General features: G+C 51.8%; 1 protein-coding gene across 1 annotated transcript; it reads left to right on the top strand.

The window, feature by feature from the left end:
• Positions 1-10,776: 10,776 nt before the first annotated feature.
• LOC140406533 (semaphorin-5B-like) lies at positions 10,777-119,729 on the top strand (the record flags this gene model as incomplete). The annotated part of the gene is made up of 11 exons (XM_072494537.1): positions 10,777-10,904; positions 12,792-12,854; positions 21,494-21,592; positions 33,863-34,076; positions 35,374-35,659; positions 64,346-64,481; positions 66,822-67,029; positions 70,173-70,380; positions 95,980-96,097; positions 100,796-100,977; positions 119,582-119,729. Coding segments are annotated over 11 exons (1,790 nt in total), but the record flags the coding sequence as incomplete, so codon positions are not given.
• Between the last annotated feature and the right edge of the window lie 9,689 nt (positions 119,730-129,418).

Consider the following 129,418-nt stretch of genomic DNA (forward strand, 5'->3'; position numbering starts at 1 on the left):
TTTGCTTAAGAACGCCAGTCATCGTAAGTTAGAATATTAACAATGTAAATGAAGCAGTGAGGCTTTCACAACAGCTTTTGTAGCGATATTCTCCTGTGATTAATAGTGACATTTGAACTCGTGGGGGCACGATTCTCTGACCCCCCACCGGGTCGGAGAAACGCCAGGGGCTGGCGTGAATCCCACCCCCGCTGTGTCCTGAATTCTCCGCCACCAGAGATTCGGCGGGGGCGGGGAATCGCGCCGGTCGGCGGAAATTGCGCCCATCGGCGGGCCCACCCCCGGCGATTCTCCGGCCCGCGATGGGCCGAAGTCCCGCCGCTGTCAACCCTCGCCCGCCGGCGTGGATTAAACCACCTACCTTACCGGCGGGACAAGGCGGCGCGGGCAGGCTCTGGGGTCCTGGGGGGGGGGGGGGGGGCGTGGGGCGATCTGGCCCCAGGGGATGCCCCCGCGGTGGCCTGGCCCGCGATCGGGGCCCATCGATCCGCGGGCGGGCCTGTGCCGTGTGGGGCACTCTTTTTCTTCCGCCTTCGCCATGGTCTTCGCTATGGCGGAGGCGGAAGAGACCCCCCTCCCCTCCGCATGCGTGGGGGATGCCGTGAGCGGCCGCTTGGCGCTCCCGCGCGTGCGGTCACCTGGCGAAGACCTTTCGGGGCCAGCTGGCCATTGGAAATCAAAATGACTCGTTGCCCAAGTGGGTGATGTTTGACCGTCAGACAAGAAGCCCCCCCCCCCCCCCCCCCCCCCCCCCCCCCACCCCCCTGATTTTCAATATTTTAATACGGCAAAAAAGTAATGTCCAAAGAAAGTTAACAAAAAAAAATCCCAATCGTTTTAATGTCCTGATTTAACAGGGTGGCAAACAGAAGCAAACTGCTGGTGACTCTGCGCCAGTCCCAGAGGACTGACAGCCCTCTCGGCCGGGGGTGATGGCCGTGGTGCATTAGATGCAACTCCTCATGCAGAAGCTTTGTCCTAATCTGAGGTCTGGCACCACCGGACATGGGAGAGGTTTCGGGCAAGCCGGCTGAGCATTGACCCGAATTGGGAACGGATGAGGCCTAGCTAGGCCTTCCAAGTGTTTTTTGATGAGACGCGCCACATCCCTAAAGATGTGCAGGCTCGGAGGATTGGCCATGATGAGGCCTCATCGCGTTGCAGGAGCACTGCCCCCAATGCCGGATTGGCTGGCATCAGTCAAAATTTTGGTCTCTTTTGCTGGATCAAAGAAAGCTAAGATCGGGGCCGTGGTGAGTTTGATTTTGAGTTCTCTCCATTCACGCTCGTGGGCAGGGAGCCATTGGAAGTCTGTCGTCTTCCTGACCAGGCTCCTGAGAGCCGTGGTATGAGAGGTGAGGTTAGGGATGAACTTCCCTAAAAAGTTGACCATGCCCAGAAATTGGAGGACCGCCTTCTTGTCCTCTGGCGTTTTCATGGCTGTGATAGCAGCCACCTGTCCGCATCCGGCCGCACACCCAACTGGGAGATGTGGTCCCCGAGGAACTTGAGTTCCGACTGACCAAAAGAGCATTTGGCCCTGTTGAGGCGGAGGCCCTGCTCACGTATACGTTTGAATACACGCTGGAGGCGACTGACATGCTCCTGCGGGGTGGTGGACCAAATGATTATGTTGTCGACATAGACACAAACACCTTCAATGCCTTCCATCATTTGTTCCATAATCCTGTGGAACATTTCTAAAGCAGATATGATCCGAAACGGCATCCTGTTGTAACAATATCTGCCAAAAGGGGTATTAAATGTAAACAGTTTCCTGCTGGATTTGTCGAGCTGGATTTGCCAGAATCCTTTTGAGGCTTGAGTTTGGTGAAGAGCTTGGCGCGAGCCATCTCGTATGTGATCTCTTCGCGCTTGGGAATTGGATAATGCTCCCTCATGATATTGCGATTTAGATCCTTGGGATCAATGTAAATTCTCAATTCGCGGGAAGGCTTTTTTACACATACCATGGAACTGACCCAGTCGGTTGGTTCCATGACTCTGGAAAGCACTCCTTGTTCTGGAGGTCCTGCAGCTGCTGCTTGAGGCGGTCCTTAAGGGGTGCTGGGACCCTGCGAGGTGCGTGCACCACAGGTGTGGCATTCTGTTTCAATAAGATTTTATAGGTGTACGGGAGCGTGCCCATGCCTTCGAAGACGTCGTGGTGCTGGTCGATGATGGCGTCGAGTTGCGTCCTGAAGTCGGCGTCCTGAAAGGCAGACGTGTCATCAGGAGAGTGAGAGAGAACTCTCTGAACTAGGTTCAACAGCTTGCATGCCTGCGCGCCAAGCAGGGAGGCTTTCGAGGAGCCCACGATTTCAAAAGGAAGGATGGCTTTGCGTGACCTGTGCGTCACTTCAAGTTGGCATGAGCCGGTGGCATCAATGGCATTGCCATTGTAATCCAATAGCTGGCAGGCTGCTGGAAGGATGGCTGGTTTGACACAAAGGCTTTGGAAGTCAGACCGCGCAATGAGATTGGCGGAGGCACCAGTGTCCAGGCGGAATCGTATTTGGGACCGGTTGACCGTCAGGGTGGCACACCACTCATCGTCTGGATCGATGCTGTATACCGACAGCGGCTGGTGTCTTTGCTTTGGGGACACCCTGTTTTTTGTCACGATACCGACTCGAAAAGGCGCCTTCGGGTCCTCGGTGTCACTGCTGTGTGGGAGGTCCGCATCGGACTCGGTGACCATGGGTTGAATTGCCCGAACATTCCTGCGAGGCTGGCTGAAGCGATATGAATTGGCAGGCTGAGCTGCTCGGCATAAGGCAGCATAGTGGCCAAGTCTGCCACATCGTAGGCATTGTCGAGATTTGGAAGGGCATTGCCGCTTTAAATGGGTGGAGCCACAGTTGCCGCACGTCGTAGCGTCAGCAAGTTCGCTGCGCCACCACGCATGCGCGACGCGTGGTGCGCACCTGCGCATTACGGTTTCGCCCCAACCCCCGTCACCAACCCCACCACCAACCCCCACCACCAACCCCCTCCACCAACCCGCTCCACCAACCCCCTCCACCAACCCCCTCCACCAACCCCACCACCAACCCCCTCCACCAACCCCCGCCCCCAACCCCCGCCACCAACCCCCTACACCAACCCCCTCCACCAACCCCCTCCACCAACCCCCTCCACCAACCCCACCACCAACCCCCTCCACCAACCCCCGCCCCCAAACCCCGCCACCAACCCCCTCCACCAACCCCCTCCACCAACCCCCTCCACCAACCCCCTCCACCAACCCCCGCCCCCAACCCCCTCCACCAACCCCCTCCACCAACCCCCTCCACCAACCCCCGCCCCCAACCCACTCCACCAACCCCCTCCACCAACCCCCTCCACCAACCCCCTCCACCAACCCCCTCCACCAACCCCCGCCACCAACCCCCTCCACCAACCCGCTCCACCAACCCCCGCCACCAACCCCCTCCACCAACCCCCTCCACCAAGCCCCGCCCCCAACCCCCGCCCCCAACCCCCTCCACCAACCCCCTCCACCAAGCCCCGCCCCCAACCCCCGCCCCCAACCCCCGCCACTAACCCCCTCCACCAACCACCTCCACCAACCCCCTCCACCAACCCCCTCCACCAACCCCCTCCACCAACCCCCGCCACCAAGCCCCGCCCCCAACCCCCGCCCCCAACCCCCGCCACCAACCCCCGCCACTAACCCCCTCCACCAACCCCCTCCACCAACCCCCTCCACCAACCCCCTCCACCAACCCCCGCCACCAAGCCCCGCCCCCAACCCCCGCCCCCAACCCCCGCCACCAACCCCCTCCACCAACCCCCTCCACCAACCCCCTCCACCAACCCCCGCCACCAAACCCCGCCCCCAATCCCCTCCACCAACCCCCGCCCCCAACCCCCGCCACTAACCCCCTCCACCAACCCCCTCCACCAACCCCCTCCACCAACCCCCTCCACCAACCCCCGCCACCAACACCCGCCACCAACACCCGCCACCAACCCCCTCCACCAACCCCCTCCACCAACCCCCTCCACCAACCCCCTCCACCAACCCCCTCCACCAACCCCCTCCACCAACCCCCTCCACCAACCCCCTCCACCAACCCCCGCCCCCAACCCACTCCACCAACCCCCTCCACCAACCCCCTCCACCAACCCCCTCCACCAACCCCCGCCACCAACCCCCTCCACTAACCCCCTCCACTAACCCCCTCCACCAACCCCCTCCACCAACCCCCTCCACCAACCCCCGCCACCAAACCCCGCCACCAACCCCCGCCCCCAATCCCCTCCACCAACCCCCGCCCCCAACCCCCGCCACTAACCCCCTCCACCAACCCCCGCCCCAACCCCCGCCCCCAACCCCCGCCACTAACCCCCTCCACCAACCCTCTCCACCAACCCCCTCCACCAACCCCCTCCACCAACCCCCTCCACCAACCCCCTCCACCAACCCCCTCCACCAACCCCCTCCACCAACCCCCTCCACCAACCCCCTCCACCAACCCCCGCCCCCAACCCCCTCCACCAACCCTCGCCACCAACCCCCTCCACCAACCCCCGCCACCAACCCTCGCCACCAACCCCCTCCACCAACCCCCTCCACCAACCCCCGTCCCCAACCCTCGCCACCAACCCCCTCCACCAACCCCCGCCCCCAACCCCCTCCACCAACCCCCTCCACCAACCCCCTCCACCAACCCCCTCCACCAACCCCCGCCCCCAACCCCCTCCACCAACCCCCTCCACCAACCCCCTCCACCAACCCCCGCCACCAACCCCCTCCACCAACCCCCTCCACCAACCCCCTCCACCAACCCCCGTCCCCAACCCTCGCCACCAACCCCCTCCACCAACCCCCGCCCCCAACCCCCTCCACCAACCCCCGCCATCAACCCCCTCCACCAACCCTCGCCACCAACCCCCTCCACCAACCCCCGCCCCTAACCCCCGCCCCCAACCCCCGCCCCCAACCCCCGCCCCCAACCCCCTCCACCAACCCCCTGCACCGGCCCTTGGAAAGAGCACCCTACTTAAGTACCAAGCCTCCACCCTATCCCCTTTATCCCCGTAACCCAGCCCAATAGCATAGGCTTCAATAACCATTCTGGCTGGGATGGATTCAGGAACTCTTTCCTTGCCCTAACCAAGGTGGAGATTGAGGTGCTGTGTGTCAGACCTGTTTTAGACAGAGAACTGGAGAATAAATGCCTTTAACATGGTACAAGCCTTGCTTTACACAAGTATTTTTTTCTATCCCTCACACAATCTCACATATGACATATGTACCAACTTTCATATATAAACACATTCTCACATACACATGCTCGCTCTCTGTCACTCTCTCCCTCATCGGGTGGAAGTTCCCGCTCTTGGAGCTGCCGGCCAGCCAGAGGGCTGTCAGTTCTCTTGTCCCAGCAGTGCCACTGGGAGCCGTGGCCGCGGCTGGGACTGCAGGCAGTCTCACCGAGGAGACACTGATGGGGCCCAGACTTGACCAAGGCTCTCACCGGGTCCAACCTGGCAGGTCTCAGTGAGGGCGGTCGAGGTCCGGGATTATCGGGATGCCCGGGGGTGGGGGGGGTGCTGGGGGGGGCTAAGTTGTGACGTGCTCTGGGTCTGGTATAATGAGATTAGTACTGTTTCTGTCGAGGTACAGACCTTGTAGGTGATTTATGTCGATGTGAAAGAGCAGAAGGCTGGTCAAGTTCAGCAAACCTACCTTTAGGTGACAAGAAAGTCTGCAATTGCTATTTAAGAGTTAAATCCCCTGACAACCTGTACGTTCTCTTTACTCTGTGCCTGGATGTGTCCTCTCTTATTTATTATACAGGGATTATTTATTGTTGCTCTAAACCAGAGCAAAGAAGGACCAATATCTTTTAACAACACTGCTGTGGTTTAGATGAGATGTCACTTTAAGTGCATTCAGGTTAAGAGGACATTAACCACACGCTCTGCTGGGTCTTGTGTTCCTGAAATTAATTAGCTGACCACCCAGGGATTATTCTACATAGCTGTAGGCTTCTCAATTTGATCGTGAACACAGGGAACTGCCCCCCCCCCCCCCCAGTCCTTCCCCTTCAATACCCCCCACCATCCGCCACATGAAAATGAACATCGCTTATTGTCACAAGTAGGCTTCAAATGAAGTTACTGTGAAAAGCCCCTAGTCGCCACATTCTGGCGCCTGTTTGGGGAGGCTGGTACGGGAATTGAACCCGCACTGCTGGCCTGCCTTGGTCTGCTTTAAAAGCCAGCGATTTAGCCCTGTGTTAAACATGCCCCTCCCTGGCTGATTCCACAAGCCTCACCTCACCCCATCCCTTCCTCTTCCTCAATCCTTAGCACACTCAATCTCAACACGTCCCCTCTCCAAAACTGTTCCCCACGTACCATTTGCCCCTTCCTCACCCTCCCTCCCTCACCCTCTGTGCCTACCTGACCCTCACATTCCCTTGCCATCATACCCACCAACTTCCCCTCTTCTGTACCCTCCTCCCTTCTCCCCGTCTGAACACCCCTGCAGCTCTGCCCTCTCCAATTCCCCTCTCCCCAACCTCCTTTCCCTCTTCCCTTACCCACCTCCCTTTCCCCTCCTTCCCTCTGCTCTTACCCTCCTCCATCCCTCTCCACTCTTCCTCCTCCCTTAACCTTTCCCCTCCTCCTCCATCCTTCTCCCCTTCCCATTCTCCTCCCAGTAAGGGACTGGTTTAGCACGGTGGGCTAAACAGCTGGCTTGTAATGCAGAACAAGCCCAGCAGCCCGGGGGTTCAATTCCCATACCGGCCTGCCTGAACAGGTGCCGGAATGTGGCGACTAGGGGCTTTTCACAGTAACTTCATTGAAGCCTACTTGTGACAATAAGCGATTATTATTATTATTATTATTATTGCCAAACAAACCCCCTTCCCGTCCTCCTGCCCCTGTCCCCTCTAGCATCCTTGTCCCCTCCCCATCTCCCTCCCATCCTCATCCTGCTGCCCCCCACATCCCCCTCCCCCTCACTCCCTCCCCCTCCCCTTCCCATCCACCTCCTCTCCCCGTCCTCCTCCCCCTCTCCCATCCAACCTCCGCTCCCCTTTTCCTCCTCCCATCCCTCCCCCCCTCTCCCACCTTCCTCCCCTCTCCCATCCTCCTCCCCTCCCCCCTCCACCTTCCCCCTCCCCCTCCCCATCCTTCTCCCTCCTCCACATTTCTCTCCCCCTCTCTCCTCCACCATCCTCCTCTCCTCCCCCCATCCTCTCCTCTGCCTCACCCTCCTTCCCATCCCCCTCCTCCCCCTCTCCCCTCCCCCTTTCCCCATCTCTTCTTTCGCAGTGCAGGGCTTGGTGTCCAGTGGAGACAGGCTGCAATGTCGACAGTGTAGAAGGTGATTGTGCTCTTCACGTATTGATTTCGAATGTGGTTGTCAGGGGAAACGAGAGACAAACACTTTACTGCCTTCTTGTTCACATTTCAATACCCCTGGCTGCCCATTCAATTCATGACCTGGCCCGACCTCCCCTGGTGGCCGAGTATGATTCCTGCCGCTAATTCAGCACCTTTGACGAGTCTAACCTCTGCTCCCCAGCTCAATGGCTTCATTTAGTCTGGCTTTTCGTATCGCCCTCTTTCAATCCCTTTTGTCCACCGTGCCTTCCGACAATACAAAAAAAAACAGTCTGGCGGACAAGTGATTAGAGAGAAGCACCACATTCATCGCAATCGTGTCTCTTGTTACCAGCCCCACCGCCTCTTTCCTGGGATCGGAACGCAAAAGAAAATTCCCTGGAAAATGCGGGAACCCGAAATTAACAATGGAAATGCAGAACAGCCCTGCCAGCATTCGAACCTAAAGAAAGTTGATCCCCATATTTTTGCAACGAGGCCCTTTAGTTGAAATTAATTAACGTTAAAATGCAACAATGAAAGTGGGACAGAATTGTAAAAGGCAGATTTGGGACTGAGAGAAACGTACATTTGGCCAATCTTGTCCTTTCTAGCTCTTTGAAGGCACAGTTGTGTTTAAACCCCCGCTCCCTCCCCCATCCTCCTCCCCCTCTCCCCGCCCCATTTCCTCCCCCCCCCCTCCCCCAAAAGGAACCGATGGTCGCATGCACGGTACTAAAGCATTTGGTCAGCTGCCACATCAAAGGTTATTGCAGAAAATGAAAGCTCCTGGTGTAGGGGTAACATATTGATATGGACTGAAGAGTGGCGAATAGGAAGCAGAGGGTTGGCGTAAATGAGTCTTTCTGGTTGTCAGGGTGTGTAGTGTTAATCTCCAATGGGATCAGTTCTGGGACCTTTCTACAATTTATATAAATGACTTGGCTGATGGGACTGGGGGTACCATTGCTAAATTTGCTGATGACACAAATGTTTGAGCTGACAAGCCTTCGAACCTCAATGTAAGACCCGCTGAACAAACTCTTACGACATCAACCTTCCCTGTTCCAAGGAGAACAAGTCCGAACTATTCCAACCTCTCCTCGGGAATGAAGTCCCTCATCCCTGGCAACCCTCCTCTTTATTATTTCTGAAGCATTACCCACTTTCCTGAAGCGCGAGAAGTTTGAAATTCCTTCTCCGCAGAGGCCGACACATCGACTGGACTCAAGCTTCGAGAAGAGGAGATGAAAACCTCAGAATCGGGCAAGATCAAAATCAGGGGATTATACTGAACCTTTCCAAACCTTTGGTTAGACCTCAGCTGAACTATTGTGTCCAATCCCCGGAACCATACATTCGAAAAGATGTCTTGCCCTTTCGTAGAACATAAAATTTAAGAGTGGGAGGCAGCCACAGAGCTCCCCAACCTGCTCCACCAACAAGAAGATCATTCTGAACTTTTACACCTATTGATCCTTGATCATTCGACTCATTGAAGGGCTTATCTTATAAGGAAAGGTTGAGCAGGCTGGGCCTGAAATTGGAATTTAGAAGAATGAAAGGGGATCTTATTGAAAGCATATAATAATAATAATCACTTATTATCACAAGTAGACTTCAAGAAAGTTACTGTGAAAAGCCCCTAGTCGCCACATTCCGGCGCCTGTTCGCGGAGGCCGGTATGGATTGGATTGGATTTGTTTATTTTCACGTGTACCGAGGTACAGTGAAAAGTATTTTTCTGCGAGCAGCTCAACAGATCATTAAGTACATGGAAAGAAAAGGCAATAAAAGAAAATACATAATAGGGCAACACAACCTATACAATGTAACTACATAAGCACCGGCATCGGATGAAGCATACAGGGTGTAGTGTTAATGATGTCAGTCTATAAGAGGGTCGTTTAGGAGTCTGGTGACAGTGGGGAAGAAACTGTTTTTGAGTCTGTTCGTGCGTGTTCTCAAACTTCTGTAACTCCTGCCCGATGGAAGAAGTTGGAAGAGTGAGTAAGCCGGGTGGGAGGGATCTTTGATTATACTGCTCACTTTCCCCAGGCAGCGGGAGGTGTAGATGGAGTCAATGGATGGGAGGCAGGTTCGTGTGATGGACTGGGCGGTGTTCACGACTCTCTGAAGTTTCTTGCGGTCCTGGGCCGAGCAGTTGCCATACCAGGCTGTGATGCAGCCCGATAGGATGCTTTCTATGGTGCATCTGTAAAAGTTGGTAAGGGTTAATGTGGACATGCTGAATTTCCTTAGTTTCCGGAGAAACTAAGTATGGGAATTGAACCCGCGCTGCTGGTCTTGTTTTGCATTACAAGCTATTCAGCCCACTGTGCTAAGGGGATTTGACAGGGTGGGTGCTGAGAAGATGCTTCCCCTGATTGGGGGAGTCTAGAAATAGGAGACAATGTTTAAAAATTAGTTTCCCAATTAAGACAGAGATGAGGAGGATTTTTTTCTCATTTTGTCAGTCTGTGCAAGTCCCTTCCCCAGAGAGTTGTGGAGGCTGGGTCATTGAATTTTTCAAGGCTGAGTTAGACAGATTTTTGCTCGACACGATGAGGGGAGACTGGCGCACATGTGCACTCCTGCACACATTCTCTCTCACACACATTCTCTGCACTCACACATGCTCTCTCCCTCACTCTCCCGCACTCTCTCACTCTCTCATCTCCTCTCTCACGCTCCCTTACTCACCCCATCACTCTCTCTCTCACACTCCCTCACTCCTCTCCTCTCTCACGCTCCCTTACTCATCCCATCACTCTCTCTCTCACACTCCCTCACTCACTCCTCTCCTCTCTCACGCTCCCTTACTCATCCCATCACTCCCTCTCTCTCACTCCCTCACTCTCTCCTCTCCTCTCTCACGCTCCCTTACTCACCCCATCACTCTCTCTCTCACTCTCTCACACTTCCTCACTCTCTCCTCTCTCACGCTCCCTTACTCATCCCATCACTCCCTCTCTCTCACTCCCTCACTCTCTCCTCTCCTCTCTCACGCTCCCTTACTCACCCCATCACTCTCTCTCACACTCCCTCACTCTCTCCTCTCCTCTCTCACGCTCCCTTACTCACCCCATCACTCTCTCTCTCACACTCCCTCACTCTCTCCTCTCCTCTCTCACGCTCCCTTACTCATCCCATCACTCTCTCTCTCACTCCTCAGGCTCTCACACTCCCTCATTCTCTCGCAGTCCCGCTCTCCCACCTCTTCACTCTCACTCACGCCTCCACCCTCTCACTCGCACGGGGGGAAGCCAGGGCCACGGACACTGTTGACGGAGGGCGGGCTGGGTGGGGAAGGGTAGGGGAAACGGCGTCGAAGCCATAATCAGATCAGCCACCATCTTGTCAAGTGACAGAGCAAGTGCGAGGGGCTGAATGGCCTACTCCTGCTCCTAATTCTTGTGAATTCCTCAGTGCCCAAAACTCTGAGCGACCTCAGTCTTGAATATACTGAACGAGTGAGCATCTGCAGCTCTCCAAAGATTCCTATCCTCGCAGAGGAGACTCCTCAAGGAGAGTACCAGAGACGAGGGACTTCAATTGTGAGGAGAGACTGGAGGAACTGGGATTGTTCACAAAGGAAGAATTTGCTGGACTATGGGGCAAGGACAGGAGGAGAGGCGGGATTATTCGGATAGCTCTTTCGAAGAGCCCGCACAGGCACCATGGTACAAATGGCCTCCTGCTCTGCTATACGATTCATTACCTGGTGATCTAAAGTAACAGTTGAATGAACAGTGCCATCAGATGTTTGCTACTTTTGACAGAGTTGGGGGGAGTGGGGAGGGGCAGCGGGGAGATAGGTTCAAGGGTAAGGGTGGGGCCGCTCGCTCCTGATTGCTGTCCAGTAATCCCAGTCGGACGATGGATGGTGTTAAGCTATGTTCCGATGCCCCATAAGGTTGATAGCTCTGTGAGGCACCCGTGGTGGGGGACATGTCCATTTCGAAGGGGTCACGTTGGAGCCGATTTGCCATTTTCAGGATAGAAAGCCTGCCCCAAAACAAAATGGGCGGGATTCTCCGTCAGCGGGATCCTCTGTTTCGCCGGCAGCGCACTCACGCCCGCAGATTTGCCGACAGCGTGGGGTGGCCACAATGGAAAACCCCATTGGCCGGCTGCCAGGACGGAGGATCCTGCGCACACCGCACAGAAAACGGGTCTGGCGGGACGGAGAATTCTGTCCAATAATTTTTAGAGGTTGTTTTTAGCATTAAGTCAGTGAATGGTTCAGCCATTGGTTGGTGATGGAGGGAACGTCCTTTCACTGAAGTGACTCGTGAACAGTAAATCAAACCTGCAAATGAAGAACGTTTTCCTCCGTTGACTTGTTGATTAACAAGGGTTTGAAAGGATTACTTCACTCCTTGCTGTACACACAGCAAGCGAACAAAACGTCTTGCTCACTAAATCTCCTCAAGAGTATAGGTGAAGGTTTTTATCATTAGAATTTAAATGCTAACTCTTACCCCCTTTCCATTTTCACTCACTCCCTCCCCTCCCTCAATTCAAATCCACCTTCCCTCTCCCCACCCCAATCACCCACCCCCTTTCTCCTGCTCTTTCCCTATCCCTCACCCTCTTTTCTTCTCTCCACTTCCTCGCCTCCCCACTTCCCAACCCCCTCTTCATCCCCACCCTCCTTTTTCCACCTAATCTCCTCTTTCTCCCACTTTCCCCTTCGCTCCCTCCCCTCCTACCTCTCTTGTACCCACTTCCCCATCCCTTTCCCCTTCTCCCCTCAACCTTTCCTCCTCTGCCCCACACTTCTCCAATCCAACCCACTCCCTCTCCAATTTCCCTTAAATCCCCTCCATTGCTTCTTCTCTGCCCACTTCCCTGTTCCTCTCTCCCCTTCCCCCCTCTCCTCCCTCCATCCCCCCTTCACTCTCTCCTTCTTCCAACTTACCCTCTCCTCTCATCCCACCCCTTCCCCCCTCTCCCCCCTCTTCTCCCTCCATCCCCCTTCCCACTCTCCTCCCCCCATCTTCCCCTTTGCTCCCTCCCTCTTCCAACTTACCCTCCCCTCTCTCATCCCACCCCTTTCCCCCTCTCCCCCCTCCATCCCCCTTCCCACTCTCCTCCCCCATCTTCCCCTTCGCTCTCTCCTTCCCACTTACCCTGCCCTCTCTCATCCTTCCCCTTCCCACTCTCTTCCCTCTGCCTGCACCCCACCCTCTCCTCCCTGCCCTCTGATACCTCTACCCCCCTCTTCCCTCCACCTACCCCGCACCCTCTCCCTCCATGTACGCTTCTCCTCTCCCATCTCCCCATCCCTCCTCCCTCCATTTCACCCTCCCCTCCCCTCCCTCCATCTCCTCCTCCCTGCACCTTGCCACCTTGCCTCTCCATTCCAATACTCAATCGTTACAACATGGCTCTCGGGCAGCTGAAGCATGTCATGTGACTTGTATATTCTTGTTCCCTAGGCAATAGAATGGGGACCAGAGGAAGACACCAGGAAGGCCTGTCAGAGTAAAGGGAAGACCGAGGTAACTTTTTAAGCCATCGTCACAACACGGTTAATGTGTAGTTTCATCGTTCCAGCATCACTATGCTGTTACTGTTGATGCTTTTTGCTTTCCTTGCAGAGTTTACAAAATAATTGTTTGGTTTAAGTAATTTGAACCTTGACATTGGATTTCCCTTGAACCGAATTTGGGCGGTAGAGAAATTATTTTATATTGCTGAAAAGAGAAACCTGCCAAAGCTTTTTAGCTAGCACTCATCAGGACAAACACAAGCATTGCGCAGGTCAAGGAGTCACAGCCTGAGTGAGAGAGAGATACAGACCGAGTGAGAATTTGGTAATTTGGTGCAGTGAGGTAACCAGGAAAGGTAAGTGGTTAATCTAATTTTGCTGTTTTTCAGTTAAAAGTGCAGTGTAGATTAGTGTCTGATTGGCTGAAGCTGCCCCCACCCTAATTGCTGAGAGGCAGTTATCTGGCAATCACCTGAGGCCTGTTAAGGGGCACAAAGGTACACATTGTATTCTTCTCTTTGAAGTTTTAGTGTGAGTCATCCTAAAGTCTGTATAAAAGACAGACAGAAAGCGCACATTAGTAAGCATTGCGCAGGTCAAGGAGACACAGCCTGAGTGAGAGAGAGATACAGACCGAGTGAGAATTTGGTAATTTGGTGCAGTGAGGTAATTCGGTGCAGAGTGGGAGAAGGTGCTTTCTCCCTACTGTTTTGTTCTCTCTCTTTCTTCGGGCCTAATTTCGGGAGCCGTTCAGAGGAGGAGGAGCAGTCTCTGTGAGTATAAAAACCTAACGGTAACTTCCTGTTTTCCAGTTTTTTTTTCCAAAAGTGACGTCAGAGGAAAGCTGTGATCTGATTGGTTGATAGCAAATCTGCCCCAAATTTAAAAAAAAAACACAGCTAAACTCATAAACTTAAATTAAACTAATTAATTAATCAGTGATGGCTGGTCAGGTGATGTGCTTGAGCTGCTTGATGTGGGAGCTGGCAGATCCCATTGCGAGCTGCAGCGACCACATCTGCAGTAAGTGTTGGCTGCTCAAAGAGCTCCGGCTCAGAGTTGATGAGCTGGAGTCTGAGCTTCAAACACTGAGGCACATCCGGGAGGGGGAGACTTACCTGGACACTGTGTTTCAGGAGGCAGTCACACCTGTCAGAGTAAGTAGTTTAAATCCTGCCAGTGGCCAGGGACAACAGGGTGTGACTGCAAGTCAGGCAGGTAAAGGGAACCAGCAGTCAGGAACTCAGGAGCCTCAGCCCTTGACTCTGTCCAACAGGTATGAGGCACTTGCTCCCTGTGTGGATGGCGAACAGGGCTGCAGGAAGGATGAGTCAGCTGACCAAGGCACCATGGTTCAGCAGGCCATTCAAGGGGAGGGAGTAAATAGGCAAGTTGTAGTTGTAGGGGATTCTATTATCAGGGGGATAGATAGTATCCTTTGTGAGCAGGATAAAGAGTCCCGCATGGTATGTTGCCTGCCCGGTGCTAGGGTGCGGGACATCTCTGACCGGCTTGAAAGGATACTGGAGAGGGAGGGGGAGGATCCAGTTGTTGTGGTCCATGTCGGCACCAACAACATAGGCAAGTCTGGGAAAGAGGACCTGTTTAGAGATTATAAAGAGCTAGGATTCAAATTAAAAAACAGGTCCTCAAGGGTCATAATCTCCGGATTACTGCCCGAGCCACGTGCAAATTGGCATAGGGAGGCAAGAATCAGGGAAGTTAACACGTGGCTGAAAGAGTGGTGTGGGAAAGAGGGGTTCCTTTTCATGGGACACTGGCATCAGTTTTGGGACAGGGGGGACCTATACCGTTGGGATGGTCTCCACCTGAACCGAGCTGGGACCAGTGTTCTGGCGAAAAGAATAAATAGGGTGGTCAATAGGACTTTAAACTAAAGATTGGGGGGGGAAGGGAAAGTCAGGGAACCAAGAGGTGAAGTAATCAGTGGGAAGCGTAGCTGCTTAGGAATACAAAAAAGCACGAAAAGACAAAACTCAGGAGAGGTTATGATAGTCCCCATCCCACAAAATATGACACAGTGTATGGAAAGGCTCAGTAAACCAAGGTCCACCACACTAAGAAAACAAAAAGGGACGGTCAATAGAGAATTAAAGGTGCTATATTTAAATGCGCGCAGTGTACGGAACAAGGTAGATGAGCTTGTGGCCCAGATTGTGACTGGCAGATATGATGTGGTAGGCATCACAGAGACATGGTTGCAGGGGGTTCAGGACTGGCATTTAAACATCCAGGGATTCACAACCTATCGAAAAGACAGGGAGGTGGGCAGAGGGGGCGGGGTTGCCTTGTTAATTAGGAATGAAATTAAATCAATAGCACTAAATGACATAGGGTCAGATGATGTGGAGTCTGTGTGGGTAGAGTTGAGGAACCACAAAGGCAAAAAAACCATAATGGGAGTTATGTACAGGCCTCCTAACAGTGGCCAGGACCGGGGGCACAAAATGCACCACGAAATAGAAAGTGCATGTCAGAAAGGCAAGGTCACAGTGATCATGGGGGACTTCAATATGCAGGTGGACTGGATAAATAATGCTGCCAGTGGACCCAAGGAAAGGGAATTCATTGAATGTTTACAGGAGGGCTTTTTGGAACAGCTTGTGATGGAGCCCACGAGGGAACAGGCCATTCTGGACTTAGTGTTATGTAATGAGCCAGAGTTGATTAAAGATCTTAAAGTAAGGGAGCACTTAGGAGGCAGTGATCATAATATGGTAGAATTCAATCTCCAATTTGAAAGAAAGAAGGTAGAATCAGATGTAAAGGTGTTACAGTTAAATAAAGGTAACTACAGGGGCATGAGGGAGGAACTGACGAAAATTGACTGGGAGCAGAGCCTAGTGGGAAAGACAGTAGAACAGCAATGGCAGGAGTTTCTGGGAGTAATTGAGGACACAGTACAGAGGTTCATCCCAAATAAAAGAAAGGTTATCAGAGGGGGGATTAGGCAGCCATGGCTGACAAAGGAAGTTAAGGAATGCATCAAAGCAAAAGAGAAAGCCTATAATGTGGCAAAGAGTAGTGGGAAGTCAGAAGATTGGGAAGGCTACAAAAACAAACAGAGGATAACAAAGAGAGAAATAAGGAAAGAGAGGATCAAATATGAAGGTAGGCTAGCCAGTAACATTAGGAATGATAGTGAAAGTTTATTTAAATACATTAAAAACAAACGGGAGACAAAAGTTGACATTGGGCCGCTCCAAAATGACGCTGGTAATTTTGTGATGGGAGACAAGGAAATAGCTGAGGAACTAAATAAGTACTTTGCGTCAGTCTTCACAGTAGAAGACATGAGTAATATCCCAACAATTCCGGAGAGTCAGGGGGCAGAGTTGAATATGGTAGCCAGCATCAAGGAGAAAGTGCTAGAGAAACTAAGAGGTCTAAAAATTGATAAATCTCCAGGCCCAGATGGACTACATCCTACATCCTAGTTCTAAAGGAGATAGCTGAAGAAATAGTGGAGGCGTTAGTTATAATCTTTCAAAAGTCACTGGAGTCAGGGAAAATCCCAGAGGATTGGAAAATCGCTGTTGTAACCCCCCTGTTCAAGAAGGGAACAAGGAAAAAGATGGAAAATTATAGGCGAATTAGCCTAACCTCGGTTGTTGGCAAGATTCTAGAATCCATTGTTAAGGATGAGATTTCTAAATTCTTGGAAATGCAGGGACAGATTAGGACAAGTCAGCATGGATTTAGTAAGGGGGAGGTCATGCCTGACAAACCTGTTAGAGTTCTTTGAAGAGATAACAAATAGGTTAGACCAAGGAGAGCCAATGGATGTTATCTATCTTGACTTCCAAAAGGCCTTTGATAAGGTGCCTCACGGGAGACTGCTGAGTAAAATAAGGGCCCATGGTATTCGAGGCAAGGTACTAACATGGATTGATGATTGGCTGTCAGGCAGAAGGCAGAGAGTTGGGATAAAAGGTTCTTTTTCGGAATGGCAACCGGTGACAAGTGGTGTCCCGCAGGGTTCAGTGTTGGGGCCACAGCTGTTCTCTTTATATATTAACAATCTAGATGACGGGACTGGGGGCATTCTGGCTAAGTTTGCCGATGATACGAAGATAGGTGGAGGGGCAGGTAGTATGGAGGAGGTGGGGAGGCTGCAGAAAGATTTAGACAGTTTAGGAGAGTGGTCCAAGAAATGGCTGATAAAATTCAACGTGGGCAAGTGCGAGGTCTTGCACTTTGGAAAAAAGAATAGAGGCATGGACTATTTTCTAAACGGTGACAAAATTCATAATGCTGAAGTGCAAAGGGACTTGGGAGTCCTAGTCCAGGATTCTCTAAAGGTAAACTTGCAGGTTGAGTCCGTAATTAAGAAAGCAAATGCAATGTTGTCATTCATCTCAAGAGGCTTGGAATATAAAAGCAGGGATGTACTTCTGAAGCTTTATAAAGCATTAGTTAGGCCCCATTTAGAATACTGTGAGCAATTTTGGGCCCCACACCTCAGGAAAGACATACTGGTACTGGAGCGGGTCCAGCGGAGATTCACACGGATGATCCCAGGAATGGTAGGCCTAACATACGATGAACGTCTGAGGATCCTGGGATTATATTCATTGGGGTTTAGGAGGTTGAGAGGAGATCTAATAGAAACTTACAAGATAATGAATGGCTTAGATAGGGTGGATGTAGGGAAGTTGTTTCCAATAGCAGGGGAGACTAGGAACTGGGGGCACAGCCTTAGAATAAAAGGGAGTCACTTTAGAACAGAGATGAGGAGAAATTTCTTCAGCCAGAGAGTGGTGGGTCTGTGGAATTCGTTGCCACAGAGGGCGGTGGAGGCCAGGACGGTGAGTGTCTTTAAGACAGAAGTTGATAAATTCTTGATTTCTCGAGGAATTAAGAGCTATGGAGAGAGAGCGGGTAAATGGAGTTGAAATCAGCCATGATTGAATGGTGGAGTGGACTCGATGGGCCGAATGGCCTTACTTCCGCTCCTAGATCTTATGGTCTTATGGTCTTAATGCCAAATTTCAAACAAGCACACTTCAGGAGAAAATGGTGCTGATTGGTTGGTAAATTGACTCTGATTGGCTTCCCCATGGCAACACCTCAGCACATCAGTCAACTTGCCAACCAATCAGCACTCGTTTCTCCTGTAGTCTTAATTTGTGTGATTGTTTGAAATTTGGTATTCTTGTATTTGTCCTGAGGTGATGTACAGGCCTTCTAACAGTGCCCACACAGTAGGGCAGAGTATAAAGAAAGAAATAATGGGAGTTTATCAGAAAGGTACAGCGATAATCATGGGGGATTTTAATCTGCATATCGACTGGAAAAAATCAAATGGACAAAGACAACCTAGATGAAGAGTTCATTGAATGTTTTAGGGCTAGTTTCTTAATTCTACAGCCAATCAGAGAGCAGGCAATGCTAGACCTGCTTTTGTGCAATGAGACAAGATTGATTAATGATCTTATAATGACAGCGTCATAATAGAATTTTACATTCAGTTTGAGGGAGAGAAGGATGGATCCAAGACAAGCATTTTGAATTTAAACAAGGTCAATTATGAGGGCATGAAAACATACGGAGCTGGCAAATGAGGTTAAGGGATAGGTCAATAGAGGTGCAGTGGCAGACATTTGAAATGATATGCACAGAATAGGTACATTACAGTGAGAAAGGAAAATGGCAAGGGGTGAAATAGCTGAAAATCAGGAAATTTAAGGGAGTGAAGGACTCAGAAAAAATTGCAATCACCAAGGAAGTGGTACTTTGCAAATAGCTGGAGCTGTGAGCTGACAAGTCCAGGGTCCTGATGGACATCATCCTAGGGTCTTAAAGAAGTGTCTACTGATATCGTTGATGCATTGGTTTTAATATTCCAAATTTCCCTAGATTCAGGGAAGGTTCCATTAAATTGGAAAATAGCAAATCTAACTTCCTTATTCAAAAAGGGAGGGAGACAGAAAGCAGGAAAATGTTAGAAACTCTTATTAAAGACATTATAGCAGGGCACTTGGATGATTTCAAGGTAATCAGGCAAAGTCAACATGGTTTTGTGAAAGGGAAATCACGTTAACCAATTTATTGGGGTTCTTTGTAGGAGTAACATATGCCGTTGATAAAGGGGAAGCAGTGGATGTACTATATTTAGATTCCCAGAAGGCATTTGATATGGTGCCACATATAAGGTTTTGCAGAAACTAAAAACTTGTGGTGGAGAGGGCTAACATATGGGTATGGATAGATTGATGAGCGGACAGGAAACAGAGAGTAGGCATAAATGGGTCATTTGCTAGTTGGCAATATGTAATGACTATTATCCCACAGGGATCAGTGCTGCGTCCTCAAATTTACAAATATATAAATGACTTGGGCGAAGATAAGTAGAAAAGTAAATTGTGACGATGACACAAGGAGGCTACAAAGGGACATATATAGGTTAAACGAGTTGGTAAAAACCTGGGAAGCGGCGTATAATGTGGGGAAATTGTGAAATTGCCAATTTTGACAGGAAAAATAAAGAAGTTTATTTCCCAAATGGTGAGAGATTGCAGAGCTCTGAGATGCAGAGGGATCTGGGAGTCCTAGTGCCTGAATCGCAGAAGGTTAGTATGCAGATGCAGCAAGTAATTAGGAAAGCTTATAGAATTTTATAACTTATTCTGACGGGAATTGAATGCAGAAGTACAGACGTTATGCTTCAGTTGTACATGGCATTGGGAAGACCACATCTGAGGTACTGTGTACAGTATTGGTCTCCTAATTTAAGGAAGGACGTAAATGTGTTGGAAGCAGCTTAAAGGTTTACTGAGCTAATACAATGAATGGATGGATTATCTTAGGAAATGTTGGACAGGCTAAGCTTGTATCTTCTGGAGTTTCGAAGAGGAAGAGGCAACTTGATTGAAACATATAAGATCCTGAGGGGTCTTGACAGGGTGGATGTGGAGAGGATGTTTCCTCTTGTGGGGGAACCTAGAACAAAGGGTCGCTATTTACAACAGAGATGAGGAGAAATTGTTTCTCTCAGAGGGTTGTGAGTCTTTGGAGCTCTCTTCCTCAAAAGGCGGTGGAAGCAGAATCTTTGGATATTTTTAAGGTAGAGCCAAACATATTCTGATTAAGCAAGGTGTTGGGGGGGGGGGGCGCGAATGGGGGCAGGCTAGAATGTGGGGTTGAGGTTACAATCCGATCAACCATGATCTTATTGAATGGTGGAGCAGGCTCGAGGGGCCGAGTGGCCTACACTTGCCCCTAATTTGTATGTTCACATGTTCACCTGTAGTATAAATTGTTGTGATTGTTTGAAATTTGGTACTGTGGTGTTTGACCTGATGAGTGTGAGATAAAAAGCTTCAACAACATGTCCTCCTTTTCAGCGATAGTCAAGACATTCTTTCCCCATATTTTCTGTTGTGTATTCAAGAAACATCGCCAGATTTGAGTGCAATGATCATTGATTTGAAGCAAGGATATAGAGTCTTGGGGATTGGAATATTTTTTATCACTTACATCCACCAAGTTTGATAAGGATGGTCCACAGTAGTAGTAACAAGTTGGATGTATATGAGGCAGGCTTTTCAGCCTATTTATCTCCTCTTCCTAAATACCACCCCTTTCCTGTGGCATGTAACTCCTTTCATAAATAGTCTTAGCCATACCCTCCCTGATCTTATCGGTAACCCCCACCCTCGTGTCAACCCATAACCTCCAGAATCACAAGGTTCTGAAGGCTTGAGCACAGACGTCTGGGCTAATAACACTCTAAGGCAGCACTGAGAGAGTGCTGCACTCTCGGAGGTGCTGTCTTCCAGATGAGACCAACCTGACCTAGGGGCAGCACGGTAGCACAGTGGTTAGCACTGTGGCTTCACAGCGCCAGGGTCCCAGGTTCGATTCCCCACTGGGTCACTGTCTGTGCGGAGCCTGCACGTTCTCCCCGTGTGTGCGTGGGTTTCCTCCGGGTGCTCCGGTTTCCTCCCACAGTCCAAAGACGTGCAGGTTAGGTGGATTGGCCATGATAAATTGCCCTTAGTGTCCAAAAAGGATAGGAGGGGTTATTGGGTTACGGGGATAGGGTACAGACTCGGTGGGCCGAATGGCCTCCTTCTGCACTGTATGTTCTATGTACTATGACCTCTCAACATAGATGTAAACGGGTACTATTTTGGAGCTGAGCCGAGATGTAATTTCCCTCATGTCCTGGACCAATATTAATCCCACAATTGTCATCACTAAAAACAGATAATGTGGTTGCTGTAACGTTGCTCATTATGAGAATTTTCTGTGTGCAAATTGGCGACCAGGATTCCTACATTATAACGCTATCTACGTGTTATAAATATTTGATTCACGGCAAAGCACTTTAGGACGCCCTGAGGCGATGAAAGATGCCCGACAAATGCAAGTTCTTACTTTAAATACAGTACGAAGTCTGACAACACCAGGTTAAAGTCCAACAGGTTTGTTTCGATGTCACTAGCTTTCGGAGCGCTGCTCCTTCCTCAGGTGAATGAAGAGGTCTGTTCCAGAAACACATATATAGACAAATTCAAAGAATGGGGTGAGCACTTCGTACTGTGCTCACCCCAGTCCAACGCCGGCATCTCCACATCATGGCTACTTTAAATACAGTTCTGGTATCTTTTCTCTCCTGTTCAGGTCGAGTGTCAGAATTATATTCGCGTTCTGCTCATTAACGGAAAGAAAATCTTTGCTTGTGGAACCAACGCCTTTTCTCCAACCTGCACCAACCGACAGGTAAAAATAAACCTGCTGACTTGCTTCTTTGTCAAAGTTCGAAACAAAATGCTCCTTCGACACAGGAGGATCTCCTCAGCTGAGGGAAGCCACGTACCATCCAATCGCAGAATGGTACGCACAGAAGGAGACCGTTCAGCCCATCGAGTCTGCACCAGCTCTTTCGAAGAGCAATCCACCTGGTCCCTTTCCGGCGCTCCTTCCCAGCATTCCAACATTCAATTCAGACACTTTGTTAGCTGCCCGCTTCCCTCTTCCCTGGACTAACGTGACTCCTGATCGGGGCACCAGCCATCTGCTGTCGCCTGACCGAGCAGCCATTTTTAATGTCTCCGGCCCCCCCACTGAGTGTCAACAAGCCATTTTCGACAAACAAGTCCCATTCTCATACCCAATCCCCGCTGTGAAAGTACTGCATAAGAATCAAGTACCAAGTCTGAACCCGATCAGGAGTCACGTTAGTCCAGGGAAGAGAGATGAGGGCAGCTACAAAGAGTCTGGATAAGAATGGTGGCCTAATAGTAGTGTCACAGGCTTAGTAATCCAGCTTCTTCTCTGGGGACACGGGTTCAAATTCCAGCACGGCAGCTGATGGAATTTAAATTCTATTGGTAAATCTGGATTTGAAAATTTGTAATGGTGACCATGTAACTAAGCACTGATTGTTGTAAACACCCACCTGTGTCACTAATGCCCTTCCAGGGAAAGAAATCTGCCAAATTCACTTGGCCTGGCCTACTGCAATGTGGTTGACTCTTAACACCCCTCTGCAATGGCCTCGCAAGCCACTCGGATCAAAAGTAACAAATGCTGGCCTTACCAGTGACCCCCATGTCCCATGAAGGAATTTAGGAATACCCTCCCACGGATACTGACTCCAGTGGCAGCCTACCCACTGCCACCTCGTCCAAAATAGAGGTACTGAACACAACAGTAAGTTGTGCTGAATCCCTGTAAGGCTCAGTTAGGCCACAACTTGAATATTGCATCTAGTTCTGATCACCATGCTCTAGGAACAATGAGTTGATTTTGATTTGATTTATTGTCATGTGTACCGAGTTACAATGGAAAGTATTGTTCTGCATGCAGTTCAGACAGATCATTCTATACATGAAAAAAAACATAGGACATACATAAATACACAATGTAAATACATAGGCACAGGCATCGGGTGAAGCATACAGAATGTAGTACTACTCAGTAAAGAAGGTGTGTGGGGGCGGCATGTGGCTCAGTGGTTAGCACTGGGACTGCGGCGCTGAAGACCCGGGTTCGAATCCCGGCCCTGGGTCACTGTCCGTGTGGAGTTTGCACATTCTCCCCATGTCTACGTGGGTTTCACCCCCACAACCCAAAGATGTGCAGGTTAGGTGGATTGGCCAGGCTAAATTGCCCCTTAATTGAAAACAAAAATAATTGGGTACTCTAAATTTATAGGAAAAAAAAGTAGAGAAAGTGTGTGAAGAGATCAGTTCAGTCCATAAGAGGGTCATTCAGGAGTCTGGTAACAGTGGGGAAGAAGCTGTTTTTGAATCTGTTAGTGCATGTTCTCAGACTTTTGTATCTCTTGCCCAATGGAAGAAGTTGGAAGAGTGAATAACCCAGGTGGGAAGACCTTGGTTATGCTGCCCGCTTTCCCAAGGCAGCGGGAGGTGTAGACAGAGTCAATGGACGGGAAGTGGGGCCACGTGATGGACTGGGCAGTGTTCACGACCCTCTGTAGTTTCTTAATGGTCTTGGGCTGAGCAGTTGCCGTACCAGGCTGTGATGCAGCCAGATAGGATGATTCTATGGTGTATCTGTAAAAATTGGTAAGAGTCAATTTGAACATGTCGAATTTCCTTAGTTTCCTGAGGAAGTATAGGCGCTGTTGTGCTTTCTTGATCGTAGCGTCGACGTGGGTGGACCAGGACAGATTGTTGGTGATGTGCACACCTAGGAGTTTGAAGCTGTCGACCATCTCCACCTCGGCCCCGTTGATGCAGACAGGGGAGTGGACAGTACTTTGCTTCCTGAAGTCAATGACCAGCTCCTTAGTGTTGCAGATGTTGAGGGAGAGATTGTTGTCGTTACACCACTCCACTAGGTTCTCTATCTCCCTCCTGTATTCTGACTCATCGTTGTTCGAGATCCGACCCACTACAGTCATATCATCAGCAAACTTGCAGATCGCTTATTGTCACAATTCGACTTCAAATGAAGTTACTGTGAAAAGCCCCTAGTCGCCACATTCCGGCGCCTGTTCGGGGAGGCTGTTACGGGAATTGAACCGTGCTGCTGGCCTGCCTTGGTCTGCTTTCAAAGCCAGCGATTTAGCCCTGTGCTAAACAGCCCCTCAGATGGAGTTGGAGCCAAATTTTGCCACACAGCCGTGTGTGTATAGGGAGTATAGCAGAGGGCTAAGTACGCAGTATTGTGGATTATCATGGAGGAGGGTTGAAGGTTGTGAAAGGGTTCAGGGGAGATTTACCAGAATTGTTCCAGGGATGTTTACTGTCAAATTCGACCTTAAGAAGCCTTGAAAAATCCCTCCAAAAGCAGGGGTCAACTTGTACACTGAATATAAAAGTGAACTGTGGGTTTGTCTGATCACCATTTTGATACATCATTGACACCTGACGCAAATAATGGGGAGTGTCTTAAACTCCTGCGCATCTTCGTAGCACAGTCTGTGTCGACTACTTGGATTCCTGGCAACTAATTACAAGGTATCAGTAAGATTTGAATGAGCTAAAGTTTTGAGAGGGTGGGTGATGGGAGAGGAGCCAGGAGATAAGCAGACTAAACACTGCTGAACCTCACTCAGGAGTCAGGCGTGAGTTTAATGCCCACACTCTATCTTGCCTGCTAAGTTCTGTGGATAGTCATGTTGTAAAACCTGTTCTATTTACCTTTCACGTGATTTCACTTCAGAGGCAATAGAGGGAAGGAGAATCCATTGCGTAGGAATTCAGTGCTCGAAAGCAATCGTGCAGAGAACACTGGATTGAACCTCATCTAGTTCAACTTCTACTGTACTGTATCTTGAACAATATTGAACCCGTCTCTCCACATAAGGATAAATACAACACGGGTGGGCAGGCCTGGTCCATTAAGCCCATTTCATACCATATTGGCCCAAGAATCCTGAACAAATAATATTCCTTCCCAGCACTGTCTCCTTCTGTCTCATCTTCCATCCAACTCCTTTCCTCTCCCATAAAAAGGGAAGAGATAGGAGCAGTTGTAGGCTATTCGGCCCCTCCAGTCTGTTCCGCTGCTCCGTGAGATGGTGGCTGTTCTGCATCCTAACTTCACACGCCTACCTCCAGTGGGAGACCGCAGACTGAGTGTTTTGTAGACTGCTGCTGTACCTTACTGTCCTACCCATCAGGGCCATTGTTAATCATTGCACGATTATTGAAACTGCCGCTGTTTTAAGACTTGTATTAATGATGATAGCAAGGGTGACACCATGAGCACTTCATTCTTGATCGAGTTCTCCACTGGGACAGAGATCGCCAGTAGACCAGAGCTGGCCTCTCAATGTGGCTTCTCTATGCTTTCCATGAAATATCTGGGTCTTCCAGGTGGGGATGGTTCTCTTGATCGACACTCCTGCCGCTGGACTCAAATCAAATTCACCACTGGCACATTTTCACCTTGTATGCTGCACCTGCAGGATACATTGCAGAAACTTGCCAAGATTGCCTCAACAGAACCTTCCTCAACTTTGTGAGCTCGACCTCCAAGAAAGTCAAGAACAGAACATGGTGGGTAACACCATCAGCGCCAACCGCCCGTCCAAGTCACAACGACCTCCTTGATCCTTCAGGATGGGGAGAGGGTAGTGAATCTTGTGGAATTCTTTACCGCATGGCTGGGCTGTTAAGTATGTTCAAGGCTGAGAGAAGCAGATTTTTAATCAGGAAGCGAATCAAGGTTTATGGGGCTGGTTTAGCACAGTGGGATAAACAGCTGGCTTGTAATGCAGAACAAGGCCAGCAGTGTGGTACTGGCCTCCCCGAACAGGTGCCGGAATGTGGCGACTAGGGGCTTTTCACAGTAACTTCATTGAAGCCTACTTGTGACAATAAGCGATTATTATTATTATCAACGTGGGAAAGTGGAGATGAGGATTATTGCATCAGATCATTCATCAGTTAGGGGAGACGGTGGCGTAGTGGTATTGTCATTGGACTAGTAATCCAGACACCCAGGGCAATGCCCTGGGGTCCCAGGTTCGAATCTCACCATGGCAGACCATGTCGGGTCAAGGGCAATTAGGGATGGTGAAATTTGAATTCAATAATAATCTGGAATGAAAAAAAAGTCTAGTGATCACCATTGCCCATTGTCATAAAAATTCACTTGGTTCATTAATGTCCTTCAGGGAAGGAAATCTGCCGTCCTAACTCGGCCTGGCCTACATGTGACTCCTGACCCACACAGCGATGCAGTTGACTCTTAACTGCCCCCCACTGAAATGGCCGAGCAAGCCACACAGGTCAAGGGCATTTAGGGAAGGGCAACAAATGCTGGCCCAGCCCAGCGATGCCCACATCCCAAGAATTAATAAAGAAAAAAAAAATGATCTCATTGACTGGCAAGGGGAGGCTCAATGGGCCGAATGGCCTACTACTGCTCCTACATCTTATGCTCTTATGTCATTGATATTGGAATCCCCAACCTAACCCCATTATGAGAGCACAATTCTCACAAAACTAAAGACGCCACCTTGGGAAGATGGTGATAGGCTGTCTTCTTGAACCGATGTATGTACACCCACTGTGCTGTTAGGGAGGGAGTTCCAGGATTTTGCCCCTGTGACGGTGAAGGAACGGCGATGTATTTCCAAGTCAGGGATGGTGAGTGGCTTAGAGGGGAACCTCCAGGTGGTGGGGTTCCCATGGCCTTCTAGATGGCCGAGGCCACAGGGCTGGAAGGTGGTCTGGGTTTTCCAGACAGAATTAATTGACTCTACCACTTACATTCAGATGGATGCATGGCAGTCTATTGAATTGAAAGAGGAACCAGATTTCCAGCAATTGTCAGTAACATCGGCCGATTTCCAAATCGTCGCACAGCCCATTTAATCACTCACTCAGTGATTCAATTAAGAGCAAAAACTCAGTACACTGCAGAAAATCCTCTATTCTATGGCTGACGTGATTAGACTAATGTAGTGTGATGCTGTCGCCAGGTGACATTTGGCAGGGGGTTGACCATATTTCATGTGCCAACGTTTTAGAAAGAAGGCTTGTCTCTAAGTGCTCTGGGTGGATTATAAATTCAGTGCATCGTGGACAAAATGGGATAGAGTTTGACTCCAGTTCGCTGGTCAGCTCTCTTATCGCCGGGTCAGAAATCTGCGGGTTCCAGTCCCGTTGCAATGATTAGAACCAAAATTTACTCCCAGTGCGATGCTGAGCGAGTGCGGCGCTGCCAGAGGTGTCGTCTTTCTGATGCCGTGTCAGGAGGCTAGGCCATGGCACTACACCATGGCACAAACCCTATCCGCCAGCTTCAACATCCACTCCCTCCACAACCGATAAACCGTGGCAGCCGCATCTACAAGATGCACCGCAGCAACTCACCTAGGCTCCTTAGGCAGCACCATCCAAACCCACGACCGCTGCAACCTCGAAGGACAAGGGCAGCAGATGCATGGGAACAGCACCACCTGCAGGATTCCCTCCAAACCTCTCGCCACCCTGAATCACATCGCAGTTCCTTCACTGTCATCGGGTCCAAATCCTGGGATACTCACCCTGACAGCACAGTGGGTGTACCTACACCACATGGACTGCAGCGGTTTAAGAAGTCAGCTCAACACCACCTTCTCAAGGGTAACTAGGGATGGGCAACACATGCTAACCTAGCCAGTGACACCCACGCCTTGCGAAAGAATAAAATCTATAAATAAACATTGCAATGGGCCAATTGGGCTGGAAGGTCAGTTTCAGGGCTGTACATCTATCCAATTGTATTGCAACCTCATTGGCTATGAAGGGATTTGGGATAATCCGAGATGGTGAGAAGCACTATGTAAATGCAAGTCTTTCTTTCCTGGAAGCCTCAATCTTCAGCTCATTCCACCCTTGACTCCTCCTCTGCTATTAAATAAGATCATGGCTAATCTTTAACCTCAGCTCCTCTTTCCCAGCTGATCAGCTTATTCCTTGATTCCCTTCTAGGTAAGATGGTCCCCTTTGTTGGGAAGTCTTGAACCAGGGGGCACAATTTCAAAATAAGAGGGAAGTCACTTAAGGACAGAGATTAAGCTAAATTTCTTAACTCAGAGTGTGGTCAATCTTTGAAATCCTCTACCCCAGAGGGCTGCGGAAGCTCAGTCATTGAGTATGTTTAAAGTAGAGATTGATACAGGAAGATATAGAAGGGATGGTCTAATGGGCAGAAAAGTGGCAGATGGAATTTAACTCTGAAACGTGTGAGGTGATACACATTGGAAGGAGTAATTTAATGAATGGCCTGACACTGGGAAGTTTTGAGGGACAAAGGGACCTTGGAGTGCTTGTCCATAGATCTCTGAAGGCAGGAGGGCAGGTTAATAATGTGGGACACTTGCCTTTACCAATTGAGGCATAGATTACAAAAGCAGCGAGGTCATGTTGGAACTGTATAGAACTTTGGTGAGGCCACAGCTGGAGCACTGTGTGCAATTCTGGTCGCCACATTTATAGGAAAGATGTGATTGCATTGGAGGGGGTGCAGAGGCGATTCACCAGGATGTTGCCTGGGATGGAACATTTAAGTTATGGAGAGAGGTTGGATAGGCTTGGGTTGTTTTCGCTGGAGCAGAGAAGACTGAGAGGCGACCTGATGGAGGTGTACAAGATTACGAGGGGCATGGACAGGGTGGCTAGGGAGCGGCTGTTCCCCTTAGTTGAAGGGTCGGTTACGAGGGGACACAAGTTCACGGTGAAGGACAGGAGGTTCAAGGAGAATTTGAGGAAAATATTTTTTACCCAGAGGGTGGTGACGGTCTGGACTGCACTGCCTGGGAGGGTGGTAGAGGTGGGATGCCTCACATCCTTTAAAAGGGACCTGGATGAGCACTTGGCACGTCACAACATTCAAGGCTATGGGCCAAGTGCTGGCAATAGGAATTAGGTAGACAGGCCAGCTGTTTTTCATGTGTCGGCACAGGCTCGATGGGCCGAAGGGCCTCTTTTGCACTGTATTATTCTGTGATAGCTTTCTGATTAAGAATAATGTAAAGGATTATAGGGATAGTGCAGATGAAAGACAATGAAGCGTTCAATTAAGCATGATCATATTGAACGGCGGAGTGGTCTCGATGGGCTGAATGGCTTCCTCGTGCTAAGTTCCTACAGTCCAAAAATCTATCGATCTCATCCTTGAAGTAGCCTCAATGGCCTGAGCATCCGCACATCTCTGGGATAGAAAATTCCAAGGATTTACATCCCTCGGTGTGTGGCAATTTCTCCTCATCCCAATCCTAGGTGGACACCTTAACATGGGACCACCTTCCCTGGTTCTAGACTCTTCAGACTGATAAAAACGGACCCTCAGTGTCAAGCCTGTCTTGTGGTATCAGCGCCATTTGTAACAAAACCTCTACAACTCTGGTCTGCAGCCAGCTGAACAGAGCTCCTATGTGAATAAATTCCTCTTGGACTCTTATTCTGGACTCTGTTGACCATGTGAGCTAATATTAATTTCTGTGGTTCTTGTACTGTTACTATCCATAGTTGTAAAACACCTTTTTTCTATCGCCCCCCCCAACGTTTGCATGTGACTAAACTAACCCTCTGAGTTAATCATGACGCAAGTTTGCTGTGAATTATTGGTGAATTGGATCACACAAACCCAGGATTTGTAGGATTTGTTGACAAACACTCCACAGCGTACCATAAAAATAATTCAAAACACCTCTTACTTACGGACAGGTAGTGAGGGAAAAGAAGCACAGTTTGCCTGACTCTCTCCTGTTTGTAACCCCCATCGAGTCCTTTCGGAATCTTAAATGTTTCAATGAGACCACCTCACTCATTCTTCTAAACTCCAGAGAGTATCAGCCCATTCAGCTTGATCTCTACTCAAAGGACAGTCCAACTAACCCCAGCAATCAATGTGGTGGACTACTGGGTCACCCACTCTAGTTGTCAGGTTTGACACCAAATATTGAGCTGCTTCCTTAACTATTGAGAGCAACCATAAGACATCGGAGCAGAATTAGGCCACTCGGCCCATCGAGTCTGCTCCGCCATTCAATCATAGCTGATATTTTCTCATCCCCATTCTCCTGCCTTCTCCCCATAACCCCTGATCCCCTTATTAATCAAGAACCTATCTAGCTCTGTCTTAAAGACGCTCAGTGATTTGGCCTCCACAGCCTTCTGCGGCAAAGAGTTCCACAGATTCACCACCCTCTGGCTGAAGACATTCCTCCTCATCTCTGTCTTAAAGGATCGTCCCTTTAATCTGAGATGGTGTTCTCTGGTTCTAGTTTTTCCTACTAGTGGAAGCGTCCTCTCCACGTTCACTCTATCCAGGCCTTGCAGTATGCTGAAAGTTTAATCGATTCTTTAAATATCTGCCATTAATTTACAACGGAGGCGGAGGCAAAGTAAAGGATGAATTCAATCACACAATATTTCATTATTCAAAGCTAGTTGCTTTATCTCTTCCAGCTGCCAGCAAATGGTGGCTGACGTTGATTGATGATGCCAGACAATGTCGTGTCGACATTGTATCGTCGTCGGTCTACCTTACATTAAATTTAAATGTCTGTTGCTTTTACCTTATTTGGTGCCACTGCAACATTCAGATGGGATGTCCAGGCCCGTCTATCCCACAGGTGGATGGAAAAGATTGCATTAGACTGTTAGACTGTCTCGAATGAAGAGGAGGGGGGTGGCGACTAGGGGCTTTTCACAGTAACTTCATTTGAAGCCTACTTGTGACAATAAGCGATTTTCATTTCATTTCATTTCTTCCTCGATGCCCTGGGCAATATCTTTCCCACAACCAACAACATTGCAGGTGGTCAGTAACTCAAAAACAACAACAACTTGCATTTATGTAATACCTTTTGTGCAGGAAAACGTCCCAAGGTGCTTCACTGGAACCATCCTCTCTGATATAATTTGACCCTGAACCACGTGAGGAGACATTAGGACAGAATGCCAAAAACCCCATCAAAGGGATGGGTTTTAAGCATTTCTCATTGCCCTTGTGATGCCTTGCGTGCAAAGTGGCCACCTCATCTCCTACATTGAGACAGTGGCTGCACCTCCAAGTACCCTTTTGGCTTTAAAGAGCTTTGAGGCATCATTCGGTGTGGTGAATGGGGAGGGTAGGGGTGGTGGTATAGTGGTATTGCCACTGGACTAGTAATCCAGCAACCAGAGCCGATGCTCCGGAGACCGGAGTTGAAATCCCACCAGAGCGATGGTGGAACTTGAACTCAGTACAGATCTGGAATTAAAAGTCTCAACGTTGACCATCGTCGAAACCCACCTGATATTGTCCGTCAGGGAAAGAAATCTGCCGTCCTACCTGGTCTGGCCTGGGTGTGACTTCAGACCCACGGCAATCTGAGGTGGCCTAGCAAGCAAGTTCTAGGGCATTTCGGGGGATGGGCAATACATGCTCCCAAAGCCACATCTCTGTGAAAGAGTAGAAGGGAAAAGGTTGCTATATAAATGCAAGCCTTTCTTGTAAAGCAGCCTGGTTGAAGGACTCTTGCTCTGTCCTTGAGAGTGACCTCCCTATTCTCAGTTCCCTGGTACATTAAAGCTGGTCGTTAATCATGATTTAATTTGTAACGTATGCTCATTAGGAATCTGCCATTGCTTTCTGTTGCGCGACCATTTGCGTGACACCGCCAACTTGATAAAGTTGAGAGAGATGGAATGTTATCAGATTCGGCCTGCCTGAAAGAGGGTGAAAGGCAAAAAGGAAATTCTGATAGAGAAACGGGAAGTAGCGACTTACAACAAAGTGAAATGTCTCAAAGTGTTGTCAGGAGTGTTATCAAACAAAATTTGACATTGAACCAGATAAAGAGTTACGAGGGGAGGTAAAAGCTGGGTCAAAGAGAAATGTTTCAAGCAACATCTTAAAAGGAGGAGAAAAAGGGAAAGAGTTGGGGTGGTTGATGAAGGGACTTTGAACGCTTAGGCACGGCCACCAATGGCCGGGCGAAGGAAATTGGGGAATCTCAAGGAGACGGTAAGTTCTCAGAGGGCTGTTAGGTTGGAGCTCATAGAAATTGGATGAGGTCAAGGCCACGGACTTTGAACGGCAAGATGAGAATTTTAAATTTGCAGGTGGCAGGGTGGCGCAGTGGTTAGCACTGCTGCCTCACGGCGCTGAGCACCCGGGTTCGATCCCGGCCCTGGGTCACCGTCCGTGTGGAGTTTGCACATTCTCCCCGTGTCTGCGTGGGTTTCCCCCCCCCCACAACCCAAAGATGTGCAGGGTAGGTGGATTGGCCACGCGAGATTGCCCCTTAACTGGGAAAAAAAAAGAATTGGGTACTCTAGGGCAGAGTAGATTTAGGGCATCACTGGACCGGGAGGAATTGGCCTTTTCTTGATCTGTTTGTTGCAGAAATGGAGGTGGAACTCAGAACCATAAGAGGAGTTGTGGAAGAGGGGGAGGAAGGAGAAAAATATCCCACTTTGATCGGGCGGGATTTTCTGGTCGCGCCCGCTCCGACGGCCCTTTAAACCGCGCGTCAAATTGCCCGTCCCGCTCATGGCAATTCCCTCGGCTGGCAGGAATGGAACATTTACCCCCTAATGTATGCAGACTGGCTTGAGCAACAACTTGCCTTTCTTTACCAATTCCTCTCGAGGACAGAACATTGTTGAAAAGAGGGACACGCTGTCAAAGTTTGTCGTCTTGCACCCATCAGGACAAATGCAAGAGTGGCAAATTTCAAATGCTGACAACAATTTATAGTACAGGGGAAAGTGGGATGTTGCCATGCAAAAAGAGAATACATTTTGGAGCATTTCACAAGACCGAGAGGAGGAACAGAAAGGTTGCGAGAAGCAAGAGTTTCAGTCAAAGAGACGAGTTATCAGGAGGTTTTTGAGAAGTCTGCAAGATCGGTAACGAGGAGAAAGTGTCGCTTGAGTTTCAGATATTGGGGTCCGATGACTGTGGGGAGGAAGTGAATGGCCAGGCTGGACTGGACCTCGCAAGGAGTGGCGGGTGAATTAGGGCCTGCAGGGGGAGGCAAGGACATGCAGATGGACATTCCCGTACCAGCCCCCCCGAACAGGCGCCGGAATGTGGCGACTAGAGGCTTTTCACAGTAACTTAATTTGAAGCCTACTTGTGACAATAAACGATTTTCATTTCATTCTTTCATTTTTCAAGTCACTGAGGTGGGTAAGGCCAGAGAGAAAATCAAAAAAGTAAAGAAAGAGCTTGCCTTTATATGGAGCCTTTCAAGACTACAGAACTCCCTAAATCAACTCACACCCAACCAAATTATTTTTGAAGTGTAGTCACACTTGTAACCTGTGAAAATACAGCAACAATCTTGGACAAGCGGCAACGAGATAAGAACCAAATTCCTGCCTTTGGGTTGAGGGATAGATTTCAGCCTTGGACATCCCCGTACTGCACTGGACTACTTAAGGGCCTTGACTAAAGGGAATGACAGGAGGCTGGGTGAGAATACGGTAGCACGGTAGCATAGTGGTTAGCACAATTGCTTCACAGCTCCAGGGTCCCAAGTTCGATTCCTGCTTGGGTCACTGTCTGTGCGGAGTCTGCACGCTCTCCCCGTGTGTGCGTGAGTTTCCTCCGGGTGCTCCGGTTTCCTCCCACAGTCCAAAGGTGTGCAGGTTAGGTGGGTTGGCCATGCTAAATTGCCCTTAGTGTCCAAAATTGCCCTTAGTGTTGGGTGGGGGTACTGGGTTATGGGGATAGGGTGGAGGTGTGCAGTTGGGTAGGGTGCTCTTTCAGAGAGCCGGTGCAGACTCGATGGGCCGAATGGCTTCCTTCTGCACTGTAAAGTCTGTAAATTCTATGAAATACAGGGCCTGGGGTTCTGAACGTACTGTACAGGGTGGAGACGACAAAGTCAGGAAGGCAAATTAGGTGAAATCAAGCCTTGAAAAGTCATCAACCTAAAAACCAATGTGGGGGGGAAGCAAGGCGGTAACGGATGTCACATTTCCTTATGTCTAACAGCCAATGAGGAGAGGCGGTGGGGAAGAGGTAAGGTAAGAAGTGTCTCCTGCAATCACTGAGGTTGTGTGTGTGTGTGTTTGCTTCCTGTAGCTTGGGAACCTGAGCCACGTGCTGGACAAGATTAACGGTGTGGCAAGATGTCCCTACGATCCAAGGCACAATTCCACGGCTGTGATTACCTCGCGGGGAGAGTTGTACGCAGCCACGGTGATAGACTTCTCAGGTCGTGACCCTGCAATCTATCGAAGTTTGGGAAACGGACCACCCCTCCGGACTGCTCAGTACAACTCCAAATGGCTTAATGGTAACGGGCAAACTGTAACTCTAAGTGTGGGCTGCGAGCGATAACGACACTCGTCACTGTGGGATATGACTTGGATCTACATTTTGGAAGGACAGGCGGCAGGTGTGCATTGGATTGCCATGGCTGTCCAGTGTTGGACAGACCAGTGCCGAATCGCATCATTGGCTCCTCTCTAGCAATGCCTCAGTTTTAAAATTCTCATCCTTGTTTTCAAATTCCTCCATGCCACATGCCCCGCCCTATCTATGCAGCCTCCCCACCCCGCAACCCTCTGCCATCACTGTGCTCCTCCAATTCTGCTCCCTTGCGCATCCTCAGTTTCCGGTTGGGATTTCAGCTGTCTCAGGGTTGTCCGGCACTCACTATGCCTGGCCCCCATTACAATTGCAACCACCCACCCTGGCACACTTCCTGCCTGGCGCACCTTTTGTCCGGCATGCCTTCTGCCTGGGTCCATCATTTTCCTATCCAGCCCTGACACCGCTGCAATTATACCAACAGTAGGGTTGGCGTCAGGCAGCCTAAGGGCCTCATCCCACGGCCTTCAGATTTAACCAGCAGAGGGAGAGGTCTGCTCCAAGCGGCAAGCTTGGCGTGTTTCCCTGTGCTGGCTGTTGACAGGCAGTGGGAGTTTCTTCCTTAATGGGTCCGCTGGGCCAATCGGAGGTCTCCCCCTAAGGTGTAACCCCCTAGGCTGCTCTGTCCCCATGACAAACCTGCCCTCACCCCCTTGCTTCTGCCGACCCCCTCACTGGGCCCTGCCACTCTTGGAGCCGATGAGACCCACAAACACTGATCCAAATCGATCCAGCACTGCACACATCTGCCCCGCAGAGCAGCCGGCCTCTAATTGATCAGCATGATCTCTGAGGTGGGACCTCCAGATCCAGAAGGGTGGAAGGCCCGTCTTCAGCCTATCAAGGGCCAATTGGCCAATAAATGGCTGTGGGACTTCGTGTTTCCTTTAGCGGGCAACCCCCAACGTTTTAGCTGGGTTGGGGGACAGGGGAAGGCGGGGAATCCAGAGCCTTCATAATTCAGCCCCTTCAGTCCATTGAGGCCAATTAGTTGTTGTTTGAGGACTTGGATGTTTGCCAAGCTTGGGCTGATATTCAGAAAAATGCATCAGTCCTAGTTTCATGTTGCAAAGCTACTGGGTCCATAAACACAGTCGAGTCGTACAATTGGAATTTATAATATTTGGTGGGATTCAATGGAGGCCCCAGGTTGGGGTGGGTGTGCAAGCCTGGCCTCTCTCTCCCTTCACACATTTTGCCGCCTTGTCCTTCCTTCCCAGAACCAAACTTCATCTCAGCCTACGACATCGGCCTGTTCGTCTACTTCTTCTTCCGCGAGAACGCCGTGGAGCACGACTGCGGAAAAACCATCTACGCCCGCATCGGGCGGGTGTGCAAGAGCGACATCGGGGGCCGCTTTCTGCTGGAGGACACGTGGACCACCTTCATGAAGGCCCGGCTCAACTGCTCACGCTCGGGAGAGATCCCGTTTTACTACAACGAGTTGCAGAGTACGTTCTATCTGCCCGAGCAGGACCTCATCTATGGGATCTTTACAACGAACGTGTAAGTGCACGTTGATTCTGTGTTGCACGTCCATCTCTCCGGTCTTAGCACACACTGAGGAGTCAAGCGTAGGTGTGATTTTCAAGCGAAACGGAGCTGGACTTGCCCCGTGCCACTTGAAACCTCCATACAGTTTCAGAGAACCATATAACAGTCAAGGAGGCCATTCGACACATCGTTCCCAGGCTGGCTCTTTAAGAGAGCAATCCAATTAATCCATAAACCCCCCCTCCCCGTTTTTTCCCTCGACACCTGCAAACTTTTCTCCTTCAAGTAGTTACCCAATTTCTTTTTTGAAAGGGGCTGGTTTAGCACAGTGGGCTAAATAGCTGGCTTGCAATGCAAAACGATGCCAGCAGCGCGGGTTCAATTCCCGTACCAGCCTCCCCGAACAGGCGCCGGAATGTGCCGATTAGGGGCTTTTCACAGTAACTTCATTGAAGTCTACTTGTGACAATAAGCTGTTATTATGGTTATTAAAGTGACTATTGAGTCTTCTCCCACCATCCCTTCAGGAAACTCATTGCAGGTCGGAACACTCGCTGTGTTTATAAAAACAAATTCTGCTCGGCTTCCTCCTGGTTCTTTTATCAAATACCGAGAGGCGCCAGGAGGGGGCGCGAACGAGGAAGAAAGGTTTTTTTTTCCAACGCAGCAAGTGTTAATGACCTGGAACCCGCTGCCTATGAGGACGGTGGAAGCAGAGACGGTCAATGATTTCAAAAGGAAATTGGATGGACACTTGAAAGAAATAAAGTTGAGGGTGATGGGGATAGAACGGGTGAATGGGACCGACTCAATTGCTCCACGGAGAGCTAGCATGGACTCAATGGGCTGAATGGCCACTTTCTGTGTCGTCAATGGCTCTATCATCCTGTAAACCCCAGGGTGCTCTTTCTAACAGCCTTCTCGACTTGTCCTGTCACCTTGAAAGATTTATGTAGGTGAAAATCTGTGCATTAGTGTTTCCATTATACACTTTCCAACTCAGATGGGAATTCACCATAACGTTGTTCAAAGTTGGTCTCAGTATTAGTGACCACGAAACTATAATCAGTTGTTTAAAAAACTCATCTGGTTCACTAATGTCCTTTAGGGAAGGAAAGCTCCCACCCTTACCCGGTCACGCCTACATGTGACTCCAGACACACAGCAATTAAAGGGTGGTAGAAGCGGTGTTATAGCCAGGGGTTGGGGCAATCAACCTCCCCATGAGTCTGGCTGGGTTAGGACAGGTAGGAACCCTCACAACATGTAAGAAGCCTCTGTAACGGGCGTCATGGATGAGGATCGTTTTGCCCCACCAGTTCTCAACATGATAGCGTTCCCATCTCTCAGCCCAAAGGAACAGGGATCAAACCCCATTCCAGAGAAACCAAGGGAGTGGAGTCCGGGGCCAGGATTCTCCCAGCCTCTGCACTCAATCACGCTCAGCACGGGAGCGGAGAACGGGGACGTCAGACCCACAATCAGGTCAGGCGCCTTCCTGCGATTCTCCACGGACACCATTGAAAGAGGCCCCCGCGGCAATTCTCCGCCGGCAACTGGCCGAGTCCCGCCAGCGTGGTTCACTCATGGTTCCACCCGGCGGGTACCGGACTGGCGGCTGCAGACTCAGTCTGCGGCCGCCCTGGTGGGAGGCGGGGGGGGATCCGTCACCGAGGGTGGGGGCCTCCAGGATGGCCAGACTCGTGATCAGGGGCCACCGTTCGGCGGGCGCGCGCGATCTCGGGGGGGCTATAATCTCGGGGCCGGTCCGCGGTGTGGGTCCGCTATGTTGCGCGGACCTCCGGCCGGACGTGTAGGGCCCTGTAACGGCAGCGGGAGCTGCGTCAACTACTCCAGGGCCCTGCTAGCTCCCTGCAGAATGGAGAATCACTCTGGACTTTCTCCAGGTAAGTCCAGAATGATTCGCGCCCGTTTTCGCGCGGGCGTGGGAACCTAGCCCCATTATCAGAGAATTCCTCCCTGGATTATTGGCTCATAATTCTGCCCCCCCCCCACCCCCACCCCCCCCACCCCTGCGACATGGTTGAGAATCTTTGAATCTTTGTGGCTCCCTGGAACATTGCTTGGATTATCTTCCCCTCTCTGCTGGCTAAACATCACTGTACTTCCATAACCAAAATGAAAATTAACTGTGATCGTAAGGGTCTTTAAACTAGGGAAGGGAATATTAGATAAGGCAGCCTTCTCTCTGCTGATGCATTCTCTGTTGAATATTCTATTGAATACTATGTTGAATAGTGTCTGGAAATAGTAACTCTGCTGCGAGTTTGTTCCGTCCTGGGACTGAGTTCCATTGGGATGGAGACTGCCAAAAAGCAAAGCATATTTGACCCCCGAATACCATTCATTTCTTTGCCCTGGCTGTGACACAGATGTGAGGCTTGAGGATAGAGATTCAAATGCTCTCCGTTAGCATGTGATAACCTTGTCTGTTTTTCTTTGAAACTTTAAACTTATGTTGCCCGTCGCTGCTTTTGGCTAAAAAGAGCAACATGTCCTCCCCTCCTTTCACACTCTCAAGCTGTGGTTTCCTTCCTCAGACATCTCAATCTACCTTTTCATCAAACAGTTCAGATTAAGGAGAGATACGGTCTAAGTGTTCACAATTTTAAAAGCATTGTGCAGGTTAGATGGAAGCTAATTGTTTCCAGTAATGGAAGGACTTAGGTGCTGTCATCACAGTGGGTTATGATTGTGTCGTGTTTATGTTACGGGACGAGTAATGCAGATGACTAGACTAACGGCAGCACACTGGTAGCACTGTTGCTTCATAGCGCCTGGGTCCCAGGTTCGATTCCCGGCTTGGGCCACTGTCTATGCGGAGTCTACACGTTCTCCCCGTGTCTGCGTGGGTTTCCTCCGGGTGCTCCGGTTTCATCCCACCAATCCCGAAAGACGTGCTGTTAGGTGGATTGGACATTCTGAATTCTCCCTCAGTGTACCTGAACAGGCGCCGGAGTGTGGCGACTAGGGGCTTTTCACAGTAACTTCATTGCTGTGTTAATGTCAGCCTGCTTGTGACAATAAACATTATGACGGTCTAGAGATGCGAGTTCAAATCCCACCAGAGCATTTGATGGGAATTTAAATTCAATTAATTAAATAAACTCTGCAATTAAAAATCAGTAACGGTGACTATGTAACTACTGAATTGGTGTAAAACACCATCTGATTGACTCATGTCCTTCAGGAAAGGAAGTCTGGCATCCTTACTGTTGTAGCAATGTTGGATACAGTTCTTTGTAGCCATCAGTAGGCTAATTGTAAATCTTTATTGGCTCTTTGAACTATTTACAAATATACAGTAAAGGGTACAAGCTTGTCTCCATGCTTGCTGGTACACACGTCTCTGTCCAACACTTCGCTGATCCTGTGTAAGGGTCATGCTCTCTCTTACATCACCACGTGGGCGGTGCTGTACCCAGTCCCATATGTGCCAGACCCTTTTACTACATTTATACTGTCCGACCTCCAAGTGACCCCAGATCCACAGCAATGTGCTTCCCTCTGAAATAGCCCACCAAGTCACAAGAAGACATTGCACCACCACCTCCTTTTGGACAATCAGGGAGTGGGGCAACAAATGCTGGTCTTAAAGTGTTGCTTAAATCCCGTGAACGAATAAAAAAAACTACAAGATTAAAAAATAAGGGTCAGAGAACCAGGGGCACTTCTTTACACGGAGCGTTGTGAGGCTTTAGAATTTACTTGTCAAATTATTGATTGAGTAGAAACTATGTCAACTCTCAAGAATAGAGTGGCTCGGTGAATGAAGGTATTTAGAAACAAATTTGTCCCAAGCTATTTACTCTTGCAGTTCTTTCTTAAATATGTTGACTGAGGAGAGAGATAAAGCTCCTCCAGTGGCTCAGCAGTGTTTAAATGACCAACAACAACCTGAATTTATATAGCCTCTCCAATGTAGTCAAACGCCGCAAGATGCTTCGCATCACCAAATTTGACACTGAGCCAGTTAAGGAGATGTCAGGACAGGTGGTTAAAAGCTTGGGCAAAGAGCTGGGATTTAAGGAATGTCTTTCCAAAGTTTAGGGTCTAGGCAGCTGAAGACACGGCAACTAATCATAGAATCCCTACCATGGATAGACCACATGTGGACGGCGCCGGTGGCACTCAGATTTTTTCTGTGGCTGCTCAGCCCATCCCGGGCGGAGAATCACTGGGGGGGGGTGCCGTGTAGAGCGGCCCCCGACCGGCGCCGTGCCAACCTCGCTGGCGCCAATGGCGCCGATTCTCCAGTCTCCGGAGAATCGGCGGACCAGCATCGGGGCGGCGTCGCAAGATTCGCGCCCGGCCCAGCGTAGGCTGAGAGAATCCCGCCCCCAGTTTGGGATTGACTCCGGGCAAAGGGTAGCGTGTGCGCCAGTGGAATTAGTTTGGGATTGATACAGAGCAATGGGAAGAGTGTGGGCCCGTGGAATTAGTTTGGGATGGATGCGGAGGGTTGGGGAACGTTTGGTATAGTGGGATTTGGTTGCGACCGATGCAGAGCAATGGGACAAGTGTGGGACAAGGGAAATTAGTTTGGGATCGGTGCAGAGCAATGGGAAGCATGTGGGACAGTGCGATTAGTTTGGGATTGATGCAGAGAAATGGGAAGAGTGTGGGATAGTGCGATTCGATGCAGAGCGATGGGAAGGGAATGGAATTGGTGGGCTTGGTTTGGAATTGATTCAGGGGCGTGGGGGGGAAACTTCGTTTGAAGCAGATTTGAATTGCTATTGCATTGAGCTAACATAGAGTTGATGGACTGAATGGACTCATTCTGTGCTGTCAATCTTTACGGGCAGGAAACCCCACCTTCAGACGGAACCTGCCATTCACATGCATCTCCCCAAAATTGGCACAAGAAACGTTGGTTAATGAAATGAAAATCGCTTATTGTCACAAGTAGGCTTCAAATGAAGTTACTGTGAAAAGCCCCTAGTCGCCACATTCCGGCGCCTGTTCGGGGAGGCTGGTACGGGGATTGAACCGTGCTGCTGGCCTGCCTTGGTCTGCTTTCAAAGCCAGCGATTTAGCCCTGCGCTAAACAGCCCCTTAGGCTGATTGTGAATGCTGTAGCGTTCAATCAGTGATAATTATTTACCCCATTACACCGAGAGAGTGCACCTTTTACACGCTGAGGTAAAAACTGAAGCAAATTTCTATGTGCGGAAACACAAGTAACAAGAATTCCTTTCCAAGTCCCCTCCCACACGGCCCGACCTCCAAACAGAAAGACTTTGTTCGTGCGTCGTGTTTGCCTCACTGAATGAGGTTCTTTGACTTTGAAAAGCAGCAAAGACATCAAGTGCCTCTCCCGAAAACAGTGCGATAGATCTCAGCCCGTGACTAATCTGTTGCGAGTGAGGATGGTGGGATTACAGTTATTTTTGAGGGAACCAGTAATTGCCTTGGCGGTTTGCTTTCACTGCTCTTGCTTACGTCCCCAGTGTTTTCCGCGGAATTTTTGTTGCTTTTTCGATTAAAAAAAGAGGTAAACATAAACCCGCAATCTGTACCTTGTGAATATTTTAACCTTCCTTAAAGAGACTCCAACCAACTTCATGTGAGCCGCCCAGTCCATGTGGGTCTGATCGTGTGGTAGAGCAGTAATCCAGACATCTGGACTAATGATCCCCGAGACCCGAGTTCAAATCTCACCCCGGCAGCTGGGGAATTTAAATTTGGTTAATTAAGTAATTCTGGAATAATAAAGGTTTTCGAGCAAGTTGATCATTAAACTGTGAAAATTCATCTATCTCCCTAATATCCATTCGGGAAGGAAATCTGCCATCCTCACCTGGCCTGACCTACAGGTGGTCCCAGACTCTAACTGCCCTGTGGGATTGTGGTAGTCACCACTGATTGTATAATAGTTGTAACGATGATTAGTAGAGGTAATATGGTAAGGCTCCTGTACGATAGGTACGGGGTTAAATCCCTGCCTGCTGGCTCCGCCAGCAGCTGCACCCTCAAGCAGCCAACGCCACGACGGCCTTCGACCACTGGCTAGCTTGTTTCGAAAGCTACCTCCGATCAGCGACTGAACAACCCTCGGACGCACAGAAGCTCCAGATCCTGTACTCATGGGTGAGCTCCGATATTTTTCCGCTTATCCGGGATGCGCCCACTTACACTGAAGCCATGGAGGTTCTGAAAGGACATTATATCCGGCCAATCAACAAACTACGCCAGGCACCTCCTGTCCACGAGGCAACAACTCCCCGGTGAGTCATTAGACGATTTCTGGCGTGCCCTGCACGCCCTGGCGAGGAACTGTGATTGCCAGGCAGTTTCGGCTGTCGAACATACGGAACTCTTAATCAGGGATGGGCATGGGGTCGGCGTACATCCGCCAGCGCCTATTAGAAAGGGGTACGCTCGACCTGGCGGTGACCAGGCAGCTCGCGAACTCGCTAACTGTAGCCTCCCGTAACGTACAGTCGTACGCCCCCGACCGCACGGCGCCCTCATGGACATCGTGGGCCCCACCAACTGCCGCCCCCAGCCCACCCCAAGCCTGCGCCGCGCGTCAGCCAGCCAACCCCAAGGAGCCCATATGCTACTTCTGCGGGCAGATCAAACACCCCCGGTAGCGCTGCCCGGCACGGAGTGCAATCTGCAAGACCTGCGGGAAGAAGGGACATTTTGCTGCTGTGTGCCAGGCCCGGTCGATCGCTGCTGTATCTCGGCCCAGCGTTCCTGCACCCCCCACGTGCGACCCGTGGGCACCACCATTTTCGTACCCGCAGACCACGTGCGGCCCGTGGGCTCCGCCATCTTTAACTCGCCCGCCATGGGCGCCGCCATCGTCAGCGCCACTTTGGATGGCGCCTCAGGGCCCCTGCTCGTCGGGGACTTCGTCTGGCCGTTCATCGCCTGCCACCGCCGCCGACCAGCCCGGGGCCTACCAGCACCAGCTGCAGCTCGCCTCCACCGCCGCCGACCAGCCCGGGGCCTACCAACACCAGCCGCAGCTCGCCTCCACCACGTTCGAACAGTCCCGGCCTCAAAACCTCGCAACCGCAACAACTGCGACGACGACGGTGAAAGTCGATGGGCACAAGACTTCTTGACTCCGGGAGCACGGAGAGCTTCATCCATCCCTCTACGGTAAGGCGCTGCTCCCTCGCGGTACACCCTGTTATTCAGAGAATCTACCTGGCCTCCGGATCCCATTCCATGGAAATCCGGGGGTACTGCATCGCCATCCTCACTGTCCAGGGCGTAGAGTTCAGCAACTTCCGACTCTACGTCCTCCCCAACCTGTGCGCCGCCCTGCTACTCGGCCTGGACGCCCAGTGCAACCTCCAAAGCCTAACTCTAAAATTCGGCGGACCCTTACCACCCCTTACTGTGTGCGGCCTCACGACCCTTAAGGTCGACCCACCTTCCCTGTTTGCAAATCTCACCCTGGATTGCAAACCCGTCGCCACCAGGAGCAGACGGTACAGTGCCCAGGACAGGACCTTCATCAGGTCGGAGGTCCAGCGGCTTCTGTGGGTAGGCATCATTGAGGCCAGCAACAGCCCCTGGAGAGCCCAAGTAGGAGTAGTAAAGACTGGGGAGAAACACAGGATGGTCATTGACTACAGTCAGACCATCAATCGGTACATGCAGCTCGACGCGTACCCCCTCCCATCCATATCTGATATGGTCAATCAGATTGCACAGTACCGGGTCTTTTCCACAGTGGACCTGAAATCAGCCTACCACCAGCTCCCCATCCGCAAAGCGGACCGCCAATACACTGCGTTCGAAACAGACGGCCGCCTTTACCACTTCCTTAGGGTTCCTTTCGGCATCACTAATGGGGTCTCGGTCTTCCAATGTGAGATGGACCGAATGGTTGACCGGTACGGACTGCGGGCCACCTTCCCGTACCTGGATAACGTCACAATCTGCAACCACGACCAGCAGGACCACAACGCTAACCTTCTCAAATTTCTCCACACCGCCAAACTCCTTAACCTCACGTACAATAAGAAGAAGTGCACGTTACGCACCAACCGCTTAGCCATCCTTGGCTATGTTGTGGAAAACGGAGTTCTAGGGCCTGACCCCAACCGCATGCGCCCCCTCATGGGACTCCCCCTCCCCCACTGCCCCAAGGCCCTCAAACGCTGCCTGGAGTTTTTCTCCTATTATGCCCAGTGGGTCCCTAACTATGCGGACAAGGCCCGCCCACTCATTCAGTCCACAGTTTTCCCCCTGACAGCTGAGGCCCACCAGGCCTTCAACCGCATCAAGGCCAACATCGCCAAGGCCACGATGCACACAGTCGATGAGTCCCTCCCTTTTCAGGTCGAGAGCGACGCATCGGACGTCGCTCTGGCTGCCACCCTCAACCAGGCAGGCAGACACGTGGCATTCTTTTTCCGCATCCTCCATGCCTCCGAAATCCGGCACTCCTCTGCCGAAAAGGAGGCCCAAGCCATCGTGGAAGCTGTGCGGCATTGGAGGCATTACCTGGCCGGCAGGAGATTCAATCTCCTCACTGACCAAAAGTCGGTTGCTTTCATGTTCGATAATACACAGCGGGGCAAGATCAAAATTGATACAATCTTAAGGTGGAGGATCGAGTTCTCCACCTGCAATTATGAGATTTTATATCGCCCCGGGAAGCTCAACGAGCCCCCCCGATACCCTATCCCGAGGTACATGTGCCAGCGCACAAGTGGACCAACTCCTGGCCCTACACGATGGTCTCTGTCAACCAGGAGTCACCCGGTTCTTTCACTTCATAAAGGCCCGCAACCTGCCCTACTCCAGTACAGAGGTCAGGGCTGCCACCAGAGACTGCCAGGTCTGTGCGGAGTGCAAACCGCACTTCTACCGGTCAGACCGAGCGCACCTGGTGAAGGCCTCCCGCCCCTTTGAACACCTCTGCATGGACTTCAAAGGGCCCCTTCCCTCCACCGACTGAAACACGCACTTCCTGAACATGGTCGATGAGTACTTCCGATTCCCCTTCGCCATCCCATGCCCCGATATGACGTCTGCCATGGTCATTAAAGTACTCAACAGCATCTTCGCCCTGTTCGGTTTCCCCGCTTATGTCCACAGCGACCGAGGATCCTCCTTTATGAGTGATGAGCAGCGTCAGTTCCTGCTCAGCAAGGGCATTGCCTCGAGCAGGACGACCAGCTACAACCCCCGGGGAAACGGGCAGGTGGAGAGGGAGAATGGGACGGTCTGGAAGGCCTAAAAATCTCCCGGTCTCCCGCTGGCAGGAGGTCCTCCCCGACGTGCTCCACTCCATCCGATCACTGCTCTGCACTGCAACTAATGAAACCCCCATGAACGTCTCCTTGCCTTCCGCGGGAAATCCACCTCCGGGGTTTCGCTCCAAACATGGTTGGCAGCTCCTGGACCCGTTCTCCTCCGCAAACACGTGTGGATCCACAAGGCGGACCCGTTGGTCGAAAGGGTACAACTACTGCATGCAAACCCGCAGTACGCCTACGTGGCACACCCCGACGGGCGCCAGGACACAGTCTCCCTCCGGGACCTGGCACCAGCTGGATCCCCACCCTCGGCCCACCACCCGACACCCCCCCCTCCGATTGCCCCGGCGCCACCCACCCTCCCCCCAGCGCACCTCACTACAGCCCCCGCCCCAGGACGATCCATCCTCCCACTAGTTCCACCCAGGGATGAAGACGAGGACGACACGCTCCCGGAGTCACGGGCGACCAAGTCGGCACCCGCATCACCACCGGGCCCGAGGCGCTCACAGCGGAGGATCAAGGCACCCGACCGGCTGAATTTGTAAATGTTGCCTGGACTGTAAATTTTTCACCAAACTGTAAATTTTCCCACCACCCCCGCTGGAATATTTTTTAACAGGGGGTGAATGTGATAGTCACCACTGATTGTATAATAGTTGTAACAATGATTATTAGAGGTAATACGGTAAGGCTCCTGTACTATAGGTACGGGGTAAATCCCTGCCTGCTGGCTCCGCCCAGTAGGCGGAGTATAAATGTGTGTGCACACCCGAGCTGCTTCCATTCCGGTAGCAGCTGCAGGAGGCCACACATCTCTGCTTAATAAAGCCTCAATTACTCTCTACTCTTGTCTCGTCGTAATTGATAGTGCATCAGGGATGGCCTGCAGGTTAGGCCTCATTTGGTGATTGAAAGGAGCGATAAGGAATCCTGGCCTTGTCAGTGATGCTCAGGTCCCGAGAGTTGAACGGTATTTACAAAAAATCTCAGCTGCAAAGAGGACAAAGTAGGGTGTAAATGAAGAGTTGCGTTTACTTAGCCGCCTTGAACAAAACTCCTTGTGACATATTTCAATCCACCTCACATCCAATTCATTTGTTTTGGACGTGTCGCCACTGTCGTAACCCAGGAAAGTGGGACTTTGGCCTGAGCTTCACACGACTGCATCACCTAAAGTGCAGCACTCTTAATAAAGGGATCAGGGGTCGTGTGGAGAAGGCAGGGGAATGAGGATGAGAAACATATCAGCCATGATTGAATGGCGGAGCACACTCGATGGGCTGAATGGGCTAATCCTGCTCCTATGTCTCATGGTCGTATGGCCTTCCAACATTACACTTCAAGATTATATTCTAAAACACATGATCGCCCACCTCCCCATTATAGACCCCACCTATTTAAGGCCAGCAATTGCTGTTGATTGATCTAGGCCCAGGAATTGACCCATTGGCTGGATTTTACAGGGTACCTCAATTCCCATCCCTGCTCCCACCACCTCGCCACTAAGGCCCACTCACGATAATGTCAGCTGTCACACAGAGTTGTTCAGTATCTTAATAACTCATAAAGAAATCGGCATAAACGTTGGTGAATTTATTTGCATATATACAAGTTGAACTTTACACAGCATCTCACTCCCGGTTGATGTGTTAGGAGCTCTGGATCCGTGGAACACATACAGGCCACCAACACTTAAAATAGTACAACACTATTTTATTAAGTTAGAAACTGTTGAACATACTTTCACTGTGGGTTAACACGATGTTAGATTAAACTAAAGGCCTATGCCTGTCCGAACCAGTCTATGCATTCAGCACATGGTGAAGATCTGTGCTGTAAGCTGTTAGCTCTGTCCTTCTGAGAGGCTGCATCCCAAATGAGCGGGAACTCTGATGCCCCTTCTCTTTACAGTGAGTGTGCTCTAACTGGTGATTGGCTGCGGTGTTGTGTGTGTTGATTGGTCTTGCTGTGTGTCCATCAGTGTGTGTGTCTGCACCATGATATACTGGTGTATATTATGACATCCCCCCTTTTATAAAAAAATGCATGTGTGTGGCAATAAATAATGTGTGGTGAGGATGTTCCTCACTACGTGTGGGGTGCGAAGACATATTTACAGGACTACGTACATGAGAACTAAGCTATTTACATGGGAAGGTGCCTGGGGCAGAGGAGCAGTATGCAACAAGAGTAACGAGATCAACACTATATACAAAACAGGGAAACGATCAAACAAAGCAACGAAACAATTCAGAGAGTCCATAAATTCGAACAGTTCATAAATTTAGTCTCTAAGGTGGGCGACGAATTCTGGTTGACCGTAAGGGTGGCACACCACTCATTGTCTGGATCGATGCTGTATACCGATAGAGGCTGGCTTCTTTGGTTCGAGGACATCCTGTTTTTTGTAACGATACCGACTCGAAAAAGCGCCTTCAGGTCCTCGGTGTCAATATCGGGTAGCAGGTCCGAATCGGACTCGGTGATCGTGGGTTGAATGGCCCGGACATTCCTGCGAGGCTGGCTGGAGCGACAAGAGCTGGCAGGCTGGGCTGATCTGCAGAAAGCAGCATAGTGGCCAAGTTTGCCACATCGCAGGCATCGTCGGGATTTGGCAGGGCATTGACGCTGTAAGTGGGTGGAGCCACAGTTGCCGCATGCTGTAGCGTCAGTGCGTTCGCTGTGCCACTGCGCATGCGCAGTGCAGCAGTACGTGGTGCGCGCCTGCGCAGTACGTTCGTCAACGTCGCCGTCCCCTCATTTGGTGCGCGCAAGCGCGGGAGTCCGCGAAAAGCGCGCAAAATGGCCACCCTCATCCAGGCTGAGGCCCTGGAGTTGCTCGATTGCTTGGAACCGTTCTGCCTCGTGGGAACCTTGCCGCGGCGTTTCAGCCGCTTGAATGTGGGAATACCGACTAGTGGCGTGTTCATGTAGCACGCAGGTCTCGATGGCAACCGCTAGGGTGAGCTGCTTTACCCCGAGGAGCTGCTGGCGTAGGGGGTCCGACTGAACACCGAAACGATCTGGTCGCCTATCATGGAGTCGGAGGTGGGTCCGTAATTGCAGGACTGCGCAAGGATGCGGAGGTGGGTGAGAAAGGACTGGAAAGGTTCATCCTTACCCTGCAAACGCAGTTGGAATACATAGCGCTCGAAACTTTCATTCACCTCGATGTTGCAGTGACTGTCAAACTTGAGGAGGACCGTCTTAAATTTTGATTTATCTTCACCATCAGCAAAGGTGAGAGAATTGAAAATGTGGATGGCATGTTCCCCGGCCGTGGATAGGAAGAGAGCGATCTTCCTGGTGCCCGAGGCATCTTCCCGGTCTGTGGCTTCAAGGTAGAGCTGGAAGCGTTGTTTGAATATCTTCCAGTCGGCCCCTAGGTTACCGGTGATGCAGAGCGGCGGCGGCGGGCGGACGCTGTCCATTTTGCAGGATGGCTGTATGCTGGTGGAAGGCAGATCACTTGCAGGTAGGTCTAAGAAGTTCTAACATCCCTCAATTCCTGGTATCATGTTGCGTTGGGTGCTCTGGATCCGTGGAACACATACAAGCCACCAACACTTAAAATAGTGCAACACTATTTTGTTAAGTTAGAAACTGTTGAACATACTTTCACTGTGGGTTAACACGATGTTAGATTAAACTAAAGACCTATGCCTGTCCTAACCAGTCTATGCACTCAGCACATGGTGAGGATCTGTGCTGTAAGCTGTGAGCTCTGTCTTTCTAAGAGGCTGCATCCCGAATGAGCGGGAACTCTGATGCCCCCTGTCTTTATAGTGAGTGTGCTCTAACTGGTGATTGGCTGCGGTGCTGTGTGTGTTGATTGGTCTTGCTGTGTGTCCAGCAGTGGGTGTGTCTGCACCATGATATACTGGTGTATAGTATGACACCGGTGTAGACCCCACAGGGAGGATTGGTCTCACAAGGCTCTGATATGGGCCTGCTTTTAACCTAATGAGCTCCAGGTGATGGGTCTCTGCTCCCTTACCTGGGGAGCTCGTATTCAATGAGCACCATTGGGAGATGAATGATTGTTTTCTCACGGCTTTCGTGAGGGTTATAGCAAGTATCACATTTTAGTACAAGTGTCCAGTGAAGTGCCTTGGGACATCTTATGGGGTAAGAGTAGACCATTGAGTCCCACGAGTCTGTTAGATTTAGATTTTGTTTATTGTCACGTGTACAGAGGTACAGTGAAAAGTATTTTTCTGCGAGCAGCTCAACAGATCATTAAGTACATGAGAAGAAAAGGGAATAAAAGAAAATACATAATAGGGCAACACAAGGTACACAATGTAACGACATCACACCGACATCGGATGAAGCATACAGGGGTGCAGTGTTAATGAGGTCAGTCCATAAGAGGGTCATTTAGGAGTCTGGTAACAGCGGGGAAGAAGCTGTTTTTGAATCTGTCAGTGCGTGTTCCCAGATTTTTGTACCTCCTGCCCGATGGAAGAAGTTGGAAAAGTGAGTACGCCGGGTGGGAGGGGTCTTTGAATATGCTGCCCGCTTTCCCCAGGCAGCGGGAGGTGTAGATGGAGTCAATGGATGGGAGGCAGGTTTGTGTGATGGACTGGGCTGTGTTCACGACTCTCTGAAGTTTCTTGCGGTCTTAGGTTCTGTGCTATTCAAGGAGATCATGGCTAATCTGTATCCTGACCCTATTCCATCCTCACAACAAATTAATGCTCATTGTTTTAAAGCAAGACTTGCACCCCCTTCCTCGGGACAAAACTCCACCTCAGGGAGCTGCTGGCCAATCTGGCCTCTGTGGTCCCAGCACTGACGAGCAGGAGCGATGCCCACTGCTGGGACTACAGGAGCCTCCTTTCCCGAGGCAGGTCCAGGGTATCGCTGAGACCACGCTGTCGGAGGCTCGCAAGGGGTTTTGACAAAGTGGGGGGGGGGGGGGGGTGCTGGGTTTGAGAGGCCGAAGGAAGGGAGGGGGGGTGGGGTGCGCGGTGAGGGGGAGGTGAGACGTTGAGGGGGGGTAGAAATGCCTCTGATGGGATGCAGGTAACCACAAGGGAGATGGTCCCCCTCCTTGCCCAATACCAGCCCGCGTTGCTAAAGCTGCTGCCCTCATCGCTTGGTGCAGGTAACATCGCAGCATGGTCGGGGTGAGCTTCGAGCCCTTAAGGGCCTCATTAGGCCTGTAAAATTTCAGACAACCCGGGAAGGGGGGTGGGGGGGGTGGAGGCGGGGGCGGTGCGGTGCGATGAAGCCACTGGATTTTATGGGCCTTCAATCTCATGGGCAGGACTGTAAAATTAAGCCTCGTGACCAGATCCTCCAGCTTACTGACTACCTCCCATCGCAGTGGACAAACAAAAGCTTGAACTCACGACCTTTTGAATTAAAGGCAAGATTAGAACCCACTCAGCCACAACTGGCACTTCGATCAGGAGGGAAGGAGTCGCGTTTCCCCAGTTTGATCTCTGTTGCCTCATCATTCACAGTTGTTCCTGTAGATGACAGCAGCAAACCAATGCTTTTATACTTAGTAAAACCCTGTCATTAGTTTTGAACGTTTGGCTTTTAAAAAAAAAGTCGCAGATGTCAATAAAAGGCATGGGATTTGAGTGTTGACCTTTTCCCTTTGTCCCCCCCCCTCCCCCCGTTCCTGAATCTGTGATTGGCAGGAAGTGGGAGGTGAAGGGCAAAGGTCGACATGGTAAGTATACAAAAACCCTCAAATTTTCTGTGAGTGATATTCGCTTAGCGGCAAGGGGGATGTGGTTCCAGTCTTCTGTCTTTGAACCGACAAGTTAAACAAATCCACATGGACCCCCCCCACCATTCTATTTTTGCTCCCTGCAGCAGAATCGTACAGCACATAATGAGGCCATTCAGCCCATTGGAGTCAATGCCAGCTCTTTGAAGGCCTGGCCCACACCCCTTTCCCCGTAACGCTGCACGTTTTGGCTTAATTTTCAAATGTTGATCTGATTCCATTTTGAAAGTTATGGAACCTGCCTTTCGGAGAGTGAGTTCCCCATTCGGGAGGCAGAAGGGGTCATAGATAGCAGCTTCAGGGAATTAGTTACACCAAAGATTGGAGATAGGTGGGTAACTGTAAGAGGGACTGGGAAGAATCAGTCAGTGCAGGGATCCCCTGCGGTCGTTCCCCTGAGAAACAAGTATACCGCTTTGGATACTTGTGGGGGGGACGACTTACCAGGGGTAAGCCATGGGGTACGGGCCTCTGGCACGGAGTCTGTCCCTGTTGCTCAGAAGGGAAGGGGGGAGAGGAGCAGAGCATTAGTAATTGGGGACTCTATAGTCAGGGGCACAGATAGGAGATTTTGTGGGAGCGTGAGAGACTCACGTTTGGTATGTTGCCTCCCAGGTGCAAGGGTACGTGATGTCTCGGATCGTGTTTTCCGGGTCCTTAGGGGGAGGGGGAGCAGCCCCAAGTCGTGGTCCACATTGGCACCAACGACATAGGTAGGAAAGGGGACAAGGATGTCAGGCAGGCTTTCAGGGAGCTAGGATGGAAGCTCAGAACTAGAACAAACAGAGTTGTTATCTCTGGGTTGTTGCCCGTGCCACGTGATAGTGAGATGAGGAATAGGGAGAGAGAGCATTTAAACACGTGGCTACAGGGATGGTGCAGGCGGGAGGGTTTCAGATTTTTGGATAACTGGGGCTCTTTCTGGGGAAGGTGGGACCTCTACAGACAGGATGGTCTACATCTGAACCTGAGGGGCACAAATATCCTGGGGGGGAGATTTGTTAGTGCTCTTTGGGGGGGTTTAAACTAATGCAGCAGGGGCATGGGAACCTGGATTGTAGTTTTAGGGTAAGGGAGAATGAGAGTATAGAGGTCAGGAGCACAGATTTGACGTCGCAGGAGGGGGCCAGCGTTCAGGTAGGTGGTTTGAAGTGTGTCTACTTCAATGCCAGGAGTATACGAAACAAGGTAGGGGAACTGGCAGCGTGGGTTGGTACCTGGGACTTCGATGTTGTGGCCATTTCGGAGACATGGATACAGCAGGGACAGGAATGGATGTTGCAGGTTCCGGGGTTTAGGTGTTTTAGTAAGCTCAGAGAAGGAGGCAAAAGAGGGGGAGGTGTGGCGCTGCTAGTCAAGAGCAGTATTACGGTGGCGGAGAGGATGCTAGATGGGGACTCTTCTTCCGAGGTAGTATTGGCTGAAGTTAGAAACAGGAAAGGAGAGGTCACCCTGTTGGGAGTTTTTTATAGGCCTCCTAATAGTTCTAGGGATGTAGAGGAAAGGATGGCGAAGATGATTCTGGATATGAGCGAAAGTAACAGGGTAGTTATTATGGGAGACTTTAACTTTCCAAATATTGACTGGAAAATATATAGTTCGAGTACAATAGATGGGTCGTTTTTTGTACAGTGCGTGCAGGAGGGTTTCCTGAAACAATATGTTGACAGGCCAACAAGAGGCGAGGCCACGTTGGATTTGGTTTTGGGTAATGAACCAGGCCAGGTGTTGGATTTGGAGGTAGGAGAGCACTTTGGGGACAGTGACCACAATTCGGTGACGTTTACGTTAATGATGGAAAGGGATAAGTATACACCGCAGGGCAAGAGTTATAGCTGGGGGAAGGGCAATTATGATGCCATTAGACGTGACTTGGGGGGGATAAGGTGGAGAAGTAGGCTGCAAGTGTTGGGCACACTGGATAAGTGGGGCTTGTTCAAGGATCAGCTACTGCGTGTTCTTGATAAGTATGTACCGGTCAGACAGGGAGGAAGGCGTCGAGCGAGGGAACCGTGGTTTACCAAGGAAGTGGAATCTCTTGTTAAGAGGAAGAAGAAGGCCTATGTGAAGATGAAGTGTGAAGTTTCGGTTGGGGCGATGGATAGTTACAAGGTAGCGAGGAAGGATCTAAAGAGAGAGCTAAGACGAGCAAGGAGGGGACATGAGAAGTATTTGGCAGGAAGGATCAAGGAAAACCCAAAAGCTTTCTATAGGTATGTCAGGAATAAGCGAATGACTAGGGAAAGAGTAGGACCAGTCAAGGACAGGGATGGGAAATTGTGTGTGGAGTCTGAAGAGATAGGCGAGATACTAAATGAATATTTTTCGTCAGTATTCACTCAGGAAAAAGATAATGTTGTGGAGGAGAATGCTGAGCCCCAGGCTAATAGAATAGATGGCATTGAGGTACGTAGGGAAGAGGTGTTGGCAATTCTGGACAGGCTGAAAATAGATAAGTCCCCGGGACCTGATGGGATTTATCCTAGGATTCTATGGGAGGCCAGGGAAGAGATTGCTGGACCTTTGGCTTTGATTTTTATGTCATCATTGGCTACAGGAATAGTGCCAGAGGACTGGAGGACAGCAAATGTGGTCCCTTTGTTCAAAAAGGGGAGCAGAGACAACCCCGGCAACTATAGACCGGTGAGCCTGACGTCTGTAGTGGGTAAAGTCTTGGAGGGGATTATAAGGGACAAGATTTATAATCATCTAGATAGGAATAATATGATCAGGGATAGTCAGCATGGCTTTGTGAAGGGTAGGTCATGCCTCACAAACCTTATTGAGTTCTTTGAGAAGGTGACTGAACAGGTAGACGAGGGTAGAGCAGTTGATGTGGTGTATATGGATTTCAGCAAAGCGTTTGATAAGGTTCCCCACGGTAGGCTATTGCAAAAAATACGGAGGCTGGGGATTGAGGGTGATTTAGAGATGTGGATCAGAAATTGGCTAGCTGAAAGAAGACAGAGGGTGGTGGTTGATGGGAAATGTTCAGAATGGAGTACAGTCACAAGTGGAGTACCACAAGGATCTGTTCTGGGGCCGTTGCTGTTTGTCATTTTTATCAATGACCTAGAGGAAGGCGCAGAAGGGTGGGTGAGTAAATTTGCAGACGATACTAAAGTCGGTGGTGTTGTCGATAGTGTGGAAGGATGTAGCAGGTTACAGAGGGATATAGATAAGCTGCAGAGCTGGGCTGAGAGGTGGCAAATGGAGTTTAATGTAGAGAAGTGTGAGGTGATTCACTTTGGAAGGAATAACAGGAATGCGGAATATTTGGCCAATGTTCTTGAAAGTGTGGCTGAGCAGAGGGATCTAGGTGTCCATGTACATAGATCCCTGAAAGTTGCCACCCAGGTTGATAGGGTTGTGAAGAAGGCCTATGGAGTGTTGGCCTTTATTGGTAGAGGGATTGAGTTCCGGAGTCGGGAGGTCATGTTGCAGCTGTACAGAACTCTGGTCCGGCCGCATTTGGAGTATTGCGTACAGTTCTGGTCACCGCATTATAGGAAGGACGTGGAGGCTTTGGAGCGGGTGCAGAGGAGATTTACCAGGATGTTGCCTGGTATGGAGGGAAAATCGTATGAGGAAAGGCTGACGGACTTGAGGTTGTTTTCGTTGGAGAGAAGAAGGTTAAGAGGAGACTTAATAGAGGCATACAAAATGATCAGGGGGTTGGATAGGGTGGACAGTGAGAGCCTTCTCCCGCGGATGGATATGGCTGGCACGAGGGGACATAACTTTAAACTGAGGGGTAATAGATATAGGACAGAGGTCAGAGGTAGGTTCTTTACGCAAAGAGTAGTGAGGCCGTGGAATGCCCTACCTGCTACAGTAGTGAACTCGCCAACATTGAGGGCATTTAAAAGTTTATTGGATAAACATATGGATGATAATGGCATAGTGTAGGTTAGATGGCTTTTGTTTCGGTGCAACATCGTGGGCCGAAGGGCCTGTACTGCGCTGTATTGTTCTATGTTCTATGTTCTATGTTCTATTTCAGAATAACGCACTGCATGCATAAAAGACATTTTCCTCATCGTCCCCATTTGCCCTCTGAGGCCTCATTCTGTTCCTCGTATGACATTCAGAACATTTAGAGGCTACTGTCACATTTCTCATCCTTTCCCCACACAGCCTACCTGTCTACAGACTTCAGAGCAGAGTCGCTGGATAGCCATTGGGATGGAGGCCCGCGGAGGCTGATTGCTGTACCCTCAGGATTTGTGGTGTGGTGATATACCATTTGCAATCCCCCGTTACAGTCCGGTCTAGGGCCAGCTAACACGGTGCAGATTCAGCCTGCTCCAGCAATGCCTCCATTTTCGTCTTTGTACTCACGCCCCACCCTTCGTCCTTGCCCCTCCCTATCTCTATAATCTCTTCCAGCCCCACAATCTGCTGTGAACACTGTATCCTTCCAATTATGGCCTTTTTTGTGGATCCCTGACTTCCTTCACCCCACCATGGGCAGCTGACTGTGCCTGAACCTCTGGAATTACCTCCCTACCTACCCACTGTGGTGCTGCCTCAATACCTATTGTTTCCGCTGTTACATCTGTGACTTGGAGCTTGGTTCCTCCAGCCTGAGATCTGACAACCACTGTCAGGATATGCAGACACACACATAATGATATACAAACAAGCAGTGAATGGGCACAGAGAACAGGACATGACCAATAAGCAGGCAGGACACTCAGGGGTGGGATCTGACTATAAATGACACGGGGCACTCACACTCCGCCTCTTTCCACTGATGAACATCTAGAGAGTCAGTCAAGGGAGTTGTTACAATCTCACACCTCCACCACGTGGCTGAGAGCCGGTCTGGTCCAGTCAGACAGAGTAACCACACTCAAGTTAGCAGAGAGTCGAACTCACAGAGAACCGTGCTAACTGTGCTATTAGTTCAATAAACCTGATTGAACTAACTTCAAAGTCTGGAGTATCTTTCTGATCTAAGCTGCATCCAGTTGCAGCCAGTGTTAGACCAGTGTACCTAACACGACAACCACCTCTTTCATCAACTAAGACTCTTTGCCTTAAAATTGACCTATTTCCTATCCTAATGTCCCTTTATGCGGCCCAATGTCTGGTTCAGCTCAGTTGGCTGAGATGCAGAGCGAGGCCAACAGCGCGGGTTCAATTTCCGCCCCGCCTTCTGAATCTTGCTCCTTGCCCGAGGTATGTGACCCTCAGGTTAAGTCACCACCAGTCAGCTCTCCCCCCTCAAAGGGTAAAGCAGCCTATGGTCATCTGGGACTATGACGGATTTACTTAGTTGACGATAATAACTACCCAGAGATGTGCCTTGGGCCATTTACGGAGCAAGAATAGGCCATTCAGTCCCACGAGTCTGTTTCGCTGCCATTCAATGAGATTCATTGGACGGCATGGTGGCACAGTGGTTAGCACTGCTGCCTCACAGTTCCAGGGTCGCAGGTTCAATTCTGGCCTTGGGTCACTCTCTGTGTGGAGTTAGCACTTTCTCCCCGTGTCTGCGTGGGTTTCCTCCGGGTGCCCCTGTTCCCGCCCACAGTCCAAAGATGTGCAGGTTAGGTGCATTGGTCATGCTAAATTGCCCCTTAGTGTACAAAAGGTTGGGTGATGTTACTGGGTTATGGGGATAGGGTGGAGGCATGGGCTTGGGTAGGATGCTCTTTCCAAAGGCCAGTGCAGACTCGATAGGCCGAATGGCCTCCTTCTGCACTGTAAATGCTATGCTCTCCAACCATGGCTAATCTATATCCTGACCCTACCCCACCCCCTGTCCTTGGCTCCATATCCCTTTACAACCTTAGAGGGCAGAAATCTACCTCAGATTTGAAATCATGAAATGAGTTAGCATGCATTTCTTGTTGGGAGGGAAGGTTTTACACTTCCTCCACCCTTTGCATGAGGCTGGATTTTACTTGCCCCGCACCCCCGCCAGATGTGTTTTTGGCAGGGGGGGGGAGAGGTGGGGACATAAAATAGAGCCCACCCTACCACCTTCCCTCCCACCCCCGAGCTCATCCACTTAACCCGGTGGATGGGCAGATGCCAAATCGGCAGCTCGTTTGCCATATTTAAATCTATATTCAAGGGCCAATTAAGCTTGTTAACAAGTCACTTGACCCCAATGAGACGCTGTCCATACCATATTACAGTTGGCGTGGGCCGTCGGTGGGAGTGGGCAGGCCCATTATAATCCAAATGTTTTTATAAGAGCGGAAAGGAAGGGGGGTACTGAGTTCAGTAGAAGCCCTCCGATCATGGGGGGAGGGGGGGGCTGGGAGCAGTCCTCCCTGAGATAGTACCCCTCCTTTCCACCTGCCCGCCTGCTCTCCAAAACCTACTGCCCCCATCCCACCATCCCGAAGCCAGCCAAACACTACCCCCCCCCCCCCCAAAATCCCAGACCCGCCACACTCCACGATCCATTGGACCGTCTTCTCAGGACTGGTTGCAGTCCCGGCAGCGGCCACTACCCAGATCTTGGCGCTGTTGGGACCGCTGGAGCTGCCAGCCAATCTGATAGGCCGACATCTCCTGAGGGTGGGCTGTCCTCCCGAGTGAGGGGCTGACGTCCCACTGTCAGACAATGTAGCCCACCCGCTACGCGCGGTGAGGCTGTGGGGCAGGCTAGCATGGAGCATCCAGCGGACTTTGCTTCTGGATTGGGGCGCGAGGGAGGGGGTGAGCCCCATTTATTTAAAATGAAAGGGCTGACTCTGATTTTTAGGTTATAAATGTGCGATGTTAAAGGTGCTTTGTACATGTTGCCGGTGGGACCTGGTCTCTGTGGGGCTGACTGTCACACTGGGTATTGCTCCTACTTCATGAGCCAAAGTGAGAAAGACATCCTGCACCTTTGCCTGTTGTTTGCAGGGTTTTTACTCTGGATGCTAATCGCTCACGATAGCCAGTGGTATTGTTCTCTGAAGCCCAAGTCGGTTTCAGTTTCTCTCTACTCCGTAGCTTGTTCCTTTCTGTCTTGTTCCTGGAGATTTAGGATGTAAGCAGGCAACTGCTGGCAGCCGGCCAGAGCGCTGTAATAACATCGCACTTGTCACTCGCTAACAAATGAAGCCATCTTTTAAGCAGGGCAGAATTCATTTGGGTATTGTGTGGAAGGGTCTGAATGTACGGCTCAACCCCATGTCAATCCAGTTGCTGCTAAATGCTGATTATATATTTTTTTCCCTGGGAATATTTAGCACAGATGAGCGAGCAGTAACTTGAGCCTTGTATTTAATTGGAGATGTCAGTTCGAGTTTGCTCCAGATTTGTAGCTGATATCGACTGTACAGCCCCACTTAGAGCTCTTCGCTGTGATCGTTTGTAGCCCATAAAGTCCCATTGCTCGCTCCCAGGCTGCACATTCAGGCAGCAACTCCAGAATAGTACAAGCTTGTTCTGCGAGTGAAATCTGTGTATTAATAAACTTTTAATCCTCTCTCTCTCTCTCTTTATTTCTTCCGCTTCTTTACCACTGTACTCCCGGGGTGGGTGGTTAAATGGGTGGCACGGTAGCTCAGTGGTTAGCACTGGTGCCTCACAGCGCCAGGGTCCCAGGTTCGATTCCCGGCTTGGGTCACTGTCTGTGCGGAGTCTGCACGTTCTCCCCGTGTCTGCGTGGGTTTCCTCCGGGTGCTCCGGTTTCCTCCCACAAGTCCCGAAAGACGTGCTGCTAGCATTCTGAATTCTCCCTCTGTGTACCCGAACAGGCGCCGGAATGTGGCGACTGGGGGATTTTCACAGTAACTTCATTGCAGTGTTTTTTTTAAAATTTAGAGTACCCAATTCATTTTTTCCAATTAAGGGGCAATTTAGTATGACCAATCCACCTGGCTTGCACATTTTTGGGTTGTGGGGGCGAAACCCACGCAAACACGGGTAAAATGTGCAAACTCCACGCGGACAGTGACCCGGAGCCGGGATCGAACCTGGAACCTCGGCGCCGTGAGGCCGCAGTGCTAACCCACTGCGACACCGTGCTGCCCTTCTTCAGTGCAGTGTTAATGTAAGGCGACTTGTGACACTAATAAAAGATTATTAGATTAAATCGAGTCCCAGTGTGCCCTCTCGAGTGGATGTGAAGGATCTCGCGGTATATCTTCCCAAAGGAGACCAGGGGCCTTCTCCCGATACATATTTAGCGCTCAGCACCATTCAAAAGGGATAATCTGGTTATTTAGATCAGAGCTTTGTGTGGGATCTTGCTGTGCACACAATTGGTTTCTGATTTTCCTGAATTGCAGCACAGTATGGTTTGCAGCTCTCTTAAGGAGACTGAACTGCTGTTGAAATAAGCCTGTTGTAGTCTGGAGCGGGAGTCTGTGACATTCAAGGCCTCAACTTAGCTCCCATGTGGCGGACTGGCAATCGCTCCCGCTGCTGTTGGCACATGTTGGAAGGCTGGCCACATGATGAACACATCTTCCTCAGCGGTGGGTAACTTCCCTCTCTCTGAGCCGGAAGCTCTGGGTGCGAGTCCCACCCCAGGACTTGAGACCACAGAAGGTGCTCTCCTAATGTGACCAAAACAGTCTGAGCAGCAACTTGCAAACCCTTCCAGTACACGTCAATGGCAGGTGGTAAGAACAGGTGAGGTGCCTGGCCAGCCAGGTGATGGAAGAGGGAGTTGGAGCCCCTACCCTCACCCTCCACAGTTCTAGCCTACAGTGTGCATGTTGCCACAGCAACCCCGACTCCCTGAGTGAACAATAACAGGCTGCCACCAATGTGAAATTGAGAGAGATTTGTTATCCAGGATTTACACCATCGCAGTAGGAATTGGGTCAGAATGTCACCTTTTCATTGTAGCTGAAGGTATAGAGCCTGACCATCAGTGGCAGCAGAATCTATAATAACATTTGGAGCTGTACAGGACGTTTGTTAGGCCACGGGCGCAATTTAACGGAAATGGAATGGAGTTCCATGTCAGATGCGTTTATGTTTCCCAGTGCTCACAGCGCCGAGATTGACCCCACTATTCAACGGGACTCTGCTTTATTTCTGGGCCTTTGTGAGGGACGCCCCATTGAGGCCACACTTAGCCTGATTTCCTGCACTAACGACCTCCGCTCGCCATTGCGGGAAGGAGATCAGGGTGCCATTTTAGACTCTGGACCCCTCCCTCCACCACAGCCTCCGGACCTCACCAATGCCCCAACTTACCAAGCCACCTGCACCCCACAAGGACAGGACACCCCTGGCATGGGCAAAATACCACCCTAGCTGCCAGTGCCCATGCCAGGCTGGCAGTGCCACCCGGACAGGGTGGCACCCAGCTGGCACGGTGCTCAGGTGGCACTGGCAGGGCACCCAGGTAGCAGTGTCCAGGTGGTGCAAGGGTACCACCCTGCCCAGAGCCCGACCAACTAGGGGCCCCCAATCACCTGGGAGGGAGCCCCTCCCAAATGCCAGTACACCTGGTCCAGGTCGGTGGAGACCAGCACTAAACAGCACTCGCTCGGGGTCAACAAGGCACAGGGGTTAGATCCCGAGCCTTGGGTAACTCTGGCAAGAGCATATTCAAGTGAGCCTGACTGCACACTTGAATATGCAAATCTGGATCCTGGCCTCAATGGGGGGGGGGCATCTAGATTTCGACGCCTGGATCTCACGAGGCGCGACGAGGCCGGTTGGAACGCAGCTGTTCCCCTTAGCTGAAGGGTCAATAACAAGGGGGCATCATTTTAAGGGGAAAGGCGGTTTAGAGGGGATTTGAGACCATAAGACCATAAGACATAGGAGTGGAAGTAAGGCCATTCGGCCCATCGAGTCCACTCCACCATTCAATCATGGCTGATTTCAACTCCATTTACCCGCTCTCTCCATAGCCCTTAATTCCTCGAGAAATCAAGAATTTATCAACTTCTGTCTTAAAGACACTCAACGTCCCGGCCTCCACCGCCCTCTGTGGCAATGAATTCCACAGACCCACCACTCTCTGGCTGACAAAATTTCTCCTCATCTCTGTTCTAAAGTGACTCCCTTTTATTCTAAGGCTGTGCCCCCGGGTCCTAGTCTCCCCTGTTAATGGAAACAACTTCCCTACATCCACCCTATCTAAGCCATCCATTATCTTGTAAGCTTCTATTAGATCTCCCCTCAACCTCCTAAACTCCAATGAATATAATCCCAGGATCCTCAGACGTTCATCGTATGTTAGGCCTACCATTCCTGGGATCATCCGTGTGAATCTCCGCTGGACCCTCTCCAGTGCCAGTATGTCCTTCTTGAGGTGTGGGGCCCAAAATTGCTCACAGTATTCTAAATGGGGCCTAACTAATGCTTTATAAAGCTTCAGAAGTACACCCCTGCTTTTATATTCCAAGCCTCTTGAGATGAATGACAACATTGCATTTGCTTTCTTAATTACGGACTCAACCTGCAAGTTTACCTTTAGAGAATCCTGGACTAGGACTCCCAAGTCCCTTTGCACTTCAGCATTATGAATATTTTGTCACCGTTTAGAAAATAGTCCACGCCTCTATTCTTTTTTCCAAAGTGCAAGACCTCGCACTTGCCCACGTTGAATTTCATCAGTCATTTCTTGGACCACTCTCCTAAACTGTCTAAATCTTTCTGCAGCCTCCCCACCTCCTCCATACTACCTGCCCCTCCACCTATCTTTGTATCATCGGCAAACTTAGCCAGAATGCCCTCAGTCCCGTCATCTAGATCGTTAATATATAAAGAGAACAGCTGTGGCCCCAACACTGAACCCTGCGGGACACCACTCGTCACCGGTTGCCATTCCGAAAAGAACCTTTTATCCCAACTCTCTGCCTTCTGCCTGACAGCCAGTCGTCAATCCATGTTACTACCTTGCCTCGAATACCATGGGCCCTTATTTTACTCAGCAGTCTCCCGTGAGGCACCTTATCAAAGGCCTTTTGGAAGTCAAGATAGATAACATCCATTGGCTCTCCTTGGTCTAACCTATTTGTTATCTCTTCAAAGAACTCTAACAGGTTTGTCAGGCAAGACCTCCCCTTACTAAATCCATGCTGACTTGTCCTAATCCGACCCTGCACTTCCAAGAATTTAGAAATCTCATCCTTAATAATGGATTCTAGAATCTTGCCGACAACCGAGGTTAGGCTAATTGGCATATAATTTTCCATCTTTTTCCTTGTTCCCTTCTTGAACAGGGGGGTTACAACAGCGATTTTCCAATCCTCTGGTACTTTCCCTGACTCCAGTGACTTTTGAAACATCATCACCAACGCCTCCACTATTTCTTCAGCTATCTCCTTTATAAGACCATAAGACATAGGAGGGAAAGCGTTTTCACACAAAGGGTGATGGGAACCTGGAATGCGCGGCCTGGGAGGGTAGTTGAGGCAGGAAAAACCTTACAATCTTGAAAAGTATCTGGATGAACACCTGAAATGTCAAAACATTCAAGGCCGCGTGCCGGGAAGTGGGATGAGTGTAGATTAGAATCTGTATTTTTAGCTGTTGGTGGAGGCTGGATGGGCTGAAGGGTCTGTACTGTATGGGCTGGATTCTTCAGCCACACCCGCTGCAAGATCACCATGGGCAGGACGCGGGCCATGTAAAGGTCCATTGACCTTGGGCGGGAATATACGGTCGCTGGGCGAGCGCGGCCGGAGAATACCGCCCTATGATTTCTATGATCTGATAGGAAAGTGGCTGAATATTTGAGAAATGAAGTAAGAGTTGAAGAAAGGGGGTAAGAGAATGGGGCCAAGTGGGTAGAATGCAGGTGTAGGCAGCTTGGCAGCAATAACCTAGTCCTACACAGTGAACAGCTTTGGACAGCAGAACCAACTGCAGTAATATACGGTAGACACAAGGCTGTTATTATTCTTCTTCCCCGATTGTTGGAGCCACCATTAAATGAGGGAGGAGAGAGAAAGACTTGCACATTTATAATCACCTTTCCCAACCTCATGATGTCCCAAAGTGCCGCTGAGGTATTTCTGAAGGGCATTCGGTAAACAGCACTGTGATAATCAGCAGATTTTGATTTGATTTATTATTACGTGGAGATGCCGGCATTCACCTGAGGAAGGAGCAGCGCTTCGAAAGCTAGTGTTTGAAACACACCTGTTGGACTTTAACCTGGTGTTGTAAGACTTCTTACTGATTTATTATTGTCACATGTATTAGTACGCAGTGAAAAGTATTGTTTCTTGCATGCTGTACAGACAACACATACCATACGTAGGCAAGGAAGGAGAGACTGCAGAACGTAATTGGATTTTGTTTATTGTCAAGTGTACCAAGGTACAGTGAAAAGTAATGTTACAGTCATAACTAGGGTGTAAAGAAACGGTCAACTTAATACCAGGTAGGTCCACTCAAACGTCTGATGGCAGTAGGGAAGAAGCTGTTCTTGAGTCGGTCGGTACGTGACCTCAAACTTTGGTATCTTTTTCCTGACGGAAGAAGGTGGAAGAGAGTATGTCCGGGATGCGTGGGGTCCTTAATATGCTGGCTGCCTTTCTGAGGCAGCGGGAATTATAGACAGAGTCAATGGATGGGAGGCTGGTTTGCGTGATGGACTGGGCGACATTCATGACCTTTTTCTAGTTTCCTGCGGTCTTGGGCAGAGCAGGCTCCATACCAAGCTGTGATACAACCAGAAAGAATGGTTTCTATGGAGCATCTGTAGAAGTTGGCGAGAGTCGTAGCTGACACGCCAAATTTCCTTAGTCTTCTGAGAAAGTAGAGTCATTGGTGGGCTTTCTTAACTATAGTGTCAGCATGGGGGGACCAGGACAGGTTGTTGGTGATCTGCACACCTAAAAACTTGAAACTCTCGACCCTTTCTACTTCGTTCCCATTGATGTAGACGGGGGCATGTTCTCCACTACGCTTCCTGAAGTCGATGACTTTGTTCAGCTATTGATCGAGGGATAATTGTCGGTTGGTGGGACCTTGGGAGAACTCGGTGCTTTTCGGTCTCATCGCAAAGAAGGGCAAAGGGACATCTGCAAAGGGCTGATGTTGGAAATATGAAATTCGAACAGAAAAATGCTGGAAATACTCAGCAAGTCAGGGGGCATCTGTGGCGAGAGAGGGAGCCAGTTTAATCTTTCAGGTCGATGACCTTTCATCAGGTGACAGAAATGAGAAATCCTCCAGGCAGGGTTGGCAAATAGATTCAAATTGGATGAGTATGCGTCAGAGCAAGTGGGTGTGGGACTAATTGAATGACTCTTTATGAACGTACATGCATACATATGAAATTGGGAGCAGGAGTAGGCCACTCGGTCCCTCAAGCCTACCCCATCATTCAGTAAGATCATGGCTGACCTGCTTGTAACCTCGACCCCACATTCCCGCTGACCCCTGATAACCTTTCACCCCCTTGTTAATCAAGACTCTTACCTAGCTCTGCCTTAAAAATATTCAAAGACTCTGCTTCCACTGTCTTTTGAGGAAGAGAGTTCGAAGGAGCACGCACAGAGACGATGGGCCGAATGGCCCCCTTCTGTGCTCTATTATCTTACGATTCTATCTGGGAGTTAACGCAGCCCTGTATAACATAACGTACCTCCTTAGGGCTGATACAGGTGATCTTGGAGCTAACCCGGGGCCCACGTGGAGTGGCTGCCCTCTCACCAGGGAAGTGAAGGCGTGGAAGGAAGCAATGGGTAATGGAGGACCATGAGGGGGACGTGGGTCCTGTATTAATTCACCCACTCAATATTAACCTCTCTGATTCTCCAACAGGAACAGCATCGCGGCCTCTGCTGTCTGTGCCTACAATCTCAGCGCCATCACTCAAGCCTTCAACGGACCCTTCCGCTACCAGGAGAACCCTCGATCAACATGGCTGCCGGCTTCAAACCCCATTCCTAACTTTCAGGTACATGGCAAATCTCTCCTGGTCACACGACTGTCCCAGTACCAGCTCCACTTTGAATGGCGCAGGTGATTGTTTTTGACCCCTCACAGATTATTCCGGGCACATGTCTCCAACGACTCTCATTTACTTTCTCCTTGAAGTTTTTAATTTGGGACACGATACAGGTTTGACCTTTCGAGCGGTGGTGATATTAGTAATAGTATCAGCAGCGTGGCTTGATCTTCTATCCCTGCTGCATCTTCCCACACTGTCCCCATGGGAGCGGTCTACCCGAATGGAGACCGAGTCTCGTGGCACGAGATTAGCCGGGTGTTTCCCGGGGACTCGGAGCGCCTAGAAACGCCCTGCTATCCATCGCCCATCCGGGAACATCGGGGCCTCAGTGAGGAACTCTCTGCGAGGCCTTTCTTAGCCCCGTTTACCGCACTGAGGAGTTCCGTCGCCGAAACTCCTCCTCAGTGCAGCAAGAGATTAATGGTGTCCCGATCTCCTGAGCCCTCAACGTGACCACCAAAGCCCCCTTCAAGCCCCAACTCATTATAAGGAGATCCCTACCTCCCCCCACCCCCATATACCCGCGCAAAGAACAAAGAAAAGTACAGCACATGAACAGATCCTTCGGCCCTCCAAGCCCGTGCCGACCATGCTGCCTGTCTAAACTAAAATCTTCCATACTTCCGGGATCCGTATCCCTCTATTCCCATCCTATTCATGTATTTGTCAAGATGCCTCTTAAACGTCACTGTCGTCCCTGCTTCCACCACCTCCTCCGGTAGCGAGTTCCAGGCACCCACTACCCTCTGCGTAAAAAACTTGCCTCGTACATCTCCTCTAAACCTTGCCCCTCTCACCTTAAACCTCAGCCCCTAGTAATTGACCCCTCTACCCTGGGGAAAAGTCTCTGACTATCCACTCTGTCTACGCCCCTCATAATTTTGTAGACCTCAATCAGGTTGTCCCTCAACCTCTGTCGTTCCAGTGAGAACAAACCGAGTTTATTCAACCGCTCCTCATAGCTAATGCCCTCCATACCAGGCAACATCTTGGTAAATCTCTTCTGCACCCTCTCTAAAGCCTCCACATCCTTCTGATAGTGTGGCGACCAGAATTGAACACTATACGTGGGTTTGCCCCGGGCGCTCCGGTTTCCTCCCACAGTCCAAAGATGTGCAGGTTAGGTGGATTGGCCATGCTAAATTGCCCTCAGTGTCCACAATTGCCCTTAGTGTTGGGTGGGATTACTGGGTTATGGGGATAGAGTGGAGGTGTGGACTTTGGGTAGGGTGCTCTTTGCAAGAGCCGGTGCAGACTCGATGGGCCGAATGGCCTCCTGCTGCACTGTAAATTCTATGATTCTATGATACTCCAAGTGTGGCCTAACTAAGGTTCAATGCAGCGCAGGGCACACTCTGTCCCGATCACGGCCGCGCAAAGAATGGCACCCTGGCAGTACCCCTGCCACCTGGCAGTGCCACCTGAGGCATCTTGGCAGTGCCCGGTGTTATCCCTACTTTCCCTTGAGAAGGTGGTGGTGAAGCACGATCTTAAACTGCAACTGTCCAAATGATGTAGGTACACCCACAGTGCTGTTAGGGAGGGGTTTTCAGGATTTTGACCCAGTGACAGTGAAGGAGCTGCGAAATATTTCCAAGTCAGGATGGTGAGTGACTTGGAGGGGAACCTCCAGGTGGTGGGGTTCCCAGGTATCTGCTGTCCTTGCCCTTCTAGACAATCACAGGTTTGGAAGGTGCTGTGAATGGAGCCTTGGCGGGTTCCTGCAGTGCACCTTGCAGATGGCACACACGGCTGCTGCTGTGCGTTGGTGCTGGAGGGAGTGAATGTTGAAGGTGGTGGATGGGGTGCCCAATCAAGCAAGGCTGCTTTGTCCTGGATGGTGTTGAACGTCTTGAGTGTTGTTGGAGCTGCGCCCATCCAGGCAAGTGGGGAGTATTCCATTACACTCCTGACTTGTACCTTGCAGATGGTGGACAGTTTGTGGGGAGTCAGGAAGTGAGTTACTCGCTGCAGAATTCATAGCCTCTGACCTGCTCTTGTAGCCACAGTATTTATGTGGCTAGTTCAGTTTAGTCTCTGGCCAATGGTAAACCCCAGTATGTTGATTGGTAGCGATATTGTACAAAGTACTTAAGGTGTGGTCTCGCCAAGTTTCTATATGATTGTAATAAGGCTTCTTTAATCTTATGCTCCAATTTCTTTGCAGTAAAAGCCAACATAGCATTTGCTTAATTCGATCTTTTTGGGTGGAGACCCGAGATGATGAGGATGAAATTCTTGGGGTGAAGGAACCCCTAACGTGCCTTGTGTTTACTCACCCTGTAGTGTGGCTCACTCGGAGACCACGGACCCAACGAGAACCTGACGGAGCGCAGCCTCCAGGACGCTCAACGCTTCTTCCTCATGAACGATGTGGTGCAGCCGGTCACTGTTAACCCCCTGGTCACTCACGACAACATGCGTTTCTCCAAGCTTGTAGTGGACATCGTGCAAGGCAGGGACACGCTCTACCACGTGATGTATATTGGCACAGGTAAAACATTCTCTTCATCTTCTTCGCTCCCCCCCATTGAACCCGAGGCCTCACCTGAGAATGGTTCTAGGGATGGGGGGACTTCAGTTATGGGGATGGGTTGGAGAAGCTGGGATTGTTCCCCTTGAAGAAGAGAGGGTTGAGAGGAGATTTGATCGAGGTGCTCAAAACCATGAGGGGCCTGGACAGAGTAACCAAGGAGAAACTGTTCCTATTGGCCCAATGTTCGAGAATCGAAAGGACTCTGATTTAATGTGAATGGCAAAAGAATGCCGGCATGGTAGCACAGTGGTTAGCACAGTTGCTTCACGGCTTCAGGGTCTCAGGTTCGATTCCCGGCTTGGATCACTGTCTGTGCGGAGTCTGCACGTTCTCCCCGTGTCAGCATGGGTTTCCTCCGGGTGCTCTGGTTTCCTCCCACAGTCCAAAGACGTGTAGGTTAGGTCGATTGGCCGCGCTAAATTGCCCTTAGTGCCCTGGTTACTGGGTTGCAGGGATGGGGTGGAGGTGTGGACTTGGGTGCTTTTTCCAAGGGCTGGTGCAGACTCGATGGGCCGAACGGCCACCTTCTGTACTGTAAATTCTCTGATTCTAACCAGAGGCAATGTGAGGAAAAACTATTTTATGCAGCGAGTGGTTAGGATTTGGAGTGTGTTGCCTGAGAGTGTGGTGGAGGCAGATTTCACCGTAGCTTTCAAAAGGGAGTTGGACAACTATCTGGCGGGCATGCGGATTGGAGTAACTAAACTGCTCTGACAGAGAGCTAGCACGGGCTCGAGGGGCTGAACGGCCGCCTTTGGAAATACAACCATTCCATGAGACACGCTGGAGCGTACTTCCAACAGGCACTGGCTGCTTGGATACCAGTAGGCGTCTCTGCAGTGAATGTTGGTGAGCTATTCAGCTGTGGTGGCACCTGATATTTGTGAAATAATTCTTTTTGAGGTGTGGCATGGCGGATGGTGGGTTGATGGGTGGTGACGCCTTCAAGGCTGAGATTTAGTAACCCTTTCCTGTTGGCCCTGAGGAGCTGGTCTGATGATAAAAGCAAATTACTGCAGAAATTGATGGAAAATCGCAGCAAGTCTGACAGCATCTGTGGAGAGAGAATGGAGTTAACGGGGCGTTTTTGAGCCCACACCACCCTTCCGTCCCCTCAACTAGTTAGTTTAAAGCCCTCCCTATAACTCTAATTACATGACTGACTAAGACAGACCCCAGCATGGTTCAGGTGAAGACCGTTATAATGGTTTGCCTCTCTCTTTCCCCAGCACTGGTACCAGTGCCCATTTCTCCCACACCAATCTTTGAGCCACACAGTCAATGCTCTGATCGTATTTCCCCTCATTAAATCTGCTTGTGCCTCCGGTAGTAGTCAAGAGATTATTACCTTTTGAGGTTCTGCTTTTTAATTTTCCCCCTAGCTGCTCTTAGTCCTACCTATGTCACTACCCACAGTCACCATGACAACCGGATCCTTCCCCTCCCAGGGTTGGGCTGGGGGTGGGCACAGTAAGAAGTCTTACAACACCAGGTTAAAGTCCAACATGTTTGTTTCAAATCACTAACGTTTGCAGTACAGCTCCTTCATCACACACCTGATGACGGAGCTCTGAAAGCTAGCGATTCGAAACAAACCTGTTGGACTTTAACCTGGTGTCTAAATACTTCTTACTGTGCCTCTCCAGCCCGGAAGAGATGTTCTTGATCCTGAAACCAGGCAAGCAACACAGCCAAGGGTTTCCCCCTCTCAACTGCAGAGAACAGCATCTAACCCCATAACTATGCTGCCTCACACACTGGCACACACGTCTGCCCCAGGGATGTACTTCTGAGGCTGTATAAGGCTCTGGTCCGACCCCATTTGGAGTATTGTGAGCAGTTTTGGGCCCCGTATCTAAGGAAGGATGTGCTGGCCTTGGAAAGGGTCCAGAGGAGGTTCACAAGAATGATCCCTGGAATGAAGAGCTTGTTGTATTAGGAACGGTTGAGGACTCTGGGTCTGTACTCGAAGTTTAGAAGGATGAGGGGGGATCTTATTGAAACTTACAGGATACTCAGGATACTGCGAGACCTGGATAGAATGGACTTGGAGAGGATGTTTCCACTTGTAGGAAAAACTAGCAGAGGACACAATCTCAGGCTAAAGGGACGGTCCTTTAAAACAGAGATGAGGAGGAATTTCTTCAGCCAGAGGGGGGGTGAATCTGTGGAACTCTTTACCGCAGAAGGCTGTGGAGGCCAAATCACTGAGTGTCTTTAAGACAGAGATAGATAGGTTCTTGATTAATAAGGGGATCAGGGGTTCTGGGGAGAAGGCAGGAGAATGGGGATGAGAAAATATCAGCCATGATTGAATGGCGGAGCAGACTCGATGGGCCGAGTGGCCTAATTCTGCTCCTATGTCTTATGGTCTTATGACCATGGAGCAAGTTCAAGGGAGCTAGCCCGAAGAGATGTGACTGCCTCCTGGGGCACTGCCTCCTCCCTGATGCGTCGCGGTGTCCGCAGCTCGGACAACAGCGCAGCAGCTCTGAGCTGAGTTTCTCGAGCTGCAGACACTAACTGCAGATGTGGTTGGCGTGGGCCACAGTGGTGCCCACCAGCAACTCCCACATGCTACAGCTGCAACGCACCATCTTCCCTGCCTTCTTTATTGTGTTCAATTCAGCTAATTACTTTTCAGCTCTAAAAATACAACTCAACTGTTGTGTGCAGTTATACCGAGCAGTTTTAACGGGTTAAGCTATAAACTCAATGCAATGCCTAAGTCTCCTCAGTACCGATTTAAACTTCTGCCCCCGAAAGAGGGATAAAATCTTTAAACTCATCAATCGACCACCGAGCTGCTCCCCCAAGTAGCGCTTTTGAACAGAGACTAGCTATTCGGCTCTGAGAAAGGATAAAGGCAGCACAGCATTCCCCGGCTGCACCAAATTCCCAAGTTGGGAATGGTTCCTCATCGCACTCTGGCCTGGTTGTCTCCACTCTGTGGCCTCCCACTTGTGCATTCATATAGGCTAATGTCCTGGGTCTAGGTGTTTAGTTGATTTCTGTTTCGCCAAATTAAACTGATGGATTCGCCAACACGACAGACGCCCTGATTCACCGGTAACCCCATGACTATTTCTTTTTGAACGCAGAGCACGGCACCATTCTGAAGACCCTCTCGTCGGAGACCAAGAGCCTGCGAGGCTGCTACTTGGAGGAGTTGCAGCTGCTTCCGCCGGGCAAACAGGAGCCGATTCGAAGCTTGCAGATCCTTCACAGCGACAGGTCCCTGTTTGTGGGATTGAACGGGATGGTGTTGAAGATTCCATTGGAACGATGCTTCTCCTACAAAACAGAACAGTGAGTCTCCTGAAGGCGCAGCTAAAAGAGCATCAACCTATGTATATGTGACTGCGCTGAGTGGTGTATATGTGACTGTGCTGAGTGGTGTATATGTGACTGCTGAGTGGTGTATATGTGACTGCTGAGTGGTGTATATGTGACTGTGCTGAGTGGTGTATATGTGACTGCTGAGTGGTGTATATGTGACTGCGCTGAGTGGTGTGTATGTGACTGCGCTGAGTGGTGTATATGTGACTGCGCTGAGTGGTGTATATGTGACTACGCTGAGTGGTGTATATGTGACTGCTGAGTGGTGTATATGTGACTGCTGAGTGGTGTATATGTGACTGCGCTGAGTGGTGTATATGTGACATCGCGGAGCTGTGTATATGTGACTGCGCTGAGTGGTGTATATGTGACTGCGCTGAGTGGTGTATATGTGACTGCGCTGGGTGGTGTATATGTGACTGCGCTGAGTGGTGTATATGTGACTGCGCGGAGCTGTGTATATGTGACTGCGCTGAGTGGTGTATATGTGACTGCGCTGAGTGGTGTATATGTGACTGCGCTGGGTGGTGTATATGTGACTGCGCTGAGTGGTGTATATGTGACTGCGCTGAGTGGTGTATATGTGACTGTGCTGAGTGGTGTATATGTGACTGCTGAGTGGTGTATATGTGACTGCGCTGAGTGGTGTATATGTGACTGTACTGAGTGGTGTAGATGTGACGGCGCTGAGTGGTGTATATGTGACGGCGCTGAGTGGTGTATATGTGACTGTGCTGAGTGGTGTATATGTGACTGCGCTGAGTGGTGTATATGTGACTGCGCTGAGTGGTGTATATGTGACTGCGCTGGGTGGTGTATATGTGACTGCGCTGAGTGGTGTATATGTGACTGCGCTGAGTGGTGTATATGTGACTGTGCTGAGTGGTGTATATGTGACTGTACTGAGTGGTGTAGATGTGACTGCGCTGAGTGGTGTAGATGTGACGGCGCTGAGTGGTGTATATGTGACTGCGCTGAGTGGTGTATATGTGACTGCGCTGAGTGGTGTATATGTGACTGTGCTGAGTGGTGTATATGTGACTGCGCTGAGTGGTGTATATGTGACGGCGCTGAGTGGTGTATATGTGACGGCGCTGAGTGGTGTATATGTGACTGTGCTGAGTGGTGTATATGTGACTGCGCTGAGTGGTGTATATGTGACTGCGCTGAGTGGTGTATATGTGACTGCGCTGAGTGGTGTATATGTGACTGCGCTGGGTGGTGTATATGTGACTGCGCTGAGTGGTGTATATGTGACTGCGCTGAGTGGTGTATATGTGACTGCGCTGAGTGGTGTATATGTGACTGCGCTGAGTGGTGTATATGTGACTGTGCTGAGTGGTGTATATGTGACTGCGCTGAGTGGTATATATGTGACTGCGCTGAGTGGTGTATATGTGACTGCGCTGAGTGGTGTATATGTGACTGCTGAGTGGTGTATATGTGACTGTACTGAGTGGTATAGATGTGACTGTGCTGAGGGGTGTATATGTGACTGCGCTGGGTGCTGTATATGTGACTGCGCTGAGTGGTGTATATGTGACTGTGCTGAGTGGTGTAGATGTGACTGTGCTGAGTGGTGTATATGTGACTGCGCTGAGTGGTGTATATGTGACTGCGCTGAGTGGTGTATATGTGACTGCGCTGAGTGGTGTATATGTGACTGCGCTGAGTGGTGTATATGTGACTGCGCTGAGTGGTGTATCTGTGACTGCGCTGAGTGGTGTATATGTGACTGCTGAGTGGTGTATATGTGACGGCGCTGAGTGGTGTAGATGTGACTGTGCTGAGTGGTGTATATGTGACTGCGCTGAGTGGTGTATCTGTGACTGCGCTGAGTGGAGTTTCTGTCCCCGTATCCTCTCTGTGCCTCACCCACACCCTGGCCTCTGCCTGAGACAAATTGAATTGTTCCCCTCCTGGTGTCCTATTTCATCCTGTAAACATACGACTATACCTTGGCTCCTGCCCTTGGTTTTATGATTATTATCAATGTGTTCAAATGGCTCCTTTGCCTCAGCCTCTCAATCTCAGGCCTACAGACCTCCGAGATCTCTGTGCCACTCCAACTCCAACCTTTTGCACGTCCCTGATTTCCATTACTCAAGCGCCGGCAGCCATACCTTCTGCTGTCTCGGCCTTAAGCCTTGGAATTACCCCTCTAATGCTCTCTGCCTCTCTCTCCTTCGATACTTAGCTCTTTGACATCCAATCTAATGTCGTCCACTTTTGTTTGGTGCCAATTGAACTCCAGTGGAGAAATGTGTTGAAGCCAGTATGTGAATGCACATTGCTGTTGCTCTTGGCCATTACTGCGTTAATGCAGTGACCATGTTTCAGGCGGGTGAGAGGTGACTGAAAGCAATGGGGAGGTTTTGATGGACAGACAAGCTGCCAATTTTCCTGGGGAGGTTCCGACAGTGGGGTGGCTGCCTCCAGCAGCGGAGTGGAGAGAAAGATGGGCAGGTGCCGGAGTTAAAATGCCAAAGGTCATCACCCAAGAAGGTCAGTGGTGATGGGAGTTGCGTCAAGCGATTGGAAACCATTGCTGGGTGCGGTTTTCAATCATGGAGACCTTTCTTTGTTCAATTCGTTCACTGCATGTCACTGGCTGGGTCAGCGTTTGTTGCCCGTCCCTAATTGCCCCTGAGAAGGTGGGGGTGAGCCACCTTCTTAAACTGCAAGCACCCCATGTTGTGTAGGTACACCCACTCTGCTGTTAGGGAGGGAGTTCCAGGATTTCGCACAGCGACAGTGAAGGAACGGCCAATATATTTCCAAGTCGAGACGGCGTGTGGTTTGAGCGGGCACCTCCAGTCGGTGGTGTTCCCAGTTATCTGCTGCCCTTGCCCCCTCCGAAGGTGGTAGCGGTCACGGGAGGCCTTGAATGCATCAGATTTCATCCTTAGAGCGCGTTGGGTTTTGACAAAGTTGTGCTGCCTGTCCAACTTCAATCCGAGTGTGACCTTGCCAGCAAGAATATTCTTCCGGAATAATCCCTTTGCTGCGAGATGCTGCGGGACAGCTGGTATTTATGTAACGTGGGGGTGGGGAGGCAATCAGCAAATCGGCGGGACTCTCCATTTTCACCTGGGGCTTCATGATGTCAATGAGGATTTAGTAGATTGCTGACACCGGGAGTGTCCTATTTCCACTTGTGTGCCAACAGGGGACGGTCAAAGTCAACAGATGTCTGGGTGCTTATTTTTCTCATCGCCGTCCAAAACCCCGATACCAGTTGCGACACCCAGTATGTCAGCAGGGCGGCACTGAGCGAACACATGGACCATTCCTTCCTTCCCCGCAGAGGGAGGGCGTTGGCTGTGGAAAGACAGTGTGGAATTACTGACTTTCCACAGGCTGAGTTGCCCAAGCCGCAGAGATCTTCGAGTGCTGCTGAAGGGGGGGAGGCTATTCAGCTCGCTGTGTCGGTGCCGGCCCGTTGAAAGATTATCCAATGCGATCTCTGAGTCTCATCAAATGAAGGGCGGGATTTTCTGTGCCCCCTCGCGGTGCCGTTTGCAGCGGCGGAGGGGGGGGGGCCCCCTATTGGCCGGCAGTGGGATCCTCCGGGAAATGAATCAACCTGCATTTATACAGCAACTTCCACGAGCTCAGCACCTCCCTCAAAGCCCTTTATAGCTATTCGGCTACTTTTAAAGTGTAGGGACAGTAAGACATGTGACAGACAATTTTTACACAGTGAGATCCCACAGACAGTAATGACCAGATAATCCGTTTTGCCGTTCTTATGTTGTTATATTAGTCATAAAAAGCTAAGAACTAATAGTTAATGCGATGCACGTCCTGGATGCTACGTTTCACTGCTGCATCGCAGGCAGGTGCTCAGCAAGAGTGTTATCAGTCCACCAATCACATGGCGAGCTCCACAGTCTCAAAGTGTAATTACTTTGAATGGCAGTCACCAGAAGACAGAACAATTTGAGGGATAAATATTGGCCCTCACAGTAGATTAGTCCCCTGCTCTTCTGCTCAAAAGGTGCTGTGCCATCCTTTCTGTCCACCTTCAAGAGCATCCCCGCGTCTGCGTGGGTTTCCTCCGGGTGCTCCGGTTTCCTCCCGCAAGTCCCAAAAGACGTGCTGTTAGGTGAATTGGCCATTCTGAATTCTCCCTCAGTGTACCCAAACAGGGGCTAGAATGTGGCGACTAGGGGATGTTCGCAGTATCTTCATTGCAGTGTTAATGTAAGCCTGCTTGTGACAATAATAAAGATTATTATTATAATTATAAGAGAGACGTTCAAGAGTCTGGTAACAGTGGGGAAGAAGCTGTTTTTGAGTCTGTTCGTGCGTGTTCTCAGACTTCTGTATCTCCTGCCCAATGGAAAAAGTTGGAAGACTGAGTAAGCCGGGTGGGAGGGATCTTTGATTATACTGCCCGCTTTCCCCAGGCAGCGGTAGGTGTAGACAGACTCAATCGATGGGAGGCAGGTTCGTGTGATGGACTGGGTTGTGGTTCACGACTCTCTGAAGTTTCATACGGCCTTGGACCGATCAGTTGCCAGACCAGGCTGTGATGCAGCCCGATAGGATGCTTTCCATGGTGTATCTGTAAATGTTGGTAAGAGTCAATGTGGACATGCCGAATTTCCTTAGTTTCCTGAGGAAGTATAGGCGCTGGCTTTCTTGGTGGTAGCGTTGACGTGGGTGGATCAGGACAGATTTTTGGAGATGTGCACCCCTAGGAATTTGAAACTGCTAACCATCTCCACCTCAGCCCCATTGATGCTGACAGGGGTGTGTACAGTACTTTGCTTCCTGAAGTCAGTGACCAGCTCTTTAGTTTTGCTGACTTTGAGGGAGAGATTGTTGTCGTTACACCATTCCACTAGGTTCTCTATCTCCCTCCCGTACTCTGACTCATCGTTGTTCGTGATCCGACCCACGACAGTCGTGTCAAACAAAGCAAACTTGTAGATGGAGTTGGAGCCAAATTTTGCCATCCAGCCTTGTGTGTAAAGGGAGTAGAGTAGGGGGCTGCTGACTCAGGGGTCCATGCTCTATCTGCTGAATCACGGCTGGCACTTGAGGCCTTGTCAGTACAAGCCTCTCTAATAGGTCCCATCAAATCATTTGACTTACCGATATTTGTGTTTACTTCTCGCGGGTACGTTTATAACTCCCTCCAGCTAAGGTAGCGCAGTGGTTAGCACTGCTGCCTCACAGCGCTGAGGTCCCAGGTTCGACCCCGGCCTTGGGTCACTGTCCGTATGGAGTTCGCACACTCTCCCCATGTCTGCACGGGTCTCACCCCCACAACCCAAAAGTTGCGCAGGGTAGGTGGGTTGGCCACGCTAAATTGCCCCATAGTTGAAAAAAGGAGAATTGGGTTCTCTAAATTTATTCTAACAATAATAACTCCCTCCAGCTCTACAACCTCCGAGTGCTCTGCCAGTCTCCTCTTCTGGCCTCTTGTGCATCCTTGACTTCCTTCCCGCCAACCTTGGTGACCGTGCCTGCAGCTGCCTGGGTCCTAAGCTCTGGAATTCCCTCCCTAACACCTCTCTCCCTCTCTGGGCGGCCTCGCCAAGGCGACGTTTAGTACTGGTTCTCCCAAACGTAGACCAGTCATGACGGCAACTGGTGGGGGTGAGGGGGGGTGTCTCCTGGGACATTGGCACCCAGGCACCATGGCACTGCCAGCCTGGCACCCTTGGCAGGGAGAAACTCCTCGAGGCCAAAAGAAACAGCAAAGGGCGGTTGGATAGCGGGGTCTTTCTCAGATTACAGCTGCTAAGAAACACTTCGCTAAATGCGCCACACGGCAGACTTGTATTTGAGTCTGCTGAATCGCGCTCACGGTGATGGATAGAGTCTCTGATGGTGTTTGAGGGGTAAATGGTGGCCCTGACTCAAGCGAGACCTCCTCGGAATTTCTTCCAAGCGTTGCCATAGGAGCACTTGTGGTGCAGTGGGCAACAGCCCTGGGCGGGAATCCCCGGTTGCTCCCGCACTGAGACTAGAAATTCCCGCCCAAGGCCAACGGACCTTTAAATGGCCCGCCACATTTTCCGTCACCCACCACGGGAATCATTGCAGGTGGGACCAGAAACAGTACCCGCCTGCCTTTGAACCAGACTGTCTGGGTTCAAATCCCACTGGAGGGCTTGATGGCGGAAGAAGGTGCATCCGCAACGTGGCCAAAGAGGCTGTGGGTCAACTTGTAAGTCCTTCCAAACTGTGCCAATGGCAGGCGTGAAGAGTGGGAGAGATTCCTGGTTCGCCATCTGCAGGTGGCAAGGGCAAGCCACTGCAGTACCTTGCCAAGCGTAACCATGGGCTGGTGACCATGGACCAGCACTGACGTCCATGGTCACCAGCATCCTTTCAAGGCATGGTACCTGGAGAGATTGCCATGGGACTGGCGGCGTACACCTGAGAGGAAAGACAGGAGCTCAAGCTTAACACCTCCTCCGAGAGTGGGAACGTCACACTTGGCCTCAGTGCCGGAGAGTGGACAAATTAAATCGGGAAGAATTTCCATCGGCTGGGAGTCATCCGGTGGATTCTGAGGGGATGTAAAGTAAAGGTAGACTGGGGGTGAGCTGAAATCCCGATGTTCCTGCCCAGATAGGCAGCGTACCGTTGGGCAATTTAGCAAGTGCCACTCACCCTGTCGGATACACCCAGTGTGGCAAATGGTTGTTGAGAGGTTTGGAGGGAAATAGGTTGTGGAGTCGGGGGTGGGGGCGAGGAGAGGACAGAGGAATCATAGAATTTACAGTGCAGAAGGAGGCCATTCGGCCCATCGAGTCTGCACCGGCTCTTGGAAAGAGCACCCTACCCAAGGTCAACACCTCCACCCTATCCCCATAACCCAGTAACTCCACCCAACACTAAGGGCAATTTTGGACACTAACGGCAATTTATCATGGCCAATCCACCTAACCTGCACATCTTTGGACTGTGGGAGGAAACCGGAGCACCCGGAGGAAACCCACGCACACACGGGGAGAACGTGTAGACTCCGCACAGCCAGTGACCCAAGCCGGAACCGAACCTGGGACCCTGGAGCTGTGAAGCAATTGTGCTAACCACTATGCTACCGTGCTGCCCAGGAGAAAAATTTCAAGATGGAAAACTATCAAAATCTTGTGGTTGCCAAACATTTGAGCATGGAGCAGGGAGGGGTGGGGTGAGGAAACGGGAGCTACAGCTGTAGATAATTACCTGTTACTAAACCCCCTATTTAGTCAGGTACCCTGTGGCCGAGCTGAAGTACAACACTGTCAGAAAACAGATGTCTACTGTACCTATAGAATCATAAACCTTCAAACAATGAGGAAAAGTTATTTCCTTCCTAACCGACATGTATCTCAAATAATATGATTATCTTCAATTAAAACTTCACTCTTTGACAGTCCACATAAATTATGTTTTCCCTGGAAATAACTTGTCAAAATCCAACACTCGCACTTGACTGGATTCAGTTGTATTCAGTTTCCCATTCTCCCTGGAGTCGTTAAGAAGTTTGAATATTTGAGGACCTTTTATTTCCCCCACTGGCACAGCACTGGCTACCCCGGGCGCAGTGGCATGGCAATGCCCAATAACCCTTCCATACCGGTGAGGACCTCATTCCCGATTTATTTGCTCGCTAACCTACTTCAGGGTCTGGATAATTGTGGCATTTTCAACTCAATAAATTGTAGCTAAATCGAGTACCAGAGGGAGCAGTTCAAGGGCCTCATCTATTCGCCACCTGTATTAGTGAACCGGGTGAAGGGGCAGCGTGGGCTGTAGCCAAATTTGCCAGCCGCAGAAAGATGAGAAAGCAAGTTGTCCGGTGGGGTGCCTTTTCCCGCTTTCTCCCCTGGTAGAAATATTGGTCCCGGACCGACCAACTTTAAACAAGGCCGCCCCACGGTCATCGCGTGCTGGCGGACGGCTTTGAGGACGTAAGGGTGAGACCCAGTGGGAGGACGTCTGCCCTCGCGAGCTGCCAGCCAACTTGACAGAGCCCGCCCCTCCCCTCGTGGAGGATTCTAGAACCAGGGGGGAACCATTTCAAAATCAGGGGTCTCCCTTTTAACTCGCAGATGAGTGGGAATTTCTTCTCTCAGAGGGTCGTCAGGCTGCGGAATATGTTCAAGATTGAGTAAGACAGATTTTTGATCGACAAGGTAGTCAAGGGTTGTGGAGTGACGGCAGGAAAGCGGAGTTGACGCCGCAGCCAGATCATCTGTGATCTTATTGAATGGCGGAGCAGACTCGAGGGGCCGAATGGCCTGCTCCTGTTTCCTGTGTTCTTTCAGAGTCAACCGTATGTTGTGGGCTAGAGTTCTGGGTAGGCCAGGTCAGGTAGAGGTGACAGGTTTTAATGGGCATTACTAAACCATGCCGGTTTTGTTTATGCCAATTGGGTGAACCTTTAGAGCCAGCTTTCGGGTATGAGCCCACACATTGGCAGGTTCGTTGAATTCAGATTCACAACTTGGCCACAGTAGGATGTGACCTCATGATGTCTAAGTTACTGATCCAGCTTTGTAAACATTACATAATGCTGCAAGTTGTCTGACCAAGGGAGGAATGGAAAATATTGCTAATTGCACATTAATTTAACTCTAAGATTACATAGTAACCTCTGTGTGTAACTCTTCTGTGTGTGTGTTTATGCATGTATGTTCATGTTCATGTGTGTGTTCATGTTCACATATGCTTGTGTTACATGTGTTCATGTTCACATGTGTTCATGTTTGTGCCTGTTCTTTGTGTTTGTTCGTGTGTGTGTGTTCATGTACGTGCGTATGTTCATTTTTGTGTGACATAAGATCATAGAATCATAGAAGTTACAGTGCAGAAGGAGGCCATTCGACCCATCAAGTCTGCACCGGCCCTTGGAAAGAGCACCCTACTTAAGCCCACGCCTCCACCCTTTCCCCGTAACCCAGTAACCCCACCTAACCTTTTGGATACTAAGTGGCAATTTATCATGGCCAATCCATCTAATCTGCACATCGTTGGACTGTGGGAGGAAACCGGAGCACCCGGAGGAAACCCACGCAGACACGGGGAGAACGTGCAGACTCCACACGATCACCCAAGGCTGGAAGTGAACATGGGTCCCTTGAGCTGAGCGGCAGCTGAGCTAACCACTGTGCCACCGTGCAGCATGTGTGTTCATGTTCGTGTGTGCATTGTCTCTGTTCATGTGTGTGTGCTGTCTGTGTTTGTGTGTGCGCTCATGTATATGTTCATTTTTGTGTGTTCATGTGTGTGTTCGCATGTATGTGTGTGCATTCACGTGTGCGTGTGTTCATGTTTGTTTATGTGTGTGTTAATATTTTTGTGTGTTCACTACCATGGGGATAAGCTGGATAAACAGAGATTTACTAAATCCTCATTACAGAATTATAGAACAAGAGTCGGGTGAAATAGAAGGACTTCTGTCATGTAAATTATTTAACCGGTGGTGGGGGCAGTTGCAGGGGAGCCCATTATCGTTTATCCTTCCTTCTCCTGCTGAACTGCATGGAGGAATTACTGACCCACAAACCACCCAGGCCCTCTGCACCCACCCAGGCCCTCTGCACCCACCCAGGCCCTCTGCACCCACCCAGGCCCTCTGCACCCACCCAGGCCCTCTGCACCCACCCAGGCCCTCTGCATCCACCCAGGCCCTCTGCACCCACCCAGGCCCTCTGCACCCACCCAGGCCCTCTGCATCCACCCAGGCCCTCTGCACCCACCCAGGCCCTCTGCACCCACCCAGGCCCTCTGCACCCACCCAGGCCCTCTGCATCCACCCAGGCCCTCTGCACCCCCCCAGGCCCTCTGCACCCACCCAGGCCCTCTGCACCCACCCAGGCTCTCTGCACCCACCCAGGCCCTCTGCACCCACCCAGGCCCTCTGCACCCACCCAGGCCCTCTGCACCCACCCAGGCCCTCTGCACCCACCCAGGCCCTCTGCACCCCCCCAGGCCCTCTGCACCCACCCAGGCCCTCTGCATCCACCCAGGCCCTCTGCACCCACCCAGGCCCTCTGCACCCACCCAGGCCCTCTGCCCCCCTGCACAATGCTGGTTCCACATTTGTCGAAGCTTTGGCTGCCACCTCGGGCTGTTGCTACATCCGAGCTTTATTCTGTCTTTGCCTCGTGCCCGCAAGTTAAAGATAGATGGCGGGAGCAACTGCCTCCATTGTCTGAGCGCGTCCACGAAGGAACGCCACTGTGGGCAAAGTGCCAGGGGTGCTCATGAAACCGCATCATTTACCAAGAGCCGACGACACCTTTGCAAGGGGCAGGTTTTTGTTTTTTGTGAATGGGGTCTCGGCTGGGCTCGGTTGCCTGGGCGACGGAGCATCCAGCTTCTGAATCCGCTTCTGACGTCTTGCCGGGGGTTTTTGCTTTTTTTTTTGGGTCAAGGGGCTGTTTAGCACAGGGCTAAATCGCTGGCTCTGAAAGCAGACCAAGGCAGGCCAGCAGCATGGTTCAATTCCCGTACCAGCCTCCCCGAACAGGCGCCGGAATGTGGCGACTAGGGGCTTTTCACAGTAACTTCATTTGAAGCCTACTTGTGACAATAAGCGATTTTCATTCATCTTTCATTTCATTTTCATTTCATTTTCATGTGGCGCTTTTGACAACAGTGGACCAAAGTTGCCACGAAGGAAAGACAACAACTGGTGGAGCATTAGTCCCTGAGATTTGGTGAGCGAGTGAGGGAGGGTGTTGCGAGGTCTGCGTCTCATGTCCACGTGAACCACCCCGATTACCGGCGGCAGCCTGCAGATCAGAGCTGCGAGAGCAGTTTGAGCTGCAAGACGGCTGTCGCAGGCCTGTCACTGGAGATGGGAGACGGTGGGAACAATTCGGAGCGATGAGAGTGAGAGAAATGTGTTGGCACAACATTAAAGTGCAGAGTGTTCAATACTTTCGTATTCATCTTTTGTTTCTACTGTTGGGGATTGGTGCCAACATCTGGAGACAGCTCTGCAGTCGACACCGTGAAGGCGCGTCATGTTGATTTGTGATGGGTCCCCCCCCCCCCCCCCCCCCCCCCCCCAAACCAGGCAATTGAAATGGATTGAGATGATTTTTATGGCTGGCTGATATTTGCTGATGCTACGATAAGTCTGCATCAACCCTCCATGCCTCATCCTTGGCTTGCTGCGGGTCCCATTGGTAGACAGATATTGCCATTGCCCTGGCTACCAGGCCGGATGCCTGCTATGTTCGTGCGGGCCCCTTGATGGGTGCTACTTCACCAGTTTGCCGTTCAGACACTGAGGCTATCGCCATTCCGGATTCTTACTTTAGTTCCACTCACCAAACTCACCATTACCGTTTCTCTAGTTTCAATATTTCCCCAGCCTTCCTTCCAACTAAACCTCCCAAGCCTGCAACACAGAAGGAGGCCATTCGTTCCCTCTCGCCCCGCCTGTGCCAGCTCTTCAATCCAATTAGGCTCTTCGGTCTCTTCCAGCCACAACTTTTCTTTCCGAATATTTATCCAATATTTTTGAGGGCTACTTTTGAATCAGCTTCCACCCTCCCTTTCGGGATCTCCAATTCCGGATCTCCCCTCCATTTTTTAAAATCATCTTTGTCAGTGTCACAAGTGGGCTCACATTAACACTGCAATGAAGTTACTGTGAAAAGCCCCTAGTCGCCACACTCCGGCGCCTGTTCGGGTACACAGAGGGAGAATTCAGAATGTCAGAATTCACCTAACAAGCACGTCTTTCAGGACTTGCGGTCGGAAACCGGAGCGCCCGGAGGAAACCCACGCAGACACGGGGAGAATGTGCAGACTCCGCACAGACCGTGACCCAAGCCGGGAATCGAACCTGGGACCCTGGCGCTATGAAGCAACAGTGCTACCCACTGTGCTACCGTGCCGTCCATTAGCCAATGGTCTTCAATGAGAATTTTCTGCTCACCGGCCCTCAGGTTTGTCCTCATTTACTCTGTCAAAAAGCCCAGATAAATTTTGAACACCTCTGGTAAATCTCCCCTCAATCGCCTCCGTCCTAAAGATCCCAGCTTCCCCAGTCCCCTCAAAAGAAGAGAGTGTGATGTGAGAGAAAAACCTTCTGGAATGTGCTTCCTGGAAGTGTGGTGGAGGCAGGTTCAATCGAGGCCCTCAAGAAGATGGTTATTGGAATAGAACCAATGTGCAGGGGTACGGGGAAAAGGCAGAGGAATGGCAGTGAGCTATGACGCTCGTTTGGAGAGCCGGTGCAGACACGATGGGCCGAATGGCCTCCTTCAGCACCGTAACAATTCTGTGATAATTGACAAGCGTCAATCCAGCAACTTTCCCCAGCGCAGAATCTTGTCTGCTGCTTTGTGGGGCATGGGGGCCCTGAAGAGGGAGGAGTGGGGAGAGGTGGGGGGGGGCTAGGGAACATAATATAGTGCTATTTCCTCTTTTGGAACTATTATCCCTCCAAATCATTCAGAGCACAGCGTCAAATTAAACAAACCCAGTAGAGTTAATTGGGTAATACAGGTGGGCGCAGTGGGAGAGTGAACTTTAGGCCCTTATTTCAGACGGATGGGCGAGGATGGGTAAAATAGTCTTCACTGTCCATATCTAACTTGCTCTTTCCTAGCAAGGAGGGCGTGGCGGCCGTTTCTAATCTTCAGGCAACGATTTCACTGTCCGGCCCCTCCTCAACCTCCTCCCGTGGTTGAAATGGTTGTTTTGGGCAACTCGCCTGTACAGTCCGGTGTCAGCCAACCCTCGGTGGGTGTGACTCCCCCCTCTGAACCCCTGGGACAGTGTGCCCCAGTTCCAGTCCAGAGACCTGTGCTTTGGATCCAGGCTGACACTCTCAGTGCAGAACGCAAGTCGTGCTGCCTTGTCTTTTGATTCAGATGTTAACCCGCGGCCCAGACTGCTGTCTCACATGGCCACTATTTCGAAGAAGAGTGTGGGACTTCTCCTGGATGTCCTGGCCAACATTCATCCCTCAATTAGCATCACTAAAAACAAATTACACCCATCACTCATTTAGCCTTCCTTATGTTTTCCTAAAAAAACAGTGTACTGAAAGAAAACGTGTTAAATGAAAACTCTTTCCAATAAAGGGACAAATAATGAGTTAAGTTATGTCATGGCTTGCATTTTTTACATTGAAAACCTATCGGCTGCCTTGAACCTGACTGGCCCAGAAATCCTTCTACTCGCTCTTTCGAATTACGCCTAGTTTGCTGCTTCCTGCCCGCTGCTTCCCTCCTCGGATATTCCTGCTCAATGCTTCCCGCCACGTGCCCCACACACACACAGCCCCTTTCTTTAACTCGCGCTTCCTCTCTCCTAAATCGAGGATCAATGAAGTGACGAGCGGGAAGCTGGCAAGGGGCAGTGTAGTCAGCGGGTATGTCAGGGAGAGCGGCGAGGAGGGGGTATCGGTGAGTGGGAAGGTCAGGGAGAGCAGCTAGGGGGGTATCGGTGAGTGGGAAGGTCAGGGAGAGCAGCGAGGGGGGTATCGGTGAGTGGGAAGGTCAGGGAGAGGGGCGAGGGGGTATCGGTGAGTGGGAAGGTCAGGGAGAGCGGCGAGGGGGGTATCGGTGAGTGGGAAGGTCAGGGAGAGTGGCGAGGGGGGTATCGGTGAGTGGGAAGGTCAGGGAGAGCGACAAGGGGGTATCGGTGAGTGGGAAGGTCAGGGAGAGCGGCGAGGGGGGTATCGGTGAGTGGGAAGGTCAGGGAGAGTGGCGAGGGGGGTATCGGTGAGTGGGAAGGTCAGGGAGAGCAGCGAGGGGGGTATCGGTGGGTGAGAAGGTCAGGGAGAGCGGCGAGGGGGGTATCGGTGGGTGAGAAGGTCAGGGAGAGCGGCGAGGAGGGGGTATCGGTGAGTGGGAAGGTCAGGGAGAGCAGCGAGGGGGGTATCGGTGAGTGGGAAGGTCAGGGAGAGCAGCGAGGGGGGTATCGGTGAGTGGGAAGGTCAGGGAGAGGGGCGAGGGGGTATCGGTGAGTGGGAAGGTCAGGGAGAGCAGCGAGGGGGGTATCGGTGAGTGAGAAGGTCAGGGAGAGCGGCGAGGGGGGTATCGGTGAGTGGGAAGGTCAGGGAGAGCGGCGAGGGGGGTATCGGTGAGTGGGAAGGTCAGGGAGAGCGGCGAGGGGGGTATCGGTGAGTGGGAAGGTCAGGGAGAGCGGCGAGGGGGGTATCGGTGGGTGAGGAGGTCAGGGAGAGCGGCGAGGGGGGTATCGGTAAGTACGAAGGTCAGGGAGAGCGGCGAGGGGGGTATCGGTGGGTGAGAAGGTCAGGGAGAGCGGCGAGGGGGGTATCGGTGGGTGAGAAGGTCAGGGAGTGCGGCGAGGGGGGTATCGGTGGGTGGGAAGGTCAGGGAGAGCGGCGAGGGGGGTATCGGTAAGTACGAAGGTCAGGGAGAGCGGCGAGGGGGGTATCGGTGGGTGAGAAGGTCAGGGAGAGCGGCAAGGGGGGTATCGGTGGGTGAGAAGGTCAGGGAGAGCGGCGAGGAGGGTATCGGTGGGTGAGAAGGTCAGAGAGAGGGGCGAGGGGGTATCGGTGAGTGGGAAGGTCAGGGAGAGTGGCGAGGGGGAAATCGGTGAGTGGGAAGGTCAGGGAGAGCGGCGAGGGGGTATCGGTGGGTGGGAAGGTCAGGGAGAGGGGCGAGGGGGTATCGGTGGGTGGGAAGGTCAGGGAGAGGGGCGAGGGGGTATCGGTGGGTGGGAAGGTCAGGGAGAGGGGCGAGGAGGGGGTATCGGTGAGTGAGAAGGTCAGGGAGAGCGGCGAGGGGGGTATCGGTGAGTGGGAAGGTCAGGGAGAGGGGCGAGGGGGGTATCGGTGGGTGAGAAGGTCAGGGAGAGAGGCGAGGGGGGTATCGGGAGTGGGAAGGTCAGGGAGAGGGGCGAGGGGGTATCGGTGGGTGGGAAGGTCAGGGAGAGGGGCGAGGAGGGGGTATCGGTGAGTGGGAAGGTCAGGGAGAGCGGCGAGGAGGGTATCGGTGGGTGAGAAGGTCAGGGAGAGGGGCGAGGGGGTATCGGTGAGTGGGAAGGTCAGGGAGAGCGGCGAGGGGGAATCGGTGAGTGGGAAGGTCAGGGAGAGCGGCGAGGGGGTATCGGTGAGTGAGAAGGTCAGGGAGAGCGGGGAGGGGGGTATCGGTGAGTGGGAAGGTCAGGGAGAGGGGCGAGGGGGTATCGGTGGGTGGGAAGGTCAGGGAGAGGGGCGAGGAGGGGGTATCGGTGAGTGAGAAGGTCAGGGAGAGCGGCGAGGGGGGTATCGGTGAGTGGGAAGGTCAGGGAGAGGGGCGAGGGGGTATCGGTGGGTGGGAAGGTCAGGGAGAGGGGCGAGGAGGGGGTATTGGTGAGTGGGAAGGTCAGGGAGAGGGGCGAGGGGGGTATCGGTGAGTGAGAAGGTCAGGGAGAGCGGCGAGGGGGGTATCGGTGAGTGGGAAGGTCAGGGAGAGCGGGGAGGGGGTATTGGTGAGTGGGAAGATCAGGGAGAGCGGCGAGGGGGGTATCGGTGAGTGGGAAGGTCAGGGAGAGCGGCGAGGGGGGTATCGGTGGGTGAGAAGGTCAGGGAGAGCGGCGAGGTGGGTATCGGTGGGTGGGAAGGTCAGGGAGAGCGGCGAGGGGGGTATCGGTGAGTGGGAAGGTCAGGGAGAGCGGCGAGGGGGGTATCGGTGAGTGGGAGGGTCAGGGAGAGCGGCGAGGGGGGTATCGGTGGGTGGGAAGGTCAGGGTGAGCGGCGAGGGGGGTATCGGTGAGTGGGAAGGTCAGGGAGAGCGGCGAGGGGGGTATCGGTAAGTACAAAGGTCAGGGAGAGCGGCGAGGGGGGTATCGCTGAGTGGGAAGGTCAGGGAGAGCGGGGAGGGGGGTATCGGTGAGTGGGAAGGTCAGGGAGAGCGGCGAGGGGGGTATCGGTGAGTGGGAAGGTCAGGGAGAGCGGCGAGGGGGGTATCGGTGAGTGGGAAGGTCAGGGAGAGCGGCGAGGTGGGTATCGGTGAGTGGGAAGGTCAGGGAGAGCGGCGAGGGGGGTATCGGGAGTGGGAAGGTCAGGGAGAGCGGCGAGGGGGGTATCGGTGAGTGGGAAGGTCAGGGAGAGCGGAGAGGGGGGTATCGGTGAGTGGGAAGGTCAGGGAGAGCGGCGAGGGGGATATCGGTGAGTGGGAAGGTCAGGGAGAGCGGGGAGGGGGGTATCGGTCAGTGGGAAGGTCAGGGAGAGGGGCGAGGGGGGTATCGGTGGGTGAGAAGGTCAGGGAGAGCGGCGAGGGGGGTATCGGTCAGTGGGAAGGTCAGGGAGAGGGGCGAGGGGGGTATCGGTGGGTGAGAAGGTCAGGGAGAGCGGCGAGGGGGGTATCGGTCAGTGGGAAGGTCAGGGAGAGGGGCGAGGGGGGTATCGGTGGGTGGGAAGGTCAGGGAGAGCGGCGAGGGGGGTATCGGTGAGTGGGAAGGTCAGGGAGAGCGGCGAGGGGGATATCGGTGAGTGGGAAGGTCAGGGAGAGCGGGGAGGGGGGTATCGGTGGGTGAGAAGGTCAGGGAGAGCGGCGAGGGGGGTATCGGTCAGTGGGAAGGTCAGGGAGAGGGGCGAGGGGGGTATCGGTGAGTGGGAAGGTCAGGGAGAGCGGCGAGGGGGATATCGGTGAGTGGGAAGGTCAGGGAGAGCGGGGAGGGGGGTATCGGTGGGTGAGAAGGTCAGGGAGAGCGGCGAGGGGGGTATCGGTCAGTGGGAAGGTCAGGGAGAGGGGCGAGGGGGGTATCGGTGGGTGGGAAGGTCAGGGAGAGCGGCGAGGGGGGTATCGGTGAGTGGGAAGGTCAGGGAGAGCGGCGAGGGGGGTATCGGTGAGTGGGAAGGTCAGGGAGAGCGGGGAGGGGGTATCGGTGAGTGGGAAGGTCAGGGAGAGCGGCGAGGGGGTATCGGTGGGTGAGAAGGTCAGGGAGAGCGGCGAGGGGGTATCGGTGGGTGAGAAGGTCAGAGAGAGCGGCGAGGGGGTATCGGTGAGTGGGAACGGCGAGGGAGCGGGAAATGGGAGGCTCAATGAGAACAGCGAGCAGGAGGGTTGGGCGGAGGAGGGTTGGGGGCAGGTGGGTTGGGGGGCAGGAGGGTTGGGGGCAGGAGGGTTGGGCGGAGGAGGGTTGGGGGCAGGAGGGTTGGGGTGCAGGAGGGTTGGGGGCAGGAGGGTTGGGGAGCAGGAGGGTTGGGGGGCAGGAGGGTTAGGGGAGCAGGAGGGGAGGGGAGCAGGAGGGTTGAGGGGAGCAGGAGGGCTGAGGGGAGTAGGAGGGTTAGGGGCAGTAGGAGGGTTGAGGGGAGCAGGAAGGTTAGGGGGACAGGAGAGTTGAGGGGAGCAGGAGGGTTGAGGGGAGCAAGAGTGTTGAGGGGAGTAGGAGGGTTAGGGGGAGTAGGAGGGTTGAGGGGAGTAGGAGGGTTGAGAGGAGTAGGAGGGTTAGAGGGAGTAGGAGGGTTGAGGGGAGCAGGAAGGTTAGGGGACAGGAGGGTTGAGGGGAGCAGGAGGGTTGAGGGGAGCAAGAGTGTTGAGGGGAGTAGGAGGGTTAGGGGGAGTAGGAGGGTTGAGGGGAGTAGGAGGGTTGAGGGGAGCAGGAAGGTTAGGGGGACAGGAGGGTTGAGGGGAGCAGGAGGGTTGGTGGGGGAGGAGATTTAGGGGAGCAGGAGAGTTAGGGGGGCAGCGAGCTGTAGGGTTGGGGGGGAGGAGATTTAGGGGGCAGCAAGCTGTAGGGTTGGGGGGGGCGGGGGGCTGGTGAGATAGGGGGGGCAGCGAGCTGTAGGGTTGGGGGGGCAGGAGAGTTAGGGGGGCAGCGAGCAGGAGGGTTGGGGGGCAGGAGAGATAGGGGGGCAGCGAGCAGGAGGGTTGGGGGGGGCAGGAGAGATTAGGGGGCAGCGAGCAGGAGGGTTGGGGGGGCAGGAGAGCTAGGGGGCAGCGAGCAGGAGGGTTGGGGGGGCAGGAGAGATAGGGGGGCACAATTGTACCCCCAACAAGTGCACGACCGTACCCTCAACCAGTGCACGATTGCACCCCCAACCAATACACCACCGTACCCCCAACCAGTGCACGACCGTACCCCCAACCAATGCACAACCGTACCCCCTACCAGTTCACGGCCGTACCCCCAACCAGAGCACGATTGTACCCCCAACCAGAGCACGATTGTACCCCCAACCAGTGCACGATTGTACCCCCAACCAGTGCACGGCCGTACCCCAAACCAGTGCACAACCGTACCCCCAACCAGTGCACGATTGTACCCCCAACCAGTGCACGATTGTACCCCCAACCAGTGCACGACCGTACCCCAAACCAGTGCACAACCGTACCCCCAACCAGTGCACAACCGTACCCCCAACCAGTGCACGATTGTACCCCCAACCAGAGCACGACTGTACCCCCAACCAGTGCACGATTGTTCCCCCCAACCAGTGCACAACCGTACCCCCAACCAGTGCACGATTGTACCCCCAACCAGTGCACGACCGTACCCCAAACCAGTGCACAACCGTACCCCCAACCAGTGCACAACCGTACCCCCAACCACAGCACGACTGTACCCCAAACCAGTGCACGACTGTACCCCCAAGCTGGGCAACTGTGGCTTCTTGCCTGACTGCATTATGGAGCCAAGGGGCATTTTCTCCAATGCTGGTCCTGAGATAAGACGATTGCTGTAGTGTTGTGCAGGGTGAGATGGAAGGTGCGCTGTTTTCACAAAGAGCGATGTAACTTCTAATGCACGGCATTTTATTTTCCTGCAAAACTGTGGCAGGCTCTCTTTGAGGACAAAACCATGACATGGCTTTGTAGCCAGCTGCTGTCTTGCTCGATTGTTGTGTGAGAGTCTGGCACATACAGAGTTAATGTGGGGCTGAGTACAGATGATGATTTCTGTCAGAGACACCAACCTGTCACCAACGGCCTCCCAACTGGTCAGCAGCGGGAAGCCGCAATCCCCCAACTTCACCTCAATGCAGACCCGAGAGAAGCTCGCAACAAGAAGCTGAGGATGCTGAGAGCATTCGCCAGAGAAGCAAACCTGCAGGATGAAGGCAGAGAGTTTGCAGAAGACTCCGTCAAATCTCCTTTGCAAGTCCAGCTTCAGAATTCTTGTACAGTGAGCAGGAGCAGAAACTCCGAGTGATCCCGTTCACTGCTCACCCCAACCCTCCCCCCCCCCCCTCAACCCTCCTGCTCGCTGCCCCCCCCCCCAACCCCTCCTGCTCGCTGTACAGTTGGGAGGCCGTTGGTGACAGGTTGGTGTCTCTGACAGAAATCATCATCTGTACTCAGCCCCACATTAACTCTGTATGTGCCAGACTCTCACACAACAATCGAGCAAGACAGCAGCTGGCTACAAAGCCATGTCATGGTTTTGTCCTCAAAGAGAGCCTGCCACAGTTTTGCAGGAAAATAAAATGCCGTGCATTAGAAGTTACATCGCTCTTTGTGAAAACAGCGCACCTTCCATCTCACCCTGCACAACACTACAGCAATCGTCTTTTCTCAGGACCAGCATTGGAGAAAATGCCCCTTGGCTCCATAATGCAGTCAGGCAAGAAGCCACAGTTGCCCAGCTTGGGGGTACGGTTGTGCACTGGTTTGGGGTACGGTCGTGCACGGGTTGGGGGTACAATTGTGCACTGGTTGGGGGTACAGTCGTGCTCTGGTTGGGGGTACAATCTTGCACTGGTTTGGGGTACGGTCGTGCTCTGGTTGGGGGTACAATCTTGCACTGGTTTGGGGTACGGTCGTGCTCTGGTTGGGGGTACAATTGTGCACTGGTTGGGGGTACAGTCGTGCTCTGGTTGGGGGTACAATCTTGCACTGGTTGGGGGTACGGCCATGCACTGGTTTGGGGTACGGCCGTGCACTGGTTGGGGGTACGGTCGTGCACTGGTTGGGGGTACAATCTTGCACTGGTTGGGGGTACGGTCGTGCACTTGTTGGGGGTACAATCGGCACTGGTTGGGGGTACGGCCGTGGACTGGTTGGGGGTACAATCGTGCACTGGTTGGGGGTACAATCGTGCACTGGTTGGGGGTACGGCTGTGCACTGGTTGCGGGTACAATCGTGCACTGGTTGGGGGTACAATCGTGCACTGGTTGGGGGTACGGCTGTGCACTGGTTGGGGGTACGGCTGTGCACTGGTTGGAGGTACGGCCGTGCACTGGTTGGGGGTACAATCGTGCACTGGTTGGGGGTACGGTCGTGCACTGGTTGGGGGTACAATCGTGCATTGGTTGGGGGTACAATCGTGCACTGGTTGGGGGTACGGCCGTGCACTGGTTGGGGGTACGCTCGTGCACTGGTTGTGGGTACGGCCGTGCACTGGTTGGGGGTACAATCGTGCACTGGTTGGGGGTACAATCGTGCACTGGTTGGGGGTACGGCCGTGCACTGGTTACGGCTACAATCGTGCACTGGTTGGAGTTCCAATCGTGCACTGGTTGGAGGTACAATCGTGCACTGGTTGGGGGTACAATCGTGCACTGGTTGGAGTTCCAATCGTGCACTGGTTGGGGTTCCAATCGTGCACTGGTTGGAGGTACGGCTGTGCACTGGTTGGGGGTACAATCGTGCATTGGTTGGGGGTACGGTCGTGCACTGGTTGGGGGTACATTCGTGCACTGGTTGGGGGTACAATCGTGCACTGGTTGGGGGTACGGCCGTGCACTGGTTGGGGGTACAATCGTGCACTGGTTGGGGGTACAATCATGCACTGGTTGGGGGTACGGTCGTGCACTGGTTGGGGGTACAATCGTGCATTGGTTGGGGGTACGGTCGTGCACTGGTTGGAGGTACGGCCGTGCACTGGTTGGAGGTACAATCGTGCACTGGTTGGGGGTACAATCGTGCACTGGTTGGGGGTACGGCCATGCACTGGTTGGGGGTACAATCGTGCACTGGTTGGGGGTACAATCATGCACTGGTTGGGGGTACGGTCGTGCACTGGTTGGGGGTACAATCGTGCACTGGTTGGGGGTACGGTCGTGCACTGGTTGGGGGTACAATCATGCACTGGTTGGGGGTACGGTCGTGCACTGGTTGGGGGTACAATCTTGCACTGGTTGGGGGTATGGCTGTGCACTGGTTGGGGGTACAATTGTGCACTGGTTGGGGGTACAATCGTGCACTAGTTGGGGGTACGGCTGTGCACTGGTTGGGGGTACGGCCGTGCACTGGTTGGGGGTATAATCATGCACTGGTTGGGGGTACGGTCATGTACTGGTTGGGGGTACAATCGTGCACTGGTTGGGGGTACGGTCGTGCACTGGTTGGGGGTATGGCCGTGCACTGGTTGGGGGTACATTCGTGCACTGGTTGGGGGTACAATCTTGCACTGGTTGGGGGTACAATCGTGCACTGGTTGGGGGTACGGCTCTGCACTGGTGGGGGGTACGGCCGTGCACTGGTTGGAGGTACAATCGTGCACTGGTTGGGGGTATGGTCGTGCACTGGTTGGGGGTACGGTCGTGCACTGGTTGGGGGTACAATTGTGCACTGGTTGGGGGTACAATCATGCACTGGTTGGGGGTATGGTCGTGCACTGGTTGGGGGTACAGTCGTGCACTGGTTGGGGGTACAATCGTGCACTGGTTGGGGGTACAATCGTGCACTGGTTGGGGGTACAATCGTGCACTGGTTGGGGGTACGGTCGTGCACTGGTTGGGGGTACGGTCGTGCACTGGTTGGGGGTACAATCGTGCACTGGTTGGGGGTACAATCGTGCACTGTTTGGGGGTTCAATCGTGCACTGGTTGGGGGTACGACTGTGCACTGGTTGCGGCTACAATCGTGCACTGGTTGGGGTTCCAATCGTGCACTGGTTGGGGGTACGGCCGTGCACTGGTTGGGGGTACGGTTGTGCATTGGTTGGGGGTATGGCCGTGCACTGGTTGAGGGTAGAATCATGCACTGGTTGGAGGTACGGTCGTGCACTGGTTGGGGGTACAATCGTGCACTGGTTGGGGGTACAATCGTGCACTGGTTGGGGGTACAATCGTGCACTGGTTGGGGGTACGGTCGTGCACTGGTTGGGGGTACAATCATGCACTGGTTGGGGGTACAATCGTGCACTGGTTGGGGGTTCAATCGTGCACTGGTTGGGGGTACGACCGTGCACTGGTTGCGGCTACAATCGTGCACTGGTTGGGGTTCCAATCGTGCACTGGTTGGGGGTACGGCCGTGCACTGGTTGGGGGTACGGTTGTGCATTGGTTGGGGGTATGGCCGTGCACTGGTTGAGGGTAGAATCATGCACTGGTTGGAGGTATGGTCGTGCACTGGTTGGGGGTACAATCGTGCACTGGTTGGGGGTACAATCGTGCACTGGTTGGGGGTACAATCGTGCACTGGTTGGGGGTACGGTCGTGCACTGGTTGGGGGTACAATCGTGCACTGGTTGGGGGTACAGTCATGCACTGGTTGGGGGTACGGTCGTGCACTGGTTGGGGGTACGGTCGTGCACTGGTTGGGGGTACAATCGTGCACTGGTTGGGGGTATGGCCGTGCACTGGTTGGGGGTACGGTCGTGCACTGGTTGGGGGTACAATCGTGCACTGGTTGGGGGTACAGTCATGCACTGGTTGGGGGTACAATCGTGCACTGGTTGGGGGTACGGTCGTGCACTGGTTGGGGGTACAATCGTGCACTGGTTGGGGGTACAATCATGCACTGGTTGGGGGTACAATCGTGCACTGGTTGGGGGTACGGTCGTGCACTGGTTGGGGGTACAATCGTGCACTGGTTGGGGGTACAATCGTGCACTGGTTGCGGGTACAATCGTGCACTGGTTGGGGGTACAGTCATGCACTGGTTGGGGGTACGGTCGTGCACTGATTGGGGGTACGGCCATGCACTGGTTGGGGGTACAATCGTGCACTGGTTGGAGGTATGGCCGTGCACTGGTTGGGGATACGGCCGTGCACTGGTTGGGGGTATGGCCGTGCACTGGTTAAGTTACGCGCAGCCTAAGCTTACGAACCAGGGAGCGTGAATTCAAATGCCACCATTGAGCTTTGAGCGACTGTTCGCCGCGTTTGGAAATGCAGTGGGGAAATCTGCCCCACTGCGCCCCTTCCAAAACAGTCGAGACTCAGCGAAACATTGGGACTCCTGTGGTATTCCCCCTCGCCACCGGCAATTCAAAGTGAAGCAGCCCTGAGACATGGTGTGGAGTGGTGATAAAAGTGCAATGTAAATGTGCCACCTTTTCACTGGCTGATTGCCAATGCGTCAGTGAGTAGGCAATTGAAGAAGGAAGAAAAATAAAATGTCCTGTAGATTTATTCAGAACAGTAAGAATGATTTACACCCACACCTTCTCTCTGAAAATGAGCTTTGATTGCTTTGCTCGCTTCATTCTTGTCGTTTTTCTGTTCCACACTGTCTTATTTCTGTTCTGTCATTATCCTGACTGCTCTTTACCCTCAATCCTTGTTACCTCTCCCACCCTATGCCTACGTCAACTCTCTTTGCCCTTTCATTCGTCGCCTGGTATCATTATGAAGTGCGATGGGTTCAGGCTGTTAAGGCACAAAATGAAATTGATTGCCCTGTGGTGATGAATTGTGTGACATTGACTGTGTGTTTTCTCAGAGCGTTCAGGCAGAGTAGGAGAATAGGACAGGTAAACAGCTATGTTCCATCAAGCTGTGTCTCTGCTTCCTGCCTGACCAGGTTTGGTAACAGAAGAAGCCGAATGATGCCCTCCGCCCCACCTTATCCCTTCTCCCTAAGTGTTATTGTAAAGTGGCCACAGTCCCAGGTGACCATAGGCTGCTTTCCCCTTTGAGGGGGAGAGCCAACTGGTGCTGATTTAACCTGAGGGTCACCACACCTCAGGCGAGGGGCAAGGTTCAGAAGGCGGGGTCTTCATGACCTCAGACCCAAGCTGCTGGCCTCGCTCTGCATCACGAACCAGCGAACTGAGCTAAACCGGCCCATCACTGGCTAGGCCGGCGTTTGCTGCCCACCCCAAATTGCGCTTGAGAAGATGGTGGTGGTGAGCCAACTTCACAAACCTCTGCGGTCCATGTCGGTACAGCCACAGTGCTGTTCAGAAAAGGAGCTCCAGCATTTTGACCCAGCGACAGTGAAGGAACGGCGATATATTTCCCAAGTCAGGAGGGTGAGTGGCTTAGAGGGGAACCTGCAGGCGGTGGGGTTCCCAGGTATCTGCTGCTCTTGTTCTGCTAGATGGCACCGGTCGTGGGTTTGGAAGGTGCTTTCCGAAGGAGCCTTGGTGAGTTACTGCAATGCATCTTGGAGATGGTGAACACGGCTGCTCAAGAAGGCATACGGCATGCTTGCCTTCATTGGCCGGGGCATTGAGTATAAGAATTGGCAAGTCATGTTGCAGCTGTATCGAACCTTAGTTAGGCCACACTTGGAGTATAGTGTTCAATTCTGGTCGCCACACTACCAGAAGGATGTGGAGGCTTTAGAGAGGGTGCAGAAGAGATTTACCAGAATGTTGCCTGGTATGGAGGGCATTAGCTATGAGGAGCGGTTGAATAAACTCGGTTTGTTCTCACTGGAACGAAGGAGGTTGAGGGGCGACCTAATAGAGGTTTACAAAATTATGAGGGGCATAGACAGAGTGGATAGTCAGAGGGTCAATTACTAGGGGGCATAGGTTTAAGGGGCAAGGTTTAGAGGAGATGTACGAGGCAAGTTTTTTACGCAGTGGGTGCCTGGAACTCGCTGCCGGAGGAGGTGGTGGAAGCAGGGACGATAGTGACATTTAAGGGGCATCTTGACAAATACATGAATAGGATGGGAATAGAGGGATACGGACCCAGGAAGTGTCGAAGATTTTAGTTTAGTCGGGCAGCATGGTCGGCACGGGCTTGGAGGTTTTGAGAAGCACCTTAAAGGATAAGGAGAGAGGTGGGGAGATTTAGGGGGGAGATTCCAGAGCTTAGAACCCAATTGGCCGAAGGCAAGGCCACCAATGACGGGGGGATTAAAATCGCCGGTGCTCAGGAGACCAAGGTGCCGATATCGCGGAGGGCAGGAGTATGTTACAAAGATAGGGAGGTGCGGGTTCACGGAGGGATTCGAAAACAAGGATAAAAATGTTTGAAGTCAAGACAGCTCCAACACAGGAGCCATCAAGCGCAGAGCGGTGGTGGGTGAGTGGGACTTGGTGCGAATGGAAACAGGCATTACGCCGATATTTCCGACGGTGATGGGGGGAGCTTCAGGGGCAGGTGTGAAGGTGCAAAATGGAGTATAGACAAAATGAGTTTCAGTGAATAATTGTCGTGACGGAAAGGTAGCTGACGGGTCAGGGTGACAATGTAGCTCCTGCATCACCGCCTGCCCACTGGAGTTTCCTTCAATTTCTAATCCCTGGTTTCTTTTATGGAGCTGATATTTACTGACCTATTACCTTTTGTTGCCATGGTGCTGTCCTGTGTTTCAGGTCCTTTGATTCCAGTGTAGGCCGCGCCGTGCCAAGAACCGAACATGTCTTTACACTGCGTGAGAGTTAGATGGCCGGCCTACATTGCTTCTGAAGTGATTTTTCTCTGCACTGGGAGGCATTTCACTTTTGTGATGGAAGTTGAGTATTTTCCTTTTTTAATCGGTTAATTGTTCATGGCTGTATCTGATTGGCAGATCTTGCCTGGGAGTGAGGGACCCTTACTGTGGCTGGGACCTGAGGAAGAGGCGGTGCACCACCATTGAAGACAGTTCCAACATGAGTCTGTGGAGTCAGAACATCACAGAGTGCCCGGTAGGTGTTTGGTTAAACACGTCGCAAATACTTTCCCGTTAATGTCTTCGCCATTGGTCGTCTTTTTAATCTGAGCACCGTCAGGGCCCTGGAGAGGGTTTCGAAGGAAAATCAGGGGCGGGATTCTCCGACCTCCCAGCCGGGGTGTTTCTCGGCATCGGGAGGCGGGACGCCACCCCCCCCCCCCCCTGTTCGCTGGCCTGGGGATTCTCCACTCCCGCCGCTTGTCAATGGGGATTCCCGTTGAAGCCACCCATCACCGTCGGGAAACTGAAGAATCCCGCCACCGGCAGGAACGGCAGGGGAATTCCGGCTCGGAATAGTAGCAGGGATGAGGGACTTCACTTATGCGGAGAGACGGGAGAAGCTCGGAATGCACTCCTTAGAGCAGTGAAGGGAGGTTTGATAGAGCTGCAAGAAACTATTATCATTGACAGAGGGGTTGGCAAACAAGCGACGCAGGTTTAAGAACCAATGAGGAGATGTTGAGAATGTTTGTTTTGACGCAATAAATTATTACGATCTGGGATGCATTGACTTGAAGCAGATTCCGTCGTAACTTCCGAAAGGGAATTGGATCAATACTTGAAGGGGAAACATAGGCAGGGCTATATGCTGGGGGAAGAGTGGGAGAGGAGGACTTTTTGGATGGCTTTACCAAACAACCAGCAGCGACTCAATGGGCCGAATGGCCCGCTTCTTTGCCGATTCTATGATGCTAATTCCCTGCCAGCCCCGACTGAATGCTTCAGAGGCCCGGTTCTGAAGAAGAGTCACATTGGACTCAAAACGTTAACCTTGTTTCTCTCTCCACAGATGCTGTCAGACCTGCTGAGTTTTTCCAGCGCTTTCTGATGTTATTGCTCCTTAGGCGTTGCTTGGCTATCAACCACTGCTGAAATGTTGAGTCGACAGACAGCAGCGGGAAGGAGAGGAGCGATCTTTCAGGCTATATTTCAATTCAGAAATAAAAACAAAGACAGGGTCTTTCACAACCACAGGGCATCCTAAAACATTTTGAAGTGTAGCCCCTGGTGTAATGTGGGGAACGTGGCAGTCAATTTGTGCACAGCAAGCTCCCAGAAACATCCATGAGGTAAATGAGCAGATAGACTGTGGTTTTTTTTTTAAGTGTTGTTGGAGGATAAATATTGGCCAGGACACTGGGGAGAACTCCTTCTTAAAATACTGCCATGAGGGGGAAGGTGGAGGCCATGATTTAGCACTTCATCTGAGAGACTGCACCTCTGACAGTATAGCACTCCTTCAGTTGGGCACAGTGTCAATCTAGATTTTGTGCTCAAGTCTCAGAGGTATGTGGGACTCGAGCACATGTGACTCAGAGGCAGGGGTGTTACCCACTGAGCCAAGGTTGCCACACTAAACAGAAAAAAGAGACATGTTGCTGAAGCTTTTTATCGCGCACTCATCAGGACAAACACAAGAATGCCAAATTTCAAACAATTACAATTGATACTGCAGGGGAAAGATTTGCTAATTGGTTGGCAAGTTGAATCTGATTGAGAGGACTCTGCCATGGAGAAAACCTTGGGGAAACTATAGGCTCCCAAGCTCTCGGGTAATTCAAAAACCTGCAAGGTTTGAACATATTCCTTTTGTTTGCAGAGAGCAGGTCCCACGTATGAATGTATGTCGCTTCTGGCATTCTTGCATACAACATTCAATATACTTGCATACACAAGGATCCATTCTCTGCAAACAAAAGGAACATGTCCAAGCCTTGCGCCTTTCTTTGAATGAACCGTGAATGTCCATGGCAACATCTCGGCCATCATGGACGACGCACCAACCAATCAGCATGCTTTTCTCCTGCAGTACAGATTTCTGTGATCGTTTGAAATTTGGCATTCTTGTGTTTGCCCTGATGAGTGCAGAATGAAAAGCTTCGGTAACATGTCTCTCCTTTCAGCGATATTCCAAGTTCTGGAATACCAAGCGACTATTTAAGTGGCAGAAATTTATCGGCATCTTGGTGCCCGTCATTCATTAATGTCAACTATTTTTTAAAAAGCTCACACTTTGATCTTAATATGTTTCTGTTCACTGATTTCAAGAATAATTGAATGCTACGGGCTGGCTGTAACAGATGGTTGGGACGTTCACTCCTTGCCTCCTTCCAAGAAACTTATCAATTTTCAAACAGACTCTTGAAAAATTTAGCTGGTGAAATGGTCTTTTTAAAGATTCAGAAGCTTGCAAAATCGTGACACTTGTCCACAAATCTCCTCCCAACATAAAACTGGCAAAGAAAGGCAGGGTTACATAGAAACAGGTTTGAACGTGCCTTTGGGGGAGAGGAGGAAAGCGCTGGGTGTTGCATTAATTCAACAAAGATGCGAATGTGACAGACTAAATAACACAATGTTTAGGGCTGCAAATTGGCTCTGGGCCACTGGCTCTCTTTCCAGGGCATTTGTGCCAATTCTCTTGGCTGCTCGTATCTGAGCCCGCGCCAATTTCCGTTCACCCACCCTACCCTGACGTCACTCACTGCACGGTGGCAGAGCAGTCAGCAATGCTGCCTCACAGCGCCAGGGACCCTGGTTCGATTCTGGCCTTGGGTCACTGTCTGTGCGGAGTCTGCATGTTCTCCCCGTGTCTGCGTGGGTTTCCTCCGGGTGCTCCAGTTTCCTCCCACAGTCCAAAGACGTGCGGGTTAGGTGGACTGGCCGTGAACAATGTGAGGGGTTACAGGGATGGGGCAGTGGAGAGTGGGCCGAGGTCGGGGGTCTCCTTCTTAGGGTCGGTGCATACTTGGTGGGCTTCCTTCTGCACTGTAGGGATTCTATGGAATTTTAACTTCTTATCTCTTCCAGCCCTCTTCAAGATCTTTGCGATCCTCCATCTCTGAACTCTCATGTACACCGATTCACTCTGTATCACCATTAGCAGCCAGTGCGCAGCACGGTAGCACAGTGGTTAGCACAATTGCTTCACAGCGCCAGGGTCCCAGGTTCGATTCCCCGCTGGGTCATTGTCTGTGCGGAGTCTGCACGTTCTCCCCGTGTCTGCGTGGGTTTCCTCCAGGTGCTCCGGTTTCCTCCCACAGTCCAAAGATGTGCAGGGGTAGGTGAATTGGCCATGATAAATTGCCCTTAGTGTCCAAATAAGGTGGGGTTACGGGGGTAGGGTGGAAGTTTGGGGATAGGGTGGAGGTGTAGGCTTAGGCTCTTTCCAAGGGCCGGTGCAGACTCGATGGGCTGAATGGCCTCCTTCTGCACTGTAAATTCTGTGCCTTCAGCCACTTCGGCAGTAAGGTCAGAATTCCCTCCCCCAGCCTCTCCACCACTCTCTCCTTTAAAGCCCACATCTTTGACCAACCGTTTGGTCACCTTCCCTCAGCTGACTTTACATGGCTCAAGGTCAGTTTGTGTCTAATTATGCCTGGGGCCATATTACTAATTTAAAGGCTTTTTGGGGGAGATATTCTTTCACGGGGTGTTGGCGTTACTGGCTAGACCAGCATTTATTTCCAATCCTTAATTGCCCTTTGAGAAGGTGGTGGCAAGCCACCTTCTTGAACCGCTGTGTTTCCCGTGGTGTAGGTACATCCACTGTGCTGTTAGGGAAGGAGTTCCACGATTTTGACCCAGTGTTATGGGAGAGGCGTTTTCAGAACCCCAAAATGTATCATGGAGTTCAACCAACCTCCCCCTTTAATGCTATTGTTGCTTTTCCGAGCACACGGCTTGTTCTCCAGGTGTGGGATTACAATTATGGACACGTGGGTTTTTAAACACAAAACAATGTTTATTCCATGAACTCAACTTAACCCTTTTAAATAAACATTGGATCTCTTAACACCCCCTTACTTCAAAGATAACCCCGAAAATATTACAACACTAAATAATCCTTCAGTTATTCCTTTCAACATCCAAGAGAGATTTAACACCTTTAAACAGAAACACATCAGGTTAAAGGCATTACTTTTGAGTTTAAATCACCCAAATGATCCAGAGATAGTCTTTCATGGCAGAGATCACAGCAGATCCAGCTCACTGCAAACACAGACACCCTCAGCTCTTTTCAAACTGAAACTAAAAAACTGCAAAATGGCTGATCTAAAGCCCAGCTCCACCCACACTCTGACATCACTGCATTTCTTAAAGGTACATTGCTTAAACATCCATTTCTTAAAGGCACTCTCACATGGCACCAGCGACAGTGGAAAAAAACGGAGATGTAGTTTCAGGTTAGGATGGTGAGTGGCTTAGAGGGGAACCTCTAGGTGGTGGCGTTCCCATGTATCTGCTGCCCTTGTCCTTCTCGATGGCAGTGATCGTAGGCTTTGAATTTGCCATTGAAGGAGCCTTGGTGAGTGCAGCTGACAGATGGCACACATGGCTGCCACTATCGGTAGAGGGGGGATTAGATATTGAAGGCGGTGGATGGGGTGCCGATCAGGTGGGCTGCTTTGTTCTGGATGGAATCAAGCTTCTTTTTTGTTCTGGAATGTGGGTGTTGCTTGGGGTGTCACTGACTGCTGTCTATTTATCTGTTGTCTGGTAAGATGAGAGAATGGAAAGGGGTAAGTTTTTTTTACTTGTCAAGACTTTATTCCCGTTAAGAAATTCAACTACTCGCAATATTGTGCCATTTTTCTCAGCTTGTGATTCAACGTTTCACCTTTTGAAGTTATATTTGGTCCACCTAAACTATTGGGATCCTTTGTTTTAGGTGAGAAACCTCACAGTGGATGGTGAATTTGGGCTTTGGTCACCTTGGCAACTGTGCGAGCACACAGACAAAGAGGCCACGGGGTCGTGCATGTGCCGCTCCAGGTCATGTGACTGCCCTGCTCCACGTTGTGGAGGACGCGAGTGTGCTGGAGCCCGGATTGAGGTGGCAAACTGCTCAAGGTAGGAGGATAGAACTTTTTACCTTGCAAAAGATGACTCAACGTGAGTAATGTCGTCCCTTGTGAAGTCGGGGGCCAATATTTATTTGTTCAGCCCATCAGCTTGGTTCGAGTCACATGAGTACAAAGCTTTTATTGTAACTGGGGCACGATATAATCATAGAGTTACAGGTCCAAGGAATCAGGAACTGGAGGCAGAACTCTAGGAGGGCAGAAAAAAAACAGAGTCGCAGTTTTATGGATGTTTCATGGTTTCAAATTGCCCCCCAAAGCACTTTACCACCAAACATAGGTAGATACCGAACTAAAGGAGGCTATTTTGCCCATTCTGCCTCTGTCGGCCCATTGAAAGAGCTATCCAACCATAACGATTCCCCCTGCTCCTAACCCTGGACCCTACAAATGTTCCCCTTCGTCTGTTTGTCCAGTTCCTTGCCGAAAGTGACGACAGAATCTGCTTCCTCCACCCTCTCTGTCAGCACACTCCAAATTATAATATAATAACCTTTTATTGTCGCAAGTATGAAGATACTGTGAAAAGACCCGAGCCATATTCCGGTGCCTGGCCGGGTAAGCTGGTACGGGAATTGAACCCGCGCTGCTGGCCTTGTTCTGCATCATAAACCAGCAGTCTGGCCCACTGAGCTAAACCAGCCCTCAAGCGAAATAAAGGGCTTTTGAAATGCCGTTACTGCTGTAACGCAAGACGTACGACAGTGCACAGCAAGATCCCACAAATGGCAGGAAGTGAGTGACCAGAAAATCGGTTTCGGCGACATCGGTTTTGAAGGGATAGATATTGGCTGGGCCTCCAGGGTGCACCTCCTTGCTTCTGCCTTCGAAGTAGCACTGTGCGATCTTTTACACCACCTGAGGGGCCTCGGTTAACATTGCGTCCAACAGATCGAACCTCTGACAGGGCAGGTCTCATCCAAAGGTGGCACTTCCGACCATGCAGCACACCCTCAGTGGAGGCATTGGCCGCGTAAACGTAGATTTGATGTCCAGGTTCCTGGAGTGGGGCGTGAACCCCACAACCTTCTGACTCAGTAGCTCGAGTGTCGTCAGCTTAGCCGCAGCTGTGTGGATGGTGCTCGGTCCTGGAAAGGAACGCAGCTTGGCATAACAAAGGGGAAAGTCACTTCTCTCTCACTCCCCCTCCCCCTGCCAGCTGGAAGGATCCAATGCAGAATGAGATTGGCGAAACATCAACTCAATTCAAACTGCCTATAATTTTACCCTGATTGCTGCTAAATTTAGTTCTTCTCTGAGCTGTAAGCCTGTCAGGTGTGAGATCTGGAAATGTCAGCGCTGGTGCAATGGGGGTGGGCACGATAAGCTGAGCTCAGCTTTAACTCATGATGTAACTCACTTGGGAACATTTCACAATTTAGGTGGACAACTGTTCCATGGGCGAGGCTCAACAAGCAGAATTATATTGATGGACATAAGTTGCCAAAAGAATAAAGTACCAGGTCCAACTGTCTGCACAATTCAAGGTGATTACGCATCTGCAGGTTCACTTTATTGGAGAGCAGATGCCAAATGTGAGGTTATGGTCTATGCTTAGGCTCACAATCTGTATGCCTGACGCACGCACGTAAGCGTGCACACACATACACCATACACACATACACGCATACATAATAATAATCTTTCTTGTCACAAGTAGGCTTACATTAACACTGCAATGAAGTTAATGTGAAAATCCCCTAGTCGCCACATTCCTGCGCCTGTTTGGGTACACGGAGGGAGAATTCAGAATGTCCAAATTACCTAACAGCACGTCTTTTGGGACTTGTGGGAGGAAACCGGAGCACCCGGAGGAAACCCACGCACACTTGGGGAGAACGTGCAGACACACGTGCATGCATGAGCACATACAGGCACACGCACACTCATACAGGCAAATGCACACACACAAACATACACATACATGCACAAACATATACTCAAACACATACATATAAACACATTCTCTGCTGCATAAGACCATAAGACATAGGAGCAGAATTAGGCCACTCGGCCCATCGAGTCTGCTCCACCATTCAATCATGTCTGATATTTCGCATCCCCATTCTCCTGCCTTCTCCCCATAATCCCTGATCCCCTCATTAATCAAGAAACTATCTATCTCTGCCTTAAAGACACTCAGTGATTTGGCCTCTGCAGCCTTCTGCGGCAAAGAGTTCCACAGATTCACCCCCCTCTGGCTGAAGAAATTCCTCCTCAGCTGGAGAAGGTGACAGAAATAGAACGAGGAACCGCTGTGTGGGGGAATCTATAAAGAGGGATGTGAATTATGAAATTGAGGCAATGCTGGACTGGGAGCTTATGTTCGGTCATTGAGCTTAGAGCGTGGTGGGTGAACGGAATTTGGATCATGAACAGTCAGGAGCAGGATCTCAGGGAGATCTGTCCCAGTCAGACTCTGGCCAATTATAGCTTGCCTGCAATGTATTCCAACTGAGATCAATGAACACAGACTGCGGTCTGAAACTCAGCAGCTTCTAGTTAACATGACATTCGTATTACACCAGGCAATACTTCTCGCTGTTAGAAAGCGGGGAAGCAAGACAAATCACTTTTGATTGAGCGCGGCGTCAAGTCACAGCTGTGTTAGAACATATTTAATACGAACATGTTGTATGCAAATTAACATCTTGTGGATACATCTCTTTCTCCCATTTCGTCCCCTTGAATTATTCCACGGCAATTTGGTAACACTTTGTACAGCCTCTGCTTTTGTACCTTGTGTAACAATCGCCGATTTGGGTGAGGTTTACCTGGGGTTTCAAACTGCCATTGAAATCTGGGGCGAGATTCTCCGACCCCCCGCCGGGTCGGAGAATCGCCGGCGGCTGGCGTGAATCCCACCCCCGCTGGTTGCCGAATTCTCCGGCACCGGATATTCGGCGGGGGCGGGAATCGGGCCGCGCCGGTTGGCGGGCCCTCCCGCGCGATTCTCCGGCCCGGATGGGCCGAAGTCCTGCTGCTAAAATGCCTGTCCCGCCGGCGTAGATTAAACCACCTCTCTTACCGGTGGGACAAGGCGGCGCGGGTGGGTTCCGGGGTCCTGGGGGGGGGGGGGGGGGCGATCTGGCCCCAGGGGGTGCCCCCATGGTGGCCTGGCCCGCGATCAGGGCCCACCGATCCGCGGGCGGGCCTGTGCCGTGGGGGCACTCTTTTCCTTCCGCATTCGCCACGGTCTCCACCATGGCGGAGGCGGAAGAGACTCCCTCCACTGCGCATGCGCGGGAATGCCGTCAGCGGCCGCTGACGCTCCCGCGCATGCGCCGCCCGGAGAGGTCATTTCCGCGCCAGCTGGCGGGGCACCAAAGGCCTTTTCCGCCAGCTGGTGGGGCAGAAATTTGTCCGGCGAGGGCCTAGCCCCTTAAGGTTGGGGCTTGGCCCCCAAAGATGCGGAGCATTCCGCACCTTTGGGGCGGCGCGATGCCCGGTTGATTTGCGCCGTTTTGGGCGCCAGTCGGCGGACATCGCGCCATTTCCAGAGAATTTCGCCCATGATATCGAGTTAAACAATGTGTGTTTTCAGTGCGTTCCACAGTAGCTGTCGTTAGTTAATGCCTCCCTGATTTTGTGTGAATCGTATGCTGTCTGTAATATATTAATCTTCAGAGTGGTCTCAGTGAGATTTGCAAACCTTCATGACGAGCGCTCCAGTGAGTTCTACCCTTTCCTCTCGCCCTTTCAAATGATGAACGATATATGCGCGAAAAGACAGATAGAACTGGAGGTATTTTTTTTAATCTTAACCTCCCTGAAGGAGAGCGGTTCCCGGGGACATCGCTGCCATCACGACCACAAGTGGAAGCAATGAATCTTACTGAATGTAATCTGACAAGAGTCTACAGGGGGAACAGGACAAGGTGAGGTTTCCAGGATGAATGGAAGTTCTGCCAGCTGATGATAGATTGTTGCAGAGCTCCAGAGCACAGGGTGTGGGATGAATGCTTGAAAAGTAAGTTCCAGTCCCTGTTTATTCAAGTCCTTAATTGAAGCCGGTGCTAAGTAGTGATCACAGACAGTGTAGCGACAATGAGTGATCAATAAGGATGGGAAGTTGATGTGCAAAGGGGGTGTCACAGAACGACCTTTCAACATTCATAACACATTTGGGGACAGCTCGGTACATTTCCGACATACTACTGCCACAGGTTAGTCAGAAAAACGTCAAACTAATATCCTCTCATTCCACCGGTTATCCACATCTGTCCTGTATGATTTGCGATCTTGATTGTACAGCGTGACAAATGATGCCCTAAGTGGCTGCAACAAAGATAAACTTACCCTCCTCGTCCTTCTCAACCTGAGTGTCCAGCTGAGTGGGACAGCTCTCAACTAATTACATTCTTATCCATCTAATCGCAGCCAGAGAATCAACTGCAAGGACTTCTCTTCTTATTCCCAACACCCTTACCTCTCGTGCCCCAAGAATTTATCCTAAGTCGCCTCCTATTTCTCACCTGTGATGTGGAGATGCTGGCGTTGGACTGGGGTGAGCACAGTTGTGGTAGTCATCACTGTTGTATTATATTGTATATATGGGTATTACGGTAAGGCCCCTGTACTACAGGCACAGGGGTAGATCCCTGCCTGCTGGCTCCGCCCAGGAGGTAGAGTATAAATGTGTGTGCTCTCCGAACAGCAGCCATTTCATAAGCTGCTGTAGGAGGCCACACATCTCTGTGTAATAAAGCCTCGATTACATTCTACTCTCGTCTCGTCGTAATTGATAGTGCATCAACAGTAAGAAGTCTTACAACACCAGGTTAAAGTCCAACAGGTTTGTTTCAAACACTAGCTTTCGGAGCACTGCTCCTTCCTCAGGTGACATCTATTTCTCATCTGCACACGCGGTGACATCACTAATTTTAAAAAAAAAATCTTTATTGTCACAAGTGTGGTGATCTCTGTATGTAGTAATACATGATCAGACTATGTTAAGCAAGCACATGGGCATCACGGCAGCATAGTGGTTAGCACAATGGCTTCACAGAGCCAGGGTCCCAGGTTCGATTCCCGGCTTGGGTCACTGTCTGTGCGGAGTCTGCACGTTCTCCCCGTGTCTGCGTGGGTTTCCTCCGGGTGCTCCGGTTTCCTCCCACAGTCCAAAGATGTGCAGGGGTAGGTGGATTGTCTATGCTAAATTGCCCTTAGTGTTCAAAAAAGGTAAGGTGGGATTTCAGGGATAGGGTGGAAGTGTGGGGATAGGATGGAGGTGCGGGCGTAGCTCTTTCCAAGGAATGGTGCAGACTCGATGGGCTGAATGGCATCCTTCTGCACTGTAAATTCTGTGATCTGTGCTCTATAGGCAATTGAACACTAGACGGCCACACTATCGGGACCTATATAAAGGTTTTCCCGCTCTTTCCTATAGGAGAATGTGTCAAGAGTGCAGAGAATACAGAAGGGAGACAGCTAGTTAGAAGAAGTTATTATTTATCAGTAAATAGCATTATCCTATTTAATAATTTAATCTACAGTTATTTGTTTGTTTTACTAGTTCAATATTAAGTAAAAAGAACTTAAAGAATTGAAGATTATTTTATATTACTCATTAAATTACTTTATCATCATTGGAAGATTACGTCTATATTTCAACATCTCGGCTCGACAAAAAGAGTAATATATATTAAGTAGGCTTACATTAACACTGCAATGAAGTTACTGTGAAAAGCCCCTAGTTGCCACATTCCGGCGCCTGTTCAGGCACACGGAGGGAGAATCCAGAATGTCCAATTCACCTAACGAGCACGTCTTTCAGGGCTTGTGGGAGGAAACCGGAGCACCCGGAGGAAACCCACACAGACACCGGTGAGAATGTGCAGACTGCGTGCAGACGGTGACCCAAGCCGGGTATCGAACCTGGGACCCTGGCGCTGTGAAGCAACAGAGCTAACCAGTGTGTTATCATGCCGCCCCCAAAAGTTAGTTTTCACATGTATGCTGGCAGCATCCAGCTCCATCTCACCACCACCACCTCTTTCAGCTCCGCCACTGTTGCAAATGATACCACACCCAGTGCTGGATGAGTAGAAATGACCCCCAATTAAACACTGGGAAGACTGAAGCCACTGTTTTCAGTCCCTGCTCCGATCTCCGTTCCCCAGCCAGCTACTCCACCCCTCTCTCTGACTACAGTCTGAGATTAAGCCAATCTCAAGCCAACCTTGGTGTCACATTTGATCCCGAGATAAGCTTTCGGCCTCATATTCGTACCAGCGTTAAGGTGTTTATTTCCACCTCGGTAGCATCACCCAACTTCAACCTGTCTCAGCTCATCCAATGTTAATGGCTCCACCACGGGCGATCATGTATTCAGCTGCCTTGGCCCCGAGCTCTGGGAAATCTCAGAACTCAGATTGATAGACTTTTGTTAAATAAGGGTACATTAAGGGTTATAGATCCACGGTGGAGTCAAGATGAAGATCTGCTGCGATCGAATTGAAGAGGCTCAATGGGCTTAATGGTCTCCAGCTGTTCCTTGAAGTATCGCACACATTCGTTATGGCAAGTAAGAGACTTGGGATGAACGCGTGTGCATCTTAAAATTGCTTTGAGTGACATTGATGACTCACGTGCTGGTGTGAGATTCCTTTGCATCAATAGAGAGAAGGCTGCTGATTCATATACTTTCTAACCCAGTACTGCGAAACTGTACACAAATGTGCTAATGGATAGTTGCTGCAGTGTGGCCAACTTGCATTTGTTGGCGACAACAAATTGCATTGATATGGGGGCTGTTTAGCACAGGGCTAAATCGCTGGCTTTGAGAGCAGACCAAGGCAGTCCAGCAGAACGGTTCGATTCCCATAACAGCTTCCCCGAACAGGTGCCGGAATGTGGCAACTAGGGGCTTTTCACAGTAACTTCATTTGAAGCCTACTTGTGACAATAAGCGATTTTCATTTCATTTATAGAACACCGTGCCTTTGTTCACAACAACAACTTGCATGTGTTTACAACTTATATCTGTTTACAACAACTTGCATTCATATCCAGCAACTTGTATCGTTTGTAACAACAACTTGCAATTGTTTACAACAACTTTCACTTGTCTACAACAACTTGTATTTGTTTACAACAATTTGCACTTGTCTACAACAACTTGCAATTGTTTACAACAACTTGCACTTGTCTACAACAACAACTTGTATTTGTTTACAACTTGCACTTGTCTACAACAACAACTTGCACTTGTTTACAACAACTTGCACTTGTCTACAACAACAACTTGCACTTGTCTACAACAACAACTTGTATTTGTTTACAATAACAACTTGCATCTGTTTACAACAACAACTTGCATTCATATCCAACAACTTGTATCGTTTGTAACAACAACTTGCATTTGTTTATGACAACTTGCACTTGTTTACAACAACAACTTGTATTTGTTTATAACAACTTCCACTTGTTTACAACACCAACTTGCCTTTGTATACAACAACTTTCCTTTCCCACCTTAATTGGATATAGTATCATAGTGGTACGGTTACCAGGTGGCTAATTGCGAGAGACGCGAGTTCAATTCCCGTCACGGCAGCTGGGGGAATTTAAATTCAATTAATAAATCTGGAATTTAAATGCTGGTCTCATTAATAATAATTGTGAAACTGCTGGATTGTTTCAAAAATTCATCCGGTTCGCTGGTGTCCTTCAGGAGAGGAAATCCCCCCCATCCGTATCCATCTAATCCACACGTGACACCAGGCCCACAGCAGTGTCACTTGACTCCAAACTGCTCTCTGATAAAGTGTAACAAATCACTCCATTGTACCAAATTGCACGGGGAGGACAAGAACACAGTGGGTGTACCTACACCACATGGATTGCAGCGGTTTAATAATATAATAATAATCGCTTATTGTCACAAGTAGACTTCAATGAAGTTACTGTGAAAAGCTCCTAGTCGCCACATTCCGGCGCCTGTTTGAGGAGACCGGTACAGGAATTGAACCTGCGCTGCTGGCCTTGTTCTGCATTGCAAGCCAGCTGTTTAGCCCACTGTGCTAAACCAGCCCCTAGCTAAACCAGTTTGAGAAGGCAGCCCAACAGCCACTGCCTTCTCAGGGGCTGGTCGGGATATAAATCTGACCCCACCTGACGTTAACTTGTGGACCCGAATTTCGAAGCTCATTAGAAAGCAAATCAAAAACTGAAACACGGCTAAATATCTCTCACTTTCGTCACTTCAAGATCATGCTGACTCATTGAACCTCCCGCTAGCTCTGCTGACATAGGACCAGAAAACTGGGAATGGAATCTGGACTATTCCTGGTCTATCTGACTCCATATCAGACCAGTCAAGTGTGTTCGCCCACTGAACCATTTAAAGCCACTTCAAAGTTATTTTATTGGTTCTCCTAAGCTTATAGCAAGAGGAGCCCGTTCCTTGGTGGGTTCTCAGAAGACCATTTACTTGGGGTTGGAATGCAGGGACAGGGGTTGTCTGGTTTGACAGCAATCATGTTCGCCAGATGGATGCAGACCTGCAATGACCCCATCTGCTGAGGGAGTGAAGACTGCTGTACCCCTCCCTCAAACAAGGGCGCGCTCTCTTCAGTGCTCACATGAGCACATCTGGCTCCACTGCTCCCCCCGCAGGCCAGATGCTGCATACCATAGAATTTACAGTGCAGAAGGAGGCCATTCAGCCCATCGAGTCTGCACCGGCCCTTGGAAAGAGCGCCCCACGCTTCCACCCTATACCCGTAATCCAGTAATCCAGTAACCCCGCCCATATGAAGGTTGTGAGTTCAAAATGCACTCCAGAGACTTGAGTGTATAATCTAAACTGGAACTCCCAGTGCGCTGCCATCTTGAGGGGGGCAGGGGTATGTGAAATATCCTGTGACACTAATTCAAAGAAAGAGCATGGGGTGGAGTTCTCTGCAGGGTCTGGGCCACAATATATGCCTGAAATAAAAGCGCTGAACCAGTTTATCTGCCCATTATCACATTGCTGTGTGGAGATGGCGGTGACTACATTTCAAAAAATATTTCATTGACTCTAAAGCGCTTGGCACATCCTGGAGTGCTAAATGCTGCTATATAGATGTACTGTTGATCATGCCCACTGCTGTTTATCTGAGTCACTATTTGCAAACGCAACAGCAACTGATATCAAAGAGAAACATCACAGAGTGTCTGGGAATTCCATCAATTGCACTGTGAGGTAGCTGGTACCTGGCAGTTGTCTCAATCTCCCACCTCATGGATCAAATCCTTTGTTGTGTATCAATCTGGCCGGAAACCCCAAGACTTGACCCGGCCACTTTATTCTGTTAATCTACCTCTGGCACAGAAGGAGCTCCTGGCACCTTAATCGATAATCATGTGCAGGGGAGGGAGCAGGAATTCGCTCCCATCTAATAACGTCTCCTTAATTAATATCAAGAATTAATTAATATCAAATGAAGGAAGCTGATTAAACGGGAAAAGGAGCATAGAACAAGTGGACATGTGTACAAAGATCAGAAAGGTTTGAGATGGAGGAGGTGGGGTAAATTGCCCTCGATGGGTAGCAGCGCGCCTGCCAGGGATAATAGTTGGTTTAGGGTCAAGTGTCACCACTACAAAGGGACTGAATTGTTGTTTGTGAAGATGCCTGAATCAAGGCTTAGAGATTTTAATTGACACTTTTTTTATTAGATAGTGAACTTGCTTGACGTAAATGAACAATAATAATAATCTTTATTGTCACAAGTAGGCTCACATTAACACTGCAATGAAGTTACTGTGAAAAGCCCCTAGTTGCCACATTCCGGCGCCTGCTCGGGTACACAGAGGGAGAATTCAGAATGTTCAGTTCACCTAACAAGCACGTCTTTTGGGATTTGTGGGAGGAAACCGGAGCACCCGGAGGAAACCCACGCAGACACGGGGAGAACGTGCAGACTCCGCACAGACAGTGACCCTAGCCGGGAATCGAACCTGGGACCCTGGAGCTGTGAAGCAACAGTGCTAACCACTGTGCTACCGTGCTGCCCTTGCAACAAGGTGCTGGAGAGGATTAATCAACCATGCCTCTGGCTGCAGTGGACTTTTGGCTCCTCTGAATCTATGTTGGCAGGGCCATCAATTGTGTCCATTCCATTCCATGCACTCCTGCACTTACTCCCTTCCGCTATCTCCCAAAATCACCCCACCAGCCTCCGTATCCAATGGATCATCCGCCCCTATTTCCGCCACGTCCAGCACGATGCTCATTACATCAACGTGTGGTTGGGTCATGGCGTTACTGCACTTTAACCCCATTTACCCACCTTTGCTCCATATCCCTGGATACCCATCCTCCTCCTTCAGGTACCACACCCTAAGAGGGCACTAGCGCCCACGGACGTCCAGTGGGTTGGTCCATGATGATGATTGGCAAAGTACTGCAGTGATTCACCATCGTCTTCCGCAGTCTGTTTGACCAGGAAACTCTCCCACTCTTACGCCTACCGTCACTAACGGAAATCTATTGAAATCCGTCTCGAAAGCTCCAATTTCCTCTCCACATCCACAACCTGGTGTGGGAGAGAATAGTAGATTCCCACTATGTGGGAAAGTGTTTCAGTCTCAAGCAGACTCACTGTAATTTACATTTTGCTCCCTCTGGCTCTGCACTTCAATGCCAAAACAAATAGTCTGCTTATCTTAATGAATGTGTTTTAATTTTTAAATACCTTGACGAGAACACTTCTCGACCGTCTAATCTCACGGGTGCACAAGTGGTGTTTAAACAGTCCCCTTTCACAGTTTAGTGATGGGCCTTCCTCAGGTTACCTTGGAAACCCGCCTCATGGGGTGGTCAGCTTGCATTTAGGCAGCGCCTTTAAGGTAGTCCAACATTGCAAGGTACCTCACGGAAGAATTGCAAAAATTGTAGCAAGCCATATGTGAGGGAGGATGACCTAGAGTATTGTGCACAGTTTTGGTCCCCTTATTTGAGGAAAGATGGAGAGTGGTATTGGAGGCAGTTCAGAGGAAGGTTCACTACGTTGATTCCAGAGATGGGGGGTTTGTTGTATGAGGAGAGATTGAACAGTTTAAGCCTATACTCTCTAGAGTTTAGAAGAACGAGGGGAGATCAAATTAAGAACTACAAGATGATAAAAGGTACGGATAAAGTAGACCTTCTAAAAGAGACATTCTAGAACGGGAGGTCATATCTTAGGGTAAGAAGTAGCAAATTTGAAACAGAGTTAAGGAGAAACTGCTTTTCCCAATCATGGAATGGAATGGAATCTCTACAGTGCAGAAGGAGGCCATTCGACCCATCGAGTCTGTACCGACCCTCTGAAAGAAACCCCACCCAGGCCCAACGCCCTATTCCAGTAACCCCACCTATCCTTTTGGACACTAAGGGGCAATTTAGAACATAGAACATGGAACATTACAGCGCAATACTGGCCCTTCGGCCCTCGATGTTGCGCCGACCTGTGAAACCACTCTAAAGCCCATCTACACTATTCCCTTATCGTCCATATGTCTATCCAATGACCATTTGAATGCCCTTAAGTGTTGGCGAGTCCACTACTGTTGCAGGCAGGGCATTCCACGCCTTTACTACTCTCTGAGTAAAGAACCTACCTCGGGCATCTGACCTATATCTATCTCCCCTCAATTTTGTGAATCTGTGGAATTCGCTACCCCAGAGTACGGTGGATTCTGGGACAGTGAGTAACTTTAAGGAGGAGTTAGACAGATTTATAATTGGGAATGGGTTGAAGGGTTATGGAGAACAGGCAGGACGGTGGAGTTAATGCCAGGATGAGATCAGCCATGATCAAATGGTGGAACAGACTCAATGGGCCTAATTCTGCTCCTATATCGTATGAGCTTATGAACTTACGATTTAGTGAGGCAATCCCAGAGTTGAGGCCTTGGGAGCTAAAGGGCAGCACGGTAGCACAAGTGGATAGCACTGTGGCTTCACAGCACCAGGGTCCCAGGTTCGATTCCCCACTGGGTTACTGTCTGTGCGGAGTTCTCCCCGTGTCTGCGTGGGTTTCCTCCGGGTGCTCCGGTTTCCTCCCACAGTCCAAAGACGTGCAGGTTAGGTGGATTGGCCATGATAAATTGCCCTTAGTGACCATAAAGGTTAGGAGGGGTTATTGAGTTCCGGGGATAGGGTGGAAGTGAGGGCTTAAGTGGGTCGGTGCAGACTCGATGGGCCGAATGGCCTCCTTCTGCACTGCATGTTCTATGTTCTAAAGGCCCAATCGCCAATGGCTACATCCATGAGAATGGGGGATGTACAAGAGGCCAGAATTGGAGGAGCACACCAATCTCAGAGGGTTGAAAGAGATTGCCGGTAGAGAGCGATGAGACCATGGAGTAATTTGTAGCCGAGGGGTGAGTAGTTCAGAATAGAGTTGCTGTATCAGGAGGCAATGTGGTTCATCAAACACTGGGGTGACGGGTGAACGGAACTTGGTGTGAATCAGGATACAGGGAACAAGGAATTGCGCGTGAACTCGAGTAGGTAGTAGGAAGGATGCCAACTGGGAGAGTTGGACAGTTTTGTGTCCCAGGGTCATCATCGGAGACAAGAACGCCATCCAAACAGGGTGTAAAATATCCTCATTGATAATCACCAGGCCTCAGCTCGGGAGAAAGAAAAATAAATGCCATATGGCTTTTCCTTCCAAATTGAAATGTTTTCTATCTGCAGGATGGCAGTCGGAAACACTGCCGTCACCTTCAATTAATGCTACACTGTGCATCTGTTGGCGATTACTGTGTTGTGGCTGCTGCTGACCATGTTACTTTGTAGCAGCAGTAACAAGATCAGTTAAAGAAATGAAAAAAGGATTAATCGCTGAGGTAGGAAGCTTAAAATCTCTTCGTTACCCAGATTGATCCTTCGCCAAAAACTGTTGTATTTCTTCACACACATGAGGTTTGTTGTCTCTCTCTCTCTCTCTCTTTCTCTCTCAGCTGTGCTTTGCTTGAAGGAGTTCTCAGCCTTTATCCTCCCATCTCCTTGAGATAAGCTTGGCGAAGGCGGATTGGAGCCTTTGCGTTGGCAGGCAACGGCATCTTACTGGGAAATCTACCTTTGGGTTATCCCGCCATGTTCTATTGAGCGACTGGCTTTATTTTTGGGACGGTGATTGATAAACTGTCGGGAGTGCAGGCATCTGAAGAGATTGTGCGGGCGGTTCTTAGAGAGCCTGATAAGGGATGTGGTTTTTTTTGCCATGTGGAGGCAGACTTGCGCCCTCCAGAGGAGGCACGTTTGCCTTGGCTGGCGCTGCTGATTGTTCGAATAATCACGCTTATCAAAGCAGCTTGCACAATCTCAGGATGTCCCGAAGCACTTCGCAGTCAATGAAGTACCTTTTTAGAAGTGCAGTCACTCTTGTGATGTAGGGGACCCAGTGGCCAGTTTTGAGCACAGCAAGCTCCCACAAACAGCTGCGACCTAACGACCAGATCCTATTTTTTCCCAGTGATGTTGGTTGAGGGATAAATATTTTCCAGGGCATTGGAAGAGAGAATTCCCCTGTTCTTCTTTGAATTAGGGTGCAGATCTTTACACCCACCTGAGAGAGCAGATGGAGCCTCAGTTTAACACAGCGGTGGGCAACCTAGAAGAGACATGGAGGGCGCAATTCAACGATCCCGTTCTGCCCAACTCGGATCCTGGCAGAATGGGTGAATGGCTCGCGCGCCCCAAATCGGGCTCCGCACTGGGCTGATCGCGGGTCACCCATCTTACTCCGCCCGCCGCGTTCTGAATATTTAAATGAGTCTTGTAGCTCAATTAAATACCCAGACGCCACATTCACTCGGCTCCCGGGACTCACCGACCTTCCCAATTCAACGTTTAGTTCTGGTCTACACCACGTTGCCCAGTCGTAAAGGCACCTTGGCCTGCGTGGTCAGAGACAGGGGAAGTTGGCACCCTCGCACAGCCAACCCAACAGACTCGTAGTGCCACCGGTCCATCCTGGCAGTGCCACTCTGGAAAGGTGCCAGGAGCACTGCCAAGCTGTCCAGGTGCCAGGTTGGCACTGCCAGGGGTTGGGCCCAGGGTGGCCTTGCCAGGATGAGATGGGGGTTCCCGCGGGCCTCCTCAAGATTGGGGGAGGGTCAGGGCGGCATGTGGCGCACTGGTTAGCACTTAATGCTGAGGAGCCAGGTTCAAATCCTGGCCCTGGGTCACTGTCCGTGTGGAGTTTGCACATTCTCCCCGTGTCTGCGTGGGTCTCACCCCCACAACCCTAAGATGTGCAGGTTAGGTGGATTGGCCACGCTACATTGGCCCTTAATTGGAAAAAACAAATAATTGGGTACTCTAAATTTATTTTTTAAAACGTTTTTTTCAGGCCCCCCCTCACTCAAAAGAGTGTGGTGGGGGGGGGGGGGGGGGGGGGGGTGCTGAAAGGGCGGTAGCACAGTGGGTAGCACTGTTGCTTCAAAGCTCCAATGTCCCAGGTTCGATTCCCGCTTGGGTCACTGTCTGTGCGGAGTCTGCACGTTCTCCCCGTGTGTGCGCGGGTTTCCTCCGGGTGCTCCGGTTTCCTCCCACAAGTCCCCAAAGATGTGCAGGTTAGGCGGATTGGACATTCTGAATTCTCCCTCTGTGCACCCGAACAGGCGGCGGAATGTGGCGACTAGGGGCTTTTCACAGTAACTTCATTGCAATGTTAGCCTACTTGTGACAATAAAGATTATTATTATGCATGTGTGTATGGTGTATGTGTGTGCACGCTTACGTGCGTGTGTCAGGCATACAGATTGTGAGCCTAAACATAGACCATACCTGTCAAGTCTGCACTGACCCTCTGAAAGAGAGTCACCCAGGCCCACTCACCCGCCCTATCGCCGTAACCCCACCTAACCTGCACATCTTTGGTGTGCGGGGGGAACCCGGAGCACCCGGAGGAAACCCACGCAGACACGGGGAGAACATGCAGACTCCGCACAGTCACTCAAGGCCCTGGTCCCTGGAGCTGTGAGGCAGCAGTGCTAGCCACAGTGCCGCCACGTGTGGCCCATCAGGGAAATGAGTGCGGCCCATGAGACATTTTGTTGACCGTTGCCACATTCCGCTGCTTTCCGTCCGCGTAACTTTTTTCCTACCGGTTTGACTGAAGTGATTTGCACGTAAAGCGAGGGCGAGTGAAGTGAGGTGGGCGTTGATTGCTCAGAACACCGACTGTGAGAGTTCCCTCTGTATCCAAAGTGTAAATATTCATTTTGTTTTCACCATTTGAAGTTGATGGCAGTTCTGTTAATATATAAATGCTGAAGCATTTGCTGTAACTTATGAAATATTTGGCGAATATTAAATCGTATTCATGGGGCCATGGTTCGTGGACAAGCCCGATTTCGATCTTGCGGCCCACCGAGATGACGGAGAGCCACTCATGCGGCCCACTCACTGGGTTAACATCTCAACCAGAAGATATCACCTCGAACTTTGGTCAAGACCGCGCATAGTTTTTATTTTCAAGAAGTCACCAATTTCAGACGCAGGGAGAAAACGGTTTTGAGGTCGGGCACAGTTGCCAGTTCCGGTGAGCCCCCCTGGCGCATTGGGGGAGTGGGGGTAGCTGCGGTGCGGCTTTGTAAACTGTAAACCGCAGAATGGAGCTCCTTAGCCCCCTTTCATCTGCCTTCTTAGAGGGGCTACGACGAAGAATAATTTAAAAAACAAGAAGCTCCTAAAACTCACCCATTCAAATAAAAGAACGGCACCAAAGATCAGGCAGAGCAAAAGAAATCCCTTAAAACACTGCATATGGGCAGCAAGGTAGCACAGTGGTTAGCACTGTGGCTTCACAGCGCCAGGGTCCCAGGTTCGGTTCCCGGCTTGGGTCACCGTCTGTGCGGAGTCTGCATGTTCTCCCCGTGTCTGCAATGAAGTTACTGTGAAAATCCCCGAGTTGCCGCATTCTGGCGCCTGTTCGGGTACACACAGGGAGAATTCAGAATGTCCAATCAACCCATCAAGCTCGTCTTTCGGGGCTTGTGGTCGGAAACCGGAGGGCCCGGAGGAAACCCACGCAGACACGGGGAGAACATGCAGACTCCGCACAGACAGTGACCCAAGCCGGGTATCGAACCTGGGACCCTGGCGCTGTGAAGCAACAGTGCTATCCACTGAGCCACCCATAAACGAAGATGCGTAGTCGGCAGGATTCAAACCTGTGCGGGGAAACCCCAATGGATTTCTCGTCCATCGCCTTAACCACTCGCCACGACTACTGGTCTTTTTTAAGGTTGGCATGATGTAACGAGCTGTGTGCCACAGCGATCAGTGCTGGACCTCTCAACTGTTTCCAATTTGTGGAAATGACTTGGATAAAGGGATTGAAAGGATGGTTGCTGACCATTCAAAGATAGGTAGGGAAGCAAGTTGTAAACAGGACATTGGGATAAAAAGACATGGATAGGTTAAATGAGTGACAAAGATCTGGGGCTGGATTCTCCGACCCCCCGCCGGGTCGGAGAATCGCCAGGGGGCGGCGTGAATTCCGTCCCTGCCGGCCGCCGAATTCTCTGGCACCGAACATTTGGCGTGGGCGTGAATCGCCCCGCGCCGGTTGGCGGGCCCCTCCCGGCGATTCTCCGGCCCACGATGGGCTGAAGTCCCGCTGCTGTCATGCCAGTCCTGCCGGCGTGAATTAAACCACCTCCCTTACCGGCGGGACTGGCGGCGCGGGCGGGCTCCGGGGTCCTGGGGGCGTGATCTGGCCCCGGGGGGTGGCCCCACGGTGGCCTGGCCCGCGATCGGGGCCCAGCGATCCGCAGGCGGGCACGTGCTGTGGGGGCACACGTTTCCTTCCGCCTCGGCCACAGCCTCCACGATGGCCGATGCGGAAGTGACCCCCCCCCCCTGCGCATGCGCGGGGATGACGTCAGCAGCCGCTGACGCTCCCGCACATGCGCGGACTTCCGCTGCCCGGCGCAGTCCCTTCGGCCCCGACTGGCGTGGCGCCAAAGGCTTTTCCCGCCGTCCAGCGGCGCGGACCTAGCTCCTCAAGGTGAGGGCTTGGCCCCTAAAGGTGTGGAGAAATCCGCACCTTTGGGGCGGCCCGACGCCGGAGTGGTTCATGCCACTCCATCCCGCCGGGACCCCCGCCCCGCCGGGTAGGGGAGAATCCCGGCCCTGGCAAATGGAGTACAATGTGGGCTGATGAGAAATTGCCGACTTTGGCAGGAAGATTAAAATGATTAGAGATTGCAGAGCTCTGAGGTGCAGAGGGATCTGGGTGACCTAGTGCATGAATCACAATATGCAGGCACAGCAAGTAATTAAGAAAGCTGATAGAATGTTATCATTTATTGCGATGGGAATTGAATACAAAGGTAGGGAAGTTATGTTTCAATTGTACAGGGGGACTAGTGAGACCACATCTGGAGTACTATGCACCCATTTGGCCACCTTATTTAAGGAAGGATGTAAATGCATTGGGAGCAGTTTAGAAAAGGTTTACCAGACTAACATCTGGAATGGGTGCGTTGTTCAATGGGGAAAAGTTGGAGAGGCTCGCCTTGTATCTGCTGGAGTTTGGAAGAATGATAGGCGACTTGATTGAAACATATATAATCCTTGACAGGGTGGATGCGGAGAGAATGTTTCCTCTTGTGGGAGAATCTAGAACTAGGGGTCACTGTTTGAAAGTAGGGGTCACCCATTTAAAACGGAGTTGACGCAAAATATTTTCTCTCAGAAGATTGAGAGTCTTTGGAAATCGCTTGTTGAAATGTTGGTGGAACAGCGTCTTTGAATATTCTTAATCATAGAATTTACAGTGCAGAAGGAGGCCATTCGGCCCATCGAGTCCACACCGGCTCTTGGAAAGAGCACCCTACCCAAGGTCAACACCTCCACCCTATCCCCGTAACCCAGTAACCCCACCTAACCTAAGGGCAATTTATCATGGCCAATCCACCTAACCTGCACATCTTTGGACTGTGGGAGGAAACCGGAGCACCCGGAGGAAACCCACGCACACACGGGGAGGACGTGCAGACTCCGCACAGACAGTGACCCAAGCCGGAATCGAACCTGGGACCCTGGAGCTGTGAAGCAATTGTGCTATCCACAAGGCTACCGTGCTGCCCTTTGTTTGAGGAGATGGTGGTGTAGTGGCAATATCAGTGGACTAGTCAGTGGTCCAGGCTAATACTTTGGGGACATGGGTTCAAATCCCACCACGGCAGCTGGTGGAATTTAAATTCCAATGAATAAATCTGGAATTTCAAGCTATCGTCAGTAATGGTGAGCGTCTGGAACTGTGATTAATTGTTGTAAGTCGGGTTCACTAAGGCCCATTTAGGGAAGGAAATCTGCCGTCCTTACCCTGGGCTGGCACCGATCTGATTCCAGACTCGTAGCAATGTGGTTGGCCCTTAGCTGCCCTCCGGGGTGGCCCAGCAAGCCACTCATTTCAAGGGCAGTTAGAGATGGGCAACAGATGCTGGCCCAGCCCAGTGATGCCCACCTCCCATGACAGAGGGGGAAAAAAATGATCGCCTTTTTGTCACTCCCGCTCTTAGCGGGTTCTTGGCTTCTTGTTGAAGTCCGTCTGTCTAATGGTGACTCTTTACCGTTGTGTTGTTTTTGTATGAAGGAACGGTGGATGGACTCTGTGGTCTTCCTGGGCACCGTGCAGTACAACGTGTGGAATCGGCTTTCAGGTTCGCCAGCGCTCCTGCAGTAATCCCACACCCCGCTACGGAGGACGAGTCTGTGTGGGTCAGAGCAGGGAAGAGAGGTAAGCTTCCCACATTCCCATTGCCTCTTCCCCAATTGAAGTCTTATATTTCTCGAGAAAGGAGAATGAATGTTTTGGTCAGGGGTTAGGCTTATATTTTTGCCTTAATCAACCACTTTTCCATTCCTGACATTGGATGCATGTCCAGACTTCCCCTCCTGCCCTGGAGGCACTCACTCTTGCTCTTGGCTAAGAAAGAGAAAAGAAAAAGGGGGGGGGGGGGAGATGAAGGAGAAAGCGAGAAAGAGGTGGGAAGGAGAGGGAAGAGGGGAAGAGAGAGCGAGAGAGGGAAGGCGTAACAGAGGGAGGAGGTTGAAAGAGAGAGGGGGAAAGAGAGTGAGGAGGGGGTAAACAGAGAGTTGGGAAAGAGATAAAGAGAGAGCAGGATAGGGAGAGAGAGAGGAGGGGGAAGAGAGAGAGAGGGGGGAAGAGAGATGAAGGGAAAAGAGAAAAGAGAGCAGGATAGAGAGAGAGAGGAGGGTAATTGAGAGGTAGGGGGGGATAGAGAGGAGGGGGTAATAGAGAGAGTGGAGGGGAATAGAGAGTGGAGGGGGATAAAGAGACGGTGGCGGGGGATAGAGAGAGGGTGGAGGGGGATAGAGAGAGTGGAGGGATATAGAGAGAGAGAGTGGAGGGGAGGAGAGAGAGGAGGGGGATAGAAAGTGGAGGGGGAGGAGAGAGTGGAGGGGATAGAGAGAGTGGAGGGAAGGAGAGAGTGGAGGGGGAGGAGAGAGAGGAGGGGGAGAGACAGGAGGGGGATGGAGAGAGAGAGGAGGTGGATAGAGAGAGAGTGAAGGGGGAGGAGAGAGAGAGGAAGGGGATAGAGAGAGAGTGGAGGGGAGGAGAGAGAGAGGAAGGGGATAGAGAGAGAGGAGGGGGAGGAGAGAGTGGAGGGGAGAGAGAGAGAGGAGGGGGATAGAGAGAGAGTGGAGGGGAGGAGAGAGAGGAGGGGGCAGAGAAAGAGGAGCAGGAGAGAGAGAGAGGAGGGGGAGGAGAGAGAGGAGGAGGAGGAGAGAGAGAGGAAGGGGGATAGAGAGAGAGACGAGGGGGAGGAGAGAGTGGAGGGGGAGAGAGAGAGGAGGGGGGTAGAGAGAGTGGAGGGGAGGAGGGGAGAGAGAGAGGAGGGGGAGAGAGAGAGGAGGGGGATAGAGAGAGAGGAGGGGGAGGAGAGAGTGGAGGGGGAGAGAGAGAGAGGAGGGGGTTAGAGAGAGAGAGGAGGGGGTTAGAGAGAGTGGAGGGGGAGAGAGAGAGGAGGGGGTAGAGAGAGAGTGAAGGGGGAGGAGAGAGAGGAGGAGGAGAGAGAGAAAGGAGGGGGATAGAGAGAGAGGAGGGGGTTAGAGAGAGAGGAGGGGGATAGAGAGAGAGGAGGGGGAGGAGAGAGAGTGGAGGGGGAGAGAGAGAGAGGAGGGGGATAGAGAGAGTGGAGGGGGGGGAGAGAGAGGAGGGGGAGAGAGAGAGAGGAGGGGAGAGAGAGAGAGGAGGGGGAGGAGAGAGAGTGGAGGGGGAGGAGAGAGAGAGGAGGGGGGTAGAGAGAGTGGAGGGGAGGAGGGGAGAGAGAGAGGAGGGGGAGAGAGAGAGGAGGGGGATAGAGAGAGAGGAGGGGGAGGAGAGAGTGGAGGGGGAGAGAGAGAGAGGAGGGGGTTAGAGAGAGTGGAGGGGGAGAGAGAGAGGAGGGGGTAGAGAGAGAGTGAAGGGGGAGGAGAGAGAGGAGGAGGAGAGAGAGAAAGGAGGGGGATAGAGAGAGAGGAGGGGGTTAGAGAGAGAGGAGGGGGATAGAGAGAGAGGAGGGGGAGGAGAGAGAGTGGAGGGGGAGAGAGAGAGAGGAGGGGGATAGAGAGAGTGGAGGGGGGGGAGAGAGAGGAGGGGGAGAGAGAGAGAGGAGGGGAGAGAGAGAGAGGAGGGGGAGGAGAGAGAGTGGAGGGGGAGGAGAGAGAGAGGAGGGGGATGGAGAGAGAGGAGGGGGCGGAGAGAGAGTGGAGGGGAAGAGAGCGAGAGGAGGGGGATAGAGAGCGAGAGGAGGGGGATAGAGAGAGAGAGGAGGGGGAGGAGAGAGAGGGGGCGAGAGAGAGAGGAGGGGATAGAAAGTGAGGAGGGGATAGGGATAGAGTGGAGGGGGATAGAGAGAGAGGAGGGGGGTAGCGAGAGAAAGGAGGGAGATAGAGAGAGAGGAGGGGGAGGAGAGAGAGTGGAGGGGGAGAGAGAGAGAGGAGGGGATAGAGAGAGGAGGGGGTGGAGAGAGAGTGGAGGGGAATAGAGAGAGAGTGGAGGGGGAGAAGAGAGAGGAGGGGGAGAGAGAGAGAGGAGGGGGATAGAGAGAGAGGAGGGGGGTTAGAGAGAGGAGGGGGATAGAGAGAGAGTGGAGGGGAGAAGAGAGAGTGGGGGGGATAGAGAGAGGGTGGAGGGGGATAGAGAGAGTGGAGGGATATAGAGAGAGAGAGTGGAGGGGAGGAGAGAGAGGAGGGGGATAGAGAGAGTGGGAGGGGGAGGAGAGAGAGTGAAGGGGTTAGAGAGAGTGGAGGGAGAGAAGAGAGAGTGGAGGGGCTAGAGAGAGAGGAGGGGGAGTCAGAGAGTGGAGGGAGAGAGAGAGGAGGGGGAGTGAGAGAGGAGGGAGAGAGAGAGAGGAGGGGGATAGAGAGAGAGGAGGGGAAAAGAGAGAGTGGAGGGGGAGAGAGAGAGAGGAGGGGGATAGAGAGAGAGGAAGGGAATAGAGAGAGTGGAGGGGGATAGAGAGAACGTGGAGGGGGAGGAGAGAGTGGAGGGAAGGAGAGAGAGAGGAGGGGATAGAGAGAGTGGAGGGGAGGAGAGAGTGGAGGGGGAGGAGAGAGAGGAGGGGGAGAGACAGGAGGGGGATGGAGAGAGAGAGGAGGTGGATAGAGAGAGAGTGAAGGGGGAGGAGAGAGAGAGGAAGGGGATAGAGAGAGAGTGGAGGGGAGGAGAGAGAGAGGAAGGGGAGGAGAGAGTGGAGGGGAGAGAGAGTGTGGAGGGGGATTGAGAGTGAGTGGAGGGGAGGAGAGAGAGGAGGGGGCAGAGAAAGAGGAGCGGGAGAGAGAGAGAGGAGGGGGAGGAGAGAGAGGAGGAGGAGGAGAGAGAAAGGGGGATAGAGAGAGAGACGAGGGGGAGGAGAGAGTGGAGGGGGGAGAGAGAGAGAGGAGGGGGTTAGAGAGAGTGGAGGGGGAGAGAGAGAGGAGGGGGTAGAGAGAGAGTGAAGGGGGAGGAGAGAGAGGAGGAGGAGAGAGAGAAAGGAGGGGGATAGAGAGAGAGGAGGGGGTTAGAGAGAGAGGAGGGGGATAGAGAGAGAGGAGCGGAGGAGAGAGAGTGGAGGGGGAGAGAGAGAGAGGAGGGGGATAGAGAGAGTGGAGGGGGGGGGGAGAGAGAGGAGGGGGAGAGAGAGAGAGGAGGGGAGAGAGAGAGAGGAGGGGGAGGAGAGAGAGTGGAGGGGGAGGAGAGAGAGAGGAGGGGGATGGAGAGAGAGGAGGGGGCGGAGAGAGAGTGGAGGGGAAGAGAGCGAGAGGAGGGGGATAGAGAGCGAGAGGAGGGGGATAGAGAGAGAGAGGAGGGGGTGGAGAGAGAGGGGGCGAGAGAGAGAGGAGGGGATAGAAAGTGAGGAGGGGATAGGGATAGAGTGGAGGGGGATAGAGAGAGAGGAGGGGGTAGCGAGAGAAAGGAGGGAGATAGAGAGAGAGGAGGGGGAGGAGAGAGAGTGTAGGGGGATAGAGAGAGAGAGGAGGGGATAGAGAGAGGAGGGGGTGGAGAGAGAGTGGAGGGGAATAGAGAGAGAGTGGAGGGGGAGAAGAGAGAGGAGGGGGAGAGAGAGAGAGGAGGGGGGGATAGAGAGAGAGGAGGGGGTTAGAGAGAGGAGGGGGATAGAGAGAGAGTGGAGGGGAGAAGAGAGAGTGGAGGGGGATAGAGAGAGGGTGGAGGGGGATAGAGAGAGTGGAGGGATATAGAGAGAGAGAGTGGAGGGGGGGAGAGAGAGGAGGGGGATAGAGAGAGTGGAGGGGGAGGAGAGAGAGTGAAGGGGTTAGAGAGAGTGGAGGGAGAGAAGAGAGAGTGGAGGGGCTAGAGAGAGAGGAGGGGGAGTCAGAGAGTGGAGGGAGAGAGAGAGGAGGGGGAGTGAGAGAGGAGGGAGAGAGAGAGAGGAGGGGGATAGAGAGAGAGGAGGGGAAAAGAGAGAGTGGAGGGGGAGAGAGAGAGAGGAGGGGGATAGAGAGAGAGGAAGGGAATAGAGAGAGTGGAGGGGGGATAGAGAGAACGTGGAGGGGGAGGAGAGAGTGGAGGGGGAGGAGAGAGTGGAGGGAAGGAGAGAGAGAGGAGGGGATAGAGAGAGTGGAGGGGAGGAGAGAGTGGAGGGGGAGGAGAGAGAGGAGGGGAGAGACAGGAGGGGATGGAGAGAGAGAGGAGGTGGATAGAGAGAGAGTGAAGGCGGAGGAGAGAGAGAGGAAGGGGATAGAGAGAGAGTGGAGGGGAGGAGAGAGAGAGGAAGGGGAGGAGAGAGTGGAGGGGAGAGAGAGAGAGGAGGGGGATAGAGAGAGAGTGGAGGGGAGGAGAGAGAGGAGGGGGCAGAGAAAGAGGAGCGGGAGAGAGAGAGAGGAGGGGGAGGAGAGAGAGGAGGAGGAGGAGAGAGAAAGGGGGATAGAGAGAGAGACGAGGGGGAGGAGAGAGAGGGGGGCGGGAGAGGGCGCGAGAGAGAGGAGGAGAGGAGAGAGGCGGGAGCGAGAAGGAGAGATAGAGAGAGAGAGGAGGAGAGGAGAGAGGGAGGGGAGGCGAGAGAGAGAGGAGGGGAGAGAGAGAGAGAGAGGGGAGGAGGGGAGAGGGTGAGTGAGAGGGGAGTGAGGAGAGGAGAGGAGGAGGGGGAGAGAGAGAGAGGAGGGGAGAGAGAGGAGGGGGGAGGAGGAGAGAGGAGGGGGAGAGAGAGAGAGAGGAGAGGGGAGGCGAGAGAGGAGGGGGGGAGAGAGAGTGGGGAGGGAGAGAGAGAGGGAGGAGAGAGGGAGGGGGAGAGAGAGAGGAGGGGAGAGAGAGAGAGGAGGGGAGGAGAGAGAGGAGGGGGTTAGAGAGAGGTGGTGGAGAGAGAGGAGAGAGACGGAGTGAAGAGAGTGGAGGGGAAGGAGAGAGAGTGGAGGGGGATAGAGTGAGTGGAGGGGATAGAGAGAGAGGGGGAGGAGAGAGAGAGGAGGGGGATAGAGAGAGAGTGGAGGGGGAGGGGTGAGAGTGGGGGGTGTGAGAGAGGAGGGGGGATGAGAGAGTGAGGGGGGGTAGAGAGAGTGGGAGGGAGTAGAGAGAGTGTTGTAGAGGGAGAGAGAGAGTGGAGGGGAGAGTGAGGAGGAGTGTGGAGGGGGATAGAGAGAGTGGAGGGGATAGGAAGAGAGAGGAGGGGAGAGAGAGAGGGAGGGGGTAGAGAGTGTGGAGGGGGAGAGAGAGAGTGAGGGGTTAGAGAGTGAGGAGGGGAGAAGAGAGTGGAGGGTAGAGAGAGAGAGGGAGTGGGGTGTGAGAGAGGAGGTGGGAGTGTGTGTGGGGTTGTGTGAGGTGTGGGGGGTGTGGTGGGTGTGGTGAGGTGGTGGAGAGGAGTGTGGAGGGGAGGAGAGAGAGTGGAGGGGGGGAGAGAGAGAGGGTGGGAGAGAGAGTGTGGAGGGGGTAGAGGAGAGAGGAGGGGTTAGAGAGAGGAGGGGTGGAGAGAGAGTGGAGGGGGAGAGAGAGTGTGGAGGGGATGAGAGAGGGGTGGAGGGGATAGAGAGAGGGAGGGTGATAGAGAGAGGAGTGAGAGAGAGGAGGGGAGAGAGAGAGTGGAGGAGAGAGGTGAGGGGATAGAGAGAGGGTGGAGGGGTGGAGGGTGGAGGGGTGAGAGAGAGAGAGGAGGGGGAGGAGAGAGAGGGGAGGAGAGGTGGAGGGGGAGAGAGAGAGGGAGGGGGGAGAGAGAGAGGAGGGAGAGAGAGAGGAGGAGGGGGAGAGAGAGAGGGGAGAGAGAGAGGGGAGAGAGAGTGGAGGGGGAGAGGAGAGGAGGGGAGAGGAGTGGAGGGGGAGAGAGAGAGGAGGGGTTGAGAAGAGTGAGGGGGGAGGAGAGAGAGGAGGGGGATGAGAGAGAGAGGAAGGGAATAGAGAGACTGGAGGGGGATAGAGAGAAGTGGAGGGGGAGGAGAGAGTGGAGTGGAGTGAGAGAGAGAGGAGGGGATAGAGAGAGTGGAGGGGAGGAGAGAGTGGAGGGGGAGGAGAGAGTGGAGGGGGGAGAGAGAGGAGGGGGATGGAGAGAGAGGAGGGTGAGAGAGGAGGGGGGGAGGAGAGAGTGAGGGGGAGGAGAGAGAGAGGAGGGGATAGAGAGAGTGGAGGGGAGAGAGAGAGAGGAGGGGGAGGAGAGAGTGGAGGGGGAGAGAGAGAGAGGAGGGATAGAGAGAGAGTGGGGGGAGGAGAGAGAGGAGGGGGAGAGAAGAGGAGCGGGATAGAGAGAGTGGAGGGGGATAGAGAGAGGAGGGTAGGAGAGGAGGAGATAGAGAGAGAGGAGGGGGAGGAGAGAGAGTGGAGGGGGATAGAGAGAGAGGAGGAGGGTTAGAGAGAGTGGAGGGGTGAGAGAGAGAGGAGGGGGTTAGAGAGAGAGTGGGGGGGAGGAGAGAGAGGAGGAGGGAGAGAGAGAAGGAGGGGGATAGAGAGAGAGGAGGGGTAGAGAGAGGAGGGGGATAGAGAGAGAGGAGGGGAGTGGAGGGGATGAGAGAGAGAGGGGGATTGAGAGTGGAGGGTGTTGAGAGAGATGGAGGGGTGTGTGAGAGAGGAGGGGGAGAGAGAGAGTGGAGGGGGAGGAGAGAGAGGAGGGGGAGGAGAGAGAGTGGAGGGGAGAGAGAGAGAGAGGAGGGGATGAGAGAGAGAGGAGGGGGAGTAGAGAGAGGAGGGGAAGAGAGCGAGAGGAGGGGGAGAGAGAGAGAGGAGGGGATAGAGAGAGAGAGGAGGGGAGAGAGAGGGGAGAGAGAGAGAGGAGGGGATAGAAGTGTGGAGGGGATAGAGAGAGTGGAGGGGGATAGAGAGAGAGGAGGGCGATAGCGAGAGAAGGAGGGAGAGAGAGAGAGTGGGGGGAGAGAGAGTGTAGGGGATAGAGAGAGAGGAGGGGATAGAGAGAGGAGGGGGGTGGAGAGAGAGTGGAGGGGAATAGAGAGAGAGTGGAGGGGAGAAGAGAGAGGAGGGGGGAGAGAGAGAGGAGGGGGATAGAGAGAGAGGAGGGGGTTAGAGAGAGGAGGGGGATGAGAGAGAGTGGAGGGGAGAAGAGAGAGTGGAGGGGGATAGAGAGAGGGTGGAGGGGGATAGAGAGAGTGGAGGGATATAGAGAGAGAGAGTGGAGGGGGGGAGAGAGAGGAGGGGGATAGAGAGAGTGGAGGGGGAGGAGAGAGAGTGAAGGGGTTAGAGAGAGTGGAGGGAGAGAAGAGAGAGTGGAGGGGCTAGAGAGAGAGGAGGGGGAGTCAGAGAGTGGAGGGAGAGAGAGAGGAGGGGGAGTGAGAGAGGAGGGAGAGAGAGAGAGGAGGGGGATAGAGAGAGAGGAGGGGAAAAGAGAGAGTGGAGGGGGAGAGAGAGAGAGGAGGGGGATAGAGAGAGAGGAAGGGAATAGAGAGAGTGGAGGGGGATAGAGAGAACGTGGAGGGGGAGGAGAGAGTGGAGGGGGAGGAGAGAGTGGAGGGAAGGAGAGAGAGAGGAGGGGATAGAGAGAGTGGAGGGGAGGAGAGAGTGGAGGGGGAGGAGAGAGAGGAGGGGGAGAGACAGGAGGGGGATGGAGAGAGAGAGGAGGTGGATAGAGAGAGAGTGAAGGCGGAGGAGAGAGAGAGGAAGGGGATAGAGAGAGAGTGGAGGGGAGGAGAGAGAGAGGAAGGGGAGGAGAGAGTGGAGGGGGAGAGAGAGAGAGGAGGGGGATAGAGAGAGAGTGGAGGGGAGGAGAGAGAGGAGGGGGCAGAGAAGAGGAGCGGGAGAGAGAGAGAGGAGGGGGGAGAGAGAGGAGGAGGAGGAGGAGAGAGAGAGAGGGGGGAGAGAGAGAGAGGGGCGAGAGAGAGAGGAGGGGGATAGAAGAGAGGAGGGGATAGGATAGAGTGGAGGGGGATAGAGAGAGAGGAGGGGGTAGAGAGAGAGGAGGGGTAGGAGAGAGGAGGGGGAGAGAGAGATAGGGAGGGGATAGAGAGAGAGGAGGGGGAGAGAGAGAGGAGGTGGGGATAGAGAGAGGAGGGGTAGAGAGGTGGGGGATAGAGAGAGGAGGGGTGTAGAGAGAGTGGAGGGGAGAGAGAGAGTTGGGGGGGTGAGATAGAGAGGAGGGGGGAGGGTATGTGGTAGAGTGGGGGGTTAGAGAGAGGAGGGGAGAGAGAGAGAGGGAGGGGATGATGAGAGTGGAGGGGGATGAGAGAGTGAGGTTAGGGGTGGAGAGAGAGGAGGTGAGGAGGTGGAGGGAGAGAGGAGGGGGATAGAGAGGAGTGGAGGGGAGAGAGAGAGAGAGAGAGGGAGGTAGAGAGAGTGGAGGGAGAGAGAGAGAGGAGGGGATAGAGAGAGAGGAGGGGAGGAGAGAGTGGAGGGGGAGAGAGAGAGGAGGGGGAGGAGAGAGAGGATAGAGAGAGAGGAGGGGATAGAGAGAGTGGAGGGGATAGAGAGAGAGTGGAGGGGAAGAGAGAGTGGAGGGGGAGGAGTGAGTGGAGGGGGGGAGAGAGAGAGAGGAGGGGAGAGAGAGAGGGGGTGGAGAGAGAGAGGAGGTGGATAGAGAGAGAGTGAAGGGGAGGAGAGAGAGGGAAATAAATATATATATATTAGGGGAGGAGAGAGAGTGAGTGGAGGTGAGGGAGAGAGAGAGAGGAGGGGGTAGAGAGAGAGAGGAGGGGGAGAGAGAGTGAGAGAGGGGGAGAGAGAGAGTGTAGGGGAGAGAGAGAGAGGAGGGGATAGAGAGAGGAGGGGAGGAGAGAGTGGAAGGGGGAGAGAGAGAGAGGGAGGGGGGAGGAGAGAGAGGAGGGGGAGAGAGAGAGAGGAGGGGGAAGAGAGAGGAGGAGGGGAGAGAGAGAGAGGAGGGGAGTAGAGAGAGAGTGAGGGAGAAGAGAGAGTGGAGGGAGAGAGAGAGAGGAGGGGGATAGAGAGAGGAGGAGGGAGAGAGAGGAGGGGGTAGATAGAGAGAGGAGGGGGAGAGAGAGAGGAGGGGGAGAGAGAGAGGAGGGGGATAGAGAGAGTGGAGGGGGAGGAGAGAGAGGAGGGGGGATAGAGAGAGAGAGAGGGGAGGGGAGGAGAGGAGGAGAGGAGAGAGGAGGATAGAGAGTGGAGGGGGATAGAGAGAGAGGAGGGGGATGAGAGAGAGGAGGGGGGTAGAGAGAGAGGAGGGGAGAGAGAGAGGAGGGGGAGAGAGAGAAGGAGGGGGAGGAGAGAGAGAGAGGGGGAGGAGGAGAGAGGAGGGGAGGAGAGAGAGGAGGGGGATAGAGAGTGAGGAGGCGAGAGGATAGAGTGGGTGAGGGGAGGAGAGAGAGGAGGAGAGAAGGGTGATAGAGAGAGAGGAGGGGGTGATAGAGAGGAGAGTGAGGGGAGGAGAGAGAGAGGAGGGGGATAGAGAGAGAGTGGAGGGGAGGAGAGAGAGAGGGGGAGGAGAGAGAGTGGAGGGGAAGAGAGAAGAGAGGAGGGGGAGAGAGAGAGGAGGGGGAGAGAGAGAGAGGAGGGGGATAGAGAGAGAGGAGGGGGTTAGAGAGAGAGGGGGGATAGAGATAG

Source organism: Scyliorhinus torazame, unplaced genomic scaffold (genome assembly GCF_047496885.1).
Source record: "Scyliorhinus torazame isolate Kashiwa2021f unplaced genomic scaffold, sScyTor2.1 scaffold_590, whole genome shotgun sequence".
Classification (NCBI taxonomy): Eukaryota; Metazoa; Chordata; class Chondrichthyes; order Carcharhiniformes; family Scyliorhinidae; genus Scyliorhinus; species Scyliorhinus torazame.